Source organism: Lactuca serriola, chromosome 6 (assembly GCF_051521515.1).
Source record: "Lactuca serriola cultivar US96UC23 chromosome 6, Lser_US96UC23_V15, whole genome shotgun sequence".
Classification (NCBI taxonomy): domain Eukaryota; kingdom Viridiplantae; phylum Streptophyta; class Magnoliopsida; order Asterales; family Asteraceae; genus Lactuca; species Lactuca serriola.
Genome location: NC_136413.1, coordinates 39,880,875 through 40,025,053, shown reverse-complemented (window position 1 = coordinate 40,025,053; position 144,179 = coordinate 39,880,875). Strand labels below are relative to the sequence as shown.

Sequence of the window (144,179 nt, the reverse complement as noted above, 5' to 3'; positions counted from 1 at the left end):
CTACTTCTCTAAACTTTACCATATTATTACTCCAAACATGCTACATGCATATTTATAATATTATTTACAAAACATTAGATACAAACCAACTATTAAGATTTTTACAGAGTTTTATATATTACATAACTTCCCAGGAATTTATACACTAAGTACAAAAGTGATAATATTAACTATTCTACATCTTCTTACAGTACATGACTATACCGGATGCTTATCACCTACAATAGTTAAACATTGAGAGGGATAAGCGGGTGACGCTTAGTGAGTTCAACAATAGTTACAATATACACTATGCCATATATATATATATATATATATATATATATATATATATATATATATATATAACAATATGAAAGAGGCAAAGAGGGACAAAGAACAACAAAGGCATAAGTGTATCATATGACATGCTTTCCATATCAACAAATGATCTGATTCAAAGATTTACAATCAATGAGATACAACAATTTCAACATTATATACATCAATAATACTTTCGCCAAAGTGGCATAGAAAATACAATTTCGGATTATCATTTTGCTAGAATATACAGGCTTTTAGCCCTACCTAGCATTCTGTCAATACCAAAGTGATATGAGTCATTCTCTACATGGCCAAAGGCACAAAGCCAATACCAAAGTGATACGAGACATGCTCTACATGGCCAAAGGCTTCATACCAATATGCTTAGTTATTCACTTCATGGTCAAAGGTATAGCTCCGTTATCATAATAACATGGGAAAGCACATTGCACATATAACACATAACATACAATTGTCCCTATATTGAACTCACGTGAAATAACTGAATGGTAAAATAATAATTTGGGCAGCACTTCGTCTCTAAAAATGACTTTCTTTGACGGAACCATAGATTTTTGTTGAAAATCGGGCCTTGCGTGGGCAGAGTTTCAACTTGAAAAAATTATTTTCTCGGGTCTTCGGTGCGTCGGGACTTTCTTCGGGTGTCGGGGATGTTTCCTAGGCTTCGGGGGGTGTTAGGGTAACTTGAGAGAGACTAGGGGGTGTAAAAGTGTGAAAATTATAAATTAAATTCGGGTAGTCTCGCACCCTATTTATAGTGTTTGAAGCACCTATTTACGTTGGGCGTAAGTTTAGAGTATGTGCGGCGTACTGCCTCGCAAGGCTCTTCGTTGGGCGTACGCCTTCGTACGCTGGGTGTACGAAGGAATCAGCTCGGACGCGTCAAGGCTATGACACGTGTCGATCATGCGAAAGAGTAAGGGGTGACTGACTCCGGATCACGTACACAAGTACGTTGGGCGTACTTCTGTACGATGGGCGTAATCGTTTGGACCAGCCTCGAAGTATGTGTCTAACACTTCAAAAATTCATTTCTTTCGTATACGAGCTCCATTTTTTACGTTGTTTATATCCACGCATAAGTGAGATTATGCTCTACAACTTTCGTTTAGAATCCGTCGGCTAATTTTGACTTCATTTTTAATGTTATATTTTTAACATACCGGAACAGGAAAAGTCCGTTAAAAATTCATAACGTCTTCATCCGACGTCCGTTTTCGTCTGTCTTTTTACGATTGTACTACTATTGAAGAGACCGTCGATTCTCGTTTAAATTGTGTCCGCTAAAAATCACTCAATCTTTATTCGAGTTTCGGGTTGTGTACTCCTATGCTGAATATTAGAAAAATCATAAATTCTTCATACGAAATCGGATTTGGACGTTCTTTTTATGAAGATTCTCGGTTTAACGAATACTACGACTTTCATTTAGATCACAAAGGCTAAAAACTAGTTTATCGTAAACTCACTTTTTACGTCATACGACGTCGTGCCGGTTCTGTCGCGAAATTTCAATAATCATAACTTCTTCGTTATAACTCGGATTTCAGTGAGGTTTTCGCCTAAGTGTTTCTAACGAGATAACTTACAACTTTCAATAACATTATTTTTACTTATTTCCAAATTAAATTTCACATTTTCGTTAATTTCAATATTTGACTTTTGATTGGAATCTCATAGGACTTCCCATCATTTTTTTGAATGATTCTAAACATAGTTTTACTTTAAATCTCATAAAACTATCTTGTTAGAACACAACACTCAAAATCATATATTATTTAATAATATTCATTTTTAAACAAAACATAATAACTGAACGTGTATGTTACATAATGTCATCGTCAAATCACCGAGGGGCCCATATGTTGTTTTTCCCATTAAGGAGAAAAGGAATAAATAAACTTCGACCATATAGATTTTGTCTGCTCATCAAATTATACACAGACTTACTCGTTATGACCACCAGTTACAGATAGCATTAGGTTAAGACTAATACACAACCAACTTGTATCCAAAGAACTCAAATGTCTCTTTGTTTTAAGAATAAAATATATTATCGTCTCAGAATTACTCATGATTGAATGCATGAAACAATCTCTCTAAGAGTTGGTTTCTCCAATACTTAAATCTCTATTAAGCACTCTTGAACATTAGTCTCAATCTCCATGTTATTTCTATAAACAATCTAATAACACTTTACGACAATCATAATTTAATACTTACTTACAAGAGTATGAATGATTGTGGAGTTTGAGTTAATTAATACTCGGGAAGTGGAGATCTAAACATGAAAAATGAAACACAATAATAAATTAACTGTAAATGGTATCACACTTGAATATTAATAAATATCCATTATAATCACCATAACAATTACAAAAAGTATGTCGTTGTTCTAAATGTTTCAAAATAATCAACTAACTACTTAAATTTACATTGTCTCTCATGCCTATACTCGTAGCATGCATAATATGTCTTTCCTTGGTCATCCCTTTTCTGAACAGAGCAGTTCGATTATCCTTTGATGATACTCGCTTCACAAATAGATCTCCATCCTTAACTCTATCTCAAAAGTAGTGGTACTTCCTATTTATGAGTCTTGACCTTCTGTGATTCCTAGGCGATTTATTCAGAGCGACTACACCATCATTATCACTGGATATCTCCAATGGATCTTTTTTAATTGGAACAACTCCAAGGTTGCCTATGAAGTTTCTGATCCAGGTATCTTCCTTGTACGCTTCACATCCAGCAATGTATTCAAACTTGCATGTAGAGTCTGCTACCGTCTCCTGCTTGGAACTTTTCCATGTCACGGTGTAACATCCTAAAATTTATAAGGTAAAATTTTCATTTTTAGTTCAACCATAAACACTATATAATCATTTTAATCATTCAAAAGTATATCAGAGTAAAAATAGTTATCATAATACAATTCCCAAAATCATAAAGTGCGAAAACCTGGGTGGATGGGCTGCGATCAAGCCAGGCCCTTCCCTCTCGAATTGGGTGTACATGAAAAACATTTTAAACATAAACTATAAGAACGAAGCTTAGTGAGTTCCCCAAAATACCACATACCATACATATCTGCCAGCTCAAGGATGTGTCGGGTCTATTTCACCCCCGGGTCTATTTCACCTCCAAGTTTATTACAACTCATGTGTCAGCCCAAAGCCGTACCGGGTCTATTTCACCCTCGGGTCTATTTCACCCTAGGTCTATTTCAACTCATATGTCAACACAACGTTGTACCGAGTCTATTTCACCCCGAGTCTAATTCACCCCACATATTGTAACGCTTGAATATGTATGTTTCCTTTTTTCCCTTGTAATTTTAAATATTGTATTTTTTTTGTCCTTGAGGTTAGTATGTGGGGCGTACCATATGGTAGGCTTAGTGTAATAGATGAGAAGCTAGTATGCAAGGCGTACCACATGTTTACGCTTAGCATACTAATGGAGAGAACGGATCGCAGGTCGGAGCCTCGTATGCTAGGCGTACGAGGGTTACGTAGGGCTATACAAGGGGTTTAATTAATTCCTAATTTTAGGGCATCGCACCCTATATAACCACCTTATGTTCCAAGAGCTATCCTCTTTATCTGCCTCTATTGTCCTAAAACCCTAATATCGAACCTTAATAGCATCTTTCAGTGTTCTTGACATTTTTGGGTGTTTTTTGGTTAGTTTGTGCCTTTGGTAGAAGAAGGAGTTGGTGAAGAAGCTTTGTTAGATCTTGAGCATGTGGATCCAGAGATTAGGCACCATCCTCATTTGCAAGAAGGTATAAATCTTCAACCTTGATCTTTGTATGCTTAAATCTCTTCATGTTATGATTTTATTCTTTTTGGTCCCTTTCGGGTTGGTTTGGTGAGTTAAAGTCGTTTATCGAGCTTATCCTTTTAGATAAGGGCATATTAAGAGTTTTTAAGCATTAAAGTGAAAACTTTATGGTGCTTTTGGTCTCATGCACGTGTTAAGTCATCTATTAAGCTCTTTTGAGCTCAAAAGCCCTATTAAGCCATGCATGCACGTAAAAAAACCACCTTAAGGAAGTTAGATCTGAGTTTGGGACGGAGTCTTAATCGATTAAGAGCTAGAAAAGGAAAGTTGGCCAAACAGGGGAGTATGATGGGCATACAAGCTTATACGTGCCATGTACAAGGCCTAAAGAGATTACACCCTGCAACTCAGCAGTGAGCTTCACCGATGTGGGCTTCTCGGCATTAAGTCATGTTAGACTTTAGGTTGTCTTGGGCCTTGTTGGGCCATCAGAGTTCTATTGCTGGGCTGTTAGTATGTTAGTGGACTTTTGGTCGAAGGCCCATGAAAGAGATTTAGTCCTAATTTGGAAAAATGGGCCATAATTGGGTTTGGAGTGATAATTTTGGAATTTGGGCTTTTGGACAATTGGGTTGGGCCTAGGCTTTAGGCCCAGATGGGTAAAGGGTAAAAAGGTCTTTTACCCTAGCTTAGACTTTTAGTATGAGTTGGGATCCAATTATTAATTGGATGAAATTTATGATTGATAGCGTGGGGATTTTAGCGAGCCATCAGCCAGAGACTTATTTGTGAGATTCAGCGATGTGAGGTGAGTTTCCTCACCATGTTTAGTGGTTCGAAGGCACTAATCCCCGCCCATGATTTTGTTATGTTAGGATGCTAGATGTTTGCATGACCTTTGCATGTGTTATGTACTCGTACGCTTATCTGGCGGGGCCCGATGACCATTTTGTATGCTATGTATTTCGTGATTATTGCATGTCTTATGTGTTTATATGTTTACATGTTTATATATATGTCGGGGCAGGGCCCGACGACTGATAGATCTATATACCGAGCAGGGCTCGATGCTGGGTGAGGCCCAACGAAGGGAAGGGCCCATTATATGCTTATTTATGTTTGTATGGTATGTGGTATTTTGGGAACTTGCTAAGTTTTGTGCTTACGGTTTTCAGTTTATGTTTCAGGTACTTCTGGTTCCAAAGGGAAGAGCTGGGGATGATTGCAAAGCACACAAAACTCGATTCTGCATTTTTTGTTTTACTCTAATGATTGTTGATGTATTGATACAATTTGTTTAAATTGGTTCTATGGAAATGATATGGTTTACTATTTTATTAATCTAAAAATGAAAAAAAATTAGGTCTTATTTTTGGGATGTTACAAGTTGGTATCAAAGCCTTGGTTTGAGGGATTCGGACATACTCTCGAGTGTGTCTGCACTCGGAGGATTTGATAAAGTTTTTCAAAAATAAATGGTTTAAAAATGAAAACAATTTTTCTAATACAAGAAAGGGTGTGGTGCATGCAATTGACCGAGCTCAAGTAAGTTTCCCAAAATACTTGTACATGTTATCTGATATGATTTGATCTGTGAATCACATGCTAGTTAGGGCTAAGGATCTGCTCGATATATGCATGATAGAAAGCTAGGAGAGATGCCTTTGTATGCCTATTGTTTGAGCTTCTAAACTTGCATGCTAGTACTGATCAGTCGGTGATAGGATGGTCTGATTAGGTGATGCTTGGTTCTGATTACTTGATGCTCAAATGTTGCTTGCTTTGTGCTTTTTAGGAACTCTCACTAGCTTCAGCTAACTAGTAAACGAATATGCTAAGTTACATATTACTGAGACTATATAATTTTAGAAGGTTAGGTTTTAACTCTATTGTGTAGCTCTTATTTAAGTTCAACCGTTGTAGTGTGACACCTCTCATTCAAAGATTTATCTAGTTTTGGTGATATGTTATTGTATTCAAGAGCTAGTTAGAGGAAGTTAGTGGGAGTTCCTTCTACAGTTGATGGCGGAGAGTGGTGTGGATTTTTCCCTAGGAAAACCTAGGATGAGAGCTAGTGTTGAGAGCCTTATCTTGATGAGGGTTGATTGTATGGATATAAAGTGACTTGGCTTATTCAAGGCAATTCTTGAGGAAAGTGCGGATAGATGTGGAAGCTAGTATGGGCATGTACTACTGGAAGCAAAGGATCCATACTCGACTCAAGTAGAGGTGCGATGAAACCAGGAAGCTTGTAGAGTTTGTGATCCCTTGATATATTATGATGCTTATTCGGATGGTTTATATGGTCTATTTTCAATATGGTGACTCTGCAGGACAAACGTCTTGGGAGTTTTGGAGTTGGGGAGGGATCGGGCTCAGGTTCTGGAGTTGGGCAGTTGGATGATCAGACTAGGGAGGTCATCTCGTTTAAGATTAAGCATTGAATTGTTGAGTAGAATCATGTGATCTTCGATACGATAAAGGAGGGTACTCTGGAGATTCTAAATAAGCGTCTGAGAACTTTTCGTTCTGAGATTGTGGCTTTGGTTAGGGTGCATTTGTTGACCTTTAGGGAGTTCCTGTCATGTAGAGATTTGGGCTATCACAAGGAAAAGGACCCGATAGCGAGCAGGAGGTGGTTAGTGGATGTTGCTAATGCCTTCTGCACAATCATTTTCCCCGAGGGGGCAAAGGTCAGACTTGCTTCCTATCTTCTGAAGGACAGGGAACGAGATTGGTGGGAGGAGGTGGGATGCACAATTGGTGATCAGGTAGTTGAAATGATGACCTGGGATGATTTTGTGACCAGGTTTAGGCTTGAGTTTGCACCGTTAATCGAGGTGCAGCAGTTGGCGTGGGAATTTTAGGATCTCCGCTAGACTACGGAGATGGTGGCTGGGATCACCCCGATGTTTCAGGAGAGGGCACTTTGGTTTCGCAGTATGTGGTGGACAAGGAGATGAAGAAGGCGAGGTATCACGAGATGTTCAGCAGAGATATTCGTCAGTTTGTGAGTCGATCCAGCCGCAAGACGTTGGAGTATATGATAGCGAGATCTTGGGAGATGGAGATTGATCTAGAGATGGAGAAGAAGAGGAAGCCAGATTATATGTTGAGTGTTGAGGGCTCGGGAAAGAGGCCTAAGGTATCTGATTCTAGGATGAGAGGCCATTAGGGCCGAAGTCTTTATGTCAAGTTGTTGGAATAGTGTCTAAGGCTGTAACTATATCCGGTTGTGTATGGTCCTTTTGGGTTGCCTTCACCATAGCAACTTGATAGGATGATTTATTAAGAGAGAATAAATATTATTAATATATTATGGGAATAATATAATGAATAATATATTGTTATTTGATTAATATAGGTCATAGAATTAATTAGAATTAATTTGGTGACTTAAAGAAGTTAATTAAATAAAGGGGTATAAACTGTCAATTGTTTGATAGTTAAGCTTTAGACTGTAAATCCATTAGGATATGGTTTGGACGGATTCTAAGAGCTTTAGGAAAGCTAAAATCGTCCATATGCTTATCTAGGAATGGATTTGGATAGCCTTAAGAGAAGATTATCCAATTAGGGTTTAGGTTGTAACCCTTAAGGAGTCTACAAGTATAAATAGACCCCATGGCATAAGGAATTCGACACTTGACCTAAAGTAAGGAACCTCTGGTCGAAATTCCTCCCCTCTCCTCTCTCCCAAATCATCCTCCTTGCTTTGGTGTTTGTAAGCCATTAGAGGAGTGACATTTGTGACTCTAGAAGCTCCAAGACCTCAAGATCAACAAGGAACTCAAAGGTATGATTCTAGATCTATTTCAATGTTGTTATTTAACCTAATTAGTAATTAGAAGTCTTGGATTCAAAGCATGTTTATTAGAAAGCCTAGATCCAAGCATTAGGGTTTTGCATGCGCACATAGGAAAGTTCTTATGGATAAAACCCATCAGTGGTATCAGAGCCTAGCTTGGTTTTCTGTAAATTGTTGCTTGATTAACTGAAACAAACCTGCAAAATTCGATTTTTTGGTTTCTGAGTCATGGACTCGGCGAGTCTCAAAGTGGACTCGGCGAGTAGGCCTGACTCGGCGAGTCCCTTTGTGCACTCGGCGAGTCCAGGCGTCAGGAATGGCCAAATTCGGGATTTCTTTGTGTTTATCTTATCTTAACTTACCATAAACTAATTAGATCAATATTAATTCGTTTTTCTGATAAATATAACTGTTATCTTGATCTAGTTAAAGGTAATTATCAACTAATTAAATATTTAATTTCCTTATATGATAATTAATTAATTATTTTGATTATTTTGGTAATTATCTTAAAAAGAAATCTTGAATAAATCAAATATAGATAATTAGGATATTAATTGTTAATTGGAATTATTTGTTATTTGATCCTCCATGTTTTAAATGTTTAAAACCTACCCTCATGTTTTGAAATTTACTTTTGTGATTAAAAGCTTTAATTTAGACAACTTAAATTTCAAACCCTAGATTTTAAAAGTTTTAAAATACAACCCTATACTAATATGATATTACTAGAATAATATATATATGTATAACTAAATGCTAGTCTTACCGTTAGTAGGCCTCATTCACGAAGCCGATCTATAAGGTGGGTATAAGGTTGCGGCCTATAAAATGGCGCTTAATGGGTGTACACTCACACCCACCGCTTGCTTGATTGGTGGAGGGTCGTTAGCCGAACGGGTAGGATAGGGCAACCTCATCCTCTCATTAAAAGTATAATAAGAAATACAAAGTAACTACACATATTTTAAAATTTCCCAATCCTAGTTACTTTAGGAAAAGTGAATTGATGCAATCCCATGAAATTACACTTTGCACCTTGCTAAGATGTTAGTGGAGCGTGTGTGGTTTACCGGCACACTAATTGGTTCTAAGCGAAGGTGGCAAAGGGTGATTCCTTGTTTATCATAGTTCGATGGAGCGTGTGTGGTTTACCGGCACATCGAATAGGTGATTGTTACAATGAAGGCGCCATGTGAATTTGCATGGTAATTCACACCCGCTTTGTGATCCTCGGCATCCCAGTCACAAACAAGAGGGGCATATCGAGATTTAAACATGCCATTGAATAGTTTCAATGAATCTCATCCGAACCTAGGAATTCTCAAAAACACTTAGGACTAATAGTTTAAGTTTCGTGATGGAGAATTAGTGAATCGTCATTCACTTACCTTCAATTTATTTGCATGTTAGATTACGGCATCCATTTTCTAGTATGTAAATGTTATTGTTGGATCCTAGCCCTAATTTTCTTATTGGGTGATAATTAGGGATTCTTATTCTAAACTATCTTTGTCCTTTTCCAATTGTAGATGTCGAACGCAAACAACGTTGCTGCTAGTTCTTTCACATTGATGAGCCTTTGCCAAAAGGTCACCTTCGATGGAACGAACTTTAGCGAATGGATAAGATACATTCGCACCATTGCTCGCTATGAGGACAAAGAGTATGTCCTTGATGAGAAGCTCGAGAAAATCAACACCGAAATCGCTACTCCAGCCGAAATCACCGCCTTTGAAACTCATGAGCGAGATGCAACGAAGGTACATTGCATCATGATCGCCACCATGAACTCCGAATTCCAAAAGTCCTACGAGGACATGTACCCGTACGAGATGCACCAAGACCTATTGGAGAGGTACCACCAAAACGTGAGACAAGAGAGGTACGAGATTTTCACTAACATGATTTCCGCGAAGATGGGTCATGGAGAATCTCTTACCGTGCACTTGCAAAAGATGCAAAGGTATGTCGACCGCCTTCGCAAGTTAAATGTTGACTTCGGTGAGGATTTGGCGATCGACATGGTGCTTCACTCTTTGCCTCCGATGTAAAATCAATTTAGGATGACCTACCACATGAACAAAGAAGAGGTCACCCTAAGCAAGCTCCAAGGTCTCTTGAGGGTTGCTGAGAGCAACTTCAAAGACAAGTCTGTTGCACCTACTCCCAATCCGCCCGCTGCTCCTGTCTTGGCTATTGGACAAGGGAAGGGAAAGAAGAGGAAAGCTTCATCGAAGAACTATCGCAAGGTGAAAGCCCGAGATGGTGCCTCTTCTAGTGGGACCAAAGTTGATCCCGCCAAGCCCTGCTCTAACCCGAAGGAGGCAGAGTGCCACCACTGCCACAAGATAGGACATTGGAAGAGAAGCTGCCCGGATTACCTGCAAGCGATCAAAGAAGGAAAGATCAAGCCATCTTTCGCAGGTATATATACAATCAAATCTAACGATTCTAATCATGCTATTTCTTGGGTTCTTGATACCGGTTGTGGTTATCACATTTGTCCTAATGTGCAGGGACTAAGAAGAAGTAGGGATGTGGAGCAAGGAAGGATCAATCTAATCATGGGGAACAGAAGATCGTCGCCTGTAACCAAGATTGGAGTGTATTCCTTGGTGCTTAGGAATAGTTTAGTTTTAGATTTGAACAATTGTTGCTATTCGCCAGAAATGGCAAGAAACATCATTTCATTTCATGGTTTATATAGACAAGGATTTAGATTTTCTTTTAATAATGAGAATGGTTCTATTTTGGCTTATCTAAATGGTGTCTTTTACTTTGAAGCTATACCATGTAATGGAATATATGAAACCGTTATGATTATTGATAACCTAGGAAATGATGTTTTGAATATTGATTCTTCCACTAGTATGGATAAAGCATCCTTGTGGCATTGTCGTCTTGGACATGTCAACAAGAAACGCATAGCCCAACTCCAAAAGGATGGAGTGTTGGAGTCATTCGACCTTAGGGAAGATGACACATGCGAGTCTTGTTTGCTTGGAAAGATGACTAAGTCGCCCTTCACGAGTACTTGTGAAAGGGGCGAGGGTCTATTGAACCTAATACATACCGATGTATGTGGACCGTTTAGATCAACCACGAAGGATGGGAACCGCTTCTATGTGACTTTTACCGATGACTATAGTAGATATGGGTATATCTACTTAATCAAGCAAAAGTCAGACACCTTTGAAAAGTTCAAAGAGTTCAAGAATGAAGTGGAGAATCAATTGGGCAGGAAAATCAAGATGCTTCGATCCGATCGAGGAGGAGAGTACCTAAGTCTTGAACTCCACGATTATCTCAAGGAGTGTGGAATAGTTTCGCAATTGATGCCTCCTAGGACACCGCAGTTGAATGGTGTGGCAGAAAGGCGTAATCGAACCTTATTGGATATGGTTCGCTCTATGATGAGTCGTGCTTCACTACCTATTTCTTTCTGGGGGTATGCCTTAGAGACTGCCGCCTATATCCTTAACCGAGTCCCTACTAAGAAGGTTGCCAAAACACCTCACGAGATGTGGACAGGGAAAGCTCCCTCGTTGGCACATATCAAGGTTTGGGGTTGCGAGGCTTTCGTAAGACGAGATACTCACGACAAGCTTGAACCTCGAAGTGAGCGATGTATTTTCATCGGCTATCCGCAGACATCCTTTGGATATCTCTTCTATAGACCGAAGGAAAATGTTGTCTTCGTTTCAAGGAGAGGAGTTTTCCGAGAGCGAGAACTCATAAGCCAAGGAGACAGTGGGAGGCAAATCGAACTTGAAGAGATTCAAGAATCGATAGATGAAGGAACCTCTACCGCTGGCACTCAACCCGAGGAGGAAACTCCGGTTGAACCAATTGACGAATCCTTACCTCTTAGACGTTCCGATAGAATTAGAGTTCATCCCCAGTTTTATGGCTTTCATATTACTATCGAAGGGGACACGTATATTAGTGATGGTACACTAGTAAATCTTGATGAACCTAATAGCTATAAGGAAGCCATGGCAAGCCCGGAGTCTGTAAAGTGGAAAGAGGCAATGGATAGCGAGATCCAATCCATGTATGATAACCAAGTTTGGAATTTGGTTGATTACGTGCCCGGACGTAAGACCGTTGGGTGCAAATGGATCTTCAAGAAGAAGACCGACGTGGATGGGAACGTACACACATATAAAGCGCGATTGGTCGCGAAGGGCTTTACTCAAACTCCCGGAGTTGACTATGATGAGACCTTCTCACCAGTTGCGAAGATTAAATCTATTAGAGTGATGTTAGCAATTGCCGCATTTCATGATTATGAGATTTGGCAAATGGATGTCAAGACCGCTTTCCTTAACGGGAAGTTGACTGAGGATGTTTACATGGCTCAGCCAGAGGGGTTTGTAGATCCGAAGCATCCGGATAGAGTGTGTAAGCTTGAGAAGTCCATTTATGGACTTAAGCAAGCATCTCGCAGATGGAATCTTTGTTTCGATGAGAAAGTCAAAGAGTTTGGATTTGTACGAAGCGAAGACGAATCTTGTGTATATGTCAAAGCCAGTGGGAGTATAGTAAGCTTCCTCGTTCTATATGTCGATGACATATTACTCATAGGAAACGACATCCCGACTCTGCAGGAGGTAAAATCCTGGCTCGGGAAGTGCTTCGCTATGAAGGACCTCGGAGAGGCTTCTTACATTTTGGGAATAAGGATAGTAAGAAAAAGAAGTAAGAGACTAATTGGACTTAGTCAGAATACTTACTTAGAGAAGGTACTAAAACGTTTTAGTATGGAAAACTCAAAGAAGGGAGAACTACCGATACAAAGTAATGCCAAATTGAGTAAGACTCAAAGTCCGAGTACCGAAGCTGAGATAGCAGAAATGAGCCGAGTACCATACGCTTCCGCAGTTGGCTCAATCATGTACGCTATGACTTGTACTCGACCTGATGTAGCCTTCGCTTTGAGCATGGTTAGCAGATATCAAGGGAATCCTGGCAAAGCCCATTGGATTGCGGTGAAGAATATCCTTAAGTACCTTCGGAGGACGAAGGAATGGTTCTTAGTCCTCGGAGGAAGTGATGACTTGAAGGTGCGAGGGTATAGTGACGCCAGTTTTCAAACCGACAGGGACAACTACCGTTCGCAGTCGGGCTGGGTCTTTACCCTAAATGGAGGAGCAGTGACATGGAAAAGTTCCAAGCAGGAAACCGTAGTTGATTCAACGTGCGAATCAGAGTACATTGCAGCGAGCGAAGCGTCGAAGGAGGCAATATGGCTAAAGAACTTCATCGGTGATCTTGGAGTCGTACCTGCCATAAAGGAGCCAATGGAGATTTTCTGTGATAACGAAGGTGCGGTTGCCTTAACCAAGGAACCGAGGGATCATGGTAGATCAAGACATATCGACAGAAAGTATCACTTTATTAGACATCGTGTAGAAGAAGGACAACTTGTAGTTAAGAGGATATCATCAGAAGATAACCCAGCAGATCCGCTTACGAAGGGACTGAGTAGGGTTAAGCATTTACAGCATGCTAGGAGTATTGGGCTGAAGGATGATATTAGTATAGATTAGATAGTATTAGAAACCTGTAATAGATAAATGTAATTGACATTTGATGATTAAATAAAGGAGTTTTATTTATGAGTAATGTTACTATCTTATGTTAATTGTTTAGCTATTGTTTCACTTTGCATGTTTTGACTTCCAGAATAATTGAAATTATTAGGAATAATAGAATTGTTCAAATTGTCCACAATCGTTCATATGTTGGAAGTAGATATGAAAGAAGATTGTCATGAATTGGTGTGTAGAATGTCTAAATGGTGTTAGAAATAGCAAAGGATTGCTGCAACGTTCATGAGTGCTTATGAACTAGTTTTGAGCATTGGAATAAACCCGCGCTTGCTGGAATCACCTTATGGAATAAGATATAAAAGGGTGATCGCAAGACGATAATATCATATAGTCTTAAAACCTAGATATATGGTTTATTATTTGTTAATTGATTGTACATTGATAATACGAAAACGCATCAGTAACTTGGTGTTATAAAACGTATTGTTGTGTATAGTTGGTTAATGAATAAGTAAATGCATATAAGTCGAAGTTTATCTGTAACTTTTATCTAAGAAGGTAAAAGCGATATCTCGGCCGCTCGATGATTTGATTTGACTTATGTGCCGGGCCCGGTCAGAACTAAATTGATGTGTTCGATTAAGTTTTATGTCAAATAAATCAGAGATCGAGAAACCTAAATGCTTGACTAACCATTCCATAGGAATGTCAGCATGATATCTAACAGAGGACTGTACGTTCCCTTATCTAAAGGACAAGATTGATTAGATCAGAGTTGAGAGCGTCTTTGAGAGCTACGATTGCAAACCGAATTGTACTTGTATAGTTACTAGACTTATCCAAGTGGGAGACTGTTGGAATAGTGTCTAAGGCTGTAACTATATCCTGTTGTGTATGGTCCTTTTGGGTTGCCTTCACCATAGCAACTTGATAGGATGATTTATTAAGAGAGAATAAATATTATTAATATATTATGGGAATAATATAATGAATAATATATTGTTATTTGATTAATATAAGTCATAGAATTAATTAGAATTAATTTGGTGACTTAAAGAAGTTAATTAAATAAAGGGGTATAAACTGTCAATTGTTTGATAGTTAAGCTTTAGACTGTAAATCCATTAGGATATGGTTTGGACGGATTCTAAGAGCTTTAGGAAAGCTAAAATCGTCCATATGCTTATCTAGGAATGGATTTGGATAGCCTTAAGAGAAGATTATCCAATTAGGGTTTAGGTTGTAACCCTTAAGGAGTCTACAAGTATAAATAGACCCCATGGCATAGGGAATTCGACACTTGACCTAAAGTAAGGAACCTCTGGTCGAAATTCCTCCCCTCTCCTCTCTCCCAAATCATCCTCCTTGCTTTGGTGTTTGTAAGCCATTAGAGGAGTGCATTTGTGACTCTAGAAGCTCCAAGACCTCAAGATCAACAAGGAACTCAAAGGTATGATTCTAGATCTATTTCAATGTTGTTATTTAACCTAATTAGTAATTAGAAGTCTTGGATTCAAAGCATGTTTATTAGAAAGCCTAGATCCAAGCATTAGGGTTTTGCATGCGCACATAGGAAAGTTCTTATGGATAAAACCCATCACAATTTTGGCAAGATACACGACAGATCATGCAGGGTGGGTGGTTCGGGCTGCTTCAAGTGTGGTCGGACACGTTATATTAGTTAAGACTGCACTGCTACTACCACCACCACCCTCGATATCTGATCTGAATTTCTTTTTATTGAAATCATAGGGGCCATAAGAAGGCCCATTGTCTGAGTTTGGGTGCAGCAGGATCGGTATCAGCACCCGCTCCTGCAACTTTTCAGATTACTGACGGCCTCCAAGGCCGGGCAGATGCACCTGTGGTGAAGAGCATGGCTTTTTAGTTGACAGCCAAGGAGGCTCATGCAACTCCCTATGTGGTGACAGGTATGTATTTTCTCCTTATCTCTTTATTTATATTATTTTGTATGCTTATATTTATGTGTTTTATAATAGGATCGTTCCTCGTGAACAGTATTTCTGCTTTGGTATTGTTTGATTAGGAGGCTACCCGGTCCTTTGTATTGCTTGCACTTAGCAAGATATTTGTTGGAGCTCCAAGGGAGCTGGATTTTCCATTAGATGTTGAGATCATAGATGATAGGTTTGTTCGGGTTACGAGGGTTCATCGGGGTTGTATCCTTCATTTGTTCAGTGTGGAGTATTCGATATATTTGGTTGCCATACCTTTACGTGAGAACAAGGTTATTGTGGGTATGGATTGGTTAAGCCCCAATGGGGAGGTGATCGATTGTGAGCCGCAGCTAGTTCGAATTCGAACCCTAAGTGGGAGTGAGTTAGTGGTTCAGGGAGAGAAAGCCCAGAGTGGGCCGTTATTGTGTTCACCAGCAAGGGCGAGACGTTATATTCAACAAGGTTGTTAAGGATTTATCACCTATGTTATGGATACTTGAGATAAGGGTATGGAGATCGTGGATGATGTGTCGATTGTGCGGGATTATCCTGATGTGTTTCCAGAGGAATTTCTTGGGGTGGCTCCGGAGAGGCAGGTTGAGTTTAGGATTGATCTTGTTCCAGGTGCGGCTCCGATAGCCAAAGCACCGTATCGGTTGGCTCCTTCCGAGATGCACGAGTTGTTTACACAGCTGCAAAAGCTGTTAGATAAGGGATTCATTCGACTAAGCATTTCGCCTTGGGGAGCACAGATCTTGTTTTTGAAGAAAAAGGGTAGGTCTCATCATATGTACATTTACTACCAGGAGCTGAATGAGGTAATGGTGAAGAACCGTTATCCACTACCGAGGATTGATGATCCTTTTGACTAGCTTCAGGGTGCATCTTGGTTTTCCAATACTGAAAGCAAGTAACATCCGTGTAGTAACACTCTAATCCATAGACCAATCAAAGGACTTCTCTAGCTCACAGGCTACCAACGTCTTCGTTGTACTAACATACTTCCTAGGTTCTCCTAGGATTCCTCACCCCAACCTACAATCAGCTGTTGAAGATCCCATACTCATATCAATTAACTACTTCATGAATATAATTGCATGCAACAAAGCTTAGATAATCCTTCGACTAAAAGACTCAACCCTACAACGGTTAAACTCATACGAGAGATGTGCTATAACACCAAATTAATCAGTCTGTGATTATTTAACCTATGTAGCATGTAAATTAACATATTCATGAAATAATTAGCTCGCATCAGTGTGAGTCCCACAAAACACGAAGCAAGCGTAATTTGGGCATCGGAAAGTCTAACGAGCGTACCAACTATTCATGCCATTATATCCAATCATCTGAAAACCATAGTAGCATGCAATTCTAAAATCTCAAACAACGAGGCATATATCCTAGCATAAAATCATGAGCAGATGCTTAGCCCTAATCTAGCATGCAATTGTCATAACGTACAATCATAACAAACATGGATGTGTATTCTAGGAATCAATTACTTGAGCTCAGCTAATTGCGCACATCACCCCCTTTCTATTATTAGAAAGTGATTTTATATGACATTTCGTTTTAGGAAAAATCTACCAAACCCTCAATTTAAGTTCAAATGCACCTGAGAGTACGCCTGAATCCCACAAACCAAGGATTTGGTACCAACTTATAACATCCCAAAAATTATAAGGTAAAATTTTTGTTTTTAGTTCAACCATAAACACCATATAATCATTTTAATCATTTAAAGTATATTAGAGTAAAAATAGTTATCAGAGTATAATTCTTAAACTCATAAAGTGCGGAAAACATGGGTGGATGCACTGCCATCAAGTCGGGCCCTTCCCTATCGAACCGGGAGTAACTGAAAAGCATTTTAAACATAAACTATAGGCACAAAGCTTAGTGAGTTCCCCAAAATACCACATACCATACATATCTGGAAGCTCAAGGCTATGTCGGGTCTATTTCACCCACGAGTCTATTTCAACTTGTGTGTCGGCCCAAATCCGTACCGGGTCTATTTCACCCCTGAGTCTATTACAACTCATATGTCAGCACTAGACTATATCAGGTCTATTTCACCCCCAGGTCTATTTCATCCCACATACATATAGCAAACAGGCACACAGGCATATAACACATACAACAGGAGTCAAAAAGACAACAAGCACATAACATATCCTAGTGTCTGACAGTATAGTGAGCAAACTCACCTAAATCAAAAAGTTGACTAACACTCAGCTCAAAATCGTACCGACCTCATCCAACTGCTCTCATGTCAAATGATGGGTGCTTAACACTTCCTGTCAATCCAGACAAGGTAAATCCTAATTCTACCTTCTAAAACCAAAATTTGAGCAAAAGTCAACCCAGGTCAAAAGTCAACGGTTAGAGTTAAATTCAATAGCCCAATGTCAACTTATCTATCCTCACGTTGTGACCAGTCCTTGGTTACACCTTGAGATTGCACTCGGCCCAATTCCAACTCATCATGACTCAACCTAGCCAACTCAGTCAAGGAATGACTCCTGAGCTGACCTCATGACGTCGACAGGCTTTCCTCACATCGTGAGCCCCAAGAAGCTCGTCAAAAACGGGATCATCCACTCCTCATGTCGTGAGACCTTATGTCTCATGTCATGAGAACAATCTAAAGCCAAAAGTCCAAATTTTAAGCTCGTAATCCATTAAGCCTTGAAATCTAACTTTCTAGAGGGTCTTATAACTCCATAATACAATGGCAAGTCGATGCTTTTAAGAGATATATATGTCCAATACATGTCTAGATCTCATTTGGGTCAAACGTTGAAGAAAAGACATCCAACTTTCATGCAAGGTTCCAAAACTCAACCGTTCACTAGATCTGAACTCCATATCACTCTTAAGACTCTTCTAACCCATAACGTTGCTAACTTTATGGTTTCCATCCATCAAATTTGCATAACCAAGATGAAACAATAAAGGTGGAAACTTTAACACTTACAATGGTCAAGAAACAATGTAAGGTGATGACGATGATGATGATTCCTTGCAAGCCTCAACACCATATCACCTTCTTCTTCTACTTTTCTCCTTCTGGGAAACCAAGAAAAGCTCCAACATGACCAAAGGTCAAGCAAGGAAGAAGACTAGGGTTTTTCTGAGGTGAAAGAGGGTTTGGAGGCTGATAAGAACCCTAAAATGCGTTTAGATGAGCTTAAATACAAAGGAATCCCTAAAAGATCATGTGATTGGGATGCATCAGCTCTCACATTGTGAGCCTCTATATCTCACGTCGTGAGACCAGTCCCGAACAAACGTTTTCATCTAGCCCATTCTCAAGACATGAGCCTCCATGTATTACGTCACAAGGCGCATTTTCTTCCAAAATCCAAACTTTTGACTTCTTGAAACCCTAAATCGCTTCATCTAGGAAACGAGCGTTACACACAGAACCGCCATTCAAAGTGAAAACCCAACCCGACTGATACTTTGGATCGTATCTATCTGTTTGGAAAATTGAATCACTATATCCCTTCAAAACAAGTTCTTGTTCACCACCATATACAATAACACGTCTTTCGTATTTCTCAAATACTTTATAATGTTCTTGATAGTTGTTCAATGACTTAGTCCCAAATTTTCCTAATATATCTACTTACTGTGCTCAAAGCATACGATACATCAAGTAAAGTACATGTGATGACATACATGATCGATCCTATAGCCAAAGCATATGATATTCAACTTGTTCTTTCATGTTCATCACTGGAGCTATGACATTGAGTCTTACTCAATTTAATACCATGATTCACAGGAACACTTCTTTTCATGGGATTTTCAATATTGAATCTTTTCAACACCTTATCCACATATGTGCTCTGACTAAGTCCAACTAAACACTTTGATCTATCCCTATAGATTCTTATACCAAGTATATATGCCACTTCCCCTAAGTATTTCATAGTGAAACACTTCATGAGCTAAGCTTTACACTTTGTAACTCTGGAACATTATTTCCTATGAGTAGTATGTCATCTTCATACAACACTAGGAACACAATGACACTCCCATTATTTCGACATACACGCAAGACTCGTGTTGACTTCTCGAAAAACCATACTCTTTAACTTTCTCATGGAAGTATAGATTCCAGCTTCATGACGCTTGTTTAAGCCCATAAATGGACCTCTCAAGCATACACACTCTATTAGGATACTTGGCATGTTCAAACTCTCTAGGTTGTTTAATGTACATATCCTTTGAAATTTTCCAGTTAAAGAAATCTGTTTTAATATCCATTTTCTATACCTCATAATCATAAAAGGCAACTATGTCAAGGAGTATCCTAATAGACTTAATCATAGCTACTGGTGAGAACGTTTCTTCATAATCTATTCCTTGAATTTGGGTGAAACCTTTTTCCACCAACACAACTTTGAATTTATTTACATTCTTATCCATGTCAGTCTTGTTCTTGAAGATACATTTACAACCTACTGTCTTAAGACCACATGTTCGATCAACCAAATTCCAAACTTGGTTATCCATCGTGGACTAAATTTTTTTGTTCATTCCCTCTTTCCATTGGACAACGATAGGTTCTTCCATCACTTCCTTGTAGCTAGCAGACTCATCCAGATTTACTAGTGTTCTACCACTAATAAACGTCTTTCCTTACGTTGTTATATGGAAACCATAAAACTCAGGAGGATTGTTAACTATATCGGATATCTAAAGAAGTAATGATATGTCATTGGGCTCAACATATGGTTGAGTTCTAGTGTTATCTAAAGGCTTATTATCAGTTTGCTCTTGATTGCTTCAAGATGAATTAGACTCCCACTGACTTCTTCAGATAACATTTCTCTCTCAAGGAGCATTCTTTTCCGCGCTACAAACACCACGTTTTCACTAGATCTGTAAAACAAATATACAAAAGCCTATTGTGGATAACCAACAAAACGACACTTCTTAGATCAAGATTCAAGTTTATCTTGGGTTTTGCACCAAATGAAAACCTCGCAACTCCAAACCTTAATGCGATTGAGTGACGAAACATTTCCAAATCAACATCTCATGAGGTGTCTTTGAGACCTTCTTAGTTGCAACACGATTTGAGATATGGGATGTTGTTTCAAGTGCATAACCCCAAAACGTGATTGGTAATGAAGACTGACTCATCATAGATCGAACCACGTCCAACAAATTTTGCTTTCTCATTTTAGAAACACCATTAAGTTGTGGTGTAGAGAAACCAATTATGAAAGTATTCCACAATTTCTAAGATGATCATTAAACTCGGTAGTAAGGTATTCTCCTCCCCTATATGATCAAATAATTTTTATCTTCGTACCTAATTGATTCTCTTCTTTATTTTGAAGCTCTTTGAACTTTTCAAAAGTTTCTATTATGTTTAAATAGATAAACATCTACTAAAATCATCAATAAACATAACGTAGTATTGTTTAACGTCCCTTGTGGCAGATCTGAAGGGCCCATACACATATGTGTGTATAAGATCCAATAATCCTCACATCTTTCACATGTCCATGTGAATGGTGACTTAGTCATCTTGCCTAAAAAACAAGACTCACATACATCATCCAATTTTAGGTCAATTTAAGCCAAAATTCCTTCCGAATGGAGCTTGGTGATGTGTTTTTTATTTATATAGCCAAGGCGACAATGGTATAAGCATGGTTTATCTAACATATTATAAGAATCAATATTATAGTTAACATTGCTATTATTATGAACACACACAACATTTTCATAAATTACATTTTAAAGGGAAGCTTTAAACATAAATCAACCATCTTTATAAACTAAATATCACCCTTCTCATTATCAAACGAAAATTGAAAACGTTGTCTATATAATGCATGGAAAGAAATAATGTTTCTAGACATCTCCAAAGAGTAACATCAATTAACTGAATTAATCAAAACTCCACTACTAAGCTTCACCTCGAACACTCCAACCATCGAGACAAGCGACGTTCGTATATTCCCCATGATTAGATTCAAATCTCCATGCTTAAGCTTCCTTCTTTCCTTTAGTCCCTTCAATATAATGCATATGTGAGTACCACATCCCGTATCAAGAACCTATGAATTACAGCTAGTACTATTATGAAGTTCGGTCGTATAAGTACCTGAACTAGACCCGGTCGCTTGAACCTTATAATCCTTGAGATCTTTCAAGTACTTTGTGTTGGGTTTTAGTTCAAAATGGTTTCAAAAACTACAAAATAATGTAAACGGAAGAATTAATTTTTTGAAATACATCAACATTTTATACCCTCCAAGGATTATCTTGCAAGTTATAGAAAGATTAAACACCACATAGAAATGATGAATAAATAACAACCTTTGTTATTCTTTGAATCCACTTAGGAGGCTTGAAAGTTGATGAAGAATGTGTAACCTTTGAGACACCAACAATGACTCAACTTCATGTAGATGTTAGTCCATAAACTCTTAAACCCTTAAGCTTTAAGTTCATAACCAGTATGAACTTAAAGAGGGAATGTAAAAGCAAGTAATCTTCGTGTGTTCTTAACTAATTAAGAGAGTACGAGAGTGGGAGGAGAACTTTCAGCCACTAGCATAAAAGAATGAATCACAAGAATTCAAGCCTCAAGTATTAAGCCATAAAGTGTAGATAATAACCATTAAATCTTTACACTTTAAGCCAACATGTTCCCTTTGTCATAATGTGTCTAGACATACATTCTTAGGGTGGTTTCTTTTCATTAAACTAATGCAAAACCCATCCCCTTCCTCCTACAATATGGTTTCGGCCATATGCATAAAAAGAAAGGAATTGTTTAAATTTTATAAACTCTAAGTTTATAAACTATAAACTTCATCTTTAGGTAAAAGACAAAAGGATTTAACTAGTCCAAAACTTTGTCCATGAATTATTAATTCATACCATATGAATTATGTAATATTACTTGCTAATGAAAATTATTATGTCCATGAATTAAATAATTTCCAATTTAATTATAAGATTTTATTGAATACTTATTAAAAAAAATTCTAATAAATAATCAATTATATCAATTTGTTGTTAGTGTGACCCATTAATATCATATGTCAATTAGCAATATCACTTTAATATTATTCTTGAGCATACTAGATCTTTCACTTTTGGCATCTTCACTTCTAATGCCCCTTAACGCCAAAGTAGAAGTACAATGCTTCTTTAGGATCACTCATAGGTGGAACATCATTCTTTTCATTATTGGAATGTGAAGCCACTGCTTTTCCTTTCCACTTTGGATAGGAATGCTTCCTCTTGTTTCCACAACCATTCTGAATGGCGAGTACTTGAGCTTGACGTGTACCATGAGTCTTCTTTTCACCAGCTTCAGTTTTCTAGATGAGGCCATAGAGTTCGATCAATGAATTGTCCATACAATTCAACTGATAAAGCATGATGAAATTATCATATGAACTAGGGAGAGAACCAAGTACATGGTCCACAACTAGGTTCTTATCAAAGACAACATCAGGTTACTCAAGCCGGTCTATGTAGCTCTTCGTTTGTTGAACATGAGCACACAACCAAACCACCTTATTTGAGTTTTCATGACATTATGGATTTAAAAATCTCAATTCGCTCTTGCCTTGCCTTTTGCTGAAACATTTCAATTAGTTTCAAGTTCATTTCATACGCCCAAGTGTTCTCAAAAGCCTTTTGAAGGTCTGGGGACATGGCAGTAATCATGATGCAAGAACTTTATTCGATTCATCCAAGTGTTTGGCGTGAGCAACTTTTTCATCATTAGCTGAATTATCATTGATTTTCAGAATAGGCTCGTCGAGCACGTATTGCCAATGACATACGTCAATGTTATCCTTAGGTTTCTCATCCAATTGAGATATTAGCTCCGCCAATACGCTTCTCTATTGGAAAGCATAAATGAAGGAGAGTTGGAACTGGTAGATGGAGGAGGTGGGAGAGGAAGACCATTGATACTCGACGTCTAAAAGGATAAACAAAGTTTAGTTAGTTTATATAATCCTTATATAATTACCCAATTATTTTAACGCTAGGATCCATACTTACAATTTGATTTATGAAGAGGGATACCATAATCAAATCACGAATTTATTATAGATAGGTAATGCACTTTACCAATTTCAATCACTATGAAATTCCTAAATATTTTAAGATTCATTAAACTATTCAATGGCATGTAAATATCGTCTTTGCACATCCTCTTAAGCTTGAGTCCAGACACCCCGCAGGTATGTCCGAATCCCTCAAACCAAGGCTCTGATACCAACTTGTAACATCCCAAAATTTCGGACCAAAAATTTCATTTTTAATCAAGTAAGGATAAAACCAGTCGTCTGAAACATCCATAGTGTTAACTCATTTCATAATCAAAAACCAGTATTTCAAATCACTGAAACATGTCATAGAAAAGTATTATAAGAGTACAACTCGCAAAGATCTCACAATGCGGAAATCATAGTGTGATGCGCTACGATCCGGCCAGCTCCATTCCTTTTGAAAAAGATGTACCTGAAACTCAAAACTGTAAACCGTAAGCATGAAGCTTAGTGAGTTAACCCATCATACCACATACCATACAAATATCATACTATCAGGCATATCTGGGTGCCCGACCTACCCTGCTAAGCATACCGGGGTGCTCAACCTACCCATGTTAGGCATACCGAGGTGCCCAACCTACCCATGTCAGACATACTAGGGTGTCCAACCTACCCCTGTCAAGCATATCTAGGAGCCCGACCTACCCTCCGGTTTATCTCAATCGGTTACGGGGACTATTTCACCCCTATCACTACCACATAATAACATATCGTAAACATAGTGCTAGTCATATATGGGTATTGTCTACCCCTTCGGTCTCTTTCAACTGGTAATCGAGGACCATTTCACCCCTCCTACCACTATCACATAATATCATAGCATCCTAGCACTTAAAGCATAACAAATAGTGGCATACCTGACACTTATCTCAAAGTGAAATCATCTCAACTATAAACAACTACTAGTGGGCCGGCATTAGTGCATTCAACCCACTTCTATTGGAAGGTAACTCACCTCACACTGCTGAAGCTCATCGCAAGAAATCCTTAGTTGCTGCCCTGGAAACTCCTCGATCTACCAATACCAAAATATCACTCAATTAGCAATTGGATCCCAACCCATGATCCATAATCCCTATTTGGGGTGAAATGACTGTTTCACCCCCGACCCATCAAAGTTCATACTATAAAATTCATTAAAGCCCATCAATGGCCTAATTTTCCAAATTAGGCCCAAACCCTTACATGGTACTACTCTTTAGAACCCATTTTGTACTTTATAACCCCCAAGGGTAAACCTTGGTCAAATTCAAGTCAAGGTCAAAGTCAACATCTAAGTCAAAGTCAAATTCAACATTCCAGGGTTGACTCAACTCGTCGAGTTGTCCTTCAACTCGGCGAGTTCCCATAAACCACAGAATCATGATACTAAGAATCAACTCTTCGAGCTATACCTTAACTCTTCGAGTTCTCTCCTTTTCAACAGGATCAGTACAGTTCGAATCAACTCGTCGAGTTCCCATGTGGGCTCGTCGAGTTCCTTTAACAGAATCGGGACATACTCGTTTCAACTCGCTGAGTTCCTTGTTAACTCGTCGAGTTATTCAGTCTGTTAACCATGCTTAATGCATTAAGACATTTCTCTCGAATCCAATAGCTCCAAAACTCAGGTCCTTTCCATTATGATGTCTACAAGGGTAAAGTTTCCAACTTTACCCTCAAGAAACATCTACTAAGCTTAAAACTAAAGCCCTAGTTTCTTTAAAGGTGGTTTTGATCCATTGCGCCTATAAACTCCTACTACAACCCACCAACATACAGATCTGATGTCCCAAGGTGGAAAAATCACGTAAAGTTTCCAACTTTACGTTCATGCATGCTAGAAACACCCTCAAATGTCCATCTTTGACTTCACAATGGACATATTTCATGAATGGGACATGGAGGCCATTCATGTTTGCAACTTTAACCCTCAATAGGTCATATAGGGGTTAGATCTATCCCATTAACCCCTGGAAACCTCTTCTTTTTGGACCTTTTGATCAAAGCCCCAAAACTCAAGCTAAAACTTCAAGAAACGAGATATAGTAAGCTATAGGTCAAGGTGACGACTTTATACCTCAAAGATGTAGCTCTCGATGAAGGGTTTCTGGATCTAGTATCACTACTCCAAGCTAGGCGTTTCCCTCTTCAAGTCTCCTTCGAGTAACACCAACAAATGCTCCTTATGAACTCACAACACTTAAAAATGGCCTTAGGGTTTCGAGGTTAGGGTTTTGGACGATGGACGCTGGAAATGAGGCCAAACCCTAGAGCTTAAGTTGTTTAAATATGGTGCAAAACCCCGAATTTAGGGTTTATCAAACAACGACCAACTCGTCATGTTGGTCCCTCCAACTCATCGAGTTGATCTTCGAAACTGCACGTGACTCCTAACTCCTACAAGTCGAGTTAATACCTTAAACTCGACGAGTAGACCTTTCAAAATGAGGTTGTATTTTCCATAATTAGCTTTCTAATTTCGGTTGTTACAACTCTCTGCCGCTTAAATTAGATTTTGTCCTCGAAATCGCTCCTTATTAATACCCATATCAAAGCAATCAATCTTGAGGGTCATGATCGGAAATTTCTGTGCATATCATAGCCTTCCCCAGGAAACCAAAACCTAAATGAAACTCCTACCCCGAAATTACACCCGGACCTTCAGCCCATTAAAACCGTCTCTACCTACTGAGACCTGAATCTTCAATATCCTAACTCTTTAACAATGCGCCCGTGCTATTGTCACATTTTGCCAAACACTCAACAAGTTGCAGAACAATCATAACACCTCCAACGATGATCTATCTAGATCATCCGAAACCATCCTCGGAATAGTTCCTTGAATCTGATGAAGAACGAATCCTCAAAATCTAGAATAGAAACCGACCTCACTTATCTGGAATCTGAAACCTAAGTCTTAATGGTTTGATTCCCTATCAGACCCCTCACACTGAACTACCACCAAGTCATCCTCATAGAGTCTAGCCCCACACAAAATGCTTCCAATCCCTGACCACATTGTCATCTATACGGAGACAAAATCAATGACCATATGTTGTTAAAGAACACTTAACTCCATAGGAGGCTCAGATAATCCTTCTGGTAGAAGATTCACCCCTTCAACGGTTAGACTCAGACGAGAGTTGCGCAATTAGGTCAAATCAATTACTCTGAAATTATTTAATCCCACTATGAGTGGCTTGGCATTACCCAACCAATCAGTTACCCATCCATACATGAAGTCCTAAAATACTAATATTGCCCGAAATGCAGAAACTGCCCGAAACACTGAACTGCCTCAAACAGTATGATGCCTCCTGGCCGCCTTCCAAATTCCACCGAGATCTCCCTGGTCTAAATTCGTTTGCCAGTCATCTAAGATATCGGGTTCCAACCTGGTTTCGGAGCCAAAAGACTCCCATGCAGTCCCCTCACACGACTTTCGAACGAAATCCTCATCTGCCAATAGTTGTCATTAGTTATCTTGCCACTATAGCTCTAACGACCTCCTGATCCAACCGATCAGGTCCATACGTAGAATCCTAACATCACCAAATCCAACGCCGCAAGTGATTGCTACATGACTAAGGGTAGTCTTATATCACAAACAACCTTAAACGGTCCATCGCTTCCTATGGTCTTATTACTGGCTCCACCAGGTCTAATTCATCTGGGGAAATCTGTAAACCAATCTGTGGATTTGCCACGCCCTCACTGCTGCACCCAAACTGGTGGTTACTATTGTTCCTTTCGCGATCTAACAACACTCTCATGCTATCTACCAACCTAGTGAAGGTTATGGCTACACCTGCAGTCTTACAACATTCTAGCACTATCTACCAACCTTATGAATGCTACGGCTACACCAGTAGACTTAAACCACTCTAACACTATCTGACAACCTGGTGAAGGCTATGGCTACACCCACAAGCTTACAACACTCTAACACTATCTGACAACCTTGTGAATGATACGGCTACACCCACAGATTTAGAACACTCTAGCACTATCTACCAACCTCGTGAATGCCACGACTACACTCGCAGACTTACAACACTCTAGCACTATCTGCCAACATCGTGAATGCCACGGTTACACCCGCAGACTTACAACATTCTAGCACTATCTTCCAACCTTGTGAATGCTACGGCTACACCCGCAGACTTACAACACTTCCCACACTACCTAACTGTTAGTGAATGCTATGACTAACCTCGCAGTCTTACAACATTTTCCATACGGGGTCGAACACGCACTCTACCTAACATTCAGCTGAACTCAAGTACTAACTGGAGCTCTAACCTGGTCCCCGAAACCTGCTAACTGATTCCATGGAAAATGTGTACCAAATGTTGGAACGCTTTCCAAACTATCAACTCACACAATCCTCAACCTAGACAATTACTCGACTGCCTTCCACCCTGACGAGGATGCAAAACTCTTCCTAGTTTCACACCTATTGTTGCTCCTGAATACCTAGTTGATTCTCCCCCACTTATATTTGACTAAATATTCATGGCACATGAGAGTTAAAGTATTCCCAATCCTTATTGCTTTCTGAAATCTAATTGTTGACAACCAGCACTTACCAGTGCTAACGATCGATTATCAGTCTACCCTAAGATTGCTCACCCTATGAAATCTTGAAGAGTACTCTTAAAATCTGATCTAGTCTGATACCTCAATCCTCCTTCCACGATATTATACCAACTCCTTGGGTTTCCATGTTGGCGACTAGAATCCTTAACCATTACTCTGGCTGACGAATCCTCGTAGAACCACTAAACTCTAATCAAACACGACCCATGCGAAGAATACAATTTCTTTAGAACATCCATTGGTCAAACAACCCATGCGACTACACCCGCATCCTTCTGCTACCCCACCTCTCCTAGCGTCGGTAGTGCTAGAACCCATAAGTTCTCCCAAAGGCCACCGCTGATCGTACTAGTACAAATGATGAAACCACTATACCCCATTGATACAGGGGGACTAGCCCTGATGAAGCTATCCTCAGTCCTTCTACATAATAGCCCTGACCGATCTCTATTACAAACCGAGAGAACATTGTACACCCCGAACCAGCAAAAGGGGACGACCTTTCACTAACCACTAGTAATTCATGGTATGCAATTGGCATATGAAATTTATTGAAAATATAATCCAAACATAAGCAGAGAGCTGACCCCATAGATACACTTGCTCAAATTCGATGCAAGAAAACAACCACAAAATATGAATAGAACTGAAAAAGAGCAAAATATGTATACCTGCAACTTCGCCTGCTGAAATCCTGATCTCTCTTGCATGTCACTACAAATTCCGACTCCTCTCTGTTGGAGCTTCGACTCCACTCTCTCTTCCATCAGTGATCCTCCAAGTATCTGGGGCAGGCGCGCTCACTGATCCTCCCCTCTTCGAACAATTGACATTCTTGTGGCCCACCTGATCGCAGAGAAAACATAACGGACTTGCCCCCTGAGGACAATCCATGCTGACGTGATCAACCCTGCCACACTTGTAGCAACCTAAACCCTTGGAGCAACAAACTCCCTTGTGCACTTTCCCGCATGTGTTGCATTGACTTCGACCCTACTGGCCCTTTACCGGATGATCATATGTCCTAGGTCTCCTCCCGGGACCCTCTACTATACGCACCCGGCATGACCCTCTCTTCCTAATGTGCTCCATATCGATCTCACACCCTCGAAATCTGGAAGTCATATTGTAACACCGTAAATTTCAAACCAAATTTTTCAATTTAAAAAAACATTTATCACAATTATAAAATCACAAAATGTCATAATTTCAAATCATTAAATCTCATATCCAAAAATTGTATATATATTAAAACTCCAGGATCCTCTCAATTTAACTCTATCTCTTATGTGTGTACAATCAAGCCGGTGCCTTCCCACGATCCTGAGAAAACCTGAAATACATAACACGATAAGCACGAAGCTTAGTGAGTTCCCCAAAATACCAGACACACAGCTCATTAGCCACTCGAGGCTATATTGTTGTAAGACCCTCCGATCAATGTTTCTTAGTGGGACCCTCCAGTCCCACGGTTCGTTGGACCATCTGGTCCGGTATGTAAAATTCCGCATAGCATAAATCACAAAGACATAATGCACAACATACAACATGAGGTAGGATAACATAATACTCAATGTAAGCACATAAGACCCTCCGGTCACACATAAGTACCACTCTAGGTAAAGTATAGTGAGAAGACTCACCTTGCAAGCCAGCAAGCAATTATCTTCGAACTTGAATCTCGAACTAGCCACCGCCTAACACATAGGGTAAATATCTCTAATTAATACTTGATTCTCGACTCTAAGTAACCAAAAGCTATTCTTTTCTCTCTAACTCTTAAATTGGGTAAAAGACCATTTTACCCCTCCATGGTCTCCATTACTCATGTTTGACCAAACCCTAAAGTCAACAGAATTCAAATTCGAGTCAACAGTCTATGTTTGAACCGACTCGTCGAGGGCACTCTTGCAACTCTTCGAGTTCCCTCATTCCCTCATAAGTCTCAAGAAAGTCCAGCTCAACTGGTCGAGTTGACCCCCAACTCGTCAAGTTATCACACGATCAAGCTCATCGGGACAAACCCTCACCGACTCGTCAAGTCAGGCCATGGACTCGGCGAGTCCCTTCGATATGATTACTCATTCAGATGATTTAAGGCAGATCTATAATCCCACGCTCCATATCTATCCTCCTAAGGCTCGAAAAGCACGTAAAGTTGCAAGCTTTACGTTCATGCAAGGCATAAAAGGCTCATAATGCCAAAACATGCTCCAACAAGGGCTAGATGCACAAGAGCTTGCTTCCAGATCAATAAAGCTTGGGTCTCTAGACTCACAAGGCCACTCATAGTCTAAATCTGAGGTTCCAACCTCAATCCATACACTAATCACTCCATGATACAAGATAAATAGAAGAAAGGCCTAAAACAAGATCTCATAAGGAAATGATCAAGGTAGCATCTTTTTACCTCCAACTAAAGAAAAACACTAAAGAATCTCTGGATCCAAAAGTCTTCTCTTGATCCAAGCCAAGATGCTCTCCACATCCCCTCTCAAAGTTGTACAAGAACACCAAATGTAGCCTCTTTCTCTCTCACCATGGATGGAACTGATCTAGGGTTTCCCATAGGGCTCTTTGGAGATAAGGAAGGCGGAAATGAGGGCTTAAGGCCCTTTAAATAGGACACAAACCCAGAAGATTGGGGTTTCTCTGCCCAACAACTGCTCGGCGAGTCGGTTCTTTGACTCGTCGAGTCCATTCATTAAAGCCACATGGATAACTCAACTCTACTCGACGAGTTGGAATCTCAACTCGCCGAGTCACTCCATAATTCTTAAAAAAAAAATTAAACATACATTAATGTATCTGAAAATCCGGATGTTACACATATCCTTGAGGGTCTGACACCCTGTCACGCTTACCAACTCACTTGGCAATGACTAAACTGCAACAGTTGAAACATCCTCTTCCTTAAACCAGGTCACAAACTCCTCCCAAGACATAGTCCCTAACTCAGAAATCGTCATATATTGCGCAATCAATTCCCAACAGCTCCTTTTCGCCCGATATAGGAAATCCAAGGCAAACCGAACCTTGGCTTCTATGGGGTAGGGACTAGTGCGGAAAACACCTTCCATCTCCTCAATCCAACGCGAACTCAAAATCCTAGCAGTCCTTCCCTCGATTGGCTCATAACCTAAGCCGAGACCCGATCCTAAACCAGAACCGCCTCCCTGAGTGCTCATCTCCAAACTGAACAGTCACAAAACCACTGCTCTAAACATACTCAAGGATTCTCCTCCCCGAAGCTTCTTAGATTCTCCAAGACTCTCATCGATTTGAGTATGCATCATGTGCTTTCAGTAGTACGGGCCCAATACTACCTTCCACACATAACCATAGCTTCCTCAGCAATCCTCCCAAATCCTCCAAGTCACTTCCTCAAACTGATGCGCCCAGGTCTTACTAAACCTCACTACTAGCCCACTGAAACATATCCTAGGCTTTCCTAGGTTCTCAAACCCACCCAATCCTTAGCTGTTGAAAGATTCTCAGTAATGTCAACTAGCTACCTCATGAATATAGTCGCATGCAACAGATATCAGATAATCCTTTGAGTAAAAGACTCAATCCTAGAACGGTTGGACACAGATGAGAGCTGCGCAATAGGGCCAAGTTCATTACTCTGAGATTATCCGGCCTGTGTCGCATGTGACTTAGCATATTCACTTAATAACTAGCTCACATTGATAAGAGTCCCACAAAGCACAATGCAATCAGCATTCAGATAACGGAAAAGCTAACTAACATACTCCAATCAACCCATTCTATTTAACTATCATATCTCTGACTAGTCAGTATTATCATGCGGCTCAATAAGCATATACGGCAGGTATATGCATCTTCCTAAATCCTTAGCTCTAATCTAACATGCAGTTCTCATAATCATATAGTAGGCATAAAAGGCATCCTTCCTAGATCCTTGGCCCTAATCTAGCATGAAGTTCACATAATCATATCATATATATCATAACAACATGTATGGTTATCTTGGGGAAAACTTACTTGAGCTCGGCTGAGTGCACACATCACACACCCTATTCTTTTTCAAAACCCTTTATTTTAATTTTTAGAAAATTATTTTCTTGTAAAAATCATTCAAACCCTTGATTTGAGTCCAGACACTCCGAAGGTGTGTCTGAATCCCTCAAACCAAGGATCTAATACCAACTTGTAACATCCCAAAATTTCGGACCAAAAATTTCATTTTTAATCAAGTAAGTATAAAACCAATCGTCTGCAACATCCATAGTGTTAACTCATTTCATAATAAAAAACAAGTATTTCAAATCACTGAAACATGTCATAGAAAAGTATTATCAGAGTACAACTCCCAAAGATCTCACAATGTGGAAATCATAGTGTGATGCGCTGCGATCCTGCCGGCTCCATTCCTTTTGAAAAAGAAGTACCTGAAACTCAAAACTGTAAACTATAAGCAAGAATCTTAGTGATTTCCCCCATCATACCACATACCATACAAATATCATACTATCAGGCATATCTGGGTGACCGACCTACCCTGCTGAGCATACCGGGGTGCTCAACCTACCATTGTTAGGCATACCGGGGTGCCCAATCTACCCCTGTTAGACATACCGAGGTGTCCGACCTACCCCTTTCAGGCATATTTGGGTGCTTGACCTACCCTCCGGTTTATCTCAACCGGTTACGGGGACTATTTCACCCCTACCCCTACCCCTACCACATAATAACATATTGTAAACATACTGTTAGGCATATATGGGTACTGTCTACCCGTTTGGTCTCTTTCAACTGGTAACCGGAGACTATTTCACCCCTCCTACCACTATCACATAATATCATAGCATCCTAGCACATAAAGCATAACAGATAGTTGCATACCAGACAATTATCTCAACTATAAACAACTACTAGTGCGCCAACATTGGTGCTTTCGACCCACTTCTACTGGAAGGTAACTCACCGCACACTACTGAAGCTTATCGCAAGAAATCCTTAGCTGCTGCTCTGGCAACTCCTCGAGCTATCAATACCAAAATATCACCCAATTAGCAATTAGGTCCCAGCCCCTTGGGGTGAAATGACTATTTCACCCCCGACCCTGATGGATTTTAGCCATATGAACATTCCTATGTGCACATGCAACCCTAATGCTTGGATCTAGGTTTCTCTAATTGAACATACATTGAATCCAAGACTTCTAATGGCTAACAGAGTATAATAACAATATAAAACAGAGATTAGAAGTTTACCTTGAATCACTTGCTTGATCTTCTTGTCCTTGAGGCTTTAGAGTCACAATTGTCACTCCTCTAATGGCTTACAAACACCAACTAGCAAGAAGATGATTTAGGAGAGAGGATAGGGGATCAAATCGGCCAAGGTTTCTACTCAAAGCATAAGTCATGAAAATCCTTAGCCCTTGGGGTCTATTTATACTTCTAAGGCTCCTAGGGTTTCACCCTTAAACCCTAATTGGATAACTTAGGCCTTAAGCAATCCAATACCCTAATAGATAAGCCTTTGGACGAAATCTAAGGCCCCGTTTGATAGTTGTTGACCGAGAAAGTGTTGACTGATAAAGGTCTGTCTCAGTAAGAAATTCTGACTGAGTAAGAAATCATGTTGTTTGATTGAAAATCTGACTGAATGTGCTGACTGGTGCAAAATGACCATTTTACCCCGATGCTCTACACGTTTCTATGCAATATGAAGATGATGATGATAATGATAATAATGATAATAATAATAATAATAATAATAATAATAATAATAATAATAATAATAATAATAATAATAATAATAATAATAATAATAATAACAAAAACAACAATAATAATAACAACAATTACAATAATAATAATAATAATAGACATTAATAATAATAATAATAATAATAATAATAATAATAATAATAATAATAATAATAATAATAATAATAATGTATAAAAAACTTCCAGCATAATAGACATTAAATATATTATTTTAGAAATAAAACACAAAAAGCCATTTAGCTTGCTGGTAAACACCATCCCTTCTACAAGGGAGACCTAAGTTCTAATCCCGTAACCTTCATTAGCTGCAAATTTTTATCCAAGCCAAGGGTACTATTGGAAACCCTCACTTTCTTTCTGGGTCAGTCATCTCCCAACTTCTTTCTCGGTCAGACCTTGCTTTCCGAGTCAGACGTCAAGATTTTGTCTATCAAACACCTTTCGTCTGACCGAGTCAGCCAAAAATGTCTGACCTGACTCGGTCAGATGCATATCAAACAAGGTCTAAGCCTATCCAAAGCCCTAGAATTCGTCCCCCCTTATCCTTAAGGGATTTATAGCCCAAAGTCAAACTATCATACAATTGACAGTTTATACCCCTTTATTTAATTAATCTCTTTAAGTCACCAAATTAATTCCTAATTAATTTATGACTTATATTAATCAAATAATAATATTATTATTCCTTATATTATTCCTATAATATATTAATAATATTCCTTCTCTCATTATAAATCATCCTGTCAAGTTGCTATGGTGAAGGCAACCCAAAAGGACCATGCACAACCGGGTCAAATACTTGCCAAATATAGTTGTAGCCTTAGACACTATTCCAACAGTCTCCCACTTGGATAAGTCTAGTAACTATATATACAAGTATATTCCGATTAGAAATCGTAGCTCTCAAAGACGCTATCAAACTCTGATCTAATCAATCTTGTCCTTCAGATAAGGGATCGTATAGTCCTCTGTTTAGATATCATGTTGACATTTATATGGAACTAATTTGTCTAGCATTTGGTTTCTCGATCTCCGATTCATTTCACATAAAACTTAATCGAACACATCAATTTAGTTCTGACCGGGCCCGACACATAAGTCAAATCAAATCATCGAGCGGCCGAGATATCGCTTTTACCCTCTTAGAATAAAAGTAACAGATAAACTTCGACTCATATGCATTTACTTATTCATTAATCAACCATACACAACAATGCATTTTATAACATCAAGTTACTGATGCGGTTTCGCATTATCAAGGTATAACCAAATTAACAAATAACAAATCATATATCTAGGTTTTAAGACCATATGATATTATCGTCTTGCGATCACCCTTTCTATCACATTCCATAAGGTGATTCCAGCAAGCGCGGGTTTGTTCCAATGCTCAAAACTAGTTCATAAGCACTCATGAACGTTGCAGCAACCTTTTGCTATGTCTAATACCATTTATACAATCTACACACCAATTCATGACAATCTTCATTCATGCCTACTTCCAACATATGAACGATTGTGGATAATTTGAACAATTCGATTATTCTTAATAAACTCAATTATTCTGGAAGTCAAAACATGCAAAATGAAACAATAGTTAAACAATTAACATAAGACAGTAACATTACTCATAAATAATACTCTTTTATTTAATCATCAAATGTTAATTACATTTATCTATTACATGTTTCTACTACTATCTAATCTATACTAATATCATCCTTCAGCCCAATACTCCTAGCATGCTACAAGCGCTTAACCCTACTCAGTCCCTTCGTAAGCGGATCTGCTGGGTTATCTTCTGATGCTATCCTCTTCACTACGAGTTGTCCCTCTTCTACACGATGTCTAATAAAGTGATATTTTATGTCGATATGTCTAGATCTACCATGATCCCTCGGTTCCTTGGTCAAGGCAACCGCTCCTTCATTATCACAGAAAATCTCCATGGGCTCCTTTATGGTAGGTACAACTCCAAGATCACCGATGAAGTTCTTTAACCATATTTCCTCTTTCAACGCTTCGCTCGCTGCAATGTACTCTGATTCGCATGTTGAATCAGCTACGGTTTCTAACTTGGAACTTTTCTAAGTTACTTGATATGTGCATAATTATTTCATATTAAGTATACATTTTTATTCATTTATTAGCTAAATTATTGCATATTATGGACAAAAGGTACTTAAAAGTGTTAAATTATGTTTTTCAGTCCAGAGATGAAGCTCGGAAGCGAAAGGAAGCGGGAGAAACAGTTAGAAGATCGAGAATGAAATAAAGAAGAAAAAAATTAAAAATAGCACCTACTCGGCGAGTCAGATCAACTACTCGGCGAGTCCAATCGAAGAATCGAGAAGATAATGACTCGGGATCCCAGAGAGTTATCACAATACGGGGAATGTGAGAGGGACTCGACGAGTCACCACATGACTCGACGAGTCGATTCGTATATTTAAAGATAATTCCACAGATCGATAGGGAGGAGTTCTGGGACGATTCAGAAGTACTTTGCTACGATTGAGAAGCCAGAGAAACCCTAAAAGACGACGAAAGGAGCTAGAATTCAATTCCGGAGAGTAATTGAGGCAAAATTTCATCATTTCATTTATTCTTTTGTTTTATCATTATGATTAAGCAATTTGACTTTGTTTTTTTGCTGTTACTTACTTCAATTATGAGCTAAAACCTTTAGACTTCTGTTTGGGGATACAAAGTTGACAACATGGTTTGATTGATTGGTAGGATTAATTCCAAGTTGGTGAATTTTTGTTATTTTAGCTTGCTAAAGAACCTTGTGTGTGAATAATAATTAATTTTCTGTTAATAGGAAGATAATTGATTAGCATGAACATCTATTGATTATTGACCTCATATGCTATGTGATCACTATGCTATATGTCTAGGATTAATGAGTATGAAACTAGAATTAATAAGAAAATTGAGTAAATTCATGTGCAAGCTTGTAAGATGACCATCAAACAAGGAGTTAATTAAAAGAATAAATTAGTTAACTATTGCAAGTCTAACTTAACCCGAATAATTAATCTAGTGAATATAATTAAATTAGACAATTGGCCACTATTTAAGTTAGTTTATTTGCTAAAGATTAGGGTAGTGAATACGAATCTAATCACTTGAATCGGTAACCAACGAAAGAATTAATCCATTGCACCATTACCTCGAAATCAACCATAGAGTTAACCAAGTTGAACTAAACAGAAGTTCCTTTCCAATTATTGAATCTAGTTAAGTCGTTATTTTCTAGTCTTAAATTAGTAATAGTTAGTAAGTTTCTAGTCTTGAAAAACTAGAGAGAACCCCTACTTCTTAATTAACATAGATAAAATTAGTTTTTGATTTAATTTGTCGTTCCCTGTGATCGATACCCTGCTTATTTAGCTATAACACAATTGATAGGTTCACTGCCTTTTGTATGTTATTTGATAATTAAAAGTAGGTTTAAAACTAAGTGAGTCTACACACATCAAGTTTTTGGCGCCGTTGCCGGGGAACGGTTCTAAAATTAATATTAAATTCTAATTTAATCGATCCTTTGTGTGGGGTTTATCTTACACAAAGTTATTTACAAAGTAATTCAGTAAGTAGAATTAGTTTATAAAAAAAATTCGTCTTTAGAATAACTAGAAATTTTCTTTTCTGTTTTTTGCCTTGAACTCGCCGAGTGCACTCGTGCCGACTCGGCGAGTACATTGTTGTTTCAGTCTTTATTTTTTATTTCGTTTTTGTTCTTTTTACGCGTTCTGTTTCTTTTGTTTTGTTTGTTTACAGTTGTTTCATGACCCGAGGATCTGATACACCTCTGGTCCCTCCTTTGGAAGACCCGGAATCCGCACTAAGAAAAAGCAAAGGAAAAGCCGTTGGAGAAACCACATCTTCAAAGAACTCACCACTCAAAAACTTAAAATCCGTTTTCATCAAGAAGAAGAGTAGCAAATCAGGAGCATCCAGTGCCTCGTTGACAGTTGAAGAACCAATTCAAGAAGATACCGAGTACGAGACGGAGGAAGAAGAAGAGCATACTTACGAGCACGAAACCGATTCCGAAGAAGAGTTAGCTATCATAATGGCTAACATTGATGAAGTCCCCATGGGGGAATGGAAGAAAAGGATGCGTGATGACATCGGGCCGGGGCTTGTGCAACCCGCAATTCCCGCGACCGCTACATTCGAACTAAAAGGCCATATTCTCGCCCAACTCAAGGAGATTCCTTTTTACGGGAAGGATCACGAAGACGCTTACAAGCACTTGGATGAAGTGAATGATGTGGCTGATTACTTCAACGTCCCGAATGTTCCACGCGAGACCCAGCTTCTTCGCATGCTTCCTGTCACATTTAAAGGAGCTGCAAAAGATTGGTTAAAGTCACTTCCTCCCGGATCGGTCACCACATGGGCCAAGATGAAAGAAGAGTTCATAGACCATTTCTGCCCGCTCTCCAAGATAGCCAAGCTAAAGAAAGCCATTGCCAACTTCGAGCAACAACCCGATGAATCCCTTTATGAAGCCTGGGAAAGATACAAGAGCCTACTTAGAAATTGCCCACACCATGACCTTAATAGCCAACAAGAGGTCTCCATTTTCTATGATGGAGTCAATGTCACCACAAGGCAATTGCTTGATTCTTAAGGCCCGCTCACAAAGAAGGCGCCCCCGTTAATTCAAGAATTAATTGAAGAATTCTCTAAGCACTCTAGAGAATACCATAATCTGAGAAACGAAGTAAGTCGTGGGGTAGTGAACGCGGCAAATGATAGCATGGCGGCGGTGATAGCTAAACTTGATAGTTTAGATCGAAGAATGACAAAAATGGATCAAGAAATCCATGCTATTAGGGTAGGATGCGAAAATTGTAGAGGGCCCCATCTCACAAAGGATTGTGATTTGGATGAGAATGGAAATAAGAAAGCTCAAGTCTTTTATTCAAGTGGTGATCGATATGATGAAAATTGGCGGAAACCTAAGAAGGATTGGCTACCATACGAGGAGTATAAGAAGTCAAAGGAGGAGAAATACAAGCAGAAGGAGAGGGGACTATACCAAAAGGAAGAACTGGTAGAAAAGAAAGCCGATTTAGAAGAGTTATTCACTAGATTCATAGTCGCGTCCGAAAAAAGACACAGTGATCACGATGCTGCCATACACGAGACCAGAAACATGCTTAGGAATCAGCAAGCATCAATTCTCAACATTGAGAAACAGCTGGGGCAGCTGGCGCATCAAGTGAATGACAGAAGACCGGGTCAACTTCCGAGTAACACCGAACCCAATCCAAGAATGGAGAATGTAAGTGTAATAACCTCCAGCAGTGAAGAAACACATACAGAAGCACTGAGAATCTCCAAGAAGAAGGCAGAAAAGGTAGAAGAATCGGATCCAGCAAAACCCGATCTGACTCGCCGAGTCACTCCAATGGACTCGACGAGTCCATACGTAAATAATAAAACTGCCAGTACTTTGAAGCCTTATAATCCTCCTCTGCCATACCCAATCAAAGCCATGCCTGCAGAAAAACTAGAAGCATACAGAACCTTCATGACGCATGTTAAAGCTTTACAAGTTAATGTGCCATTTGTGGAAACAATGCTCCAAACACCCAAGTACTTCAACTTGCTTAAGGGCCTTTTTGCTGCTAGGAAAGATTTGGCTGAAGTCGCGGAAATATTGATGAGTGAGCTACCTGAAAAGAAGGGTGATCCGGGAAATATTGTGATCCCATGCCAATTTGGTAATGAAGTTTCCACCCGAGCATTAGCTGATTCGGGGGCAAGCATCAATTTGATGCCTTTGTCATTCTTTAAGAAGTTGAATTTACCAGAACCAAGGCCGGTGAATATGAAGATCCATTTGGCGGACAAGACGATAATTCATCCACAAGGCATTTGTGAGGACCTCCTAATAAAAGTGGACAAGTTTATTTTCCCAGTAGACTTCGTGGTAGTTGATATGAAAGAAGACCCTGAAATTCCAATTATTTTGGGGAGATCATTCTTGAACACCGCGTGTGCTTTAATTGATATATGTGAGTCTACATTGACATTAAGGGTGGGTGATGAATCTATAATGTTTAAAGCTATTCCAGAAGCCAAGCAAGAAGAAGAAAAGAATGAGGAAATCTCAATTATCCAATTGGATGATGAGATATTACAAGAAGAGCTTGCACGGTTGCTAAAAGAAGATCCAAGCAAATTTTTGATACACTATGAAGAAGATGTAGATGTTAACAAGGACTTGGAAGAGTTAGAAAAGCTACTGGAAGGAGCCAACTCAGAAAAAACCCAAGAAGTGATGAAACCCGATCAGACTCGCCGAGTCACTTTAATGGTTACATATTATAAAATTTAGAGTCTTAATTTAGGCTAATTTTAAAATTTTGCATACCAAAAGTATTACTTAGGATCTAAATTAGAAAATTTTGGTAAAAGTAAAATTAGGACTCTATGTTAGAGTTGTGTTAATGATTGCATGAAAACCCAAATGTTTAGTTGAGCCTATATACGTTCTAGTGCATTTGTAGCTTCCTTATTCCAGTGAAATCATGGGACAAAAACACGACCCTGCTCGGCCCGAGGGATGCAATATGTTTAGCAACCTAAACTTGAAATGTATCCAGGAAGATTGTTATCATTAGCCAATAAAGGTTGAGGTTGAGCGCCCCTGCTTAAGCATGTAGGGATTTGAAAAAAAAAAAAGAGAATTACAAGAGAAATTGTATGAATTTTGGAGCATTTAAAGTGAAGATCAAAAGATCAAAATTCCAAGAAATCCAAAAAAATTGAAGATACCCGAAAATCAAACAATAAAGGTGGTGAATTCAAAGAGATCAAAGCAAATATCAAAGAAGAGATGAATTCAAAAGAGCTCCATAGTGGTATCAAAAACTTGTAATTTTAGATTATGTATGCTCGGGTTGCTCAATTAAAAACACCTTGAGGGTAAGAGGTTTTCTGCGGATGGATTCGGAGGGTTGCATAAAATGAGCATAGTTCGGGATGAGTGGGCAAATGTTTATGAGGATTGTGAGTATTTGGAGTATGGGAGGTCTTTAGGAAAAATTTTAGACACAAATGCATGCGTTGCGGTCTTGGCATAATGGTTGGGTTAGATTGGAGTTGTTATATATGATTCTAATATGTTTAAAATTCAGTTTTGCTTGGGGGCAAGCAAAAGACAAGTGTGGGGTATTTTGATATGTGCATAATTAGTTCATATTAAGTATACATTTTTATTCATTTATTAGCTAAATTATTGCATATTATGGACAAAAGGTACTTAAAAGTGTTAAATTATGTTTTTCAGTCCAAAGATGAAGCTCGGAAGCGAAAGGAAGCGGGAGAAACAGTTAGAAGATCGAGAATGAAATAAAGAAGAAAAACATTAAAAATAGCACCTACTCGGTGAGTCAGATTGACTACTCGGCGAGTCCAATCGAAGAATCAAGAAGATAATGACTCGGGATCCCAGAGAGTTATCACAATACGGGGAATGTGAGAGGGACTCGACGAGTCACCACATGACTCGACGAGTCGATTCGTATATTTAAAGATAATTCCACAGATCGATAGGGAGGAGTTCTGGGACGATTCAGAAGTACTTTGCTACGATTGAGAAGCCAGAGAAACCCTAGAAGATGACGAAAGGAGCTAGAATTCAATTTCGGAGAGTAATTGAGGCAAAATTTCATCATTCCATTTATTCTTTTGTTTTATCATTATGATTAAGCAATTTGACTTTGTTTGTTTGTTGTTACTTACTTCAATTATGAGCTAAAACCTTTAGACTTCTGTTTGGGGATACAAAGTTGACAATATGGTTTGATTGATTGGTAGGATTAATTCCAAGTTGGTGAATTTTTGTTATTTTAGCTTGCTAAAGAACCTTGTGTGTGAATAATAATTAATTTTCTGTTAATAGGAAGATAATTGATTCATGAACATCTATTGATTATTGACCTCATATGCTATGTGATCACTATGCTATATGTCTAGGATTAATGAATATGAAACTAGAATTAATAAGAAAATTGAGTAAATTCATGTGCAAGCTTGTAAGATGACCATCAAACAAGGAGTTAATTAAAAGAATAAATTAGTTAACTATTGCAAGTCTAACTTAACCCGAATAATTAATCTAGTGAATATAATTAAATTAGACAATTGGCCACTATTTAAGTTAGTTTATTTGCTAAGGATTAGGGTAGTGAATACGAATCTAATCACTTGAATCGGTAACCAACGAAAGAATTAATCCATTGCAACATTACCTCGAAATCAACCATAGAGTTAACCAAGTTGAACTAAACAGAAGTTCCTTTCCAATTATTGAATCTAGTTAAGTCGTTATTTTCTAGTCTTAAATTAGTAATAGTTAGTAAGTTTCTAGTCTTGAAAAACTAGAGAAAAACCCTTACTTCTTAATTAACTTAGATAAAATTAGTTTTTGATTTAATTTGCCGTTCCTTGTGATCGATACCCTGCTTATTTAGCTATACCACAATTGATAGGTTCACTGCCTTTTGTGTGTTATTTGATAATTAAAAGTAGGTTTAAAACTAAGTGAGTCTACACACATCATTACTGCTCCTCCATTCAGGGTAAAGACCCAGCCCGAATGCGAACGGTAGTGTTCCCTGTCGGTCTGAAAGCTGGCGTCACTATACCCTCGCACCTTCAAGTCATCACTCCCTCCAAGAACTAAGAACCATTCCTTCGTCCTTCGAAGGTACTTAAGGATATTCTTGACCGCAATCAAATAGGCTCTTCCAGGATTCCCTTGATATCTGCTAACCATGCTCAAAGCAAAGGCTACATCAGGGCGAGTACAAGTCATAGCATACATGATTGAGCCAACTGCAGAAGCGTATGGTACTCGGCTCATTTCTGCTATTTCAGCTTCAGTACTCGGACTTTGAGTCTTACTCAACTTGGCATTACTTTGTATCGGTAATTCTCCCTTCTTAGAGTTTTCCATACTAAAACGTTTTAGTACCTTATCTAAGTAAGTGTTCTGACTAAGTCCTATTAGTCTCTTACTTCGCTCTCTCACTATCCTTATTCCCAAAATACAGGAAGCCTCTCCGAGGTCGTTCATAGCAAAGCAGTTCCCAAGCCAGGACTTAGCTTCCTGCAGAGTCGGGACGTCGTTTCCTATGAGTAGTATGTCATCGACATACAGAACGAGGAAGCTTACTATACTCCCACTGGCTTTGACATATACACGCGATTCATCTTCGCTTCGTACAAATCCAAACTCTTTGACTTTCTCATCGAAGCAAAGATTCCATCTGCGAGACGCTTGCTTAAGTCCATAAATGGACTTCTCAAGCTTACACACTCTATTCGGATGCTTCGGATCCACAAACCCCTCTGGCTGAGCCATGTAAACATCCTCAGCCAACTTTCCATTAAGGAAAGCGGTCTTGACATCCATTTGCCAAATCTCATAATCATGAAATGCGGCAATCGCTAGCATCACTAATAGATTTTATCTTCGCAACTGGTGAAAAGGTCTCATCATAGTCAACTCCGGGAGTTTGAGTAAAGCCACTTCGCGACCAATCGCGCTTTATATGTGTGTACGTTTCCATCCACGTCGGTCTTCTTCTTGAAGATCCATTTGCACCCAACAGTCTTACGTCCGGGCACATTATCAACCAAATTCCAAACTTGGTTATCATACATGGATTGGATCTCGCTATCCATTGCCTTTTTCCATTTCGCAGACTCCGGGCCTGCCATGGCTTCCTTATAGCTATTAGGTTCATCAAGGTTTATTAGTGTACCATCACTAATATACGTGTCCCCTTCGGTAGTAATATGAAAACCATAAAACTGGGGTTGAACTCTAACTCTTTCGGAACGTCTAAGAGGTAAGGACTCGTCAATCGGTTCAACCGGAGTTTCCTCCTCGGGTTGAGTGCCAGCGGTAGAGGTTCCTTCATCTATCGACCCTTGAATCTCTTCAAGCTCGATTTGCCTCCCACTATCTCCTTGGCTTATGAGTTCTCGCTCTCGGAAAACTCCTCTCCTCGCAACAAAGACAACATTGTCCTTCGGTCTATAGAAGAGATATCCAAAGGATTTCTGCTGGAGCCGATGAAAATACATCGCTCACTACGAGGTTCAATCTTGTCGTGAGTATCTCGTCTTACGAAAGCCTCGCACCCCCAAACCTTGATATGTGCTAATGAGGGAGCTTTCCCTGTCCACATCTCGTGAGGTGTTTTGGCAACCTTCTTAGTAGGGACTCGGTTAAGGATATGGGCGGCAGTCTCTAAGGCATACCCCCAAAAAGAGATAGGTAGTGAAGCACGACTCATCATAGAGCGAACCATGTCTAACAAGGTTCGATTACGCCATTCTGCCACACCACTCAATTGTGGTGTCCTAGGTGGCATCAATTGTGAAACTATTCCACACTCCTTGAGATAGTCGTGGAATTCAAGACTTAGGTACTCTCCTCCTCGATCGGATCGAAGCATCTTGATTTTCCTGCCCAATTGATTCTCCACTTCATTCTTGAACTCTTTGAACTTTTCAAATGTTTCTGACTTTTGCTTGATTAAGTAGATATACCCATATCTACTATAGTCATCGGTAAAAGTCACATAGAAGCGGTTCCCATCCTTCGTGGCTGATCTAAACGGTCCATATACATCAGTATGTATGAGATCCAATAGACCCTCACCCCTTTCACATGTACTTGTTAAGGGTGACTTAGTCATTTTTCCAAGTAAACAAGACTCGCATGTGTCATCTTCCCTAAGGTCGAATGACTCCAACACTCCATCCTTTTGGAGTTGGGCTATGCGCTTCTTGTTGACATGTTCAAGACGACAATGCCACAAGGATGCTCTATCCATACCATTGGAAGAATCCGTGCATAAAACATCATTTCCTAAGTTATCTACAATCATAACAGTTTCATAAATTCCATTACATGGTATAGCTTCAAAATATGAGACACCATTTAGATAAACAAGAATAGAACCATTCTCATTATTAAAAGAAAATCTAAAACCTTGTCTAAACAAACCATGAAATGAAATGATGTTTCTAGCCATTTCTGGCGAATAGCAACAATTGTTCAAATCTAAAGATAAACCATTCCTAAGCACTAAAGAATACACTCCAATCTTGGTCACATGCGACGATCTTCTGTTCCCCATGATTAGATTTATTCTTCCATGCTCCACATCCCTATTTCTTCTTAGTCCCTGCAATTCAGAACAAATATGGTAACCACAACCGGTATCAAGGACCCAAGAAATAGCATGAGATGAATCGTTAGATTTAATTGTATAAATATCTGCGAAAGATGGCTTGATCTTTCCTTCCCTTATGGCTTGCAGGTAGTCTGGGCAGCTTCTCTTCCAATGCCCTATTTTATGGCAATGATGGCACTCTGCCTCCTTAGGGTTAGGACAGGGTTTAGCAGGATCAACTTTGGTCCCACTAGAAGAGGAACCATCTCGGGACTTTCCCTTGCGGTGGCTCTTAGACGGAGCCTTCCTCTTCTTGCCTCTTCCTTGCCCAATGGCCAAAACAGGAGCAGCGGGTGAATTGGGAGTGGGTGCAACAGACTTGTCCTTTAGGTTGCTTTCAGCAACCCTAAGGAGACCTTGGAGCTTGCTTAGGGTGACCTCTTCCTTGTTCATGTAGTAGGTCATCCTAAATTGATTGTAACACGGAGGCAAAGAGTGAAGCACCATGTCGATCGCCAAGTCTTTCCCAAAGTCAACATTCAACTTGCGGAGACGATCGACATACCTTTGCATCTTTTGCAGGTGCACGGTAAGAGATTCTCCATGACCCATTTTAGCGGAAATCATGTTTGTGAAAATCTCGTAACGCTCTTGCCTCGCGTTTTGGTGGTATCTCTCCAACAAATCTTGGTGCATTTCGTACGGATACATGTCCTCATAGGACTTTTGGAATTCGGCATTCATGGTGGCTATCATGATGCAATGTACCTTCGTTTCATCACGCTCGTGAGTTTCAAAAGCGGTCATTTCAGTCAGAGTAGCGATTTCTGGGTTTATTTTCTCGAGCTTCTCATCTAGGACATACTCCTTGTCCTCATAGTGAGAAATTGTGCGAATGTATCTTATCCATTCGCTAAAGTTCGTCCCATCGAAAGTGACCTTTTGACAAAGGCTCATCAATGTGAATGAATTAGCAGCAGCGTTGTTTGCGTTCGACATCTACAAATAGAAAAGGACAAAGATAGATTAGAATATGAATCCCTAATTATCACCCAATAAGAAAATTAGGGCTAGGATCCATCAACAATATTTACATATTAGAAAAGGGATGCCGTAATCCAACATGCAAATAATATGAAGGTAAGTGAATGACGATTCACTAATTCTCCACCACAAAGCATAACTTTAGGTTATAAATGTATTGAGAATTCCTAGGTTTGGATGAGATTCATTGAAACTTTTCAATGGCATGTTTAAATCTCGATATGCCCTTCTCGTTTGTGACTGGGATACCGAGGATCACAAAGTGGGTGTGAATTACCATGCAAATTTACATGGTGCCTTCATTGTAACGATCACTTATTCGATGTGCCGGTAAACCACACACGCTCCATCGAACTATGATAAAAAATGAATCACCCTTTGCCACCTTTGTTTAGAACCAATTAGTGTGCCGGTAAACCACACACGCTCCACTAACTTCTTAGCAAGGGTGCAAAGTGTAATTTCATGGGATTACATCAATTCACTTTTCCTAAAGTAACTAAGATTGAGAAATTTTGAAAAACATGTAGTTACTTTGTATTTCATATTATACTTTTAATGAAGAGACGAGGTTGCCCTATCCTACCCGTTCGGCTAACGACCCTCCACCGATCAAGCAAGCGGTGGGTGTGAGTGTACACCCATTAAGCTCCATTTTATAGGCAGCAACCTTATACCCACCTTATAGACCGGCTTCGTGAATGAGGCCTACTAACGGTAAGACTAGCATTTTAATTATACATACATACATACATACATATATATATATATATATATATATATATATATATATATATATATATATATTAATCTTGTAATGTTATATTAATATAGGGTTGGATTTTAAACTTGTAAAATTCTAGGGTTTGAAATTTAAATTGTCTAAATTAAACTTTTAATCACAAAACATAAATTTCAAAACTTGAGGGCAAGTTTTAAACTTTTAAAAACATAGAGGATCAAATAACAAATAATTTCAATTAACAATTAATTCCATAATTATCCATATTTGATTTATTTAATGATTTCTTGCAAAACAATTTACCAATTTAATAAAATAATTAATCAATTATCACATAAGGAAACAAATATTTTATTAATTGATAAATATCTTCAATTAGGTCAAGAATATACTCATATATATATCATAAAATCGGATTTATATTGATCTAATATGATTAAGGCAAGTATCTCAAAGATAAACAACAAGAAATCCCGAATATTGCTCTTTCTAACGCTCGAACTCACCGAGTACCCAAATGGACTCGCCGAGTTGAGCCTACTCACCGAGTACCACCATGGGAATCGCCGAGTTCATTAGGCAGAGGACAAAAAAACAATTTTTTCAGCAACAAACAAGTAATCAAAGTATCAATTCAATAGAAACCAATCTAGGCTCTGATACCATTGATGGGTTTTAGCCATACGAACATTCCTATGTACACATGCAACCCTAATGCTTGGATCTAGGTTTCTCTAATTGAACATACATTGAATCCAAGACTTCTAATGGCTAATAAAGTATAATAACAATATAAAACAGAGATTAGAAGTTTACCTTGAATCACTTGCTTGATCTTCTTGTCCTTGAGGCTTTAGAGTCATAATTGTCACTCCTCTAATGGCTTACAAACACCAACTAGCAAGAAGATGATTTAGGAAAGAGGAGAGGGGATCAAATTGGCCAGGGTTTCTACTCAAAGCATAAGTCACGAAAATCCTTAGCCCTTGGGGTCTATTTATACTTGTAAGGCTCCTAGGGTTTCACCCTTAAACCCTAATTGGATAACTTAGGCCCTAATCAATCTAATACCCTAATAGATAAGCCTTTGGACGAAATCTAATCATATCCAAAGCCCTAGAATTTCCCCCCCCCCCCCCCCCCCCCTTATCCTTAAGGGATTTATAGCCTAAAGTCAAACTATCATACAATTGACAGTTTATACCCCTTTATTTAATTAATCTCTTTAAGTCACCAAATTAATTCCTAATTAATTTATGACTTATATTAATCAAATAATAATATTATTATTCCTTATATTATTCCTATAATATATTAATAATATTCCTTCTCTCATTATAAATCATCCTGTCAAGTTGCTATGGTGAAGGCAACCCAAAAGGACCATGCACAACCGGGTCAAATACTTGCCAAATATAGTTGTAGCCTTAGACACTATTCCAACAGACCCATCAAAGTTCATACTATAAAATTCATGAAAGCCCATCAATGGCCTAATTTTCCAAATTGGGCTCAAACCCTTACATGGGACTACCCTTTAGAACCCATTTTGTACTTCATAACCCCCAAGGGTAAACCTTGGTCAAAGTCAAGTCAAGGTCAAAGTCAACATCCAAGTCAAAGTCAAATTCTACGCTCCTGGGTTGACTCAACTCGTCAAGTTTTCCTTCAACTCGGCGAGTTCCCATAAACCACAAAATCGTGATACTAAGAATCAACTCTTCGAGTTCTACCTTAACTCGTCGAGTTCTCCCCTTTTCAATAGGATCAGGACAGTTCGTATCAACTCGTCGAGTTCCCATGTGGACTTGTCGAGTTCCTTTAACAGAATCGGTACATACTCGTTTCGCCGAGTTCCTTGTGAACTCGTCGAGTTCTTTAGTCTGTTAACCATGCTTAATGCATTAAGCCAATTCTCTCGAATCCAAAAGCTCCAAACCTCAGTTACTTTCCATTATGATGTCTAGAAGGGTAAAGTTTCCAACTTTACCCTCAAGAATCATCTACTAAGCTTAAAACTCAAGCCCTAGTTTCTTTGAAGGTGGTTTTGATCCATTAGGCACCTAAACTCCTACTACAACCCACCAGCATACAGATCTGATGTCCCAAGGTGGAAAAATCACGTAAAGTTTCCAACTTTACGTTCATGCATGCTAGAAACACCCTCAAATGTCAATCTTTGACTTCACAATGGACATATTGCATGAATGGGACATGGAGGCCATTCATGTTTGCAACTTTAACCCTCAATAGGTCATATAGGGGTTAGATCTATCCCATTAACCCCTGGAAACCTCTTCTTTTTGGACCTTTTGATCAAAGCCCCAAAACTCAAGCTAAAACTTCAAGAAAAGAGATCTAGTAAGCTATAGGTCAAGGTGACGACTTTATACCTCAAAGATGTAGCTCTTGATGAAGGGTTTATGGATCTAGTATCACTCCTCCAAGCTAGGTGTTTCGCTCTTCAAGTCTCCTTCGAGAATCACCAACAAATGCTCTTATGAACTCACAATACTCAAAAATGGTCTTAGGGTTTTGAGGTTAGGGTTTTGGACGACGGAGGATGGAAATGAGGCCAAAACCTAGAGCTTAAGTTGTTTAAATAGGGTGCAAAACCCCGAATTTAGGATTTCTCAAACAGCGACCAACTCGTCGAGTTGGTCCCTCCAACTCATCGAGTAGATCTTTGAAAATACACGTGACTCCTAACTCCTACACGTCGATTTTATACCTTAAACTCAATGAGTAGACCTTTCAAAATGAGGTTTTATTTTCCATAATTAGACTTCTAGATTTCGGGTGTTACAGAACCAACCATGAAATAACGCATGACCCTTGATTATGTCATGGTTCTCTGATTGACGTGTTAGTTAACCACACACACTCCACCAACAAAACACAACCACAAGGGCCACATCATCTTCTTCTTAAATCTTAAATTTATGTGTTTGTTAACCACACACTCTCTGTGAATAGATAATAAGGAATAATGTGTGTTATTAGCGGATTAGCAGCTATTCACATTTTCCTAAATAACTGAGAACGAGAATTTTGTTTTTAGTACTTTTAGATGTTATAATTTTAACGAGATATGGAACTATCAAACTATTTCAGCTAACGACAATCCACCACGTAAAGAAGCGGTGAGCGAAAAGGACACTCATTTAAAGGTCATTTTATAAGATGTTTCCTTATACCTCTCTTGTACCATTGCTTCATAAATGAGGCATACTCGTGATTCGATTAATGATCATTAATTAAACATGTGAGTAAACATGTTGTATTATTATTTTACATATATTAATCGTATTAAATATATAAAAAATTTGTTTTTGCATATTCTTTTATAAACTTTTACAATTTTATGTAATGTAATTTTTAAACAATTTAAAATTATATGATTTTAAAAAAAAATTATCTATAATTAACTTTTAATTAATTGATTTAAAATCATTATTTATAATTTCTGGTATTTTATGCATATTTATCTTCTCAATTTAATTATCCAGTTTTAACAAATTAAAATAATATTTAAAACTAAGATAAACCGTAATTTAAAATTATAGCAAAAAATCACGAAATCTGTAAATCGCCAAAAAGTGCATCATGTCCAGGTCTCGGTGCGCCGCACCCTACGAGTAGCACGTTTCTTCTTATTTTCTCAGTTTTTTCAAGTAGTGTCTATAATTAAAACCTAAATGCTCTAATACCACTGAAGGGTTTTCTACGCATCTATACACGGAAATTAGGCAACAGAAGCATTCGATATAAACTCTAAGTGTACATGCACCCTAGATCTAGGTTTTAATATTATGACAATGTACTTTCAAAACAAGGAATATAAACTAAAGAGAGGGATTGATTTACTAACCTTTGGACAAAATCGAATTTTTCATTTGGCACCTTGAAGAATTCGAGTTCCTTTGTTGCTCTTGGAAAGTCTAGCACCCAAAGTAGAATGCCTCCAATGGTTCACACCCAAAAGACTAAAACCCTAGAACTTTAAGAGAGAGAGAAAGGAGAGAGGTTAAGAATTCCAAAATCACAACCTTAGGGAGATTAAAATTGGTTTATCTAAGGCCTAGATGGGACTTTATATAATTGTGGTAATTTCCAGATAAACTTGATTTGAATCAATTAAATAATCAGATTTAATCATGATTCAAATCTTTACCCTTATCAGCTACCTAAAATATTCTAGAAGCCTTTTGGAACCTCTCCATAACCGTCCACCTTTATTTACATCCAAATGTTCATTTTTCTTAACTATTGAACAATTAACATTCAACCCATGTACCTTTAAGTTAAATCCAAATTATTTTCAACTACTTTTAACTAGTTTCTAATTAATTTATTAACCTGTAATAAATTAATAAACTATTTATCTCACTCTCTTAAATGCTTTTCTAGCTATTTTAGCTCTTTAGGGCAACCCAAAATGACTTTATTATTATTCCTAAAGTTATATCAATTAATTATGACAATGGACAACTATTTCCGACAACAGGCAAATTAGTGCAAGCAGTTTCTAATCATTAACGGCCTTTGATTACTTATATAATTTATATTTTCACATATATTTATATTTATGCATATTTATAGTTATTTTATAATTTTGTAAGCAGGATATAAGACTTATAGAGAAGTTAGAGCCAACAACAGATAAGGGTCATGTTGAATGGTGGACTTTTAGCTCGGCATGGATTGACCGCCATGCTTTAACTACCACAGATGTTCACATGGCACATTTTCTAACACCATCACAACAACACTCGCCTACTTATAAGCCTCGACAAAAGAAGGCACAGACAGATGTTGTGAAAGGTTCATATGCATCTGACCCACCACTACCACCACCATCCATTGTATTGTCTACTAATAAAGACCAAATTATTGTTGAGTTACAAAATGAGTTTTGTGAATGTCGTGAGTAGTTAAGGGGACATGAGATGCGTTTTACAGAACATGATGCTATTTTAGTCATGCTTCTAAAACTTATTAATAAGACTGTCGGAGATGATGTGTGTACCTCAAAGAGGGTGGAGGTACATTGTTAGTTAATTCACTCCCTTACATTCTTTATTTACCTTTATGGTATAGTCGTTATTGCATCGTTTATAATTAAATACTATTGAACTGTACATGCACTTATCATGGAAGATGTTGGTACCATAGACAACAATGACTTATGGGTGCATGAGTATGGGTTAGGTACACCAGAATAGCCGCTGAATGACAGACCTAAGCAACCATCTGTATATAAACACTCGTCGGATATAAAATAGATTCCCTAAGAAGAATACAAAACGCCTGCAACACTTCTTAGTCATTCTCACTATCCATATAGTATAAGTCCTCATGGATATAGATGAAGAAAAAAGACGTTGTTCGTTGGACGGTCTTTTAGACCCTACCATTCATACTATATATAAAGAACCATATGCTTTGATTTTTTTCACACCATTTTATCACTAGTGTACAGACGGTTGAGTTTTGGAGGCGTTTATATGGGGATAATAACACGGGTTGGTTGGAATGTGATGTAAGTTATATAATTATGTGGTCATTACGTAGTAGCTTATAATAACAATACTTACTTTATTGTATACATCTGTTGATTGGCAACACGTCATGATGTGGATCTCATTGTAGCGTAGATTGGATGATGCTATGTGGATATTTGTGTCGACAACTTTCAGCACATATGCATATGACTGGAGTAACATAGCTGATGGATCCATTTACCCAGCTTGGTCTGAGTGTGATACAGTATAACTTTGTTTCGATTGTGTTTCCTACTTAATAGTTATTTATAATATAATGTTATTTGATAGTAACTTAATTTCAACCGTTTGTGCAACTTTACATCCATATGAATATACCGAATGCTCAGTAGTTTTTGGGTCTTTTGGATTTCAAGACATTTAAAATGACTATATACGATAGCCATTGGGTGGACAACTATTGTTCAGAATATCGATCTTGGTTTATAGCTATGCGAGCCCGCATCTACAAACTCCTAGTAGGTACCAAGTATTAGGATACCAAACCAACTGATGTAATCCCCCTTTAGAGTTTCAAAATCACCCTTGAAAAAGGGCATACATGTACCACAAAAGTCTGATAGTAAAGGAGATTGTTGGGTGTTTTGTGTTGGTTCACAAATATGTTAATCGTGGGAAAATCATATAAGACAGAAGGTTCAACCAAAACATGGACCATATCATATCACAAGAGATTGGTGGAAATTTTTGGGGTACGAAGATAAAATAAGAGTGCATTTGAACGTTGTAATATTATTTAAAACATATTTAACTTTATGTAATTATTACTTTTTGTAAATTTAAAAATTCCAAGCACTGTTATTTTTTGGACAAAACTGCCAAAATGGTCCATATGGTATGCATTTTTCTGGGTTTTCATCTAAAGCTCGACTTTTCTGGTTTCATGGTCATTTTGACCATGTTTCCATGTGGAAATGGTCCATTTGAAAACTAAAATGAATATTATACCCTTTTATTTTTATTTTTACATTTTTCAATATCTATTTTAATAATTAAAACAATAAAAGGGAACACACACACATACACACACACACACACTCTCTCTCTCTCTCTCTCTCTAAAAAGCCCATGAAGCTTCACGAGTTTCATCATCTTCACAGACAAACCATTTGTAGAAAATATTTTTTTAGGTTTGTTCTAGAAAATACACACTCACACTCATGAATCTGAAACATTTACGGGACTAAAAAAATCAGAAATTGAATATGATTCATTTGTTCTTCAAATCTTTTATGAAAAAAAAGCCCAGAAATCGATTTGGGTGTATGTTTTCATCCCCAAAAAGTGATTTGTTTGTACATGTGTGCTTTTATTTTTGAAATTGATATTTGTGAATATGAATTGTTTCAAGAAGTTGTGTGTTCATCTAAAACCGTTCCCTCATCCTCAGGTTACCAACTCTCCTTATTCCTCCAGTAACCTATGATTGGTAGGTGAGTGTGTTTATGTGTGTAAGTTTCTTTGTGGTGGTGGTTGGTTAAGACGAAAGATGCATCTGCGATTTTGCTCTTTAGTTCTTGAGTTTCAAAAACGAAAGACAAAATCGATTTCATATTCAATAATACCCGCAAAATCATACCAGAAAAATCATACACTCCTTCTTCCCACGTGTGTATGCAGGTAACCAAACAAAAGAAACTATGGGAATATTTTTTGTATACTCGAATTAAAATATAGGTAAAAATAAAATGGTGAAGAACAAAGGGCTTTTTTGTAGCTTCTTGATTACTAATGTCAACATGTAGAAAATGGTGGAAGCAAAAAAACCGATCATTTCCCTCTTTTTAGGTGGATTTCTTGATTACTAATTAGAATTGGGTTAGATTCTCTAACTCTACCTCATGTGTATATATGTGTATGTGTCTTAACTAATTGTGTGCGTTCATTTGAGAGAGAGAGAGAGAGAGAGAGAGAGAGAGAGAGAGAGAGAGAGAGAGAGAGAGAGAGAGAGAGAGAGAGCCGAAAACTCAAAACAGTTTCAGAGATATTAAAACTACATACAAACCTGATCAAAAGGACCACGAAGCAAAAAAAAAAAAAAAAAATCGATGTTTAGACGAAAACCCAAAACAAATACATACCACGGGGATTATTTTTGCGGTTTTTTCTATTTTTGCAATATATACATTTTATATAAAAAACATATAAAACCATAGATAAATAAAAATAATAATTTTGACTGTTCAGGAACACTTCTCTAGAATCTTACCCCGGTGTCCCCGGAGTTCACTCGGTAATGTCATGTTCCGAACATACTTGTCATTTTACAAAAATTAAAAAATATTGTTTATTTTTTTTTTTTTAAAAAAGTTCATTCATATGAGGTAGATCACTCAATTTCTCTTTATTAAAATGACGGAACACTATAGAATTGTTCTAAACGTTCATATATAAAATCTCACGATCGTTATCATTGATAATCTAGATTCACATATTTAATTTTTAAAAAGAAGACAAAAAGGATGTACTATTAATTTGTATAGTGGTAATTTATTGATAAATTTATGGATTCATGTCTTACATCTTGTAACATAAATAAAAACATACAAAGTGAATTCATACCATCTTCTTGTTGGTCGTCGACGGAGATGAGTTTTACGCGCACCCTACGCGACCAACGAAGATTTTATAAAGAATAAGATGAATCCTATGTTAACTAATTGACCGTGTCCTCAAATACCCGATTCTTTTAACGAACCTTCCCCTAATCATTCATAGTTCATACCATCGTTTCTGGGTTTCTTCAAAACAATTTTTTTATTTTATTTGACTTCGAATCTTGAGAGAAATTCACTTCGAAATTTAACATTTTTCCTTCACTTCTGTTCTGTTTGCTGTTCTGGGTAGACTTTCATTTTTGTCTTTAATGAGCATTTCTAGCTCCCCTCTTCAGATGGTGGGAAGCTCTGAAGATCATGGCGATTCCTGCTCTTGAGCTTCCAGGTTCGAAAAAATCCTTCCTTTTTCTGGAAATCGCATGTGGGTTTAACTCGAATTCGCTGATTGTGATGTAAATCGATTTCACTTTATGCGTCAATTGGGTCATTGATTTGATCTGGTTAACGATTTTAGGTTTTGTTTGATTGTTGTTTTTAGCATCCGTTAGTTGGATTATCTGTTTGACTAATTAGATCTTCGAACTCTTATTCGCTATCCATAGATTTTTAATCAAAAAGTCCATTTCTATTTTGGGGAAAAGTGTATTTAGTATATGAATCATAATGTTCTTATTCGTGATTCCTTTCTTATTACAGCCAAATCTGTAAAGCTCATCGTTGATATGGACAGATAGTCAACAAGAACACCTTTCTCTCATGCGACTCAAGGCTCAAAACAATGGTTTTCCATTTCCGATGTTTCTCTTTTTTGTATGCACAAAATGCACGAGAAACCACAACAGTTGATGTCTTTCATACTGCAAATTCCCGATTTGTTGATGCTTCACGAATGAATCAAACAGTTGCCCCGAATCTAAACATAAGCCCAACACTTCGGAATTTCACACTTTCCGAACTTAAAACAGCCACTAAAGAGTTTCACGCTTCTAACAAAATCGGTGAGGGTGGATTTGCGATTGTATATAAAGGCACAGTGAAAAGCTTACAACATCGGTCCTTTCTTATTGAGGTGGCTGTGAAGCAAATTAAACCAGGACAACTGGTAAGTCTTCCTTAACACTTTCCTTATATAGTAACATTTGTAGTTTTAAACTTTTTAAATGTTTAATGAATGTTGTACTTTTTGGATAATAGGGATATAGAACATGGTTGACTGAAGTGAATGTTGGGGAAATTAACCATGATAACCTTGTGAAGCTAATTGGGTTTTGTAATGAAGATAGCCAGTTGCTTTTGGTGTATGAATATATGCCTAAAAAAAGCTTAGATGGTCATCTAGCAGCTAACTCAAATACACCTCTCTCATGGGGTAGGAGACTAAACATAGCTAAAGATGCCGCTACAGGTTTGGAGCACTTACATAAGGCAAAGGTAAAATATTCCTTTAAATAGTTGTGGAGATTGATCTGTCGTCATATCATGTCATCATATCATCAGGTCACTTTTGTCGTTATAAATAGAACTCTCTGTACCTCTATAACCCAAAAGTAGAAAGCATGCGTGACGTCTGTATTCTATGAATCTAATAAAATCTTTCTAGTTTGTCTGTGGATGTACCGCGATTAACCTGATTGACGGCGGTTTTACTATGGTGCCCGTAGTGGCATCGGCAACACCTGGTTTTTCGGAAGCAGTGCAAAAAATATCAAAAAAAAAATTTCTACTAACATGACACTACGAAAATTTATCTATGACACCCCTACTATGAAATCCTGCGTCTGTGCTATGGATTGGTGATTGTCTGAGCCACGTTAAATCCTTGTGTTGTTATTTTTGGGTGCATCAATTGACTTGATGTTGTTATTAATTACAGATAGTCTTTAGGGACTTTAAACCCTCAAATATTCTTTTAGACAACAATTGGAATGCGAAGCTTTGTGACTTTGGATTTGCTAGAGATGGCCCACAAGATGGACGTACCCATGTCTCAACAATGGTATATATATATATATATATATATATATATATATATATATATATATATATATATATATATATATATATATATATATGATTTTGTTGCAAAAATCGAAAATAGTTTTTGGTTTTTGTGATTTTTGTAATATGATGGAAATTTATTTAGGTGGTAGGAACAAAAGGATATGCAGCTCCAGAATATGTTCAAACGGGTCGACTGACATCGAAGGTTGATGTATGGAGCTATGGTATCTTTCTTGAAGAGCTTATCACAGGTCGACCTCCAATTACCCAAAATAACCCTGAGAACAGTTCCCAATGCTTGAGGTTGGTATGTTGCTACGCAGGGGCAGAAAAGTCAAAACTAATAGTTGACCCGAGGCTCCAAGGGTATTCAGAGAGATCGATGCAGAAGGTGACTTTAATTGCTAAGAAATGTTTGGAGAAAGATCCGAAGATGAGGCCAACAATGAGTGAGGTTCTTGAAATGGTGACAGATGCTATTGCATCGGAGAATCAGCAGGTTGGCTGAGTATTTGTTATATAAAATTATATTTAAAAAAGATTTTATTTTTTCCTTGGATTCTCGATGTAGACTATTTTTTGACCTGTTGAAACTGGTCTGGTATGTGTATATTTTTTGGGAAATTATTGGGACTTGTGTGTATACTATATATAGAAATTGTGTCCTTTTTGAGACATTCTTAAGGATTTTTAAGTTTTTCATCTTCACATGGTTTTACTCCTCCATTACTTCTATTGATCTTAAAGTTATGATTTTTTTTAATGAAAATTGAATATGATTTTGGATATTCTAGTTTGGTATCTTCTGAAAACTAATTAATGAATGTGAATTTGTTTTTTGAATTTTGGAATGTTAGAGATCTCAAAGAGGCATATAAAGTATTCGATGAAATGTCTCAAAGAGTTGTTTATAGTAAAATGAATTAAACGTTGTTTTGTAAATGAACTAAAAATTATATAGCTTTCATAAACCGAAATAAATTATAATGTTTAAACCCATAAAAGGAGGTATGTAAAGTGTTTGATGAAATGTCCCAAAAAATTGTTTATACATCTATGTTAGGTATAGCTAATTGCATGCACATAAAAGATTGTAAATATGTGTCTAGTAAAATGAATTAAACGTTGTTTTCTAAATGAACTAAAAATTATATAGCTTTCATTAACCGAAATAAATTATAATATTTAACCCATAAAAAAAGTTGTAGAGATTTTATTTGTAAACAATAAAATTTATTTATACACAACAGTTTGTATTTTAAAATGTTACATTGTAAAATTCTATTAACCATAAAATGTTGTATACGAATAAAAAATAGAATAGCAAGCAAAAAAATACACTCAATGTCTAATGTTTGGTGATGCATTTTTAAGAATCTTGAAAGGTCATGGCCATCACCTCCATTTTTTCAAAAGAACATTGTGTAACTTTAATGAAGAGACTTTTCTCCTTCATAAACAAACTATTAATTTAAGTTCAATTAGAAAAATATTTAGATTAAAGTAATCAATCAATAAGAACGGCTCAAAGATTCTCTCTCCATTATTTTAAGTTATGTGGGATAATTATGTAAAGTTGGGTACTCAATAATCAATAATTTCCATAAAATATTTATAATGGAAAGAATGAATGACGATTATGTTAATTATTCTCACATTTTACCATATAAATTGTTAATGTGCGATCCTTTTAAATATAAATTATTATATGTATAGAAAAATTATTATGCTCGAATTATATCTTACCATTAAAAGTTAGTTTGAAAACTGCCAACCATTTCTTTGAAAAATGTGAGGAATGAAAAACGTGACAAAGTGACAATATTTTAAGATTCTTACAAACAAATGCAACATTCGATAATCCAGTTTTTGTTTTTTTCTGTTGTATTGTGATAAAAGTAGTTCAAATATTAAATTACAATAAACAAAAAAAGAAGCAAAAGCTACAAGGCGAGTCATTTCTCAGAAAATGCCTGGTAGGAGAGAAGGATATGCTATGCCATGCCAACGACTCTCTAATTCTCTAATTATCACATGTTTTAGTTTTTTCTTTTTTTTGGGTTAAAAATGAAATTAATTTGGACACTTAAATTTCCAATTGCTCATGTATACGAACTTTGTATTAGTTAACGGTATTTAGTAAATCATTAAAGTTGCATTTAGTGTATTATAGATAACGTATTTTTTTAATTTTTTTAAATTGTCATGTTTGACAAACTAAAAATTAACTTATAAGCTAGCTTTAAAAAAAAAACTAATTAGTTTAATTTTTCATGAGTTTTCTTAACATTTTTCAAATATACCATTAATTAATTATAAAAAAACATATTCTTCTAGATGTCATTTTATATTATTTTATATATTTCAGTTAACTTATCAGTTAGTTTTTAACAAATATTATTTTTATTAGCTAGCTTTTTAACTAGTATGTCCAACATAGCCTAAATCATCAAAAAACTTGTATTTGAATATTCATTTATAATTTCATTATAATTCTGAGTTATTCATACAAAAGGGGAAAAAGTGGGAACCTAGGAGGTGTGTTGGCATCGTCTCATAAATTCTTTAAACATATATCATAAGAAATTCGGTATACATTCAACGAACTGTGTTTGATGTTGATGTGGCATAATAATAAGAATATGAATAACACCCCGATAAATTATGGTGGATAATGGTGATAAGCTGGAGTGGTGGATTGTGGTCACCACCATAATTAACCACACGCAATCATATATTTTTCTCTTTCTATCTTTCTTTATATTTTTAATAATTAAAATTTTTATATTATGTTTAAATAATCAAAAAAATAAAGGAGATATAATGATATAGAGTGGAGAGCATACTAAACTAATATGGTTGTATGTGGTAATGAGATGGTAGTGACATAGCACCCATCTATCTCTCTCTCTATCTGTCTATCTATCTATCTATCTATCTATCTATCTATATATATATATATATATATATATATATATATATATATATATATATATATATATATATATATATATATATATATAAAAGACATTTTTACTTGTATTACATGCATTTGAAACCTCCATGACCTTTTAATTTCTTTCTAATAATTATTATAAATTGGTTAATAATGTCAAATTAACGCAAAAACTAAATTCTAATCATAAGCTAACTAAAATATAATATTAAAATATTATATTTTATTTTTATTTATAAAATTATGACTTTAACTTTTTAACATATTACAGTTAACTTATTAGTTTAGATATATTGTCGTATATGAACAATTGTTATTTTAGAGTCATAATTTTTGTATAATTTATGATTTTATGCAATATAGTTAAATTATTAATTTGAATATAATGTTAAACGGTTAACTTAAATCAAAATTTCATTTAAACTTGAAAAACATCGAGATATTTTTTATAAATAGTTAAAAGTTATAAATTATAGTGTTAAACATAAATTAACATCCTAAATTAAAAAAAAACCATGAAACTATTTTTTATAATCATAAAGAATTTTCAAATAAGTAGCTTAAAAATAACTTACAATAATAAGAATAGTTAAAAATAATATTCTATAAAAAAATTATAATGTCATCTTTAAAAATAAAAATAATGATTGTTGTTTTAAATAGTTGCAATAAAAAAAACCAACAATATTCATCAAATAAATTTAGGAAATGTTAAATTTATGAAACCAAATTAAAATAATTAAGAGTTTCCAAATATATTAATAACTTAAAACAATAATAGTTAAAAAAAACATTATATACAAAAATTATATTGTTACCTTTAAAAACAAAAACGATATTTTATGTTGTAAATAATTACAATAATAGAAATTAAAACCTTAAGAAAATAAACTTTTTAAAAGTAGTTAACATAACAACAACTATAAATTACAATGAGTAACTCATAGGTAGATGTCATTAAGACAACTGGAAGTATAGAATTTTAAAAAATGTCTACATTATCATATAAACAAAACAAACAATGTTTATATTAACGTATTATTAGATTTATTATAGAATATCTAAAAACAACGTCATTGATATATTTAAAAAGCATATATTTGTAAAGATTTCGAATATATTGTTGTACTCTGCGCAACACACAAGTATTTGTCTAGTTATATTTATGATTAGTGATGGGTATTCCAGAAGGCCTAAGACAAGGTGATGTATCTATAAAATCATAACACAAAAAATTAAGCTATTTCAGTGTCATCAACACTAGTTTTAAGATTATCATGTAATAATATCATATAAACATTTAACTCATAACTATCCATATTTGGTTCATAGAGTATATGTTATCAAATATACATTTAACAAATATTCCAGATAATAAGCAATTAATCCACAAATAAACTTTCAACAAAAAATTAATACATTTTAATAAGTACTTTGTATTAAAATCATATTCATGAAAGTAACTATTCACTCACCTGATATAGATGGAAGAGTCGCAGAAACATTAGCTCTATGACGGATACATCATATTCCCTTTTAAAATGACCTAAATAAGAATACTACTAAGTTTTAGTATTCGTTCGTATTAATAAAGTTTAATCGTTAAAATGTGTTTTATCAGATTTATCAAGAATCCCGAAAGAACATCGGCGTATAGCTGATAAGGAACAACCATGTAAGGTCGTATCTGAGGTAGAATTTGTTTGGTATATAGCAATATTGTAAAATTTTCGGCAAGGTCCTGATTAATCTTCAATTAATCACTAGGGGCTAGTAGACCAATTAGCGAGCGCCGAACAATTAATCATTGCATACACATTGAGTGGAACAATAGAAAACAATGAAATTTTAACACTTAGAATAAGTTCAATCTCAATAGAAACTATTTGAAGAATGATTAGTGTTGTATTAAGACAAAATTGCAAAATTGGGCCTTGTGGTTTGTAAACAACTTTGGATAGGGTCCAAAAAGTTTTCAACTTGCATGAAAAGTCCAAAATCAAGAATTTTATTTGGTTTTGGTCCTTGAAAATTTCAAAGGACTATTTTGCCCTTATTATTTATTTTTCACATTTTCTTTATTTGTTTTAATAGTTTTATAATTTAAAAAAAGCAAAAGAAAAGAAAAATAAAAGGCGAGTCCACCCCGCCCGATTTCTCTCTCTCTCTCTCTCTCCCTCTCTATCTCTCATCAGGTCGTCTTCCTCAACCCTTCTATCCTTTCTACCTCATCAATGGTTGATACCCTTCTCTTTTACACAACAAAACCCACTCACGCCATTGTGATTCTGTTACACATTAAGCGAGCAAGATCCGGAAGTGCATAGTTACCAATTTAAGAGAACGATTATGATGGGGAAGAATTAGGTGGGAGGCGAGTCCAGATCCAGTAAATCAATAAATCAGCGCCGTCGTGGAGGATGACGCCTGCGTGGAAGATGAATGAGATGTCATCGCCGTAGAATTTAAAGACGGCTAGGGTTAAAGAGAAATCAAATTAGCGTGTTCATACACCTGGTGCACTTCATTCCAATTTGTCTGATCAATCTCATAGTCCCATTTTGGATGTTAGTTTCATCTTTAATTCAGAACAAGAACTGAAATTCGCTACCACTATATCAAATAATTTCTTCTGAAGTTTCAAATTTATCTGGGTCGATTCTTAGCTTAATTTCATGTTCGTTATTACCTGATTTTGAAAAAATTATGAAACTATCATTTTCAGAACAATGTTATCGTGATTAAGATGTGTTTGATGTTGAATGGTGGTGTTGCTCAACAGCTAGATTATTCACGAAGTGTTCTTTAGACGACAAGATTGAGGAAAAAGCTGCTATCTTTTGGGGGTTTTGTAGAAGAAGAACAATGAGCTTTAACCTAATTGAGCCATTTCTGAATGAATGAAAAAAGCATTTATTTGTTTATCCATGTTAATTTTTGCTATTAGATTTTATCTTAAACCAAATTATAAGTTTTTTAAATTTAGGTATCATGTTCAAGATTGGGATTCAAGAGAGAAAAAATTATGAAAGAATGGGGAAGATGGAGGGTCGAAAGAGAGAGAGAGAGAGAGAGAGAGAGAGAGAGAGAGAGGGAGAAAGAGAGAGAGAAGGGTGGACCCGTCCTTCTATTTTTCTTTTCTTTTGTTTTTTTAATAATAAAACAATTAAAACAAATAAAGAAAATGTGAAAAATAAAGAATAAGGGCAAAATAGTCATTTTAAATTTTCAAGGACCAAAACCAAAGAAAATTCTTGATTTTGGACCTTCCATGCAAGTCGAAAACTTTTTGGATCCCATCCAAAGTTTTTTGCAAACCACAAGGACCAATTTTGCAGTTTTGTCGTCGTATTAATCATATTAACCTATTTTGTTATGATATTAGTGGTATTTACGAACTTTGTTATGAAATTAATCATATTAACCTTCATCGGCTTAGAAGGAGAACAAACCATTTCCTTAAAATGGGTGTGGATACATTCCTTGTCCCAACACGTTTTTAAGTCGTGAAGGCAGCAAATCCCATAAGAACTCTGCAGTTAAACATGCCCGGGCGAGAGCAATTCAGGGATGGGTGACCCCCTAGGAATTTTCGTGCTAGGAGCCTAAAGCGTACAATATTGTGATACGTGTCAGAGGGGGATGTTACAAATGGTATCAAAGCTGGGGCACGAGTCGATCTGTTCGACGGGGACGTCGAACCCTATAATGAGGGGGGGTGAAGGTGGGTTGCACCTAATCCTACATTGGCTTGGAAGGAGAACAAATCATTTCCTTAAAAGGGGTGTGGATACCTTCCTTATCACAACGCATTTTAAAGCTGTGAGGGCAGCAGATCCCAAAAGAACTCTGCAGTTAAGCATGCTCAGGCGAGAGCAATTCAGGGATGGGTGACCCCCTGGAAGTTTTCATGCTAGGAGCCCAAAGCGTACAATATTATGATACGTGCCTGAGGTGGATGTTACAAATAATTAGTTCATAAACCATAATCAGGAACCTAATTCATTAAACTCGACTCCTTCAGGTAAAAGGCCATTTTACCCTTTCCCTTAATTGGCCCAAATAATCGTGACCCAACTCAAAAGCACCTGAACCCCAAAATGGCCCAACCTTCTAAATTTATAGTTCGGAGTACACTGAGCGTACGCAACCTGTACGCCCCGCGTACTCACACTGTCCAGATTACGGGGTTCAAACCCAGTACGCATAACGCACATAGAAGTATGCTAGGCATACTAGTCTGTGAACCGATCCTCATACGGATGCCTTAATCCCTTAAGACCCTTTAGTCTAAACTTTAGATATACTCTTAAACAAGGCATTAATCCATAAAGTCAGAAGCTTTAAGCTTATGCATGGCTTAATAATCCCCAAAACCCAATTTTAACACTCTAACCTCATGAAATGAACATCAACCCTTGCATGGTTGATTTAAACCTATAAAGCTACTATTTCTATGCACAATGGATCTTAGAAACACTAGGATCTACCATCCTAAGCTTCTAGAGTAGCTTATACTCACAAGAAACAACTCAAGGGACCAAATATGCCAAGAACTGCAAACTAGCTAGATCTAAGAGATAAATCAACAAGGTTACAACTTTATACCTTTTGAGATTTGCCAATATGATGAAGATTCTCGATCTTCAAGATCCACTCCAACCAATGCTTGATCACCAAGCTCCTACTTCTTCACAATGAACAAAAACACCAACGTTTACCACCAAAGCTCAAGAACACACAAGGAAAGGCTAGGGCTTCGTAAGGAGTCTTTAGACGGATGGAGGATGATGAGGGTGCAACCTCAAGGTTCATAATGACATTTAAATAGGGTCCAAACCCTAAAAATTAGGGTTTGTAATCTGTTTAGGTACGCCTAACATACGTATGGGTACGCCCAACATATGTCACCAACACCCGTTACCAACTTAAGGGAGTACGCCCAGTGTACTCCATGTTATGCCCAACGTAACATAACCAAAATGCAAATTCTTTTTAAAACTAAATCCAATATTGAAGAGTACTTGAAACTAGATCGTTACAAAAAAAAAAATCGGTTAACCAGTTTTTTGGTTCGGTTTTTCAGTTAACCAATTAGTTGTTTGTAATTAAAAAATCTATTTCAAAATTAATAAGTTCTAAAACAAATTTTCAAAATAATGATAATTTTGGACATAATCTTTCCAAAAGGCTAAATATGAAGTTTAAAGCTTAAAAAACAAAATTAAAATGCACTAGTGAAAATAAATAATGTATTGCCTTGTTGATGGGTTTGAGGCTTTTGAATGATTTATCAACCGTCAACTCGATTCAAGATGAATAGGAAATTCAATAATTTATTAGAAGAACAAGAAACACGATATTGTTCAATGTCTTTTATTGAGCCTGAATATAGAACTATTTGAAGAATGTTTATGTAGATTTTAAAGTTAATTGATTTGGGTATTAAAAATTTTACTTTTGTTAACTTTATTTTGTGACAATGAATCTACTATTAAGTAAGCGTTAATTGTAGTTTCCATGAAAAACTAAGCATTTTGAAGTTGATGTACATTTCATGCTTGAAAGTTTTTAAATAGAATTTTGAGAATTATCAAAATTGCTTTAAAAAACATGTAGGAATTCTTATTAACTCATTGATTTCTAGTCAACACGATTTTTTATGAAAAGAAACGAGTCTTGATCATTTTTCAAAAGGTTTGATTTCCAATGATAAACTAGGGGGAGGGGGGTATTGAAATACATAATTCATTCAAACCTAATATTGGTTTCCTACTGACACACGATTTTTTATGAAAAGAAACGAGTCTTGATCATTTTCAAAAGGTTTGATTTCTAATGTTAAGCTTGCCAGGAGGGGGGAGGGAGGGTGAAAGACATAATTCATTCAACCCCAACATTGGTTTTCTATTGACCATGCGAATTTTGTTAAATTACGATTCTAGAAAATCAATTCTATATCAATGTCATAGAGTCTTCAACTCTACTATTGATGACTACATCAATGGTTGTATATTTAGCATCATAAGTTATATATATATATATATATATATATATATATATATATATATATATATATGTGTGTGTGTGTGTGTATGTGTGTGTGTGTGTTTTAAATGACATATATGACGTGTTGTTCAAATTTTATGTGAAAAACATATTAGAAAGTTTACATCACATGTTTGAAATTTCGGAAATTTTTTTTTTCAGAAAAATAAGCTTAAAATTCAAATTGAAGTTTGAAAATTCAAATCTTTCAAAACGAAACAAAATTTTAACCGGTAGAAAACTAAGTTTGAAAATTATAGAATAGCTCGAAAATCCACATACAAACCTATATGGAGCTGATTTTTCCATAATTTTTTATGATTTATCCACTGAAAAATTTATACATAGACACTTAAACCCCTCAACCCATTTTAGGTTGAGTTTATAAGATTAGAGAGAGAGAGAGAGAGAGAGAGAGAGAGAGGGGATATATATATATATATATAGAGAGAGAGAGAGAGAGAGAGAGGGAGAGAGAGAAAGAAAGAAAGAAAGGGGTAGAGAAAGAGAGTGAGTGAGTGAGAGAGAAAAAGAATAAGATGTTTCTAAACTGCGCAATGATTTATGGTTGCATCATCGATTCAAACGACTCAATACTTTCCAATTCAAACGACTCATATATGTTGTGTGATATATGAGTGAGTGAAACCTTCTCCAACCGTTGTGTCTTCATCTCCGATTCAAAAGAAAAGCGAACTAGGAAAAAATGAAGTACTCATGTTTGGAAACTATGATATCATATCAATGAACTAAAATAAAGATCGAAGTGAGAAAACTCACATTAATCAAAGATTTAAACGAAGATACTCTGTCGTACTCGAAAGTATCAACAACATGAACCACCTAGATTAAAATCAGAGGTCAAACCTCAGTATATAGATAATTTCTTTAAAGTTCTCCCAAAAGTCAAATTGGTCAAAAGTCAACAGTCAATGCTCAAAGATTGACACAACACGTGTGACATCCCCAATTTTACGGCTAATTAAAAAAATTTGTTTATGCTTATTTGAAACAGAGTATTCTTTTTAGCGCAAAGTTTATCCCCCTATTAATGTGAGATAATATCAATACCAAAACATTTTTGAATAAACTTTTTTCATTGATATTTAAAAGCTTGGGATATCATAGCTTATACATAAATATAAGCATAAACTAGTCTTTAAAGGCCTTAAAACAATTTATTTAATGGCCTAAAACTCCTTAAATCTCTCGGCATATTCAAGCATCAATATCCCTGAACCTTCGTATTGTTACCTGTGATACAAAGAAATTTAGTGGGTTAGGCTTGGGAGCCTGGTGAGCACATATGATTTTCAACCCATAAAAATTTAATTAAAATCTCTTAAATATATCTCTTTTACACCAAAGAAATAATCCGATTACCCATTTCCGTTATTCTCACTCTTTAATCCTAAATATATGATCTCAAGAGACCTATCCTAATGGATCGTTGGAAGTAACGAGTAGACAATACTATTGGGTTTTGAGCATAACAACATCCTATGTGTTCATGCAACCCTAATTGCTTTGGATCTAAGTTTTTCACTAATTGAACATGCAAATGAGATTCCAAAGCAATAAGCCTAGATCTAGCATATATAATTCGAAATTCATATATAAAAGTGTTAAGAAGATTACCTTGCTTGTTATGTAGCAATAACAAAAATTCCTTGATTGATCTTGACTCTTGAAAGCTTAGTGCCTCAAATGTTGCATCTCTAATGACTCATAAACACTTGTAGCAAGAGGATGAGAGGAGAGGGGAGGGAACATGTAGAAAATCGGCTAGGGTTTCTATGCTCTAAGCATTGGCCGAAAACCCTATGTGAAGGGGTCTTTAAATAGCTGAGGTTGCTAGGGTTTTCAGGTGGAAACCCTAATTTCCTGCTTAGGCCTTAAGCAGTCCATGGATCTCCTCTTCTAGAAGCCTTGGATAAATTCTATAGGGCCACCCTATAGTTTTCGTCTACTCCATGCTAAAGGAGTCCAGCAACCCAGTTTTACAATTATTAATGATTTGAAAAATAGTCCTCGTTCTTTTAATCAGTTTCTTTAATCCCAACATTAATTCCAAATTAATTTTTTATCAAATACTAATTAAACAATATGCTTTCTAATTAATATATTATTCTCATAATATATTAATAAATCATTTATTAACCTCTCTCTCTATAAGTCATCCGGTCAAGTTGTTGAAGTGAATGCAACCTAAAAGGACCATGCTACTATCAAATCAAGTTCATACCAATTATAGTTATGGGCTTAGACACCTAATCCAATAGTCTCCTATTTGGATACGTCTAATAACTATAATTACAAGTACGACTTTAGAATCTGATTAGCAATCCTTGTTCTCAAAAGTCGCTGTCAAACTCTGACCTAGTCAGTTGTGTGTCCTTAAGATAGGGATCATATAATCCTCCGTTTTGCAAGATATCATATGGACAAAGACATGGAATAGAATCATTCTCATCTTTTAAGAGTGTGTTTCCTGATTTCTGATTTGTATGACAAATAACTTAATTGAACACATCACCTGACCAAACCTGGCACATAAGTCAACACAGAATCATCGAGGGGACCAAGATATCGCTTTTACCCCTTGGGACAAAAGAAACAGATAAATTTTGACTTATATGTTTGTACTATTTACTTATCAAATCGTACACATCAATACATTTTATAACATCAAGTTACTGATGCGTTTACGCATTATCAGTGCACAAGCAACTCGTAAACAACAACTCGTATATCTCCATTTAAAGATTATACGATATTATCATTTCATAATTACTCGTGATAAATTCCATGAAGTAATTCAAATGAGTGTGGGTTTAATCCAATACTCAAATTCCCATTTCAGGAGTACTCATGAGCGTTATAACAAACCATTGCTATGTCTAAACACTTAGACAATCTACAAGCCAATTCATGACAGTCTTAATTCACTACTTACTTCCAAAGTATGATCGACTGTGGATAATTTGAACAATCCAATTATTCTGGAAGTAAAACATACAAAGTGAAACACAAGATAAACAAGTGACAAAGTATAGCAAACAATTACTTATATATATATATATATATATATATATATATATATATATATATATATATCCATTACATAATCATCAATGCCAATTATATTTATATTGTTACAAGTTTCTAAAATATATATCTAATCACCAAAACTAATACCGTCCTATAGACCAATGCTCCTTGCATGCTAAATGTGCTTAATCCTACTTAGACCCTTTGTGAGGAGATCTCTAGGATTCTATTCTGACCATACCCTCTTGATGACGAGGAGCCCTTCTACCCGATGTCTGATGAAGTGGTATTTTCCGTTGATATGTCAGGATCTTCCATGATCCCTTGGTTCCTTGGTTAAGACAACTACTCCTTCATTATCGTAGAAAATTTCCATGGGCTCCTTTATGGCTGGCACTACTTCAAGGTCTCCAATGATGTTCTTCAAACATATAGCCTCATTTGACACTTTGCTCGCAGCTATATACTCTGACTCACATGTTGAATCAGCCACGGTCACCTGCTTGGAACTTTTCCAAGTCACTGATCCCTCAAATGCTCCTCATGTTGCTCTCTAGATCTCGAATATACCAAGATATCATCGATAAATACAATCACCAAACGATCCAACATCGGCCGGAACACCTTGTTCATAAGATCCATGAACGTTGTTGGTGCATTGGTGAGTCCGAACGGCATCACCACAAACTCGTAATGCCTGTAACGAGTCATGAACGCTGTCTTCTGGATATCTTCATCCCGTACCCTCATTTGGTGATATCTCGATCTCAAGTCTATCTTGGAGAACCAAGACGCCCCCTGCAACTGATCGAACAGATTGTTGATCCTCAGTAACGGATAACGGTTCTTGACCGTCAATTTGTTCAACTCCCGGTAATCAATGCACATCTGGTGTGAACCATCCTTTTTCTTGACAAAAAGGATCGGCGCTCCCCATGGCGAGCTGCTCGGTCTAATGAACCCTTTTCCCAGCAGCTCCTGAAGCTGCGAGGATAACTCTTGCATCTCGGGCGGCGCAAGGCGATAGGGTGCCTTGGCGATAGGTGCCGCCCCATGTATCAAATCGATACGAAACTCCACCTGCCTTTCGGGAGGCACACCCGACAACTCCTCGGGGAAAACATCGGGGAACTCCCGCACAATCGGGACCTCATCAATCGAACTTGGCCTCCTAGCAGCCTCCCGCGTGTCCATCACACAGGCCACAAACCCCTTACAACCTTGTTGTAGACTCTGCCTCGCCCTGGTAGCCGAACAAAATGCTGACTCAGGACGAGTACCCTCACCATACACCGTAAGCACTCCCCCACTAGGGCCTCGTATCGTCACCAACTGACGCTCGCAATCTATAATAGCTCCAAATTGACTCAACCAATCCATGCCCACTATAACACATACGTCCCCCATTGCAATCAGGACTAGATCAATCGGGAACCCCACACTGAAGATCTCAAGTCTACATCCTCGAATCACCTCAGTGGCATGCACCGCTTGCTCGTTAGCTATAGAAACTCGCAGAGGCCGACTCAATGCCTCTCGACAAATACTGATATGACGACTAAAAGCTAACGACACAAAAGATCGACTCGCTCCCGAGTCAAATAACACTAAGGCAGGTACATAATTCACAAGAAAAGTACCTACGCATAACATAATATAAGCATGATATCGCAGACTCGAAATAAATAGAGAGAGGAATACATACCTGCCACGACGTAGGGTGCTGCGCGGACCTCCTCCGCTGTCAACTGGAAAGCTCTCCCGCGAGCATTCGGCGCCTCGACCTTCGTTGGTCGAACCTCGATAACCTTAGCAGCAGGTGCAGATCCCTACGCTGATCCCTGATGTAGCAGAGGGCACTCGGCCTTCCGATGGCCGGTCTGATTGCAATGAAAGCAAACCGAAAACGCCTTGGGGCAATCCCTCGCGATATGCCCCTCCTTCCCGCACTTGTAACATACCCCCGCTCTGCACGACCCTTCGTGACTCTTGCCGCACTTCCCACAAGTACAACCCTTCGCACCCCCAGATCTCGAATCAGCGGGCCTAACCCGCTTGGCTGCCGGTTGAGACTATACCGACTGCCGATCCCTCCCTTGAGACTCCGCCTCCTCCCTGGCCTAAGTCTCCAGCTCTATCTCCCTCTTCCAGGCATTTTTCTGGAGCTCGACAAATGTCCAGTATGTCGAGTTCGCCACGAACTCCCGAATATCCCTCCTCAGCACACTTAGATACTGGCTCATACGAGCCTGCTCCGTAGACACCTGTGACATCCCCAAAATCTCGGCCAGAAAAGACCGATTTTCATTTATGCTTTTAAATATTTTCAGAGTAAATCCTTTTGATTTGAAAGAGTTGCGAAATTCGTTCCCAAAAACAAAACATGATAAAACATTGTTTACCGAAGCATTTCATAAAAGAAATGTATTTTCATTATAATCAAAACTCGGGGTGTCATGTTCCGATACAGACCAATAAGCATAAACGAATACATTACAAGTCATATAACAAATATAAACATATGCAGACTTGTAAACAAAACAACTTGATGGTTCATCCATCTCATGCCCTTCCGCCACTTCCTGTAATACAATTTAAAACTGAGTGGGTCAGGCTTGGGAGCCTGGTGAACATATAGGGTTTTCAACCCACAATAAATATCATATTTAATTTTCACCAACCAACAATAACCCAATTACCCATTCCCGTTATTCTCACTTTAATGTCCCTAAAACAACTAACATAAGGGACCTAGTCTAAGAATATTTCATCGGGGCGACAACACATGCTTCGGGGGTACCTCAGCAATATAAGTCAAATAAGGCAACCATGAGGGGGATGGAGTACAGCGAATGAACACCCAAGTTCATTAACACCTACAGGTGGCGAACCTGCTAATGTTTCCACAAGACTGTCTAGAATAGCCAGTGGTCGTCATCTAAACTCCGCTAGATGACTCAATCAAACAACAACGAGGCCTCTCATCTGTTTATTACACACCAACTGTCTACCCATGTTCTACCCAACATATTAGTAGATAAAAATATACATTTGTATACATAGTTTAAAGAAAACCTGTATAGCATGCTTTAATCAACACATATATCACAAAACAGATGAGGCACACACACACATAACACATATCTCATAAAGAAATAAGCAGATCTATAAGATAGAAGAGAGTGAATACACATTCACACATAACACAACCAAATATATGCACATAGCACATATTTTTATATAAAATACTTCGTATTATTGTATTAGAAAGAAAATAACTACACACTCACACTTATAAACAACAATACTCTTAATACACTCGAACCAAACTCGTATTATTATTGTGTTTATGAAAGTTAGTATACACTCACTTGATCAGAAGATGATCGGACAGCACTACGGCTTATAGAAGTAGTAATCCACAGCAGATCTGGAAGATCTCCTCGAAAATCGAACTTCTCGCGGGCAGAGCTTCGACTCGGGAACCGCACTTCTCGGGATCTTCGGGGTCTCGGGACTTGCCTCGGGGCTAGAGTATGATATCGGGGCTTCGGGGTATTTCTGGCACGCAAAACGATGCAAAACGGGAGAGAGAAGAGAAGAAATTGGCAATTGGGTCGGCTGCCTTCGGTTCCTATTTATAGGAAGCTGGAGCCTCGGAGTACGCGGGGCGTACTACGTTACACGGGGCGTACTGCCCAAAACGTCATTGCTTACGTATCCGAAGTGCTCGAGTGCGAGTGTCGACATCCCTCGGAGTACGCGGGGCGTACCTCGGATCAGATCGGTGATTCCTTCGGATAATGCTTCCGAATTTTGATTTAAATTTAAATACAAAATGATTTATAAACTTCGGAAATTCATAACTTCTTCATACGAACTCCGTTTTCGACGTTCTTTATATCCACGGAAAGGTGAGACCATACTCTACGACTTTCGTTTAGACTCCGTCGGCTAATTTTGACTTTATTTTTATTAATTATTTTTAATAGGCCGCGACAGAAACTTTCGTTATAAATTCATAACTTCTTCGTTTGACGTCCGTTCTCGCCTAACTTTTTATCGTTTCGATACCAACAATGAGATCTTCGATTCTCATTTAGATTGCTTCGGCTAACAACCGCTCGATCTCAAATCGAGTAAAACAGGTTGTATACCGCTAAGCCGGAACTTCGATAAATCATAACTTCCTCATACGAAGTCAGATTTGGGCGTTCTATATATATTCGGAAACCTCGTTTCAATTACTACAACATTAATCAAATATATTAAGTTTATTTTACACTTAAATTTTGACGCTTATTTTTATTCTTAATTAATCAAACCACATAATTAAGCAATTAAGCACAAAACACAAAATACTCAAATAATACAATCTTATTACTTCAAAATGGGTTACAAAGGTTAACCTAGACTATTACATTGCTAAAAATGGCAAGCCCGGAAACACAGACGTTACAACACCTGCTCAGGGCAAAACATCGCCCTCTCATGGAACTTCCGCGTAATCATAGTAACCGAATCAGTACCCTGCTTGAGGGTCAAGAACTCCTGAGCTAGTCGTTCCCTTTCCATAGGGGGACGTAATCATCCCGGAACATGGTGGTGAACCTCTCCCAGGTCACTGCAGTAAGCTCCGCTGGGGTGAAATCTGCTGACACAAACTTCCACCAGTCCTTCGCCCCCATGCGAAGCTGGTTCAACGCGAACCGCACTTTCAAGTGCTCTGGACATGAACAAGTGTAAAAGCACCCCTCAACATCTGCAATCCATCTCATGGAAGCAATCGGATCCTTTGTCCCATCAAACTCTGGTGGTTTCGTGTTGCTGAACTCTCAATACAGCAACGAATCACCCCCTTGCGGCCTGGCAGCCGCGACAGCTGCGGTGGCTGCAGCGACAACAGCCTCAGTAAGAGCAGCATACCGCTCATAAAAAGTCTCAATCAGTGTGGTCTTGAAAGACCCAAACATCTCCGGTATCTCTGCCCGAATGGCCGCAGCCACCTCCTCATGAATCAACCGACGAATCTCCTCGTCGCTGGCACCACTGCTCTCAGGTGTGTGTCGTGTCCCAACCATGATGCCTCTGAAATACAACATAAAAACATCAGAGACTCGATCGAGCATACTCGCACTCGATAACACAACCCTACCCGTCCTCCATTATCCTAAGGATTCTTACTTGGACTGCTCACTGATCCGATGTCTTCAGTAGTACGGGCCCTATACTACTGACTACACCGCATCAGCATTCACCCCAAGTCCTCCTCCTTGGATCCCGGATCACAAGTACTCTACTCTCGCTATGCATTGGCTACCCTCCGGTAGAACTCTCACGAGCTCCTCACTGCTACCCACTCACTCTCAAGGCATATCATAGCAGCAGTAATCTCCTAGGCTAAGGCATCACAAATCAGGCCACTCTAGTCCTAATATGTATACCTAGCCTATTCTAGCATGCATAACATAACATAGCATATCTCATAACACATAATGTAAGGGTATTTTGGGGATTCACCGTTTGGGCGCTGGCTGACCGTACACACTACTCTGCTCTGGTTGTCTCAAACTTCTTGCTCTTTTTAGAAAATTTAGTTTTTATTGTTGAAAATTTTTCAAATCCTCAGTTTGAGTTCAGATACGCCCGAAGGTGCATCCGAGTCCCTCAAACCAAGGCTCTGACACCAACTTGTAACAACGTAATTTTCAAAACAAAATTTTCATTTTTCAAAAACCAAATTACATTTAAAAACATTCTCAAAGAGTATTTCACAATTGTTATTACTCAAAACATATTCCAAAGATCATAGAAAAATATCCACATCATGTGTACGGTTCACGCCGGCGCCTTCCTATGGTCCTCGGTAGTACCTGAAACACATAACACAACAACTGTAAGCATAAATGCTTAGTGAGTTCCCCAAAATACCGCATACAACACATACACCACTCGAGGCTATAGCACGACCCTCCGGTCGATGTGTCTCAGCGGGACCCTCCAGTCCCATAGCTCGTTGGACCCTCTGGTCCGGACATAACTCGTTGGGCCCTCTGGCCCGGTCTGAATCGTTGGACCCTCCGGTCCGGTTTGTATCGTTGGACCCTCCGGTCCGGTCTTATAAAATCATACAACATACATATATATCACATAGCACACATTCTCATACATAGCACATAAGACCCTCTGGTCAACTCATAATACCACTCTAGGTAACGTATAGTGAGAAGACTCACCTTGTGTAACTCGGTAACTCGAAAATCTCGAACTCTGTGAAATAGGACCTAGCCTCCGCCTAATCATATGAAATAAACACTCGATATCAACATATTTCCCCAAGGCTAGACCAATCCCTCTAATCACTCTCAGGAAGGGCAAAAGACCATTTGACCCCTTACTTGACTCAAATACACTAAAATTGAGCAAACCCTAAAAGTCAACAAAATTCAACCCTCCGGGTTACGCTGCGCGTACCAAACATGTACATTGGGCGTACCCGGAGCCTTCACAGAATCGGGGTACGAGACCCCTTACGCCGCGCGTACTGGGGTTACGCCCAGCGTAACACCCAGTTTCCTTATCCAACTCATTCAGGCCTTAATCAGTTAAGACTTTCGTCCAAAATCCAGATCTGACTCCTCTTATACGACTTAATCCATAAAGTTGAGACCTTTATGCCTTTACATGGCTATAAAGGTCACTTTGTGCTCAAAACACCCTTCTTCTTTCCATGATGGGACTATAACTCATGCATGACACTAGATCCATGACCAAGACTGGATTTTTATGAATCCTCAACACAATACACACTAGAAAAGGCCAGATCTAAGCTCTTGGAGACTATTTGCTCACAAAGTCTCAAACTTTGAACCAAAAACCCTAAAAATGATCCAAAAAGCAAAACTTATGAAGAACAAGGAAAGCTCTGAGCTTTTTACCTCAAAAGGGATCTCTAACCACTGTAGAACACAGATTTACACTTGTTCTTCAACTTCTAGCTCCAACAATGGCTCCTTCTTCTCCTTCTTCACCTTGAAAAGATAACTTCAAGCTAAAAAACACACACACAAGCTAAAGCACGGATCTTAGCTCTCTAAGGACTCACTCAAGGAGATATTGTGGCTAGGGAAAAGGACAACATGTTCCTTTTATAGTACACAAGCCAGAAATTAGGGTTTGCATCTGGGCTCATTACGCCCAGCGTAACCCATGGGTACGCCCTGCGTACCCGGGCGAGTCCGCGTCCAAAATAAGCGCATGAGTACGCACGGCGTACACCTCAGTACGCTCAGCGTACTCACCAAACCAACATACAACTTAAGGGACTAATTTTGCCAACTCTCAAAATAGAAGGGTCATAAAGCTTACCTAGATTTTGGGTTGTTACATACATTGCATGGCATACATGATCGATCCAATAACGGAAGCATATGGAATCTGACTCATTTCTGCTATCTTGGCATCGATAATCGGACTCTGAGTTTTACTCAGTTTGACATTGCTCTGGATAGGTAATTCACCTTTCTTGGAATTCTCCATGCTAAAACGCTTTAACACTTTATCCAAGTAACTACTTTGACTAAGTCCAATTAGTCTTCTAATCCTATTTCTCAAGATCCTTATTCCCTAACTGGATCTCGCTGTTCATTGCCTCTTTCCATTTAGCAGACTCAAAATGGTTTTGGAGGTGTGAGCAAATGGCTGAAGGCTCAGCTCCTATTTATAGCATTTTACGGGGGGCGCCGCACACCTCTTCATATGCGTGTTGCGCCTTTTCTCTACATCAATCCTCATTGAAACTGCCACATGTCATCATTTGGGTGGTCTGTATCTCCCTTTCTAGAAGGTATGCACGCCGCGCCCTATGCGCACCGCACACACTGAATTTTATTTTATTTTTTCTAAAAATCTTATCTTTCTCATACAAGCTCATTTTTCGATGTTATTTTTATCCACACATAGCTATCAACAAGTACTACAATTTTCATTTAGACTCCGTCGGCTAATTCTCAATTTATTTTTAAATTTATATTTTTATAAACTTAGACCGTTAAAATCTGTATACAAATCATAACTCTTTCATATGGATTTCATTCTCAACCATCTTTATATCAACGGGTTCCTATTCATGAGATCTTTAACTCTCATTTAGATTGTTTTGGCTAACACTCAATTGATTTCAATTTCGATTTTATGTGTTGACGCTGCTGCGTCGAAACTTTGAAAAATCATAACTTCCTCATATGAAGTCAAAATTGGACGTTCTCTATACGCACACTCTCGCTTATATGATTACTACGAATTTCGTTTAGATTACTCAAGCTAATAAGCAACCAATCTCAAATTCACTTTTTACGATGCATTCCGCCATATAGGGTTGAACGCAAAATTTCATGGGATCGTAACTTGTTCATATTAAGGTAGATTTAAACGTTCCTTATATCCACATAATTTGTGGTCATGACTACTACAACTTTAGTTAAGACTATTTATCCTAGATAATCTTCTATTTTGAAATGTTATTTAATGCTCATAACACATAAAATGAATAATCATCATATTCGAGGATTTTATTTATAAGTGACTATCACTTATTATCTTTTAAATGTCTAGCCCGAATTCACAGGCGTTACAGCATGACCCTATCCTTGGTTGTGTTACGAATGCTAAAAGATAAAATAGTTGTGACTGGCCATCACAACTCGCGTAACGACGCCCTTATGGTTGCATTCCTAATCCCGACCATTAAGATAAATTTCCATTAAGATCTTAATCCTTAATTTCGAGATCATACCCTCAAATTTGACTCTACCAAAGGTCTTAATGGATAAAATTTCCAAATTCATACATTTTCTAACCAAAATAATCCCAAAACTCAAACCTTAACTCTCTAGATGCTCTTAAGGACAAAAACTTGTGTATGGCTCCATAAGAACCCAAGCACACACCTTTTTTTAACATCTTAAGTCTATTAAACATAACAAAAACATCTTAGGCTTCTAGAGCTATTAAATCTCCAAGGATCTTCCTTAAAAAGAGCCAAATGGGACTCCAAACCATGAAACAAACATTATGAATGATAAAAGTGGGAACTTTATGCCTTCCCACGGTCCAGAAGAAGCTTGTAATGTAGAATCTCAGCTTGAACAATCTCTATAAGCTCTAATATCACCTTTTCTTCACTAAATGGTAACCCAAGGCTAAATATCTCCTACATATACTAAAACACATCAAGGCTAGAGTTTTCATTTTAGAGGTTTGAAGGGTAAGAATGCAAAACCCTAAAATGTTAGTGTCCTTAAATAGTGTCCAAAACCCAAAAATAATAGGGTTCAGGTGTTTAGTAGTGTCGTGTAGCGACTCACACCAAAGTCGCGTTGCTACCTATTGATGTGGTGAGCACCACGAAGCCTTAAGCTCCATGTCGCGATTTCCAAAAAAAACCCAATATTCATAATATTAACTAAAATAAATTAAGAACTACTTGTATCATAATAAGATGTTACTGATGGGTTTTGGCCCTAAGAACATCCTATGTGCTCATACAAACCCTAATGCTTGGATATAGGTTTCTCTATTGTACATGCAAGTTATCCAAGACTATAAACCCTAATTCTAGCATACAAGTAATCATATTAACATAAGAATAGGTTTAAGATGTTACCTTGATTGTTATGTAGCAATAACAATCCCAAATCTCCTTGTATTGACTTTAGAAAGCCTAGAGTCACAAATGTCACTCCTCTAATGGTTCACAAACACCATAAGCAAGAGGATGAAGAGGAGAGAGGAAGAAGGTTGCCCTAAAACGTCTACAAACCCTAGAAGGAGTCATATTCCCGTTTTTGAGGCATAAGGGATGTATATATATATAAGAGGCAATTAGGGTTATCTAATAAGGAAACCCTAATTTGGATGCTTAAGCCCTAAGCAACCCATGGATCCCTTTCCTTAAGGCCTTGGATGATTTCTTATGGGCTTCCCCATAGAATTCGTCCACTCCTTAATATAAGGCAATCCATGGCCTAAATTGCAATTATCTTATAATTACAATTCCAGTCCCTTAAGTTTAATTAATCTCTTTTAGTCACAAAACTAATTACCAATTAATTATTGACTAATATTAATTAAACAATATGATTTCTCCTTTAATATATTATTCCCATAATATATTAATAAATCATATTTAATCCTTTCTCTCCATAATTCATCCTATCAAGTTGCTTTGGTGAAGGCAACCCAAAAGGACCATGCACCATCGGATCAAGTACATACCAAAATAGTTATGGACTTAAACACTAATCCAACAGTCTCCCACTTGGATAAGTCTAATAACTATTCTGCGTATGACTTCAGATCCTGATCTGCAATCGTAGCTTTCCAAAGCCGTTGTCAACTCTGATCCTATCAGATATGCGTGTCCTTAGATAAGGGATCATATATTCCTCCATTCTAGATATCATATGAGATATGATTTCAAATCATTCTCATTGTACTATATCTCGATTCCTGATTTATGATGACTGACTAATTAAACAAATCAAATTAGCCCTAGCACGGCCGAGCATTTACGTTTGTCATCACTAAACCATCGAGGGGCCCAAAGATATCGCTTTTATCCTACTTTGGATAAAAGGAACGGATAAACTTTGATACAATGCTTGCTTGCACTCACTCACCGAATTACACACAACAAATATGTTTTATAACACCAAGTTACTAGTGCGTTTACATATTATCAATGTGCAACCGATTTGCAAGATACAACTCACACATCTCGGTTTCAAGAATATAAGATGTTATCGTCTCACCAATCACTCGTGATACAATCCATGGAGTGATCCAAGTGAGCGTGGGTTTAATCCAATGCTCAAATCATATTCATAAGCACTCATGAACGTTGCAGCAAACATTTGCTTATGTCTAATACTCTTTTAGACAATCCACACACCAATTCACGACAGTCTTCATTCATATCTACTTCCAACATATGAAAGAATGTGGCCCGTTCGAATAATTCGATTATTCTTAATAAATTCAATTATTCTGGAAGTCAAAAACATGCAAATGTGAAACACAAGAATAATACTAATCCCATATGGCCTCAAACCTTTTAGTATAAATAAAACTCCTTTTATTTATCACCATATTGATTACTCATTATTTGTCGTTTCGGGTAATCAACTTCTTACTTGAATTATTACACTTGTCCCATGCTCATAGCATGCACACAATGTTTACCTATGGTTCTTACTTTGTGAAATAGATCAAATTGAACACATTTCCAATCATTCTCATTTCACAACTCCAAATCCTTTTTCATATGTGTAAGAATATCAAATTCTTGCCACTTATAGAATATGTTAGATTCTAACATTTTATGCAATGATCCTTTCGTAATGTCATTGCACCAAAGTCACAAAGACTATTGCCAATGATATTATAAAGTTCTCTATTGGAGATTGTTACAAGACAATTCCTTAGATATGATGTCTCTCACTCAAAGTACATTCCTTTGAACATCCTTTGCATAAAAGTTTCTAATCTAGTCATAGATTTTCAATATCCAATTCTCAATATGGACACGTTTCCATATTTTCCATATGACAACTCATTCTTAATAGAATCTTATCTATTCGTAATGATGTCGATATGGTCCATCCAATATGGAAACATTTCCATAATTTCCATATGACAACTCATTCTTAATAGAATCTTTTCTATGTCGATATGGTCCATCCAATACCATGCTTCCAACTACTCACAAGCGACCAATCCTCGTCAAACTTTGGATTGTCCTTTGATAGTTGTTTAATTATTTTAGTCAAAAACAATTCTAGTCCCTTTTCCCTCTAAATGCGTTCGACATTTGGAAAATTTTAGAATGGTCAAACATTAAATCCTATACCCGAAGCGTATGGGACACGACGCATAATGTTTTATTTGCTATGTTCTCAAAATTCGAATTGTGAAGAGGAATGCCGTAATCATAATCGAAATTTTAAGAACACACTATGTACCCTTGACTAAATTTATTAACATTTCTCAACCTAATCCTTTAGATTTGAAATGAAGCATAATATTCTCTCCCTTAATTATAGCAAAACAACTTTACAACCATTACGACTTTTCAAGGTATAACTCTTGTTTTCTATAATTAATATTGCCAACTTGCAATACGTGCCTTAATAATCATACAATCATAACATTTATGCTCCCACTATCATGATGATTATTATAAAACATAACACTTATGCTCCCACTAGCTTTGACATGTATTCAGAAACAGCTTAACTTTCAGAAAAACAATGCTTATTGAATTTCTTAAGTTCATGTTTCTAATACTTAGTGCTTTGATAATCTTTTATCAAGGCTTCTTGAACTTATACACCTTTGCCTTAGATAGTTCATATGTGTGTGTAAACAATTGCCAAACCTCATAATTCAAATTATGGAAAGGGATACCGTAACCATAATCGAATTCGAGAATGCAATTTTACAATCACTATCTTCTTAAAATCTTTCTTAGTGAAAGCATTTCCTCACAATCATTTTCATGAAGGAGGAAATCTTATGACACTTAGATTAAACGGTGTATTTGTTCCTATCCATGTGAATTTGTCAAAACCAAAGTTTACGACAAATTCAAACTCATATGGATCGAACTTTCTTAAACTCGATTTCTTGTCTTATGGTAGCAAAGCTGCCCACCATGTCTTCCAAGTAGTTAAGCAGCTCACCTTTTCTTATCAATGTACTTTCCATTGATCAAGGTCCTTGCCTTTTATGCATTCAAATGAGAACTCATAGGAATCACATGCATAATTAACTCGATTGGATTGGCACAGAAACAAAATAATGTCAACACGATAGGTTGTAAACCTCAACTCGTGTGCTAGTGATGATCGATAAGGTTTATTTGATTTGTTCTTGAAACCTTTCAAGACCATTAACACTCCCACTGACTCCTTGACATATAAGATTCTTTTGTCAACAACCATTTCTTGACAAACAAATATTCAAGAGTTAGTGTAGCTTTTATCAAAACACTTCATAAATTGGTCCTAGTTGGTCTTTGTCTTATCCAAGACATCACAACTTTCCACATTTGATGAATGTTATAAACCTTCTTAATACTTATCACTCAATTTCACACTCTTATCATTAAGACTTGTTTTGGAAAGAAGTATGCTTGACTTATTGATTTAACCATTTCTTCAATCCTTGATTCCTCTTCTTAAACATACAATTGTACTAAGACTCACTTAGAGGATCAATTGAGATATGGTTCTTAATCATTAAGACCTATCATAAAGCATAAAAGATACTCTCCCTTCTTCTTATAATGGAGAAACTTTTATTTTTCTGCCTACTTGATTTTTCTTATTCGTTCTGCTATTGATTTAAACCTTTTTAATCAATTCAGAATTACACTTAATCTTATAAGTATAATCATATTTACTAAAACTTTAGTAAATCATGACGAATATCTTTGTTACTCTTATGGTGGACTTGATCAACATGCAACTTTGTGTATTCGATCTCCAAGTCGTTCACTTGACACCTTGTCAATGAATTAGTCTAATTTCCAAATATGAAATTTCTCATTCATCGTGCAACCAAGTTGCATGATTCCAAGTTTCTGTCCAATTGAAACTTGGGCGATGAGAAACTCTCCGTATTTGGTAAATTCTCGACTTTCCATAAATAACATAATAAGAACCAAATCCATTATTGCTAATAATAGAAACATTCAAACATCAATTTTTCATATACGCCATTGCAAGGATAAATAAATAATATAAAATCAAAATTTATTTTATTGCGGAAAAATTTTGTCCTTACAATGCAATTCATTGAAAAACTATGCTAATACATCTTTCTTAGCAATCTAATTCTAACTCTAAGTAGTAGCTCAAGAATCTAATCTTTGAGAAATGCGATCGAAATCCATTCCTTCACGGTTCGATCCTACAAAACATCAATTGCAATCTTATCACATTATGTATTAAGAATCTATAATAGAAGCTTAAAAGAGTTAGTTAATGGATTTTACCAATATTAGAGCCATACGTTTCGACTCTCCCATCTCTTAGATATCTTAGGTAAATGGGACAACTTCGTCTCCAATGCCCTTTCTCTTGGCAATAAAAGCAAATTGACTCTTTTGGAACATGACATGGAACTACTTCAAACATTGCCTTTATCTTATGATCAAACTTTTCGATCATAGCATGTCTTTCGTTGCCATTGTCTATATCCATAAAGGTCTTAAAGGCAGATTCACCAATCAACTTTGCTTTTCCATTGCGCCAAACCATTGCTGATTCAGCAGCAATAAGCATATAGGTGAGATCCATAAGGGTCACGTCGCGGTTCATCATATAGTACTCTCTTACGAACTCACTATATGAGTTAGGAAGTGACTGAAGAACCCAATCAACAACCATCTCCTCACAGACAACGGATCCCAACATTCTTAACCTATCAATGTGTGACTTCATCCCTAGGATGTGTGCACACACCGACTTTCTTTCTTTATGTTTACTTGCAAAAAGGGCTTGAGTGATCTTGAACTTTTCAAGCCTTCGAACTTGTGGGTTAGGGAGAATAATTGGAGGAGGAGGAGGAAGTGAATTATGATCTCTTGTTCCTTGATCGAATCGTGGAATATCATCTTCATTTGGAATGCTTGTTCCACGGGATTTGAGAAGACCATAGTTGTTAAACTTTCACATCTACAAAACGGGAGAAAATAAATTCAAGTTAGTTGATTGATTGAGTCCTTAGTAAATCACCTAAATGAGATACTAAGGCTAGGACCCAACACAATATTCTACAACTCGGGAGAAGGATGTCGTAACCCAAATTGTAGAACATTTGAAGGTAAGTGAATGACGATTCACTAATTTCCACCATGAAAAACGAAAAAGAAATTTAAGTTTTAAATCTATGAAAACTCCTAGATCCTTTGAGATTCATTGAACTTTCAATGGCATGTTTAAATCTCGATATGCCCCTCTTGTTTGTGACTGGGATGCCGAGGATCACAAAGCGGGTGTGAATAACCATGCAAACTTACATGGTGCCCGCACATGTTACAGTCACCTATTTGATATGCCGGTAAACCACACACGCTCCACCGAACTATGACCAACATTGAGTCACCCTTTTCTACCTTTTCTTATAACCATTTAGTGTGCCGGTAAACCACACACGCTCCACTAACGTCTTCGCAAGGGCACAAAGTGTAATTTCATGGAATTGCATCAATTCACTTTGCCTAAGTAACTAAGATTGGGAATTTGTAAAACATTTAGTTACTTTTGTACTTCATTATACTTATAATAGAAGGTTTTGTCCTATCCTACCCGTTCGGCTAACGACCCTCCACTAGTCAAGAGTGCGGTGGGTAAGAGTGGATACCCATTCAATCGCCATTTTATAGGCAATTTCCTTAAACACCCCTTATAGACCAGCTTCGTGAATGAGGCCTACTAACGGTAAGACTGCCTTTTACTCATACATATATATAATGTTAGACTTTTAATGTTATATATATAGTATAGGGTATCTTTTACACTTTTAAAATACTAGGTGGTCAAATTTAATAATTATACCTTTAATTCAATTAAATTGTAAACAAAAACTTTTATGGATTTATTAAACCTCTTTTAATTATACACCTTAAATTATTAATAAAACCATAAGGGTGTAATTTGAACTTTTTCAAAACAATACTAGGGTTTTAGAATTTAACATTCCTAATTAAACTTTTAATTAACTTTTAAATTCCAAAACTTGAGGGCAAGTTTTGAAACATTTCAAACATTAGGGTTTAGAATTTAAATACACATCAAAATTAAACAATTAATCAAAATTTAAATTCCAAATCTTGAGGGTAAGTTTTGAAACCTTTTTTTCAAAACATTAGGGTTTTAACTATTTAAATTTCAAAAACAACAAAACTTTTGGGTTCAAATTTAAACTATAAAACCTAAAGGGATTAATATGAAACTATTCCAAACTTTGTCAAGAATATTCTAGATCACATAATTCAAATAAGGCAATTAACTATAATTGGTGGTTATCTAATTAGATCTAGTTCAAATTCTTGCAAGATAATGATCAAATAATTTCCATAACTTAACATATATCAAATAAGGTAACAATTATCTAATTAGATGACCAAAATCTTTTATTTTGACAAGGATAATCATAAGGGATTAACAAAATTCGAATTTTATTAAGTTTAAACAATTATGGCAATTATCCTAAGTCAAAATAGGTAAAAATCCCGAAAATCCGCCTGTCTGACAGCTAAACTCGTCGAGTCCCCTTATGGACTCGCCGAGTAGGGGCCTACTCGCCGAGTACATCAGGCAGGAGGCAAAAAACAATTTTTTCAAGCATGAACAAATTAACAAGGCATCAATACAATAGAAACCAATCAAGGCTCTGATACCACTGATGGTATGTGCTCATACAAACCCTAATGCTTGGATCTAGGTTTCTCTATTGTACATGCAAGTTATCCAAGACTATAAACCCTAATTCTAGCATACAAGTAATCATATTAACATAAGAATAGGTTTAAGATGTTACCTTGATTGTTATGTAGCAATAACAATCTCAAATCTCCTTGTATTGACTTTAGAAAGCCTAGAGTCACAAATGTCACTCCTCTAATGGTTCACAAACACCATAAGCAAGAGGATGAAGAGGAGAGAGGAAGAAGGCTGCCCTAAAACATCTACAACCCCTAGAAGGAGTCATATTCCCGCTTTTGAGGCATAAGGGATGTATATATATAGGAGGCAATTAGGGTTATCTAATAAGGAAACCCTAATTTGGATGCTTAAGCCCTAAGCAACCCATGGATCCCTTTCCTTAAGGCCTTGGACGATTTCTTATGGGCTTCCCCATAGAATTCGTCCACTCCTTAATATAAGGCAATCCATGACCCAAATTGCAATTATCTTATGATTACAATTCCAATCCCTTAAGTTTAATTAATCTCTTTTAGTTACAAAACTAATTACCAATTAATTATTGACTAATATTAATTAAACAATATGATTTTTCCTTTAATATATTATTCCCATAATATATTAATAAATCATATTTGATCATTTCTCTCCATAATTCATCCTATCAAGTTGCTTTGGTGAAGGCAACCCAAAAGGACCATGCACCATCGGGTCAAGTACATACCATAATAGTTATGGACTTAGACACTAATCCAATAGTTACACCATGTAAGGATGCAAATATGCATTAACAATTGGACTGTTAGCTTTCATAATCGTATTATTCGCATGTATGAAACCAAGAAACCGATTTGAATTCTTGGATTGTTTTGGTGGAGACTAGCATTAGGGATTTTGTGGTTTCTTATTTCGATTTAGTGACCACCACAGAGCTTTTACTGCTTCTTTTTCTTGAACTCCCAGAGATCCACAAGGAACATTGTAATGCCTGTGTTTTGAGGCTAAGTGTTGATGTGATGATGTAATAGTTAGGGTCAAGAAATGTAACATGTTTTGAAGCAATAAAGGAATTATTTGAGTATTATGTGAATTTATGTGCTTTATACTTGTTTATAATTATATAATAAATTAAGAATGAAAATAAGCGCCAAAAATAAAAATATAGATAAACCCGATATCTATGAAGAAAGTTGTAGTGGTCGTTACAAGGATTCTAGAGATATAAAGAACGCCGAAATCCGAGTTATAACAAGAAGTTATGACATGTCGAAGTTTCGCGACAAAACCAGCACGACGCTATGTGACGTAAAAAGTGAGTTTATGATAAAGTGCTTTTTAGCCTTAGCGATCTAAAAGAAAGTCATCGTATACGTTAAACCGAGAGCGTGCATAAAATGAAGTTCCAAATCTGACTTCGTATGAGGAAGTTATGGATTTTCTAAGATTTGGCATAATAGTGTGCAGCCCGGAGTTTGAATTTTAGATCGAGTGATTTTTAGCCGACACAACCTAAATGAGAATTAAAGATCTCATTAATAGGATTTCAACGATAAAAAGACAGTCGAAAACAGAGTCCGTATGTAGAAGTTATGAATTCTACACGGTCGTTTAGCAGTGCAATCTTCTCATACTATTAAATTTAAAATTGGTCAAGAAATAGCCGACGGAGTCTAAACGAAATTTGTAGGTTATGTTTCCAACTATGTGTGGATATAAATAATGTCAAAAACGGAGCTCGTATGCAAAAGTTATGGGGTCTAAAAGTCGACAGGGTGCTGCTGCGAAGTGGGTGACGTGGCGCGATCTGAGCCATTGCTTTCCCACCACCAGATGACAAAACATGGAACCAACTCGACGATTTGGATCAGCAACTCGACGAGTTGGGGGCCAGAAACTCGACGAGTTCACCCCTTTTTCAGCCTATAAATACAACTTGAGATCAGTTCCTTTATTTTCACACAAGAAAGCTACCGAGTGCCCAAAGGCTCCGAGAAAAAGAGTTTTTCGGTTTGAAACTCTGCCCACACAGAACCCGGTTTTCAAGCAAACCTCCTGGTTTCATCGAAGCAAAGCGCTGTCCAAGTTGGAATCACTACCTTATCAAGTGAGTGTATAGTCACTTTCATCTTACACATAGATATGAAGTATTTTATATAAATTACGTGCTATGTGTATATATTATCTGTTTACCTGAGATCAATGCCGAATGAAAGATCTAAACTTCTTTGTTTTCAGATCTGAATTTTTTCTTTTAGATATGAGCTTTTTCCTTCAGTTCTAAACTTTCTCATTTCAGATCTAAACTGTATATATATATATATATATATATATATATATATATATATATATATACATATAATACTTTGAGGTCTATGCTGGGTGAAAGATTTAAACTTCGTATTTCAGATGTGAACTGTATGTGTATTTTATATCTACAAAAACATGGGTAGATTAAACAGTTGGTGTGTGATGAAATAAAATGATGAGAGACCTCAGTGTTGACGATGATACAGTCATCTAGCAGAGTATGGATGACGACCAAAGAATTTTTTAGGAAGTCCAGTGGCACGCTAGCAGGCTCGCAACCTGTAGGTGTTTGTGAACGATGTGTTCACCGGTGTACTCCATCCCCCTCATGGTTGTCTTACTGACATATATGACTGAGGAATCCCCTTAGCAGTAGTGTCCATCCCAATGAAATTCATTAGGATGGGTCCCTTATAATAGATGTTTTAGGGACGTAAAGTGAGGATAACGGGAACGAGTAATCGGGTTGAATGATTGTTGAAAATAGTAAACTTATTTATTGTGGGTTGAAAACCCTATATGCTTACCAGACTCCCCAGCCTGACCCGCTCAGTTTTTTTGATTCACAAGTAGTGGCACAATATCATAGTTGGATGATTTGATAAGAGATTATGTATTCTAGGCCAGTAGAAATAAATAGAAATGTTGTAAGGCCTATGTTATTTTTGGTTTATGCTTTTGATCTATATAGACGATGACATCCCGATTTTTATAATGTAATGAAAATACATTTCTTCGGAAATACTTTGATAAATTCTTAACTATATTTTTGGGGATGAATTCCGCAACACTTTTTTTAAAAAGTTATTCTGATTTTTTTATAAAGCATAAACAAAATCGATCTTTTCTGGCCGTAAAAATGGGAATATCACAAACATGATTATATATTTGTAGGTGTGTGAGAGAACCATTATGTATAGATGTGTTTAGAGATCGACAAGTAACATGATTATAGAATTATAGGTGTGTGAGTGCACCATTATGTATATGTGTGTTTTATATCGAGTTAGATTAACATGTTTGTATGTATGTATGTACGTACGTTTGTTTGTTTGTGCTTCTTCATCTATGCTCTTCATATGCGTTCTACGTCTGGCAGTTCTTAGTCTTGGTGGTTCTATAACGCCTCCAATTCACATTTTAAATCTTTAATTAGTTAGGTTTCCAATGAAAAATCATTTTTGATGTGAATACTCAGAAATTATAGATAAAAGTAATTCAAAATCAATCTATAAAAGACGGTAAAAATTTAATACCATGACAGTTGATTTTAGCTGCAAAATAACACGTTGATTTACATACTACCCAAAGTAACACACGTTGAGAAATAAATAAAACTCCATTAGATTACACAAATCTTCATCTTATGCAGATGAAAGTGGGTTAAGAGGTATAATTAGACACACATAACGAATCAAAATGTAATGTAGAAAAATCAACTCCTAGACTATATGTTATTCCCGAAATAAATAAATAAATAATTATATTATTTTTTATGCATATATAAAAAATGTGGTATTTTGATGATTATGTGCATTTGTTTATGGTAGCAAAAAACATTTTAATTAATATGCATTTTAATAACCTTTAGCATATATATATATATATATATATATATATATATATATATATATATATATATATATATATATATATATATATATATATATATATATATATATATATATATATATATATATATATATATAACAAGAAACCCTAAAAAAACACTAAAAATCATAAAAACGCATAAAAAAATACTTAGACATCACAATTTTTTTTTTTTGATTTTATATTATGAATTTTCGCAGCTTTTTATGTATTTTCGTTGAAATTTTTAATGATTTTTTTTTCAGCAAATTTCTAAAAAAGGTATATAAATTCAAAAAAATGATTTGTGATGTCTAAGTATTTTTTTATGCATTTTTATGATTTTTAGGTTTTTTTTTGTTTTCCATATAACCCTTCCCTATATATATATATATATATATATATATATATATATATATATATATATATATATATATATATATATATATATATATATGGGAAAAGTGAATATACCCTTAAGGGTATACAAGCTTAGGTACCCAAACACATCATAATACGTCGTTTTGTTTGATATTTTCATTATAATGTTTTTAAACTTCAACCCTTAACTTGATTTACTTTCAAAATTTTCAAAACTTTACTATTATCTTTATCTTTATTTATATCGCATCTTTTTGCCGAACATCTACTAGGCTATATATATATTATAGTTGAAAATGAAAATTATGTAAGTGGAAGATACATGTGTAATTTATAAAAATCATGGAAGTAAATCATGTTAGAAGTTAAATTATAAGAACATTGGACAATTAGAATGTATTATATGATACAAAACGACATAATATCATGAGTTTGGGTACCTAAGCTTATATACCCTTAAGGGTATATTCACTTTTCCATATATATATATATATATATATATATATATATATATATATATATATATATATATATATATATATATATATATATATATATATATATAGAGAGAGAGAGAGAGAGAGAGAGAGATGTTCATTTGAACTATGCTAATTTTGTGAGATATGACGACACGATTCTAGTCACTCATCTTGGAGATCAAAAAATATTATAAAATGCAAAATAAAAGGATAAATCCCAAAATTCTTTTTTTCTTAAATATTATTTTCGTTATTTAATTCATCCAAAAATAATTTAAAAATAAAAAAACAAAAAATTAAATAAAAATCATCAGTTTTTTCAAAATATGAGTCAAATATTCTAATAGAATATTAAACTATTAATAATCAAATTGAATTTTTAAAATGTTAAAATATTCTAATATTCTACTAAAATTAGTAGATATGTTCAAATATTCTAATATTTATTTAAATTTTTAGGTTTGTTAGAATATTCTAATATTGTATTAGAATTTTTTAAATATTTATAGTTTAATATTTTGGTAGAATATTCTAATATTCTAAAAATTCGATTTGAATATTTATAGTAAAATTCTATTAGAATATTTCACATATATTTTGAAAAAAATGGTAAATTTTTTATTACTTTTTACTTTTTTGGATAAAAAAAATAACGAAAATAATATTTTAAATTTTTTTTTTCGAAAATTTTCATTTGTTTTGCATTATAAAAATATTTTTTTTTTATCTAAAAAATGAATGACTAGGATTGATAGCGGATAACATTTATTTTTAGAGTTTTTTATTGAAAGTTTCTCAATGTTACTTTTTATTTTGAAGCGTTTTATTTATGTTAAAAGCTAAACAATCCTGACGTTGAACAATTTTTTTAGGAGTGTTTTTCTTAAAAGAAATTAAATTGTTTCATACTTTTTATGCCTATAAATGTTCCTACCCAATAAAATTATGACAAGTGTCATCATTCCATATTTTTTTAACTAACTCATTAAGACTATATTAGAAATATATCAAATAAAATTAAATTGAATAGTGATTTGTCATAATTTTAATAGATAGAAATAATTATAGGCATAAAAGGTAGAAGGTAATTTAATTTTTTTTTTCTTAAAAAATTAAAAACCAAAAAACTCCTAAACGCTCGTGCTAATATATTAAGATAGAGCTTTTAAAAAACTTAAAGATAATAGTGGTTTTGACTTTTGAATGTTTTATATTTATTTCTAACCTATAAAAATGAACTAAAATATATTTTATTCTTTCTTAATCATAAAAGCTATCTTTTCTTTATTTATTTTATGAATAAAAGAGTGTTAATCTTTTGGGCTACCAGCTACCCAGATTTCCCTACCGTTGACTTGACCCCATTCACACACCTTCCTCTCGATTTCGTCTTTACTGTAAATCCTTTTCAGACTATTAAAGATCATTGCGATTTAAATGATATTTTGTTACAAATCTCCGAAAATATATATTTGATTAGACGTACGTAATACTTGACAAGTTTTTGAATAAAAAGATAAAAATGTCTTCGTAAACGATCAGAAAATGATAAATGTTTTTGTTAAATTATTAAATTTTATATTTATAACTATAATAAAACTTAAAGTTTACTAACATGTGTTAGTAATATAATCGATGTAGGATTACGTTTCCATTAAACGCAGTATAATTATAACTAAAAAATTAATAACACATTAATTTATATTATAAAATACAATTAATAAAGAATTAATCAATCTTTTACACACTGTGGCTATCTTGACTTTTCAGCTAGTTTTATCTATAGATTTGTTTTCCAGCTAACCCTTTCCATACTCTCTCTCATCTTGTCCTCCTTGTCCTTCTCTCCTTTTTGAGCTTTCTTTAATTATTTCTTACTCAAAAAGTCGAGGACACCTGTGTGGAGATGATTTTATACAATCATATCCAGTTTTAAGCTGATTCAGGTATGACGTTTTGTTGAGTTTCTACGCTTTTCTCCACCTAATCACATAAATTGTCGTTGATTCAACATGGGTTCTTCAATTTGACTGTAAATTTTTAATCTTGAAATGGTTTCTCATCTCAATTTCTTGATTATATGGTGTTATTTTGCATAATCCAGATAGGGTTCCATGGTTTGATCCCAAAAAGAACAAGATTCGGATTCACTTCTGGGAAGCTGACTGATTCCATATCTGATTAAAGGTGGGTTCTTTTCTTAAATCTCTTTGATTTCTCACTTCTTTACAAATAATTATTATGATTATTCGATTCTCTGTTCGATTTCTGTATAAACTTTGAGTTTTTGTTAAATGGGTATGCTAAATTATGCATCATATATCCTTCAACAGTAAGATTATCAACTTTTAAACTATTTTCATATAAAAACCTTCCAAAAAACAATGATTTTAAAGAAAAATCCAATCCAATTCATAAAAAAGTATGTCATTCGAACTATTCTCTGAAGAATGCTGACAAAAATCCATTTTTTTTACAGTGGGGACGATAAGTTTTGGGAGGCTATGAAGTGTTTTCCATTCTCGTACTGCAACGAAAAAGACGAAGCCGCAAAAACGCCAACAAAATCGATATCAGTTCAATCTTTTACTTCCATATTTACAGATCGTGATGTGAGAAGATCATGGACGACAGGGTTAAACTCCGAAACTGTTTCCGACGTTAGCACAGAATCAATCGGAAGAAGGTCTAATGTTCCTAGTTTTTCACAGAGACCAAGTAATCTTCGAGTCTTCACTTTCCCCGAACTCAAATCGGCCACCAATGGCTTCAGCCGATCAGCAAAGATCGGCGAAGGTGGTTTCGGGTGTGTCTACATCGGCGCCATTAAATCCGATCAAGACCCGACGAAAAAGCTTCGTGTCGCCGTTAAACAGCTCAGCCGACGAGGGTTACAGGTAAGATTTCAAGAACTTTAGATCGAGTTTCTTGATTGGATTCTGGTTTCTGATTCTGGTTTCGAATTTGGGAATTTTGATCTGATAGGGACATAAGGAGTGGGTGACGGAGGTGAATGTTCTTGGGATTGTTGAACACCCGAATTTGGTGAAATTAATCGGGTATTGTGCAGAAGATGATGAAAGAGGTATTCAAAGGCTTCTGGTTTACGAATATATGCCGAATGGAAGTGTCGAGGATCATTTATGTGCTAAGAATGAAGAAACTCTTTCATGGAGTATGAGACTTAAAGTAGCTCAAGATGCTGCTCGTGGGTTGACTTATTTACACGAGGAAATGGGCTTTCAGGTATTTTTACCATTTCTATCTTCTTTCATATGAAGGGTAATTTCCTTTTTACCTAAAGTGTATAAGCCGTTAAGACTGGACCTCCTCCTACCGTGTTTTTTTACAACACCCAAGGGGTGGAGAGACAGAGGACGAGATAGAGAAAGAAGAGAGATAGAGAGATAGAGGAAGAGAGAGAGCAAGGGAGCGCTCCCAATTTCTACCACAGTCTCAAACTGCACTTCTAAAACCGTATAGAGGGGGCGGTGTTTCAGTGCCACATCAGTTGAAACCGCAGCTGAACCGCACCCCACACCCTGCAGCCAATCTAAGACTGAATAAACCGTTTTGAATGAGACTAAAAAACAAATGTCATAATATTTATCAATTTTAACCTAAAGAGTTAGAAGGGAAAAAGTACAAATAGGTAAAATGGTAAATGGTTGGTTTCTTAATATAGTAAGCCAAGTTTTTTGGTTTAACCCATTAAAACGTTCGGTCTAAATTAAGTAAAAATGAAACAACTTGTATAGTTGTCTAGATTAAGTGTTTCATCAATTAAGCTCATTGAGTAAAAAAGAAACATCCCCTAAATGTATTAAAACACTAACCTTTTACCTTTTGTGTTTCTTCTTTTTTCATCTCAACTCTTCTCATGTTACAACCGATGAATATTGTTAAAATTGACGAATATTTGTTTATTCGGTCTCGAAAAGAAACAAATAATATGTATATAACACTTTATCGAGACAAACATTATTACCCATCTAACCACTTAATCATACATCCATCATACATGACTTAAGGCTATGTTTGACGCGTATAAACTATCTTATTTTGTAATCATATTGCAATTTAGTGTTTGTTAAAACCACAAAAATAGCTTATCGTAGCTTATATATTAGCTTATAAACTAAAAGCTAGTTTTTCGGCTAATGCGCCAAACATAACCTTAAAGGGAAAAAAGAAACATATGTAGAGTTAGGTCTGAGTGTGATGTGAGACAATTAACAATATCATTCTACACGTGTACTTAGCAAATAACTTTGTTTTGTCCTATGTTTATGTAGATCATCTTCCGAGATTTCAAATCATCCAACATTCTTCTAGATGATAAATGGAACGCGAAGCTTTCGGATTTTGGATTAGCTCGGTTAGGTCCCGAAGAAGGACTAACTCATGTCTCCACCGCGGTTGTAGGAACCATGGGATACGCGGCTCCTGAATACATCCAAACCGGTCGACTCAGATCCCAAAGTGACGTGTGGAGCTACGGTGTGTTTCTCTACGAGCTTATCACGGGTAGGCGACCATTGGATCGAAATCGTCCAAAAGGCGAACAAAAGCTTCTAGAATGGGTGAAACCGTATCTCGACTCTAGAAAGTTCCGGATGATTGTTGATTCTAGATTGGAAGGAAAATACTCGATGAAAACAGCACAAAAGTTATCGATTATAGCTAATAAGTGTTTGTCAAAGAATCCAAAAGGAAGGCCAAAAATGAGTGAGGTGTTGGAGATGGTTAATGAGCTTGTTGGGGGTGGTGGTGCACCGGAAGGGACCAGTCCTAGACCACCACCTGGAAATGGTCCGGTTGTAGAGCCGGTGGTGGTTCATAAGGTTGAACCCATCGAGCCTGAAAAGGTTTTTGTGGGGTCCACTGAGGGTAAAAAGACATTTAAGGACATGCCTAGTAAAAGGAAGAGAAGGTTTATGGACATCATGTTTGGAAACTCTGTTTGGCTTTCGAGAATTTGGCCTTCGAAGAATGTGAAAACTTGATGATTTTTGAAGTTGGAGGTAAATATAGAAGAGGGATTAAAGGATGGATGTTAGTAAAAGACATTTTTACCCTTGCATGGTTTGTATAGATGGGTAGTCGGCTTGTTGGAGGAAATTTGTGGACGCAGTGGGAGGTGAAGGGGCTATATGGTAATTTTGCTGCTATAGAAGGGAGGCAATATGGTAAAGATAATAGAAGTTTTCTTATATGATATGTTTTGTGTAATTTTTTGTATAACGTAAGGAAAATGTTGTATACATTAGTTTTTGTTGTATTGTGCAACGGGAAGATCTTGGTGTTAAGGGGCTGTTATTCATATTTCTGGTTATTGAGTTGGATTAATGTTATTTATTTATTTATTTATTTTTATCTAGAACAGATAACACATACACACTCTAAAATGATATTCACAAACTACGGTTTTATCATTTATGAAACCTCAACCTTTTAGGAAAGAATGTATACTTTCTTGATGATTGACGATTAGTATTTATATTTCTCAGTTATTATGTGAATTCATGTATGTGTAGCAGCATATATTTATGTTAGGACATTTATTTTGCTATTAAACATTAAAGGCATATATTTATTTTGCCTTTTTAGCTTATGGGTTGTTTGGCCTTTTTTTTCTTAGATGCTTTTACATAATTGTAGTCTTTCTTTTTCTTTGATTGTAAGTGTCGTTTTTCATTGATAATAAAACATTAGCCTTTAATAACCGTAAATCTTCATGGTATAGAACCAAAGTGTTCATAGCCTTTGATTGTTTGAAGTTAGACAAAATCAAAAAAATGGTCTATGTGGTATGTATTTTTTTGGGGGTTTTGGTCCGAACCCCGATTTTTTTGGATTTATGGTCGTTTTAACCATGTTTGTATGTAGATTTGGTCCCTAATAAAATTGAAATAACTAAATTGTCCTTATTAGATTTATTTTCCATTTTCTTTTTTTAAAAGTATTTTTATATATTAAATAAATATAGTCTCTCTCTCTCTCTCTCTCTCTCTCTCTCTCACGCACACACACACATACACACTCACACACGACCAACTTCCCCCTCCCCCCAACATCTTCATTTACAGTCAAGAACACCCCACCGGAGGTGGAGCTGTTTTCTGACCAACAAGAAACACCGCTGCCACCATCCATCTTTCCACCTCTTTGAATCACATTCTTAACCCCAAATTGAAACTCGGAGGAATGGTGGGTTGTAGGTGGCGGATTGCAGCGACGGTGGCAGACTACAATGACGATGGAAGGGCAGTGACGTCGATGGGTGGCTACGGTTGGTGGCTGTGGGCGGCCTTGCTGCTTCATTTCTATTGGCAGATGCTCGACGAGGGACCAAGATGAAGTAGCAATGACGATGGCGTTTGGTGGTGGTCGATTACGATAGGATGGAGGCGTTTGGTGGGGGTGGGTGGTGAAGTGGGTTTTGCCAACGGTGGGTGGTGACGGAGCTATGGTGGCAGCTTCACTGCCTTCGTTTCCTTTCTTTTCAGGTGAGCTCGACGAGAGAGAGGGCAGGGAGGAGCAAGGCTATGGTCCGGAGGTGTTTGGGAAGGGTGTTTGTTGGTGGTGGGTCACGACATGGGGAGGTGGAGGAGGTGTTCGAAAAAATAGGTGGGTTAAGCTGGTGGTGACAGTTTGCTCCGATCAGTAGCAAGAGTGGGAAGAACATGGTGGTGTAGGGTGGTTCCTCACAACATGCTCAACAGAAACAGTAAAGGAATGGTGGTGAGGCTCGACCAAGATAGATGAGGGTGGTTTCCGGTGGGGTTGTGGTGGTATATGTCGGCAGTCGTGGTGGTGAGTAGCCTAGACCGGTGTTACAATCACCAGTTGTAACACTCCGTTTAAAATGGAGTAATAAAATAATAAACCCGGAACCCCAAGATGTAAATTTATATTTTATATTATTTTTAAATGGCCCTAAAATCCATAATATTTAGTGGGGTTTTGGTCTCGGGAAGTCAAACGATATAATTCAGACCTTCTGGGGTTAAAGTGTAATTTCCGGGCCACTTTGTAAATATTTCTGAAGGCAGGGCTGGTTGGTAATTATTGGGACTTAAATTGAAAGGATTTTTAAATGTTGAGGGTTAAAGGGGAACTTATGGGGCTTGTATTGTAATGAATTGTTAAAGATATGGGTTGTTTGGTAAATGTTGTACTTCGTTTGAAAGAAAAAAGGAGAAGGAGGGTCTGGAAGTGTCATTATGGAAAAAGTTTGAAATGGATGGGAGTATATAATCGGCACCATCCGTCTAACCCTAACCCTAACCCTAATGGACTCAACAGCCGCCACCTTATACCTCCTAGCCATCGGCCGCCGTCACCACCCATCTGGTCCATTCTTTGACCAGCTAGCGGCCACCAAGCGACCACCCGACCTCCTTCCTTTTCGATTGGTTGAAAATCCATCCAGCTATCATCATCAGCCGATGACCATGCTGCCGTACAGCGTTGTCGCTGTTCCATTGTCAGTGATGACGAAGACCACCAACGGGTGTCCGTATCGCTGTCGCCGCTGCTGTCGTTTGCGGTCACTACATCTCTTCCCCATTTTTCATGCCAAAGCATCGTCTCGATGAAGAAGAAACCGTTGTTGCCGCTGTATGGCTCGTTTCAGTTGCTCCCATCACCGTTTGCCACCCGAAGGGCTTGCATGTTCGTGTGTGTGGGCTTTTTATCAATTACGGTCGTGAACAACCACCATGGCAGCCGGCCATGGTGGTTACTGCCATCTACACCGCCGTTAACCGCTGTTGCTGCCATTTCATGTGTTGCTGTCGCTGTCGTACGCCACCAGGAGGGTGGCTGGGTGCTTGCAAATAGTAGTGTGGGTGATTGTGTTTTGTTGTTGGTGTGTTTGTTTGTAAGGTTTTGTTTGGCCAGAAAATTGGGAAAAGCTACTACCACCACCGTAAGGTGGTAGCTACCACTATGTGCCACCACCGGTCACCACAAGGGTGGCTTTGTTTGTGTTTATCTTAGCGTGTGTGTGTTATTTGGGATTTTGGCACTATAAATTGTAATTAGTGACTAGTATAATCAAGAAAACTCATAACCACCACCGTGAGGTGGTGGCTGCCGCCTTTCCACCGCCGCCAGCCGCCGTGTTGGGTGGCAGTGTGCTTTTACTTGTGTTTAGCTTGCTTTGGATGCTTGGACATAATGGGACTATAACCATAACCACCATCGTGAGGTGGTGTCCGCCGCCATGAGCCGTCGTTGACCACCATTACCCGAGGTGGTAGTGGGTGGTGATCGACTTAGGAAAACCGTAATTGACCTAATGAAACCCTAATGGGCCTAAGTACTTAGCTTTTGGGCCTATTGGATTATGATGGGGGTTGGAAACCCTAATTAGGGTTTAGAAAACCCTAATTTTGGATATATGGGGGAACTATGTATTAAGCCCGACCACATTATATGATTGACCCAATAGATTAATGGACTTAATGGATTAAGTCCTTAATGGGTTAAGTAAGAAACACTTAACCCTAATCGTCATTTTATGTGAAAACCCTAATCTTGCTTGGGCCTTAAGTTGGGCCTTTCTATTGGGTTTTGGTGATTGGCCTACTGATGGGCCATCCAAGAATAATCATATGGACTAAGAATATATGGATGAGCCTTAGGGTAAGGCTCATGTGAGGGTTTGGGGCCCAATTTGGAAAATTGGGCCATAGATGGGTCATAACTTGGTCTTGAGGATTATGAGAGGTTGGACCATTAGAATACCAAGTGGTTGGACTGGACTACATGGTTGGGCATTCAGATAAGCCCATGTAGAGGTTTTGGCTCAATTTGGAAAATTGGGCCATGCGTTGGGCTTTGGTCCATAGTTTGACTTTTGGGCCTTCGGATTGGGCCTTGGACCGAATAAAGCTAAGTTAGGGGTAATGTAGTCTTTTTACCCCAAGCATGGACTTATGGTTACGCATTGGAACCCAATTATTAATTGGTTGTCGTTTTGATGTTGACAGTTCGGGATCCTGTCAACCAGCAATTAGAGTTTTATCCACGGGACTTCAATAGTGTGATGTGAGTCTCCTCACCATACCAATGGGTCTAAGGCACCAAGACCGGCACATTTTATGATATGTGGTATACTAGTTGATGTAGTAATATCTGGTATGCAGTTGGTTATATGTTATATGTTATGCTATTTTTCTATGTGATATTTGCATGAAAGACCGTGGGGAGCCCATGACACTTTGATGTAAGACCATGTGGGGGAGCCCATGGAGATATGGTGGGCGATATGGTCCTCCTGATGGCGTTCGGACTTGGAGTTCCAGTTGGGCGATATGGTCCTCCTGAAGGTATCACCCTGGAAGGGTGTTATCAGATTCCGGAAGAGGGGCAAGCTGGGCCCCAGTTCATTGGTTCATTTAGGGTTTTAGCCCGGGTGGGTTGGGTTGCTTAGCGTTTGGATCTTCCAGCAGAGCTTAGCCAGATCTACAATACTTTCCATGTTTCTTAGTTGAGGAAGTGTTTGGTGGACGAGTCAGCAGTTGTACCCTTGGAGGATATTCAGGTTGATAACAGCTTGAATTATATTGAGAGGCCTGTTGCAATCTTGGATCAGAAAACGAAGACCTTGAGGAACAAGGTAGTCTAGCTAGTGAAGGTGCAGTGGCAGCACCGGAAGGGTTCAGAATGGACGTGGGAGGCCGAGAAGGAAATGAGGCAGCATTATCCAGAGTTATTTATAGAATCAGCAGCAGCAGACTTCGAGGACGAAGTCTAAGATAAATGGGGGAGAGTTGTAACGCCTCATTTCGGGTATGTGATTTAAATAAAGTAATTTTTTTCATTCTTGAGGGGTACTTGACGAGTCAGTATCCCGACTCATCGAGTAGAGACGAGATTTGCACGTAGTTTAAGTTGGCGACTCGACGAGTCCATATTCTCGGACTCGGCGAGTATGCCAGTCTGGATGAAACCCTAATTTCAAGGGTTTGCACCCTATTTAAACGTCATTATAGCCCCAAATCAACCTCCTTCACTTCCCAGAGACTTATTCCCGAAACCCTAGCCTCTTTGAAGTCTGTGTGAGTGATCTTTGCCTTGTGAAGGAACTTTTGGTGCATTTTGGAGCAAGGAGAAGAAGGAGAAGGTAGAAGAGCTCAAGGAATAAGAAGTAGATCCAGAATACACTACTCTTTGGCCATCCCTTTTGGTAATGAAGTTTCCATATTGAATATTGTCCTAATAGATCTATTTTGTCCCCAAATTGTTGGTTTTAAGCTCAAAAACCACAAATCCTTCGTGATAAAGTCTTGTAATCGAGTCATATCTCAGATCTAGCCTCTCTTGAGCTCCAAAAGCTCAAATAGACCACCTTTTTGGCAGCCATGGCTTTGTTTTGGTCTAATAACCCCCATAATAGCAAAGTTTGAGTGTTATTGCTTCATTGCATCTTAGATACACGTACAGTTAGCAACTTTACGTGTTTAGATAGTCCCAGAAGCTTAGATCTACAAATTGGATGCACTAAAGTTGATTAGAATAGATTGTATGGAATCTGCATGCAAAGGACTCGGCGATTCGTTCTTCTTACTCGGTGAGTCGGGTCGCTAGTCTTAGACTCCCGGTTCAGTAGTAGCGAGTCTGTGTAGTGAGTAGAGTAAGGAATCAGTGAGTTAAGACTTGGATCTGGAAGCAGACGGACTCAACGAGTTGTTCATATGACTTGGCGAGTCATAGACTAGGCGTGTTCATATGATGAAGGAGAACTCGACGAGTTGTTCATACAACTTGGCGAGTCGGATGAAGTTAGATCCGACGTTAACTTGGAAGAAGAACTCGTCGAGTTGTTGCCAAACTTGATGAGTTGAAGCGAGTAGAGAATTAAAAAAGGTGTTAGGGACTCGGCGAGTTGGCGGCCCAACTCGGCGAGTCTGGTCAACTGAAAGTTAACTTTGACCAGGAGGTTGACTTTGACCAAGGGTAAATTAGTCATTTTACCCTGAGAACAGTTAGCAGTATCTGATTAGTGTCTATGAAATTTGTAGCCAGGAAATTCCGGAGCAGCAGTTAGCCAGTTTCAGACTTAGCATCTCAGCAGCCAGCGTTACAAGGTGAGTTCCCTTCCAGTAGGAACGGGTCTACGGCCACAATGCTGGCCCGTTTAGATAGCAGTAGTATGTATGCTTGATGTCTTCGTGATTCATGCATGTGTTGTTATGTGTAGTATGTCGGGCAAGCCCGATACAGTATGTGATAATGCTATATGTTCATGATATGCTATATCTAGTTTATTCCGGACTTCGGTCCGATGCGGGGCGGGGCCCAAGTTATTCCAGACTTCGGTCTGATGCGGGGCGGGGCCCGATGCAATGGGCGGGGCCCAATATTTGTTGTATGTGTTTATTATGTTGATGTATGGTATGTGGTAGTTTGGGGGAACTCATTAAGCTTCGTGCTTACAGTTTCAGTTTGGTTTCAGGTACTTTGGCTAGAAAGGTGAAGGGCTCGGGTTGATGGCATGGCATACACCACAATTTTACCCTGGGAGTTATACTCTGATAGTTTCCACATGTTTTTTATATCGGTTTTGATTTGATAAATTGTTATGACTTTTTGAGATACACGAGACATGGTTTGATAATATCAAGGTTGTAGAACTCGTTACTTGGTACCTGCTCGGCCAACTACCGAGTAGCGAGTACTCGGGGAATACTCGGATTTGATAATTCATGTAGTAATATTTTTAGGGAAATTATATATGTCAAAATCATAAGTTGATTGAAATATATTACAAAATTAGATACATGTGAATACAAAAAAACTAAAAAAACAAATAATGGTTTCACTTCGTGAATAATTACTGAAAATTTAAGATATATATGTAGTAATAATCACATGTGTGTATGTTAAATAATAAATCATTAAGTATATTATACATATTAATCACCGAGTTGACCGAGTTTTACAACACTACCCAGTTCAGCAAGGGGTCGATCGGGGAGTACTCAGGATTCTGTAACTCGTCTCGGCAAGGGGCCGAGTAGCGAGTACTCAGAGGAGTAATCGGCCAACTCGGCGAGTTTTACAACACTGGGTAATATGATATTCGAGATTATGTTGTTAGTTAATGTTAAAACAAAAAATTTTGGGGTCGTATTTTTTGGATGTTTCATGGGAGGAGCCACGAGATCCTTATATGCTTATGTGATTCATATGGTTTATGTGATTGATATGGTTTATGTAGCTGTTATAACTAGTATGGATTATGTAGTTATGTGAATTGTGTGGGGTATGCTCTGGGGAACTTACAAAGCTTTGTGCTTACAGTTTGTTTATTGTTTCAGGTATCATCGATTTGGAAAAGAAGGGTTTGGATTGATCGCAATGCACACACCTATGATTTCCGCAATAAATGATTTTGGGATGAACTTTGATAAATGTTTTAATTAACGATGTTTTGGAATGTTTGAAATAAATGGTATCAATATTTTGGCTGAAATAAAAATGAAAATTTTACCATGGATTTTTGGGTCATTACACCAGTGCTTCCTTTCCTTCAACTGGAGAGAGAGAAAGAGACGGAGAGAGAGAGAGGTGGGTCCCATAAATTTTAATAATAAAACTTTATATTAAATAGAAAAAAAACTTAGAAAATGTATCAAAAAGGTATTTTTGTCTTTTTTATTTTACGAGGAACTAAAATTACAAACAAAATAGCTCAAAAGAACCCAATCCAAAAAAATCTAGATTTAAATAAAAATCCCAAAAAAATACATAATACAGAGACCATTTTTGCAATTTTGTCTTAGAAGTTATTAGACAATGGAAATACATAATACAGAGACCATTTTTGCAATTTTGTCTTAGAAGTTATTAGACAATGGGCAAATTAACTACAAAACTTATATGGATAGTTTCCTTTTTTTTAATTTTATTTATATAAAATAATATAATGTAAAATCTATTAATTTTTTTCCTTTATCCTCTCTTTGATTTTGATATTTGTATTCTCGATCGTAGATTATTAAAATATATCTTTTTCCTTGAAAAAAACTTAGATGTCGACCAGATCTGACTGAAATGGATGACGTGAACGGATGCAACGCAACCACGTGTCCATATAACTGTGCAGCACGTGTCATATATGAATCATAAATTTACAAATTAAGTAAATTCATTTTCCATTAAATGATTGACACGTGGATCTTCGGTTTGTACACGGTTTGGATTTCTTTTGTTGTTTTTTTTAAGATAAACCACCACGTTAAGAAAAGCTGAAGAGTCAAATCTTCGTTCATCGTCTCCCTCTCATGATCCACCCCTTAAATACTCCAAAGCTTTTTCTTAGTTTCATACTTTACACCTTTACAAAACCCCTAGAAACAGAAACGATATGAGAGAGATGCATAGACCAGGACACCACCACCCACCACCACCTCACAACCACCACCATCCTCCTCCACCTCCTCATCATCATCACCCTCCTCCTGTTCATATCTACCTTCCGCCACCTCCCCCAGTTCATCACCACTATCCGCCACCTCCTCCAGTTCATCACCACTATCCGCCACCTCCTCCTGTTCATCACCACCATCCACCACCAGTTCATCACCACCCTCCCCCGCCACCACCACACAGACCACATCCGCATCACCACCGCTTTTGAAGAGAGGAGCCAGTTGCAGATCTTGTACTACCTTGTTCGGTTGTTCCTGCTTGTAGCTGTACGTATGTACCCTTTTCACGGATTCAAATGAAGTCATGATGTGTAGTTATATGAAACCAATAATACTCGACTCTTAAGAATTTGAATATGAACTAATTTTTGGTGTGTGATATCTTCTTTATTTATAAGTTTTATGTTATATGTTATTTATTTGTGGATGTGCTTTTCAATGTAGTTGTTCATGTTGATGTATATTCATATGCAACGCTTATATTATGGCTAGCTCATCTAACTTGAATGCGATTAAAGAATTTATTTGGTTTAATTTAAAGGTAACATTTAGTAAGATGATTGAGTATATATGCATACTTACCATTTTTTTCTGTATCTTTTAAAACAATATAATGATTAAGATCGAAAACCATCTTATATATAAGATGGGATTGGAGCTGCAAAACCCTATCAAAACTCTCGCAAATTGTCACTCATTTTCAGTCATATTCTTTCGCTTGTGCAAAGTGCAATACTAAATCATGAGAGTGGGCTCGTTTCTTTAGGTGTTCTATTCTGTTGATAAATTATTCTTACAATTGTTGGTGTATTATTTTATCTCTTTATTAAGTAGTTTTCAAAAGAACCCGTATTTTAAAATTTTAGAAAACTAAGTCTGATCGATTGAAGATAAAAATAGAAATCGTTTTGTAAAAGAATGGTTGCCGATATACATACCGACTATATAGCTGTCGTATTTACTTTATTTAATGATCAAACTTTTTTTTTAAGTGAACATCTTTATTTACGACGCATAAGTAAAATTTTACAATGGAAGTCCGGTTTTTTATATTTTATTTATTTATTTATTTATTTATTTTTAAGTGAACATCTTTATTTACGATCCGTTGATAAGTGAAATTTTACAATGGAAGTCCGGAGTTAAAACCCAGACATTTTCAATACTGTCAGTGTATTGCGATTAATGTTCTATGTGTTACCACAACGAGTTGACATTTACCATATAGGGCCCTTATTTATTTATTTATTTTTTGTTTTTTTTAAATCCATATGCGTGCTTAGGGGTGTTAAAAAAACTCAAACCCGATCAACCCGACCTAATCCGAACCCGAATAAAGTAATTAAGGTCGGGTTTAATAAGGTTAGAACTCTTAATCGAGTTATTCGGGTTGACCCGAAACCCGAATTGTTTTGAAAAAATCAACCCTAAACCCGACCCTAATAATAGTTCGAGTTAGTCGGGTTTAGGGTTGATTTTTTCAAAACAATTCGGGTTTCGGGTCAACCCGAATAACCCGATTAAGAATTTATTACCAAATTTTTTTTACTGCGTTGAATGACATGAATTCAAGATCCCATGAGATTTTACAACTAATACATATTTCTTATTTAAACAAACCAGATAGTAAAATTACTATGTATACAGATATATAAAATGACATAACTTTCCTTTCTTCTTAATGCAATACGGTTGTGTTATAACGGTTTTACAAATTTTATTCACTGTTTATATTACTAATATGATAAAAGAAACTCCAAAAATTCATATGGTATACCAACTTTACAATTTAAGTCCTATACATGTGGACTATGTATTAAAATAGCACAAAATAAATTCATCTTACATTTCAACTTCAACTCGACTAACCCGACCCTACAAACCCGAAACCCTATTAACCAGAACCCGACTAACCCGTACCTTATTAGGGTCAGGTTTCGGGTGAATATTTTTTCTAAAAAACCCGACTAACCCGACCCGGTTAATCCGAAACCCGATCGGGTTAACCTGATTAACAGCCCTATGCGTGCTTATGCAATTATCTATTTATTCACAAAATCGTTAATAAATTTGAAATAGAATCTCATCATTTATAAGAAACATTTGGAAACGATAGCATAATCATCTCAACGATCATACTCTAGGGGATGTAACCATGTAAAGAATTTGAAAGATTGATATTATATGGGAAGTAGTATTTTGACTTAATAATACGATCCATCTATACGGAGGTATAACACATTTGCAACTTTCGATACAAGTTAATAAACATAGAAATAAATCAAGTTATTAAGTGAAAGTATCATTTCCATATTAGATGGATATTATATAGGTATCAGAGCATCCGGTACGGGTCCAACGAGAAGAAACGCGGGTGAGGTGGCACCCCTCAACGCCGTTATGATGCGGGGAACACCGCCCCCCTATTCGTTTTTGCTCGTCGATGGTGAATCTCGTCGCCAAGACGACTGGATGTGACGAGTAAAATTTAAACGTTTATTAACATTTAAAATGCAACTGTTAAAAAAATTAACTATTAAAAAAACCATTTACCCTATAAATACCTACCATTTTATAAAAAATTTCAAACACTTTCTCTTCTCCTCTCTACATATTATCAATTATCTTCAAAAAAAATATGGATCCTTTCGACTCGTCCGACGATTCAGATGACGATATTTTCTTTAGGATGATGTATCATTATTACACTACCGACCTGCTACAACCAGACCCAACCTCGCTACTAACAAGATGTGCGATGTTAAACAGAAATCGCGAGGAAGGACACAAACATCTATATCGCGATTACTTTGCGGATAATTGTGTATACGGGGCAAAGGACTTCAAAAGAAGATTTCGTTTGAGTAGGGATGTGTTCTTACGAATCGCCAACGCCTTGGAAAGCCGGTATCGCTTCTTTACTATACTTTTATACAAAATAAATAAAAATGTACTACATGTTTTATTTAATTTTACAACATATGCAATATATTTTTAAACTGTAGTTAATTTATGTTTAGGTACAAATTTTTTCAATTAAGATATGATGCTAGAGATAGACGAGAGTTTACAACGTTGCAGAAATGTGCTGCGGCCATTCGTTTGATGGCTATGGGGGAGTCACCCGACACCATGGACGATTATATGAGAATGTCTGAAAGAACCGCAAGAGAGAGTTTGTATACATTGTCAAGGGGTGTTGTTGAAGCTTTTGGAGACGTGTATTTGCGGAAACCTTCGTCGCATGCTTTGCAAGAATTGTATGTGGTGCATGAAGAACGCCATGGGTTTCCCGGAATGATAGGAAGCATTTATTGCACACACTAGAAATGGAAAAATTGTCCGGTAGCATGGAAAGGGAAATACGCAAGTGGTCATCACGGATCATCTTCGTTGGTGTTAGAGGCTGTCACTTCTCAAGATTGATGGATTTGGCATGCATTTTTTGGGGTTGCGGGTTCCATCAACGACGTCAATGTTTTTGATCAATCGCCAATATTCGACAATCTTTTGAATGGAAAAGCCCTGAATGCTCCTTTCACGGTGAATGGAAACGAATACAAATATGGGTATTACCTTACAGATGGAATATATCCTCAGTATTCCACATTCGTGAAGGCATTCCGCCACCCGGTTGAAGAACAAAACAAATTTTTTAAGAGAAGACAAGAAGGAGCATGTAAGGATGTGGAACGTGCTTTTGGAGTGCTGAAGGCGAAGTGGCATATAGTCGAACATGCAGCGGGACCATTGGATTTAGAAACTCTACGATATATCATGTATGCATGTATCATAATGCATAACATGGTAGTAGAAGATAAAGGGAGAAATATTGCACACTATATCCTAACGGAGCCCAGACACGTTCAATTTCAACCAGGAACAACATATTATTTGCATCGTGTTGTTGACATTCAGGACGCAAATAAACACAGACAACTTCGAAAGGACTTGACAGATTATATCTTCTATGGTAACAATAACGATAACGAATAGCGTTGTATTTTTTTTTTGAATTTGGATGTTATTTCTTTTTTTCTTTTTGGATATTATGTGTAATTTAGTCTTTATGTTAATTTTAATCTTTAAAATTTTTTAATTGTTTTTATAATTTTTAAACATTATGTTTTATTTATTTTTTATATTTAAAAAATATTTGTCTCAATTTAAAAAAAATCGAAATAAATAAAAAATAAATTATAAAATGGAAAAAAAAGTTGGTGTCATAACAAGATACAACATGTTGCCCATTTCCTCACTTGATGTTATACCACCATTGATGATGTGGCATGTGATATGGCACCAAAATAATGTTACATCTAGTTGCCCACACCTTATAGTCTAAGAGGAAATTGTGGTAACCCTCCTTGATTGGTTCCTCAATAGTAACCGATCCTTGATTGATCATTTAACTTTTAAATTGATCCATTTTCCTTATTAATTAGGTTTTTGCCTAAATAACGGATAATTCAAATAGGGAAGTAGTCCTAACTTTCCTTCACATCATATTAAATACCTTTTAAGAAAAAAAATTTCAAAGTAACTGAATATTTACACCCAATTTCAGTACTATAAATACCTAACCATGCGGTTAAGTGTATAAATAGGGATACAATCAACACGTTAATACTCACCAAAACACAATTAGAGCTTCATTCTTATTGCAACAATGACATCCACATATGTGTCTCTCCTTGCTATTATTCTATTCACTTTTCTTTTCAAAGGTACAACTAATGATGATTAGATAATGTTTTATTCTTGTGTCTTACTCGTTTTTTAGTGTGTACTCTACTGATATAACATCTCTCTCTCTCTCATAGGCCAAGGTCAATGTCAACTTAAGGACTTAACTGTGTTGTCATCGAAGACTCCAAGACAAATACAAGGTGTACAAGAATGGCAAGTGATGTTCGTAAACAATTGCAAATGTTCTCTAAAAGGTGTTACTGTGTCATGCAAAGGTTTCCACTCGGTGGAGAATGTTGATCCAAATGTATTTGCACCTATCGGGAATGACAAGTGTATTGTCAATGGTGGTCGGCCTATTCAACCTTTTGCGTCGGTCATGTTTCTTTATGCGGATCCTCAACATTTCGTATTTGAGCCTCTTTCCCATGATATGGTTTATGTTTCCAGTTAATTGGTTCAGTTGTGGTTTTGAGTTTTGATTTATGATTTATTTAGTGATTGATATAATACCTAGAATTATTGTGATCCCAATTTTGGTTTTCATGAAATGAAACATATATTGCAATTAGAAGGTCATTTGAGACTAGTGTGAATCAGACTAGCATTCGTTTTTCATATTGAAAAGAAGTTTTATTAACTTCATTTTCTTGCTTGCATTGGCTTGCTTCTAAAAAGAACATTTTGGTAGTTTGTTGCAATAAAATAATCTTGTGTCATAGTTTAGGGCATATTGTATACTACCTTGTACAAGGATAAATAGTGCACGAAACAAAATTTTGACATGCTACCTTTTTTTTTTTTTTTTTTTTTTTTTTTTTTTTTTTTTAAATTCCACTATTCTATTATTAATTCATAACTAGAAGGTTTCCACATGTTGAAAATGTTTTTTTGTGTTTGTTCATATGTTAATGATGTTTCGGTTACACGACAGTGGTTAAGCATAATCATCAAATCATCAAATTACAAACACATAAACTTCAAATCTTTTTGAATTTTCTACATGCAGAGAAAGAATTCTTACACCAACTCCCATCCTCCCTCCTCATCTTAGGCAATCGTCCATGGCATCTCTTAAATCCCTTGCTTATATGTATTTAGTTTTTACTCTTAATTGAACTGGTGAAATGAAATTGAATTGCATGAACCCACTTTTTGTTCTTCATTATTGCATCAAATAGGTTTCAATGGTCTATGCACAAGACCAACTTCCAACATTGCACATTAGTTGATTCAAATTAATTAATTTTTCTTTAATAAGGATTCATGAAATTGTCCATATTCATTTGTTTGCATCCAATTTCTCATTATTGTGCTGCTAATTAGACATCCCTTATTGAGACATTTATACAAAGTCAACCTATAATTAACTTTATATAATCAGTTTTTTTTTTTCCAGAAAACAATACAATTTCAACCAATAAAAATATTTGAAAATTTAATTAGGATGTCTATATGGTAAAATGGAATGTCTTTTTTTAATAAACTTTTACTCATTTATTTATTATTATTATTATTTTTTGTGGTGGGAACCAATTGGATCGGTGAAATCTATAAAGCAATTTGCAATTGACATCATTGTGAAATCGCTGAAATTGATGGTTTCATGAAAAGTTAATGAAAGTTGGTTGGAGGTGTTTTTTTTTTTTTTTTTTTTTTTTTTTTTTTTTTTAAATTTACCATTATACCATCTCCGTTCGGTTCATAAAAACATAAAATTGGACTGAAATCGGTCGTTGCCTCCTTTTTTTTTAAATAGGGTAAATTACACCATTTGTCCCTCGTGCACATGTCAGAAAGCGTGTTTAGTCTCTATTTTTAAAAATTAACTCGGACCGTCCCTCTGTTTGTTTTTCCTTACACGCTTAGTCCTTATTGACATGAAATGACTTTTTTACCCTTAATAATTTATTTATTTTTTCATTTTATTTTGTTTATTTATCAGTTTTAAATTAAAATTAAAAATAAAAAAATATCCTTACCCATCTATTTTCATTTCCCCATCTCAAGATTTTCCATAAACCTCCATATATAACCGCCAGCACCTCCGGCATCACCACCTACCGCCAGCACCTTTGGCACCACCGCTTATCACCGCCAGCACCTCCGCACCACCAATTACCACCCCACCATCTCAGTGGGTCCCACCACCTCACATACTCTCCTTCTTTTCACCCTTTGTTTCCTTCTCTCATTCCATCACCACCACCTCTTATGTATTTCGACAATACCACCGTATACCTATTCCAACACCACCAATCACCTCTAGACCACAATCCAGTAATATATATTACATTTTATTCGAAACCCATTCAGATTCGAACCTAGAGCTTCGTTCAATATGGTGGTCTGGTAGCTTCACATAAGTTCTAGCCCTAGAGGTCCAGTAAACGTATACATATCAAAATTGGTGCTGAGATCCACACCATAAATTCAGAAATTGAAATCAATGATGAGAGGAAGAAATGGAAAACCACCCCTGCATCTTTATGAGTTTGAAGTCTGGGAATTGATAAAACAAACAGAAAAGAAAGAAAGAAATTAGCGTTCAGATTTTATCATATCTGAAAGATCTGCACTTGGTTTCGATTTGAACAAATTTAAAATGGTCTTCGGTCCCTCTTCCCTCTGTAACCATGTCGCCGGAGATACTGGCCGCCTCTACCTCCGATTCGAACAAAGAAGAAAGAAAGAGTCTTACAGTTCTTGATTGAGACCGGAGAAGAAAGAGAGAGCGATCGACGATTCTTCATTTGGAGTTTCTTGATGCTCACCGGAAGAGATGAACTCGTTAAGGCGATGTTCCTTGGCAAAAGATGAATCCGATGAAGTGATGGTGCGGTTTAGTAACCTGGAAACGAAGGAGGTAGAAGGAATGTAGAAGGAAAGGGGGAAAGGGAATGGGGAGGCTGGGTTAGGGTATTTAATTTCTTTTTTTTTAATATAAAATAATTTATGATTAATGTAATAATAAAATATTAAGGGCAATATAGTCATTTTATAGTTGGATAGGGATACAACGTGCAAATTTAAATTAATGAGGGACGAAGCGTGCAAGTTTTAAAATAATAAAGGACGGTCCGAGTTAATTTTTGAAAATAGGGACTAAACACGCTTTCTGGCATGTGCACGAGGGACGAATGATGTAATTTACCCTTTTAAATACCATATATCAATTTAGATTGATAGCAGAAAGAGGCTATGCATACTGACCCAATCCAAATCATCGATTATTTTTATGTCGAAAAAAAATCAGAATATGTGATTTCAAATCATTGTATGCATCATGAAGTACAACGAAATAAACGTTTAAATATATACAACCACACAACAATTGATAAACAATTTTTATTTTACCTGTCAGATGGTCTCCATAAGCTTGACCAATTAGAACCTAATAAACACCTACCAAGCTGCATTGTTTTAAGAACACATATTTTTCACCTGTGAGTGAAACCAATTACAACATCAGCTTGCCCCCTTTTATGGTGCTGACAAAACTTATATCCCACATTACAAGACCTCTAATTCAAGAAAACAACTCAGATTTTTAGAATTCAAGAAGTCAATAGTAGATTATTACAATTTCATATGCAATTGTACATATACATGATATTCTCTCTCCAACCATTCCTCGTAATCTGCAACCATTAGGTGTTGATGTTGCATCTGAAAATCCCACCACCGAAGCCTCGTTGTCATTGGAAGTTACAAGAAAAGTAGAGGAAGATAAAAAAGGTCAAGTCGTAAACTAGTAGAATGATTCACAATAGAAACACAAATATAAGGGGAGGCACCCCTACCCATTGTTATGTCTTCTCTGTAAGCCCTATCCATCACCAATGAAGCCTAACAAACAACAACCCAAACTATTAAACGTTTTTCATATTTCTTGAATTGAAATTCCAAAGAGAAGCTACAAACCATTGATACATGAAAAGGTTAATCCCAAAATTTAAATCAAGAAATCATGAGGGAGGGCAAACAATGAGAATTCCAAACATATTTCATTCACAATTGACATCTGGAGACGGTTCATCGAGGCAGAGAGAAAAGAGTGCAAACAAAAGAAGAGAGGGGACGAGTGTTTCAAATGCCATGAAGTGGTGGAAAAGACGTGGATGGCAAAAACGAATTTACGGACTGAATGAGCAAAAGAAATTCAACGACATGAGAAGTGGAGCAAAGGAGACATCCTATTGGAGAATGATGGAGGTGCCTACCATGCAACTACGACTTAAAACAGGGTGGTATTGGATCCGACTCAATGCTGTTGGAGGAATTAGGGTTTATGTTGGAGATTTGGATACCCCTTGGATCATGTTAACACTTTCCGAACTGATATTTCTACCCTATGCCTCGGTTACAAGAAATTCGGCCTAGGAAAATCCAAGAGAACACTTACGAATCTACACACAGAAATCGTAAGCCAAATTTCTAGAAAGATTATATGTTCGTTTGAAGAAAAGTGAGCTAATAATCATGTATCTCTTCTCAAAGAGAAGAGTCGTTTATATAATAAATGAGATTAGGGTTTGCCTCTTAGCTTTGGCCGTCATGGGTTGCTTTGGAAGCAATTAAGGGAAATCCGGATTTTAATGAGGATTTAGGGTTTCCAAAACTAATGAATTTCGTTAGTTTTACCATAATCACCCTCAAAAATTTAAATTTCCTAATATGTTCCCAGCCAGGGCCTCTGCCCCTTGGACCCCGCTAGGGGCGCTTCCCCTAGACCCTGCCAAAGGGGCACTGCCCCTTTGGATACACCGGACCCAGGGGCACTGCCCCCGGACCCCTAGACTTGTCGTCGAACCGGCTTCTAATTCGATCTTATACATGTGTGCACTCCGAAATACCCGTACATATATTAGAGTACAAATTATGAATCCCTTAGCTTACATGTTAGTTTAAATTACATAAAATGAAGAGTGACACTAAAATCACCAACAATCCCCCCCCCCCCCCCCCCCCCCAATGTTAGTGTAACCCTTGAACAAGCATAAGCTTATCAAAACAAACCAAACTAATACATAATGAAAATATTAAAACGATTGAATTTCCACTTAGTATCATACATTCTCAAATACTCGAGAATCACGGTGTTCTAAGAATTGAACCCATCAACCCATTTCAATACCATAAAGTAAAATTAATACTAGTTAATTGAATTTCTAGCAAAATAAAACTTGACACCATTATAAAGCCGTGTGTCCCAATCCTCTCATGATCGTATCAAGGTCAAGTCCACAACCTCTTGAAATGCGGCTACATTTCAAAATCACATAGGTAGCTCCTTTCCATGTATCTGCACATACATTTATCAAAGGAATTATTAAGAAGTTAAACTTCAACCTAGTTAACTTGCAGAACCGAACACATACCTGGGATGAATACTTCATGTGTTCCAATCTATAAGTAAGAGCTTTCCACATTGAATTCAAATCGTAACATTATATTAGGAGGGAATTGAGTGTCTCATCATTACATAATTAAATGGACTTTAATCCCATTCCGATTACATACTTGTGCACTAAGTCTCTTGTCAAACCTTTAGTCAAGTGATCTGCCAAATTTTGTTGTGATTTCACAAACTCAACCGAAATTACACCATTCATGATTAGTTCTCTAATCATACTATGTATAACACCTAGGTGTCTAGACTTGCCATTATAAACCTGGTCGTATGCCTTAGCCGAAGCGGTTGTACTATCACAAAGGATAGAAATAGGTGCTATCTGTTTAGACCACAAAGGAATCTCATAGACTAACTTCCTTAGCCACTCTGCTTCTTTACCAGCAGCTGCTAACGCAATAAACTCAGATTCCATTGTTGAGTTTTTAATGCATGATTGCTTCTTGGAAGCCCAAGAAATGGCACATCCCCCAAGCAAGAATAGCTAATTAGAAGTTAAGGAATAGTCCTCCATTTTGGTTATCCAACTTGCATCCGAATGACCTTCTAAAACTGAAGGAATCTCTAAGTAACTCAAACCACAATCCATGGTTCCTTTGAGATACTTAAACACTCTATTCACTGCTTGCCAATGTTGAGCACTAGGACTACTAGTGTACTTGCTTAACTTGCCCACAACAAAAGCAATGTCAGGTCCGGTACTTGTCATGACACACATCAAGATACAAATAGCCTTAGAGTATTCCAATACTGAAATGGGAACACCATTATTTGGCATTAATTTCACACTTGGATCCTTAGGAGTACTCACAAGAGAACAATCGGTAAAATTAAGTTGCTTGAGAATTTTCTCAATATAATGAATTTGAGTCATAACAAACCTTTGTACATCCTTTTAATTCTTACTCCAAGAATTACTTTAGCCTCTCCGAAATCTTTCATGTAAAACTTAGATGATAACAATTTCTTTGTTTCATCTACTTGATTTTGGTAGGTACCAAAAATCAACAGGTCATCGACATATAAGCAAATAATCACTTCAACTCTAGTAGCATCATCAAATATACTATAAACACATTTGTCAAATTAGTTTGTCTTATAACTAGAAGACAAAATAACCTCATCAAACTTTTAACGCCATTGTTTAGGCACTTGTTTCAGCCCATACAAAGATTTGACAAGTTTACAAACCATATGCTCTTTACCGGGCATAATGAAACCTTCCGGTTGTTTCATATGGGACTGTTTTCTTCCTTCTATTTAGAACCCTATTTAATAAATAACAGGCTGTTAACATGGCCTATCCCCATAATCCTTCACTCAATCCCAAGTATGACAACATCGAGTTTACCATTTCCTTTAAAACTCTATTTTTGCGTTCAGCAATACCATTGTGTTGGGGTGTGTAAGGTGTCGTGGTCTCATGAATGGTACCCACTGATTGGAAGTATATGGGATCCATATGTTCACCCCTATCAGTCATAAGACATTTAACCGGATTCCCCAATTGCAATTCCACCTCGGTTTTGTATATTTTGAATTTGTCCAAGGCTTCATCCTTAGAATGTAACAAATACACATAGCTAAACCGAGTGCAATCACCAATATAGGTGACTACATACTTTTTATTTCCCAATGAAGAAGTGGACTGAAAATCACACAGGTCAATGTGTACAAGCTCCAAAATAGTTGAATTTCGAGTGACATTAGGAAAGGGCTATTTTGTCACTTTTGTAAGCATGCTTGTTTTACATTTATCAGAAGTCATATCAAAGGCTGAAATTAATCCGACTTTTGACATCTCATGCATCCTTCTAAAGTTGACATGACCTAATCTTACATGCCAAAGCATAGGTTTATCAACATTAGAAGCAGAAGATACAAATGTATAATTTTGAACAGGCAATAATTTGTCAACAATATTCAAACGAAACATTATATTATTTAAATATCCAAAGCCAACAAACATTCCACCCTTAGATAAGATGAACTTATTCGCCTCAATAACTTGTTTAAAACCATCAGAATTCAAACAAGTAGAACTAACAATATTCTTGCGAATCTTAGGAACAAACAAAACATCAAAAAGCCTAATTGTCTTTCCAGAAGTAAATTCAAGAAACACGACACCAACACCATAAATTGGAATAAAAGAACCGTCTCCCATTTTTAGCACAGATCCATATTCAAGTGGATTTAATGTTTCAAACATCCATTTATCCATGCACACATGGTTCACCTCATAACCACCATACTGAAAAATACACCAGGAAGATATTAGATAATCCGAATAAATAACAGAGAACCAACTCCCAACTAAACCCTAGGAGTTGTGACTTCCTTGCTACGCGTATGGGACTTGTGCTTTCAGAAGTACGAACCCATACTACCTTCCACACCTACCCATATTTCTCTCAAGTATCATCACAACGCCTTAATAATATACACAAGCATGGAGAGTGCTAAATCCTCACTCCTAGAGGAAGCTAAATATCTCATAACTGGCCGACTGACCCCGCACAACCCAACCATGAAACTTCCACCCTCCCTGCAGCACTAGTGTATGCTAGTCCTACATAATGTTGGACCCTATAAACTTTTGAATTCCTGATCCTACCCTAAGCCCTTCATCAAACAAGAACAGGAAATAAGGCCAAACCAAACATTCTCAGGCTATAAGATCTTAATTATGTATAACTATGATGTATAAACTAAGCAACTACAGTAAGGATGTAAATTTCATATAAATAAATCATAGGCTATCAGGCATCATATAATCAAGAAATTCTTGCATGTAGTTCCTGAAGATTGTAACGCCCGTAGATCCGGGCTAGTCAATTTAGAGGCAATAGGGGTCGAAAACGACTTTTTGACAAAAGATTATTAAGAATAAATAATCTCAACCAAGTTTTAGTATATGTTATAAGGTTTCCGTACATATAAAGAGCGTCGAAATCCGACTTATAACAAAGAAGTTATGACCCGTCGAAGTTTCGCGACGGAACCGACACGATACCGGGAGGCGGAAATAGTGAATTTACGATAGAGCGAGATTTAGCCTTAGCGATCTAAACGAAAGTCATATTATATGTTAAACCGATAGTGTGCATAAAAAGAACATCCAAATCTGACTTCGTATGAGGAAGTTATGATTTTTCTAAGATTTAGCATAACAGTGCACATCCCGAAATCTGAATTTTAGATCGGTCGATTTTTAGCCAAAATAATCTAAATGATAAATGAAGATATCGTTAATAGGAGTTAAACGATAAAAAGACATTCGAAAACGGAGCTCGTATGCGAAAGATATGGACGAAGCTTAGTCCCTACTCTTCGAGCGTTACGAATTCGATACAGTTTTGTAAATCTGAGATAGAGTGAGAATTAGCCGACGGGATCTAAATGAAAGTTGTAGTACTCGTAAATACCAACATGTGGATATAAAGAACGTCGATAATAGAGCTCATATGCGAAAGATATGGATGAAACTTAGTCCCTACTTTTCGAGCGCGGCGAATTCGATACAGTTTTGTAAATCCGAGATAGAATGAGAATTAGCCAACGAGGTCTAAATGAGAGTTGAAGATCTCATTATTAGGAACTCAACGGTAAAAAGACAGACAAAAATAGAGCTCGTATGCGAAAGTTATGGACGAAGCTTAGTCTCTACTTTTCGAGCACGGCGAATTCGATACAGTTTTGTAAATCCGAGATAGAATGAGAATTAGCCAACGAGGTCTAAATGAGAGTTGAAGAGCTCATTAATAGGAACTCAATGGTAAAAAGACAGACAAAAACGGAGCTCGTATGCAAAAGTTACGGACGAAGCTTGGAGACTACTTTACTATACAATTCCTATAAATAAGAGATGAACTCTTCATAATTTCCTCACACCTTCAAACCTTTCTTTCTCTCTCTAACTTCTCTCTAACCTCCCTAAACCCCTCCCAAGTCTAGGGAACCTCCCTATCACAAGAAGAAAGCCCCAGAGCGCCCGACGGCTCCGAGAAGAAAAGCTTTCGGCTCGGAAACGCTGCTCCTGCGAAGCCCGATTTTTAATAAAAACCCGCTGTAAGTGAGCTACGCCTATACTATATTTAATATAGATTTTATTTAATTATAGTAACATTATTAGGACCTTAAAATAATTATTTGGGCTATTACTATGAGTTATATTGAGTGTTATTTAACGCTTATATAATAGTAATAATAGCTAGACTATTAAATTAGTCTTGTCAAGCGTTAGACTAAACTCTAGTGGTAATGATACTAGGTTTCGTCAAGGGATAATTGTTTTAAGAGTAACGAAGTGCTGTCCAAGTGCCGACTCACCACCTTTCAGGTGAGTGCATAGTTACTTTCATCTTACACATAGATATGAAGTATTTTATATAAATTACATGCTAAGTGTGCGTATTATTTGAGTACTTGCTGTCTATGCTGGATGAACGTTTTTATGCATGTTTTAAAGGATTTAAACTATATACGTATTTTATATATATGAATATGTTGGGTATGACATGGGTAGATGAACGATGAGAGATAAAAGATGATGTGAGTAAACATTGGCAGCTATGGACTTAGTGCCTATTGGACAAACACCGGTAGCTATGGATTTAGTACCTGTTGGGAATTGGTAGCTATGGACTTAGTACCTATTAGATAAACACTGGTAGCTATGGATTTAGTACCCGATGAATAGACTATAGCAGCTATGGAATTAGTGCTTTACGAACGAACGTTAGCAGCTATGGACTTAGTGCCAGTCCTATAACCCTGGAAGTAAGGGACTTCGGAATAAACGAATGCATGATAGATGACTCTTAGGTTAAATCCTTAAGAGTAAAGAAGATAAGGGGGATGGGTAATTGGGTTGATTGTTTGATTGTTTAAACATAATAATTATAATATTGTGGGTTGAAAACCCTATGTACTCACCAGGTTTCCCAACATGACCCACTCAGTTTATTTATATCACATGTTTTGATGCGAAGTCACATTACACTGAGAGATTAAAGAGATGTAGATCACTAGTGCAAATAAATGTAAGTTCCGTTTATGCTTATGTTTCTGTATTGACGATGACATCCCAAACATTTTAAAATGAATAAAATACGTTTCTTTGAAAATGTTTTGATAACGTATTTATCGTTTTTTTCTAGGAACAAATTCCGCAACATTTTTATGAAATGAAGTACTCTGGTTTTTATAAAGCATAAAAAAAATCGGTCTTTTCTGGCCGTGAAAATTGGGGATGTCACAAAGATCCCTTAGCCTATCACTATCATGTTGTTCTAACATATCACAATATCAAATAACTGCATGGTATTTAGGGGTCAACTTACTGGCTCCGACTGATCGTACACTTTGCATCCTCCTTTAATTATTTTAAAAACCTTTTGAAAACCAGTTTGAAAATCTTTTCCTTATTTTGATACTGGATTCACACGAGTGTTCCTCCAATTCAATCAAACTAAGGCTCTGATACCCACTTGAAACATCCTTAAAAATAAAACCTATTTAAAACTTTTTCAACCATTCAAAACCATTAAGTTATTACAAAGTGTTTTCAAAATAGTTTAGACATCAGAGTATCCCAGAAATCAAGATCATAAAAACGTGAGGAGGTGCACAATCACGCCTTCGCCTTCCCACGATCATCTGAAGTACTTGAAACAAAATCCAAAACTTTTAGCCCGAAGCTTAGTGAGTTCCCCTAAAATACCCACACAACAAGTAACACACATATAATAACAACATACTATGGGCCTAATCAACCATCGGGATAGAATGCCCCAAGCCCTCAACCATCGGGTTGGAATGCCAACATACTATGGGTCCAGTCATCCTCGAGATGGTATAACCTCGGCCCATAACTATCGAGTTAGAATGCCCACATACTACGAGTCTAATCATCCTCGGGATGGAATACTCACGGCCCACAATCATCGGGTTGGAATGCCCAGGTCTATTGGCTCTCGCACAAAGCAGATAAGCCTCAACCACCAATTAAACATGTGCACATATATCAAATAATCACATAACAATGTATAGATAAACAAACTGATCTAACAGATCATAACAACATAATAACATCCTATCTATCTGGATACCGATCTAATAGATCATAATAGCATAAGATCATCCCATCTACTAGGATATTGATCTAACAGATCATAATAGCATATTAACATCCTATCTACCAGGATACTGATCTAATAGATCATACGATACTCGAGCATATAGCATATTAGGATAACAATCAAAAAAGGGTCGGCCTTGGTGCCTTAGACCCTTGAGTATAGTGAGGAAAACTTACCTCACAAGTAGCTCGGGATGATAATGTCAACTCTCAAAATATAAATCCACACTCAATCGCCTATATCCACCAGTGATCCACTTCCATAAATTTCCAATTTACTAAAATACCCCCCAAAAGTCAAACTGGTCAACCCTTGGTCAAAGTCAAAGTCATTGGTCAAGGTCAACAGTCCATGTTGACCCAACTCATCGAGTGAAACCTACAAACTCGTCGAGTTCCTTCAGAACTCAAAGAGTTGCGAAAATCAGAGTCAACTCGCTGAGTTGACTATCCAAGTTGCCGAGTCCATGTAACGTCCAGAAGGTTGGGAAAAAACCATATCTACTCATTGAGTTTTCTTACTAACTCGTCGAGTTCATGCCGAATCCATAAAACGGGGAAAACCGTCTCGACTCGTCGAGTTGGCTTATCCAACTCGTTGAGTTCATGCAGTCCACTTACAGATCATACGTTACTCGAGCATATAACATATCAGGATAACAATCCAAAAGGGTCGGCCTTGGTGCCTTAGAACCTTGAGTATTGTGAGGAAAACTCACCTCACAAGTAGCTCGGGAGGATAAATGCCAAATTCCCGAAGTATGACTCTAAACTCAAACACCTACATCCACTAATGATCTACTTTCATAAATTCCCACATTACTAAAATACCCCCATAAGTCAAACCGGTAAACCCTTGGTCAAATTCAAAGTCAACAATCAAGGTCAATGGTTAATGTTGACTCAACTTGTCGAGTACAACCTACATACTCGTCGAGTTCCTTTAGGACTCAGAGAGTCGCGAAAATCAGAGTCGACTCGCCGAGTTGGCTATCTGACCCGTTGAGTTCATGCAACGTCCAGAAGGTCGGGAAAAACCCTATCTACTCATCAAGTTTTCTTACTAACTCGTAGAGTTCTATCTGAATCCAGAAAATAAGGAAACCCGTCTCGACTCGTCGAGTTGGCTTATGCCACTTGTCCAGTTCATGCAGTCCACTTCTTATCCAGATGATTTCAAGCTACTCCAAAGCTCCAAATGGTAGATCTAGCATCCTAGGGCATAGTTACCATGTAAAGTTGCAAAATTTACGTGTATGCAAGGTCTTAAAGGCCAAAACCAAGCTAAAAGATAAGTTTTAGGTAAGGAGAAGGCCATAACTTGCTAAAGACTAGAACTTTATGACTATAAGGGACTAGAGGAGTCCAAATCTGAAGTTACAACTTCAGATCATGCCCAAAACAGAAATAACTCCACAACAAACTAGAAATAGCCCTAAACCTTTGCATGAAGAGATCTTGGAAGAGAGAAGTCAAGGTAACGACTTCTTACCTTCAATATGATGCTAAGACGAAGTAGAAATCAGATCCACAAGCTTCTCCTTGCTCCAAGCTCCTTAGTCTTCAAGCTCTCTTCAGAAAATCCACCTTCCAAGCTTCTTAACACACAAAAATGGAGAGTAGACGCGATTAGGGTTTTCTGAGCTCAAGGGGGACGGTAAGGGTGGTAGAGGGAGGCTAATGAACCTTTAAATAGGGTGTATAACCCTGGAAATTAGGGTTTCATTTTCCAGCTCCTACTCGTCGAGTTAGGGTCCTCCAACTCGTCGAGTAGACCTCCTAGATCATGCGGCCTGAATCGTTTCTACACGACAAGTTGGGACATCCAACTCGTCGAGTAGGTCTAAGAATATGACTATAAGCTTTAAATTTTATACCCAGGAGTCGGGGTGTTACAATTATCCCCCACTTGAACTAGACTTCGTCCTCGAAGTCTGCTGCGGTAAATATCTCGGGGTAGTGCTCCTGCATCTCTACCTCCGGCTCCCAAGTCCACTCAGATCCCATTTGGTGTTGCCACTGTACCTTTACCAATGGCACTTCCTTGTTCTATAGAACCTTCACCTTCCTCTCAAGAACGGCCACTAGCCTCTCCACGTAATTCAGACGCTCGTCAACCTGCATATCGTCCAATGATACCACTGACTCCTCATCTAATATGCACTTTTGCAACTTAGCCACATGGAAAGTGTTGTGGATCTGACAAAGCTCTTCCGGGAGATCCAATCTATACGCCACTTTGCTATATCTGGAAATGATTCTGAATGGCCTGATGTATAGGGGACCCAATTTCCCCTTCTTCCTAAAGAAAATCACACCCTTACAGGGTGAGACCTTCAGGAGTACCATGTCACCCACCTGGAACTCCAACTCAGATCGACGTTTGTCGCCGTAACTCTTTTGCCGACTCTGAGCGGTCTGCAGCCACTGTTTGATTTGCTGAATCCTCTTGGTAGTCTCCAGAACTACCTCTATACGTCCCATGACCATGTGACCGATCTCACCCCAACAGAATGGGGTGCGACATCTCCGTCTATACAACAACTCATATGGTGAAGCACCAATACTGGAATGAAATTTTTTGTTATAGGAGAACTCTTCAAGGGGTAGGTAGGAGTCCCAGCTTACACTGAAGTAAATAACGTAGGCTCTCAACATATCCTCAAGAGTCTGTCTGGTAAGCTCACTTTGTCTGTCTGTCTGCAGATGATTGGTTGTACTGAAGTGCAACCGTGTGCGCAATTCCTCGTGGAACTTCTGCCAGAAAAGGGAGGTAAACCGAACATCATGATCTGAAAGAATAAAGACCGGCACCCCACGGCAAGAAACGATCTCGTGGATATACAAGTCGGCCAGCTTCTTGGCCGATGAACTCTCTCGTATCGTTAAAAAGTAGGCGCTCTTGGTCAATCGATCCACGATGACCCAAATAGCATCGAATCCCCTTGCCGTCCTTGGTAGGTTGGTGATGAAATCCTTCATGTTCTGTTTCCATTTCCACATGGGAATCTCCAGAGGCTACAACTAGTTGTGCGGCTTCTGATGCTCGGCTTTGACCATCCGACATGTCAAACAACTCTCAACATACCATGCAATCTCCCTCTTCATGCATGTCCACCAGTAACTTAATCGCAAATCCCGGTACATCTTAGTGGCCTCGGGTGAATAGAGAAGCGAGACTTATGAGCCTTCTCCAGAACAATTTGTCTGACCCCACCAGACATCAGAACCCAGACCCGACCGCAACGAGTCAACAGTCCCCGACTATCCTGCACAAACCGGGTGTTCTCACCCATAATCCTCTCAATCTTCCAATTCTCTTGTCGCATACCCTTAGCCTAAGCATCCCTGATCAAGCTCAAAAGTGGAGAATCCACTGATATCCTCATACATGTCGTTGGAGTAGAAGATCCAGCTGACTTGCGGCTCAGAGCATCCGCAAACCACGTTCGCTTTACCAGGATGGTAAAGGATCTCGCAGTCATAATCCTTGACTACATCAAGTCACCTGCGCTATCTCATGTTCAGGTTTGCCTAATCCATGATGTGTCTCAAACTATTGTGGTCCGTGTAAATGGTACAACGGACCCCATAGAGGTAATGACTCCAAATCTTGAGGGTGAATACCACCGCTCCCAACTCCAGATCATGAGTAGGGTATCTCGTCTCATGTGGCTTCAACTGCTGTGACGCGTAGGCTATCACATGTCCTCTCTGTATGAGGACCGCTCCCATTCATGTGATGGATGCATAACAAAACACTACAAAATCCTAAACTCCCTCCAGGAGAGTCAAGATTGGAGCCTGACAAAGTCACTGTCTTAGGGTCTCAAATGCTCTTTGCTGCTCAAGGCTCCATCGTAAATCCACCCCTTCCTCATTAGACGAGTGACGGGTACTACAATCTTGGAGAAATCCTATAAGAATCTCTGGTAGTACCTATCCAATCCCAAGAAGCTCCTGATATACGAGGGAGATTTCGGAACCTCCCACTACATAACCGCCTCGATCTTGGCCGGATTGACCAAAATCTCCTCTTGTTTAACGAGATGTCCAAGGAACTGAACCTCTCGTAACCAAAACCTGCACTTCGAGAACTTGGCATAAAGTTGCTCTCACCTCAAGACTCCTAATAGCTCCTGAAGATGCTCCTTGTGCTGCTCCCTGGTCTTGGAGTACACCAAGATATCATCTATGAACATGATGACTGAACGATCGAGCATCGGTCTGCAGACACGGTTCATCAGGTCCATAAACGTTGTTGGCACATTGGTGAGCCCAAACGGCATCATCATGAACTCGTGATGTTCATAACGAGTCTGGAACTCAGTCTTCTCCATGTCCTCCTCCCTAACCCTCACTTGATGGTATCCGGACCTCAGGTCTATCTTGGAGAACGAAGACGCTCCCTACAACTGATCGAAGAGATCATCTATCCACGGGAGTGGATAAAGGCTCTTCACCGTCAACTTGTTCAAATATCGGTAGTCAATGCACATCCGATGTGAAACATATTTCTTCCTGATGAAGAGAATCGGAGCTCCCCAAGGAGAACTGCTCGGATGAATGAATTGCTTGCCTAGTAGTTCTTGCAACTATGATGACAGCTCCTGCATCACTACTGGTGCCAATTGGTATGCCGCCTTGGTGATAGGTGCCGCACTTGGCACTAGGTCGTGTTGGATAAGGTGTCTAAGTCCATAACTATATTTAGTATGTACTTGACCCGGCTTGGCATGGTCCATTTGGGTTGCATGGCATCACAACAATTGGATAGACAAAATGAGAAAATGACACTTATGTTTTGTTAATATATTATAAGTTCTAATATATTAATATGAAATTATATTATTTAATTAGTATTGATCAAGAATTAATTTGGAATTAATTTTGTGATCAAAAGAGACTAATTAAATATATGAGGATTGATTATGTAAATCATTCATTCTTATATAGTGGGCTTATGATCCATGATTTACTAGATTGGGATAGGTCCCATTGGGTGCTCCATGGATGCTCCATGGAGGTTAGAACCCATGGATCATGGGGGAAATGAAAAGCCATGCACATTAGGGTTTACATGGTGTAACCCTACATGTGACACACAATATAAAGAACCTCATATGGAGAAAAATTGGCAACTAAGACATAAGAAAGGAGGGCTAGCCGAATTTGTGCCCAAGTGTACTTCTCTCAAGTTATTCCTAGAGTTGTGGTATTGTATGAAGCATTTGAGGCATCACATTTGGGGTGCTAGGCTCATAAGGTCTTAAGGAATCTAAGCAACAAGCAAGGTATGTCATTCTAATAGTTTTTATATTACAAGTACCCCATAACATGCTAGTTAAGATGAGAACCTTGGAAAAATCAAATTTGCAAGTATATTAGAGAAAACATAGATCCCAGGTTTCTTGGGTTGCATGTACACCATAGGAGTGTTAGAATGCTTAAAACCCATCAGTGGTATTAGAGCTTAGTCTTGTTTTCATTATACTTGATGCAAATTGCTGAAAAAAATCGAAATTCTGCTCACTGTTCAGTGAACTCGCCGAGTCCATGGGGGGACTCGACGAGTCCAAGTGAAACCTCATCCTAGTCATCGAGTAGGTTCCTGCACTTGGCGAGTAGGAGGCCCAGAGTGTAGATTTTCAAGTTTTGTTGCTGGATTTGGACTAGAATCATTACCCTAAACTGTTTTGGTCTTATAAAATCTATTTTTGATGTGGTAATGATTATGCTAATGCATTTTCAAAGGTTATTATCAAAGTTTCAAGTTTTATATATGTTTATATGATTCTTGAAAATTGTTGATATGAATGTTCATGCTTATGAGTTTTGGTAGAGCATAGGAATTATTTGCAAATTGTTTGTTAGTGTAATTGATCTTATTGCCAATTAATGGACTCCATAACTTGTCCTCAAGTTATGGAATTCCAAAGGTGTTTTCTTTAAAAAGCATTAAAACTCATAAGTTATTGAAAATGAAAGGTTTTGAATAGTTTCAAAACTTTCCCTCAAGTTTTGGAATTTGTAAAGTCACTTTAGAAAACTTTAAGTCCAAACCCTAGAGTTTTAAAAGTTTAAAATTCAACCCTTATACTTTATAGTATTATAAGTTTATATATATATATATATATATATATATATATATATATGTATGTATGTATGTATAAGATCAAGTCAGTCTTACCGTTAGTAGGCCTCATTCACGAAGCCGGTCTATAAGGGGGTATAAGGTTGTTGCCTATAAAATGACAGCTTAATGAGTGTCTACTCTCACCCATCGCTTCCTTGACTGGTGGAGGGTCGTTAGCCGAACGGGTAGGACAAGGACTATAATTCTCATTAAAAGTATAATAATAAATATAAAGTAACTAAATCTTTTATAAATTGCCAATCTTAGTTACTTTAGGAAAATGTGAAATTGATGCTAACCCATGAAATTACACTTTGCACCTTGCTAAAGTCATTAGTGGAATGTGTGTGGTTAACCGGCACACTAACTTGGACTTAACAAGGGTGACAAAGGGTGGCTTAAGGTTTGTCATGGATTGGTGGAGTGTGTGTGGTTAACCGGCATATCGATTAGGTGATAAAATTAAGAGTACCAAGTTAATTTGCATGGTTATTCACACCTTGTTTGTGATCCTCAGTATCCCAGTCACAAACTTGAAGGGCATAATCGAGATTTAAACATGACATTGAATTGTTCAATGAATCTCAAAATATCTAGGAGTTTCAATCCAATTAAAACCTAATAGTCTATTTCGTTTTCATGGTGGAAATTGGTAAATCGTCATTTACCCACCTTCAAATATTTTGTAGCTTGGATTAGAACATCCCTCTTCCAAGTTATAAAATATTGTATTGGGTCCTAGCCTTAATATTTCATTTGGGTGTCTTATTAAGGATTCTATATCTAATCTAAACTTGTCTTTCTTCTTTTTCAGATGTCTTCCAACAATGCTTCTGGCTCAAACCCTTCTGGCTCCTTCTCTCTCATGAACCTTTGTGGGAGAGTCATATTTGATGGTTCCAAATTCAATGATTAGATTAGGAACATTAGGATGGTCACTCTTTATGAGGACAAGGAGTATGTCCTAGACAAGGAGCTAAAGGAAATCGATGAGTCGTCTGCTACTCCAGAGGAGATTGCTGAGTACTCTAGCCATGAGAAGGATGCCACTAAGGTGTCTTGTATAATGTTGGCTACCATGACTGCAGAACTCCAGATATTCTATGAAGATTTCTACCCTTATGAGATGCACCAGGATCTGATGGAAAGATACCATCAGAGTGCTCGTCAAGAGAGGTATGAAATCATCTCTTCCATGATAACAACCAGGATGAAGGATGGTGAACCCATCACGGGCCACTTGCAGAAGATGCAAAGGTTTGTGGACCGGTTGCTTAAGTTGAATGTGAATTTCCCTGAGGAGCTGGCTATTGATATCATACTACACTCCTTACCTCCATGTTATGATTAGTTCCGTATGACCTATCATATGAATAAGGAGGAGGTCACACTTAGCAAACTTCAAGGACTTTTGAGGACATTCGAAACTGGTCTCAAAGGTAAATCAGTTGTATCTACTCCTACCGTAGCCCTTGTTCTGGCAATCGGGCAAGGTAAAGGGAAAAAGAGGAAGGCCTGTTTGAAGGGTACCAAAGGAAAGTCTCTTGATGGCTCCTCTTCGAATGGAACCAAAGGAGGTTCTGCTACCCCCTCTTCCAACCTGAAGGATGCACAATGCTTCTACTCTCAGGAAAAGGGGCACTGGAAGCAAAGTTGCCCCAAGTACTTGCAGGATGTTAAGGATGGGAAAGTAAAACCCATCCGTGCAGGTATTTACACTATATTGTCTAATAACTCACCACATACTAATCCTTGGGTCCTTGATACAGGGTGTGGAATTCACATATGTTTTGATTTGTAGGGCCTAAAAAGAAGTGAGGATGTGGAGCACGGGAAGATAAACTTGATCATGGGGAATTGGAAAGCTTCACATGTCATGAAGATTGGAGTTTATTCTTTATTTGTTAGTAGTGGGTTAATATTAGATTTGAATAAATGTTGTTACTCATCTAAAGTGGAGAGAAATATTATTTCCTTTCATGGTTTGTACAAACAAGGATTTACTTTTTCATTTGATAATGAATGTGGTGGTATTAATGCTTTTTATAATGGTGTTTTTTATTTTAAAGCATTACCTTCTGATGGTGTATATGAAACTGTGTCGGTTCTAGACAGCTTAGGGAATAATGTTTTGCATATTGATTCTTCCACTAGTTTGGATAAGGCATCCTTATGGCATTGTCGTCTTGGATATGTCAACTAGAAGAGCATAGGCCAACTCCAAAAGGCTGGAGTCTTGGAGTCATTTGACTTAAGGTCAGATGATAGTTGCAAATCTTGTTTACTTGGAAAAATGATGAAGTCACCCTTCACTGGTACTTGTGCTAAGGGTGAGGGTCTGTTGGATCTCATACATACTGATGTGTGTGGGCCATTCAGAACCGCCACAAGCGATGCTAACCGCTTTTATGTGACTTTTGCTGATGATTACAGTAGATATGGTTATGACTACTTAATCAAGTATAAATTAGAAACCTTTGATAAATTCAAAGAGTTTAAACAGGAAGTGGAGAATCAATTAGGAAGGAAGATAAAGAGTTTAAACAAGAAGTGGAGAATCACTCTGGGTAACTCCTCCAGAAACACGTCAGCCAACTCCCTGACTACTGGAACCTCTGAAACTGTGGTCTGATCCCTGACCCATATCCACCACATACGCTAGATAACCCGCACACACGTGCTGAAGGTACTGGCGAGGTCTAGCAGCTAAACAAAACCATGATCCCAATCTGGTGCCCTCGCCGTAGATAATCAGTTCTCCCCCACTTGGGGTTCGAACTACCACCCACTTACCCTCATAGTCGATCATGGCACCGAAGGGACTAAGCCAGTCCATACCCACAATCATACATACGTCCCCCATGGGAATCAGAATCAAGTCTATAATGAAAGATACCCCGAAGATCTCCAACACGTAGCCTCGATAGACTGAAGAAGCAGAAATCTCGTGTTCGTTGGCGATAGAGACACGCAACAGACAATCTAACTCTCATACTGGCAACCCGAACTCCCTACTGAATGACTGAGCAACAAATGACCAACTCGTCCCCAAGTCAAATAATACCAAAGCAGGTAAGGAGTTCACTAAGAACGTACCTAATCATAGGTACAATATATAAGCATAAAAAGATATAATTAATAAGATAAAGGGTAGAAACATACCAGCAACCACATTCAGTGTTGTCTTGGCCTCCTCGGCAGTAAGCTGGAAGGTGCGTCCATGTGCCTTCGGAGGCTCTGCTCTCCCCTGACCCCCGTCAGTAATCCTCAGTGTAGCCGGCGCAGGAGCCTGTGCCGACTTGGCGGCTAGTAGGGGACACTAAGCCTTCATATGGCCCAGCTGCTCACAATGGTAATAAAGTCTGACCCCGAAAGCTGGAGTCTGTTGCCTACAATCCCTGGCAAGGTGGCCATGTTTGCCACACTTGTGGCACCCACCACCCGATCAAAAAAACCTCGAATGAGCCTTCCCGTACTTCCTGCAAGTGCGGCCCGACTGACCTCCAGACATAGAATCAATGGTCTTGGACCGCTTTGGCGCAAGCTGTGACTGCGTCGGGTCCTGCCACTGCTCCCGTAACTATAACTTGATCTCAAGCTCACGCCGCCTAATGGCCTTTTGTAACTCCAACAGTGTATCACAACGCTGGGTAGCAACAAAATGACAGATATGGGTCTTGAGCATGCTCATATAACGTTTCATATGAGCCTACTCAGAAGAAAACTTTGGGCAAAACATCGCCCTATCAGTGAAGTGCTCCCAAGTAACCGTAGCTCTCTGATCGTCAGTATACGACCCAATAATCAACCTCCACCAGTCCTTTTCCCCGGACCTCAGCAAGTTCAGGGCACATCTGAACTTCTGGTTAGCAGGATATGAGCACGTGAAGAAACATCCATCCACGTCATACATCCACCTCATTGCCATAATCGGATCCTGAGTCCCATTGAAAGTCGGGGATCCGTGTTATCGAAGCCTCGGAACTAAAAAGTTCGCTCTGCCCTGTACCCGCAGCCACCACGGCTGTAGAGGCTGCAATAGTCATAGTCTCAACAATGGTTACGTATCTATCATCAAAATACTCCATCATGGAGGTCTTAATAGACCCAAACATCTCCAGAATCTAACCCCGGACAATCTCGGGTATCGTCGGGGCTTCCTGACTGCCTTGTCCCGATCCCGATTCGGATCCAATCACAAATCGCCTTGTAACCACCATACTAAAAATAAACCAAGAAGATATTAGATAATCCGCATAAATAATGGGGAACCAACTCCCAACTAAACCCTAGGGGTTGTGACTTCGTTGCTACGCGTATGGGTTATGTGCTTTCAGTAGTACGGGCCCATACTACCTTCCACACCTACCCATATTTGTCTCAAGTATCATCACAATGCCCTAACAATATATATATATATATATATATATATATATATATATATATATATATATGCATGGCGAGTGCTCAATCCTCATTCCTAGAGGAAGGCTAAATATCTCATAACTGGCCGACTGACCCCGTACAACTAACCCATGAAACTACTACCAACCCTGCAACACTAGTGTATGCTAGTCATACATAACGTTGAACCCTATAGAATTTTGAATACATGATCCTACCCTAAGCCCTTCATCAAACAAGAACAGGAAATAAGGCCAAACCAAACATTCTCAGGATATAAGATCTTAATTATGTATAAATATGATGCATACACTAAGCAACTACAATAAAGATGTCAATTTCATATAAAGATATCCTAGGCTATCAGAAATCATGTAATCAAGTGATTCTATCATACAATAAACATGTCAATTTCATATAAAGATATCCTACGCTATCAGAAATCATGTAATCAGGCCAAACCAAATCATGTAATCAAACATTCTCAGGCTATAAGATCTTAATTATGTATAACTATGATGGATACACTAAGCAACTACAATAAAGATGTCAATTTCATATAAAGGTATCCTAGGCTATCAGAAATCATGTAATCAGGCGATTCTATCATGCAATTTCTGAAGATCCCTAGCCTATCACTAGCATGTTGTTGCAACATATCACAATATTAAATAACCGCATGGTATTTTAGGGTCTACTTACTGGCTCCGGCTGATCGTACACTCTGCATCCTCCTTTAATTATTTTGAAAACCTTTTGAAAACCATTTTGAAATGTTTTTCCTTAATTTGAGATTGTATTCACACGAGTGTTCCTCCAATTCACTAAAACCTAGGCTCTGATACCAACTTGTAACAACCATAAAAATCAAGCCAATTTAAAACTTTTTCACCCATTCAAAACCATTAAGTTATTACAAAGTGTTTTCCAAATAATTTAGACATCAGAGAATCCCAGTAATCCAGATCATAAAAATGTGAGGAGGTGGACGATCACGCCTTCGCCTTCCCGCGATCATCTGATGCACCTGAAACGAAATCCAAAACTATAAGCCCGAAGCTAAGTGAGTTCCCCCAAAATACCCTCATAACAAGTAACGCATATATAATAACAACATACTATGGACCCAATCAACCATTGGGTTGTAAAGCGCCAGGCCCACAACCATTGGGTTGGAATGCCAACATACTATGGGTCCAGTCATCCTCGGGATGGTGTACCCTTGACGCAAAACCATTGGGTTGGAATGCCCACATACTATGAGTCTAATCATCCTTGGGATGGAATACTCACAGCCTATAACCATCGGGTTGGAATACTGTGGTCTGTTGGCTCTCGCACAAAGCAGATAAGCCTCAACCATCAATCAAACTTGTGCACATATATAAGATAATCACATAACAGTCTATAGAAAGACAAACTGATTTAACAGATCATAACATCATAATAACATCCTATCTACTAGGATACCTATCTAACAGATCATAATAGCATAATATCATTCTATCTACTAGGATACTGATCTAACAGATCATAACAACATAATAACATCCTATCTACTAGGATATTGATCTAACAGATCATACGATACTTGAGCATATAACATATCAGGATAACAACCCAAAAGGGTCGGCCTTGGTGCCTTATACCCTTGAGTATAGTGAGGAAAAATCACCTCACAAGTAGCTCGGAGGATAAATGTCAAACTCCCCACGTACGACTCTAAACTCAAACACCTACATCCACCAATGATCCACTTTCATAAATACCCACATTACTAAAATACCGCCATAAGTCAAACTGGTCAACCCTTGGTCAAAGTCAACGGTCAAGGTCAACAGTCAATGTTGACTTAATTCGTCGAGTACAACCTACAGACTCATCGAGTTCCTTCAGAACTCAAAGAGTTGCGGAAATCAGAGTCTACCCGCCGAGTTGGCTATCTAACTCGTTGAGTCCATGCATCGTTCAGAAGGTCAGGAAAAACCCTATCTACTCGTTGATTTTTCTTACTAACTCGTAGAGTTCATGCCAAATCCAGAAAACAGGGAAACCCGTCTCGACTTGTCGAGTTGGCTTATGCAAATCGTCGGGTTCATGCAGTCCACTTCTTATCAAGATGATTTCAAGCTACTCCAAATGGTAGATCTATCCTCCTAGGGCATAGTTACCACGTAAAGTTGCAAACTTTAAGTGCATGCAAGGTCTTAAAGGCCAAAACCAAGCTAAAGAAGAAGTTTTAGGTAAGGAAAAGGCCATAACTTGCTAAAGACTAGAACTTGTGACTATAAGGGGCTAGAGGAGTCCAGATCTGAAGTTACAACTTCAGATCATGCCCAAAACCAGAAATAACTCCATAACAAACTAGAAATAGCCCTAAACCTTTGCATGAAGAGATCTAGCTAGAGAGAAGTCAAGGTAACGACTTGTTACCTTCAATATGATGCTAAGATGAAGTAGAAATCAGATCCACAAGCTTCTCCTTGCTCCAAGCTCCGTAGACTTCAATCTTTCTTCATAAAATCTACCTTCCAAGCTTTTTATCACACAAAAATGGAGAGTAGACGCGATTAGGGTTTTCTGAGCTCGAGGGAGATGGTAAGGGAGCAGAAGGAGGCTAATGACCCTTTAAATCGGGTGTAAAACCCTAGAAATTATGGATTTATTTTCCAGCTCCTACTTGTTGAGTTGGGGTCCTCCAACTCGTCAAGTAGACCTCCTAAATCACGCAGCCTGATCCGCTTCTACACGACGAGTTGGGGCATCCAACTCGTCGAGTAGGTATAAGAATATGAATATAAGCTTTAATTTTTATACCTGGGATTCGGGGTGTTACATGTTACTTTGGGGGAAACTCACTAAGCATTCGCTTACATTTTTAGTTTTGTTTCAGGTACTTCGGAGGATCGTGGCAAGGCAAAGGCGTGACCGTACGCATCTTTGGTTTTATGATTCATTGGATCTTGGGAGATTCTGTTTTGAATAATGTTTTGAAAACAATGATTATGTAAAAACTTATTTTTCGTAAACGGGTTGTTTTAAAAAGTTTAAATTTATTATGATTTCTGAGATGTTACAAGTTGGTATTAGGGCCTTGGTTTGAGCGAATTGGAGGAACATCTGTGTGAATCCAGTCTCAAACTAAGGAACTACAAAGGTTTTAAAAATGATTTTAAAAATTGATTTAAAAAATAATCAAGAAAGGATGTGATGTATACGATCAGCCGGAGCCAGTAAGTAGACCCCCAGTTACCACATTGTTATTTGATATTATGTTATGTTAGAACATCATGCTAGTGATAGGCTAGGGATCTTTAGGAATTGCATGATAGAATTGCCTAATTATATGATGTCTGGTAGCCTAGGGTTTCTTCCTTATATGAAATTGACATCATTAATGTATTTGCTTAGTGTATGCATCAAAATTGTACATAACTAAGATTTTATAAGCCTGAGAAACTTTGGTTTAGCCTTATTTCCTTTCCTTTTCTAGTTGTGGGCTTAGGGTAGAATCAAGTATTCGACTGTCTATAGGATATAATGCTATGTACGATTATCATACATGTGTGCTGCAGGATTGGTGGAAGTTTCATGGATGTGTTATGTGGGGTCATCCGGCTAGTTGAGGAATGTCTAGTCTTTCTCTAGGAAGTGAGAATAGGGTGTATGCATATTCTAGTGTGTGGTGTTAGGGTTGTTGTGATGATATTCTGAGACAAATACGAGTAGGTGCGGAAGGTAGTTGTGACATCCCCATTTTCATGGCCAGAAAAGACCGATTTTGTTTATGCTTTATAAAAATCAGAGTACCTCTTTTAATAAAAATGTTGTGGAATTTGTTCCCAGTAAAACATGATAAATACGTTATCAAAGCATTTCCGAAGAAAAGTATTTTTATTCATTTTAAAACAGTTGGGATGTCATCGTCAATACAGAAACATAAGCAAAAACAGAACTTACATTCATTACCACTAGTGATTTATATATCCTTAATCCCTAAGTGTAATGTAACTTCATATAGACACCTATGATACAAATAAACTGAGTGGGTCAGGTTGGGAAACCTGGTGAGTACATAGGGTTTTCAACCCACAATAATACAATTATTATGTTTAAACATCAAATAATCAACTCAGTTACCCATCCCCATTATCTTCTTAAGGATTTACCCTAAAAATCAGCCACTCCTCGTTCATTCATTCCTAAGGATCATCCTAAGGAAACGACACGAAGTCCATCGTTGCCAATGACACAGTTGTTAAGCACAACTGCTAATAATATCACTTAGGAGCAGCTGCCAGAATTATGACATCCTCTATGGGGCGCTTCTGCCGGTATTGTCCTTTAAATGCTACTATCATGGTTATAATGTTCTCTATTAGGTTGCCGATACTATCCTTAGAGTGCAGCTGCTAGGATGTTTATCGTAGATCTAAAACATCTACAGATTTTGGCGCAGCTGCCAGTGCTCATCTATAGGGTACTAGGTCCATTGCTACCAATGTTCACCTATAGGGCACTAGGTCCATACTACTAATGTTCCTCTATTTCAACCTTCATCCCTCATCATTCATCTACCCATGCTTTACCCAACATATTTTGTAGATATAAAATACATATACAGTTTAAATCATTTAAAACATGTATAAAATCGTTCATCCAACATAGATAGCAAGTATATAGATATATGAACACATAGCATGTAATTTATATAAAATACTTCGTATCTATGCGTAAGATGAAAGTAACTATGCACTCACCTGGTAAGGTGTTGATTCCAAACTCAGACAATGCTTCGTTACTCTTAAAACAATTTCCTCCGACAAAACTTAGTATCATTGTAATTAGGGTTTAGTCTAATATTTACCGGGATTAATTAATAGTCTAGCCATTATTATTATTATATAAGTGTTAAGCAACACTCGTATATAACTCATAATAATAGCCCAAATAATTATTTAAGGTCCTAATAATGTTACTATAATTAATTAAAAGTTATATTAAAAATAGCGTAGGCGTAGCTCACTTATAGCAGGTTTTATAAAAAATAGGGCCTCGCTTGGAGCAGCGTTTACGAACCGAAAGACCCTTTTTCTCGGGACTTTGGGAGACTCGAGGCTTCCTTCGGGTGCTAGGGGTTTACCTAGGCTTAGGAGGGGGTTAGGGATCTTAGAGAGAGAAAGAAGTTAAAGAGAGAAGAGGAAATGGTGCATGGAACTCGGCAGCCTTCGCTGCCTTTTATAGGCCCTCAGACCTTGGAACATTGGGCGTTCAGAAAGGCTACGCTGGGCGTAGCTTCGGATAAGACTACTAGGTGGCGAGACTTCGGTGGTGTTACGTGGAGCTTGGTGGGCCAAGGAAGGGTTTCGTTCGTGGCACGTAGTCAACTTGTACGCAAGGCGTACCTCTGTCGTTGGGCGTTTTGAGCTTGGACGCAGGGTGTAATGCGAGGCGACGTGTCGCAATCTGAAGCAGGTACCGAGGTTAGTGATGGAAGGTCCAGATCGAGCCACGTCATCATCTCGCACCAGGTTTCGTAATTTCCCTTTCCGACTTCTAAAAATCATAACTTTCGCATACGACCTCCATTTTCAACTTTCTTTATATCCACGCGTAGGAGGGAACGTACTCTACAACTTTCGTTGAGACTCCGTCGGCTAATTTGAATTTATTTTAAATTTATATTTTTAACAGGCCGGGACAAGATTGGTCCGTTAAAAATTTATAACTTCTTCATCCGACATCCATTTTCGTCTGTCTTTTTATCGTTACGCTACTATTAACAAGATCTTCGATTCTCATTTAGTTTTTGTCGGCTAAAAACCGTTCGGCCTAATATTCAAACTTCGGGTTGTACACTGCTAAGCCGAAACTTCGAAAAATCATAACTTCCTCATACGAAGTCAGATTTGGGCGTTCTTTTTATGGACGCTCTCGGTTTAACATATTCTACAACTTTCGTTTAGGTTGCTAAGGCTAAAAGTCATTCTATTTTAGATTCACTATTTACGCTTCTCGGTGTCGTGCCGGTTCCGTCGCGAAACTTTGACAGGTCATAACTCCTTCGTTATAACTCAGATTTCGGTGTTCTTTATATGTATGGAAACCTTGTAACATATACTACCACTTGGTTAAGATTATTCCTTTTAAATAATATTCCATCAAAAACTCATTTTTGATGCTCATTGTCTCTAAATTAACTAGCCCGAATCTGCAGGCGTTACAATTATCTCCCCCTTAGGATGATTACGTCCCGGAATCATCAACGAAATAGGGCGTGTATAATGATTACATATGTTATTTATTCATCCTAGGTAATAACCATAACTTTGATCTTGCACCCACTCTCTAAATTATGTTAGACTCCAAACTATGACCTTCAAGTCACAATCTTGATCCTTACTGGAGACTCCTTCTTCTTAACAACTTAAGAATAAGTTCTTTCATTTCTACAATGGAACGATGTGTCATATTCTAATAACCTGTCATCGCATGTTGCAACGCTTAGACTCAGGTCTCTTAGAGTTAAAATCCAGAACTGACTATACCTTCCTTTGTGTTCTAATCATATCTTAAAAGGTAGCATTTCTAGCTACAAGCAACTATCATGATGCCTCTACTAATCGCCTTGATTATCTTTTATTTCAATCTTCCGACTTAAGTCAGATGCTACATCGAACTTCGTTCTCTGGACCACGTAACATACTCAGCATAGTCGGACTCAATTTGATATGACCATTAGGATCGGAATAATAATCATCTTCTTAATCATTACCGAAACAATGGTAATGACATAGTCGAATAAAACGAAATCAGTTACTAGCTTCTTGGTAACCTTGTGACTTTACCTGGTCCAAGCGTGAGTCCTATGCTTTCGGTAGTATAGGCCTCTACTACCATTCACACCTACTTATCCTCGTCCGAAGTATTATCTCGCAGTTCACCCAAGTCACCATACAAGAAAATCACAGTACTTGCGTTTGAACTGCACCAAAATTTTTGCCCATGTGAGTTTCAGGGGCTCAGTAGGGTTTAGAGTCTTCCCCAGAGTGTTCCACCAACGAACCGCGCCTCCTCCGAATTGGCGCAACGCAAATGTGGTTTGTAGTTTGCCTCTGCAACCACACGGCATGAAAGCTAACTCCATCTCCGAGATCCAATCCATGACCCCAATCGGATCTTCCTTTCCAATGAAAGTTTTGCAAGTTGTTCTATCGTAGATTCACTATTTACGCTTCTTGGTGTCCTGTCGGTTCCGTCGCGAAACTTCGACAAGTCATAACTCCTTCGTTATAACTCGGATTTCGGCATTCTTTATGTGTACGGTGTTGGGGTTGCAAAGTTATTCATTCATGACTTTGTAAATGTTTGACTTTTGTAAAACCCACTTGCATGTGGTGCTTTAGCCTTTAGACCCATTTGTTAGAGAGTGAGAGAGAGACATGTAAACACCTCTATAAATAGTGGGTTCATACCACTTGTAGAGATGTGCTTGAGAGATGTAGAAGTGAGTGTGTAAGTGTGTGTTAATTATGTAGTCTAGATCTAGTCCTTTTTTGTAACACCATATACATTCAATATATCTCTTAAACACCCAAATCACCATGTTCAATTGTGCAAGATTTAATTCCGCATGCCAAACCATGTTCTTTGTCTTTACAATTGGTATCAGAGCGGGTGTTCTTGATTTGATTAAGAATTGATCCTTGATGGCTATCTTGATTTGGTGATTCTTCATGTTCTTATTGATCTTCGTGATTAAAGAGTGTTTTGTGTTCTAGAAATCGAATTTTTCCTTGATTTGATCCATAATTCGACTTTCTCTCTCTAGAATACTTGTTTGTGTTACTTTCTCTCTCTAGAAAACCCATTCAAAATCACTTTCTCTCTCTAGAATTCTTCAAGTTTTTGTGATCATGGTGGGTTTGCCAGATGATTCTTGGATTGTGATCGTTAAAGATGTGAAATACAAAGTCAATGAAGATCAATTTTATGGATTGTTGTTAAGCAAATTGATTTCATGGGGTAATTTGGTTTCTTATGGAGGTTTGAAGGATGATCATGGAAGCTTGGTATTTCAACCAATTTGTAAGATTGCATGGTTGAATAAAATTGCCTTGTCCATATTAGTTCGTAGTAGAAATCAAAAGGAAGGAGAAGAAAGAGATTTGTTCAATAAGAAATATGTTTCTCTTACTGAAAACCCAAATGATCTTCGTGCTCTTAAATTTCTTGAAGTTCTTGATAATGGAGTTCAATGTGATGTTCTTGATGTTCAAGAAAAAGGAGTTCAAGTTGATTCTCAAGATGAAAAAGTTTTTTGCTCAATTGGAGTTCAAACTGATGATATTTTTTGTTCTTGTGATTCGTTTGAAGGAATGATTCCTTATCGGAAGCCGGTGATTCAAGAAATTCACAAATATCAAACTCCAAAAGATTTGATTCAAATTCAGAAAGTTGATGTTGTGGAAAGTGGGTTTGTTCATGAGATCAAGTCTTCAAGATGCAAAAAAATGAGAAAGAAAAAGAAGAAGAAGATCAATCGCAAAAACAAGCGGGTTTACTCACAAAAATCGTCAAATGTTGTGAAGCTGAAATCCGTGAAACAAATTTGGGTTCCAAAGCAACAATCTCCAAGTGTTGTATTGAATTTGAACTCAAAACCTAAAAGTGTTGGTGGTTCTTTTGACGATGTTCTTGGATCGTTGAAGAACACGAATAACACGAAGAACGAGTTGTACATATCGCATGGTGGGTGGTACAATGTTCGATTTGGAGATTTTCTTATTCCGCCAAAAGAACCAAGATCTTCCAAATTTGATTCGTTCGTTGAAAATGGATCTCGATTCGTCAAAAAGGTATCTCAAATTCTCAAATGGATTCCGAAACATCCATGATTTCGATTCGTACTTTACGTTTTTCATTTTTGATCGATTTGTTTCGTTGGATCTATTCCGTTTCAACCCAATTGTTGATCCAATTATTTTTTGTTTAGATCAAATCGTAAAAATCAAAATCAAATATTACCTTTTGTTTTGTCACTGTTCATCTACGTTTGTTTTCAAAACTCACATTAAACCAATATACCTTTTCATTTGATCCAAATCATTGTGCCCAAACAATTTAATACTGTTCATCATTGTTTCACAATTGAGCCCAATCAATTCTTTTATGATCCGATAAGTATGCTTTTTAAGCCCAAATGTGATTCGATCAAAATTGAAATCGGATATGATGCATTTCGTTTGTTCCTCATCAAACACTTATAGTGCTTGTACTCTCAAATGTGCTTGTTCATACGAACTGATGATGATCGAAAGTTGCCATTCACATCGGATGTTCTTTGGGATCAATTTCTTTGAGTCAAACAATTTGAGATGTTGGAGTTTTGGAGTCGAATTGAAACTGATTGTGTTATGATAGAAGAAAGTCATAGCGGAAATCAAAATCGAATTCTTGATGAATCTGAAATCGTTTTCGCTTTTGTTGTTCTTGTTTTGAGACGTTTGGGAAGTCAAATAGGAAATCGATTTTGAAATTGGAATTTCGATTGTATATTCTGAGAAGATAATTTGATTTCGATTGAGAATCAAAGCAATCGGCTGTAAATTTCTTGGAGTTGAGCTTAGTGTCGAAATTATTTCAGACTGGTGTTTCAATTGGTATTAAGCAAAACTCGATTTGTGGTTCATAGTAAAAATCAGGATAGATGTTGTTGATTATTTCTGGAATCAAGATGTACAATCAACGGCTTAAGGTCGATGCTTGTAATCTGATTTTGAAGTTTGATATGGAGTATTGAGATCGAGGGTTCATCAATGGCATATATGACGATAATCGATTAATGATAGTCGACATCATTGGAATCGATTTTGGGGTTAGATTTCGAAGGTATTTGATTTGGATTTGAAATCAATCGATCAAATGGTGAGTATTGAAAAGTAATCGACTGGGAAAAATGAAGACCTGTGAAGATTTGGAGTTCTGTTGGAATCGCGTTTGGGTCTCAATATCAATTTCGCATATGAGGTCGTATTGATTGGGGTTAAAGATGCGAAGGCTTTGATTCTATGATGTTGATTGGCTTTGGAATTGAAAGTTTGTATTGATGAGTTCGCATCTGGGTCTCAAAATGGTTTGCATATAAGGATGTGATATGGAGTTCGCATCTGGGTTTCAAACATGAGTTCGCATTTGGTTAAACAAATTTCAGGTCAAGAACGATTTGCATATAAGATAGGGAAATTTGTTCGTTCGCATCTATGGTTCAGCGTGCGAAGAATTTGACTGAACATGCGAAGTACTATGAAGCATTTCACAGGTTAATGAATGGCGGAAGAAAACACACAAGTTTCGAAATTAGTCCCTGAAATTTCAAAAACATGGCAAAATTGACCCAACTTCGCAAAATGGGTAATATAAGTTGAGAAATTGCAGAATTTTCAGTTCTGGACCCTGCAGTTTGTGTGAATTTACGCTTTATGCCCGGTTTCGCAAATGGGCTAGAGTTTCGCATATTTGACTGTTTTTGGTGCAACGGGTCCCTGCAAGTTTTAGAAAGTGACAATTTCTACCCGGTTTTTGAAAAATCTTGCAACTTTCACTCAGAAAGTAAAAAAAAAAATTCATAAATTGGAAATTTTTTTGTGGCTTTTTCGTGATTATTTTTTCGTGCAAGATTTTTGGTGATTCATTTTTGGTACACATCAAGGGGGAGTATTGGATTGTCTATTCCTCGGGCGCTTCTCATCCTTAGTGGGTTTGATAATCATTTTTTGATTATAAAAAGGGGGAGAATGATGGGTATTCGAAGCTTCTCGGGTTTGTCGAATATTCATTTGCGGATTTGAAGACCGGTGTTGCTTCGAGGGGGATTTTGGTCTTGATCGCGCTAGCTCGTTGGAGATTGAAGTCGGACATCCAATCCTAACTTTGAGGGGGAGAATGTTAGGGTGCAAAGTCATGCTTGGATGTATTGTTTAGGCTTTCCTCTTTGTATGTGTAAATGGGTTGAGTCTTTTCCTATAAATAAGAAGTGAGTGACTCCCATTATGTAAGAATGTAAGAGTCCATTTGGAGAGTTAGACTAGAGAGAGAAATTGTATACAAACCCATTTGTATAATCTTTCTAGATCTAATATGAGCTTACACAGATTTATTTACTCCTTGTGTTCTTGATTTTACATGATGATTCACTAGATCTTTTCTTATTCCGCACATGCCATCATAATCAACACCACTACAATTGGTATCAGAGCTTGGTTTTCACGATCAATGTGACTTTTGAAGAACGATTCTCGGTTTGACAATTTTTGTTGCAATTTTATCAATTTTGGTGAGTCTCTCTCTATGATCCCTCGTAATATTTGGATTCGTGCTTTGCGTTCTTGATTTTTGATCGTTTTGATTCATTGGATCTAATTCATTTCAAACCTCATTGGTGATCCAATCAATTTTTGTTTAGATCAAATTCAAACCAAAAACAAAATAAAATTTACTGTTCATCTTCCGTTATCCAAAGTCTCAATATTACTGTTCATGATTTGTTGAAGCCCAATCAATGATCGATATATGATTGATAACTTTGAGCCCAAAAATCTCGATCCATTACTGTTCATTCAACCAGATTGAAGCCCAAACTTGTAATCCAACTGATAGATTCGATGTATCTAATTGTATTCGCATATCCGACATCTATTTTCTTGTTCTAGCAAATCGATAATCATGATCTTGTATGTTGAATCGAAAGTCGATTGTATCAAATCAGTTTCGTTGATGGATATTAATCATTGTTTTTCTCTCGATTTATCTAGTCTTGAATCGATCCGATTGCCTTTGATATTGATACTTTATCGATCATTCATAATCAGTTGTTCTTCAGCTCTTAATCTCGATTTCTCATTGTATTTTTCTCGATCGATGTTGAATGTATATCTGATAATGAGTGTCGATTTCTTATGATTTGGAATATGATGAACTCGATTTTATACAAGTTCCAGTGAAGAAGTCGGAAATTGATATTTTGATTTTGATGAAATTGTTGATCAAGAACACCTGAATGTGTGAAGAACTGTTGAAGGAACACATTTTGATCTGAAATTGTTCTGAAAAGTTATCAATTTGTTGTTTGTTGACTGAAGAACTGAAAGTCAAAACAAAAAGTCCAAATTGTTGTTCTTGGTTCAACTTGTACACACGCTTCACTGAGTTGTATAATTAGATTATCATCGTGTGATTCTGGGATTTGGTTTGTGGGTTGAAATCGAGATCTGATTGTTCGTATGGGAAGATGATTTCGATTGTTGATGAACGAAGGGCTATCGTATGGTTTAATGGATATGTGATAATCAAGTGGTTGATCTGGAAATGCGAATTTGATTTTGAAAATCGATTAATTGGTTTGAATGTCAAGAATATTCGCATCTGGGTCTCAAAAGTTAATGTTCGCTTATGGGTTCACATATGAATTTTTTGGATCGCATATGAAATCAGTTGAGTTTGCATCTGAATCTTCATTGAGTTCGCATATGAGGTTAATTGATTTTGATTTCGCAAGCTTGGAGTCGGAGATCTGGATTGTGTTCGCATCTATAGAATGCGAAGAGAATTTAAATGTGATATGAAGTTCGCATTTGTCTTCAACAACAGTTCGCATTTGATTAACTGGATTGAATGTTCGCAAATAGTGATATGGTTCGCAATTTGGAAGTAAAACAGGAAGTTCATTCACAATCTATTATGTTATGGAGATATTCGCATCTAGGTTACAAAACTAATTTTCGCATTTATGGATTGGATTTCGCAAATGGGGGTGTGTTTCGCATATTTGGCTGTTTTGGACGCAACGGGTCACTGCAGAATTTTGAAATTGATAATTTCTACCCATTTTTGAGAAATTTTGTCAAAGGCAATCCGGTAACGGCAATAAAAATTGAATATTTTTTGGATTTTCCGGATTGAAGCACAAAGTTTATGCCTCATGTTCAGGGGGAGTTTTAACATGAAAAATTCCGAATAGAGCACGTTCTTTTTCCTTGGAGTTTTATAATCAAATTTCGATTATAAAAAGGGGGAGAAGTTTTATATGGAAATTCGAACTTGAATTTTTCATATTACGCGGATTTGAAGACCGAAGTGATCTTGAAGTTTTGAAGATTACGAGATGATGCAATTGGAAGTTCGGAAGTGATGTATTCGAAATGGGTTTGGTTTATTGAAGATTTTTGGGGTGTGTTTTTATGCGCAACTTTGGGGTGATTATTTGGAGTTAATCATTCGTTGCTGCTTGGTTTGTATGGTCTCACATCCTAGAGCCCAAATTGAAGAGTCATGGAAGAATTGAAGATTGAAGTTCGTTTCGACATGTGTCACCTTTGAGGCTCGAACCGCGTAGTGCTTGATTTTGGAAGATTTGAAGTGGGTCATTCATTCCTAACTTTGAGGGGGAGAATGTTGGGGTTGCAAAGTTATTCATTCATGACTTTGTAAATGTTTGACTTTTGTAAAACCCACTTGCATGTGGTGCTTTAGCCTTTAGACCCATTTGTTAGAGAGTGAGAGAGAGACATGTAAACACCTCTATAAATAGTGGGTTCATACCACTTGTAGAAATGTGCTTGAGAGATGTAGAAG

At 37.3% G+C, this 144,179-nt stretch overlaps 5 protein-coding genes and 1 non-coding gene across 6 annotated transcripts; 4 read left to right on the top strand and 2 right to left on the bottom strand.

Annotated features, from left to right (window-relative positions):
* Positions 1-38,353: 38,353 nt before the first annotated feature.
* On the bottom strand, positions 38,354-38,460 carry LOC145060646 (small nucleolar RNA R71). The gene has a single exon (XR_013686862.1). It is a non-coding gene; the product is annotated as a small nucleolar RNA R71 (small nucleolar RNA).
* Positions 38,461-55,019: 16,559 nt separating this feature from the next.
* On the top strand, positions 55,020-57,724 carry LOC145057945 (serine/threonine-protein kinase PCRK1-like). Its single transcript, XM_079005861.1, has 5 exons — positions 55,020-55,400; positions 55,712-56,117; positions 56,210-56,446; positions 56,889-57,011; positions 57,159-57,724. The coding sequence occupies exons 2-5, from the start codon at positions 55,794-55,796 to the stop codon at positions 57,522-57,524; spliced, it is 1,050 nt and encodes a 349-aa protein (XP_078861987.1). The 5' UTR covers positions 55,020-55,400; positions 55,712-55,793; the 3' UTR covers positions 57,525-57,724.
* Positions 57,725-92,107: 34,383 nt separating this feature from the next.
* LOC145057943 (serine/threonine-protein kinase PCRK1-like) lies at positions 92,108-95,680 on the top strand. The gene is made up of 5 exons (XM_079005859.1): positions 92,108-92,264; positions 92,423-92,505; positions 92,798-93,215; positions 93,304-93,564; positions 94,614-95,680. Exons 3-5 carry the CDS (start codon positions 92,823-92,825, stop codon positions 95,322-95,324), a joined length of 1,365 nt encoding a protein of 454 aa, XP_078861985.1. The 5' UTR covers positions 92,108-92,264; positions 92,423-92,505; positions 92,798-92,822; the 3' UTR covers positions 95,325-95,680.
* A 10,721-nt stretch (positions 95,681-106,401) lies between these two features.
* LOC145059676 (uncharacterized) lies at positions 106,402-107,090 on the top strand. Its single transcript, XM_079007488.1, has 2 exons — positions 106,402-106,670; positions 106,784-107,090. The coding sequence occupies exons 1-2, from the start codon at positions 106,402-106,404 to the stop codon at positions 107,088-107,090; spliced, it is 576 nt and encodes a 191-aa protein (XP_078863614.1).
* Positions 107,091-107,092: 2 nt separating this feature from the next.
* LOC145059675 (uncharacterized) lies at positions 107,093-107,759 on the top strand. Its single transcript, XM_079007487.1, has 2 exons — positions 107,093-107,171; positions 107,287-107,759. Exons 1-2 carry the CDS (start codon positions 107,093-107,095, stop codon positions 107,757-107,759), a joined length of 552 nt encoding a protein of 183 aa, XP_078863613.1.
* Positions 107,760-114,349: 6,590 nt separating this feature from the next.
* Positions 114,350-115,006, bottom strand: LOC145059674 (secreted RxLR effector protein 161-like). The gene is made up of 3 exons (XM_079007486.1): positions 115,002-115,006; positions 114,747-114,931; positions 114,350-114,615 (listed from the first exon to the last, which is right to left on the bottom strand). The coding sequence occupies exons 1-3, from the start codon at positions 115,004-115,006 to the stop codon at positions 114,350-114,352; spliced, it is 456 nt and encodes a 151-aa protein (XP_078863612.1).
* Between the last annotated feature and the right edge of the window lie 29,173 nt (positions 115,007-144,179).

Excerpts from the sequence above, each read along its gene's own strand:
- LOC145057945 (XM_079005861.1), top strand. The coding sequence starts at position 55,794 with ATGGTTTTCCATTTCCGATGTTTCTCTTTTTTGTATGCACAAAATGCA. Across the intron at positions 56,447-56,888 it reads AGCACTTACATAAGGCAAAG|ATAGTCTTTAGGGACTTTAA; the intron begins GTAAAATATTCC and ends TATTAATTACAG. Across the intron at positions 57,012-57,158 it reads GTACCCATGTCTCAACAATG|GTGGTAGGAACAAAAGGATA; the intron begins GTATATATATAT and ends AAATTTATTTAG.
- LOC145057943 (XM_079005859.1), top strand. The coding sequence starts at position 92,823 with ATGAAGTGTTTTCCATTCTCGTACTGCAACGAAAAAGACGAAGCCGCA. Across the intron at positions 93,216-93,303 it reads TCAGCCGACGAGGGTTACAG|GGACATAAGGAGTGGGTGAC; the intron begins GTAAGATTTCAA and ends TTGATCTGATAG. Across the intron at positions 93,565-94,613 it reads ACGAGGAAATGGGCTTTCAG|ATCATCTTCCGAGATTTCAA; the intron begins GTATTTTTACCA and ends ATGTTTATGTAG.
- LOC145059676 (XM_079007488.1), top strand. The coding sequence starts at position 106,402 with ATGGATCCTTTCGACTCGTCCGACGATTCAGATGACGATATTTTCTTT. Across the intron at positions 106,671-106,783 it reads GCCAACGCCTTGGAAAGCCG|GTACAAATTTTTTCAATTAA; the intron begins GTATCGCTTCTT and ends ATTTATGTTTAG.
- LOC145059675 (XM_079007487.1), top strand. The coding sequence starts at position 107,093 with ATGGAAAAATTGTCCGGTAGCATGGAAAGGGAAATACGCAAGTGGTCA. Across the intron at positions 107,172-107,286 it reads CTTCGTTGGTGTTAGAGGCT|CCCTGAATGCTCCTTTCACG; the intron begins GTCACTTCTCAA and ends TGAATGGAAAAG.
- LOC145059674 (XM_079007486.1), bottom strand. Across the intron at positions 114,616-114,746 it reads AATTAAAAGGATGTACAAAG|TATTGGAATACTCTAAGGCT; the intron begins GTTTGTTATGAC and ends TTCCCATTTCAG.